The sequence below is a fragment of the Falco cherrug genome, chromosome 3, assembly GCF_023634085.1.
Source record: "Falco cherrug isolate bFalChe1 chromosome 3, bFalChe1.pri, whole genome shotgun sequence".
In the NCBI taxonomy this organism is placed as follows: Eukaryota; Metazoa; Chordata; class Aves; order Falconiformes; family Falconidae; genus Falco; species Falco cherrug.
Window position 1 is genome coordinate 115923946 of NC_073699.1, and position 133588 is coordinate 116057533.

The window sequence follows — 133588 nt, forward strand, 5'->3', positions numbered from 1 at the left end:
CCCTCCATCTATGTGCACCCCTCCTTGCATTTCACCCCCCGCCCCGTGCCTCTTTGCATCCAACATTAGCACCCTGTGCCTCCATGCATATCCTCTTTGCCTTGCACCCCCTTGTCTCCTTGCACCCCATATTGCCTTGCACCTCTCTAAGGCTTGCACCCTCATCCACTGCTTGCCTCTGTGCATCCCCTTTATAGTTGGATCTCACCTTGCTGTAGCACACTCCCACTTCTCTGCTCCCCCCTTTGCACTGCACCCCCCGGCATCACACCCCATCTTGCATTGCATCCCCTCCTCCATGCAACCCCTTTGCCCTGCACCCCCTCTTCCACCAGGACCCCTAGCTCCCCCCTCTGCATCCCGCTTTGCAGGGCCCCCCCTCTTCCACCAGCACCCCTGCTCCCCCCTCTGCACCCCGCTTTGCAGGGCCCCCCCCACCAGCACCCCCAGCTCCACCCTGCACCCACCTTTGCAGAGCACCCCCTCTTCCACCAGCACCCCCAGCTCCCCGCTGCACCCCGCTTTGCAGGACACACCCCTCCACCAGCACCTCCAGCTCCCCCCTGCACCCAACTTCGCAGGGCACCCCCTCTTCCACCAGCACCCCCAGCTCCCCCCGCGCACCCCACTTTGCAGAGCCCGCCCCCTCCAGCAGCACCCCCGCTACCCCCTCTGCACCCCGCTTTGCAGCCCCCCCCAGCAGCATCCCCCTCCCCGCAGCGGCCCCGGGCCCCGCAGGCCGCCCCATCCTCCCCGGCCCCCCCGCCCGCCTCCCGCCGCCGCAGGCGCTGCCTCCGCCCCTGCCTCCTCCCCGCGGCCGCCCCGGCCGCTCGGTGGGATGAGCCCCGGCGCCGCGGCCGCCCCAGCTGCGCTCCGGCTGTCGGCGGGGCGGCTCCTGCCCCACGCCGCCGGCGGGCCCCGCCGCCCGCCCGAGCCCCCCCGCCGCCCCCCGCCCCGCCGCCATGGGCGCCGCGGCCCTGCGCGCCCTGCCCTGGGCCCTGCTGCTGCTGGGGCTGCAGGCCAACCCCGCGCTGGGCTCCGAGCCCCCGCAGGGCCAGCCGGCCCGGCTGCCGGAGGACCAGATCGGGGGCTTCACCCCCGCGCCGCCCCCCTCGGCCCAGGAGATCCTGCCGCTGAACAAGCAGCCGGCCAACGGCTCGGGCGAGGGGCACGCCAAGCCCCGCAAAGCCTTCCCCGTCCTGGGCATCGACTACACCCACGTCCGCATCCCCTTCGAGATCTCCCTCTGGATCCTCCTGGCCTGCCTCATGAAGCTGGGTATGTCGGCAGAGTGGCGGGGGGTCCTGGGGGGAGGGCACCCTGGAGGGACCTCCCAGCACCCCCGGGGAGGGACCCCGGCTTCATGGGGCAGGCACCCTGAGCATCCCAACGAGGGCCCTCTAGGCATCCCAGGGTGGGACCCCCTGGCTGAATGGGACGGGCAGCCCCCAGCATCCCAAGGAGGGTCCCCCAGGCATCCCAGGGAGGGATGCCCCCAAGCATCCCAGGGCAAATTCCCCTGCACATCCTACGCGACCCCCCAGGCACCCTCTCCCCACGACCTTGGATCTCCAGCATCAGCCTGGCAGGCAGGGCAGTGGCACCCCAGCCCCTTTGCTTGGCACGGGCTTGCTCATCTTGCTCTCCAGGAGCGGGGCTGAAGGTGCTCCCTGACCCCTGACCATCTCCTACTTGGACCAGGTTTGCTTTCCTCCCTTTGGCACTCAGGCAGCAGCAGGGAGGAAGCGTTTGGTTTGTTTCTTTGCTTCCTTTCTCAACCACAGATGCCTTTTGTAACCTTGGAAGAGTCACTTAAAAATCTAGTGCTTCAGCCTCCCCTTCCTCCCACTCCGCAGCAAACCAGGGTAGGCAGCTGCCTCTGCTGCAAAACGTGCTGAGGATTCCTGCATTAAAGATAACAGCATCGGAGCCAGGGGGCTGGGAAAAGTCACCCGTTACAATGACTCGCTCTGGGAAAGCATCAGTCACTGGGGTTGGTGACAAAGTGTTTTCCAAACTTCTGCAGCTGGATCAATACCAAGCGAATTACCCCAAAGCGTGTGATGTGATGTAACTGCTCCACACTCACTGGCACCAGCGTGCTGGACCCAGCCTCCAGCAGTGCAGAGGTCGAGCTGGACCCAGTCCTATTAGTGGCGATAAAGCCAAGAGGGCAGGTGAAATGTTTGCCTGTCCCTGCCTTAAAGTGGGTGACAGAAGGGAAGGGAGCTCTGTGTTCCTTCGTTTTGCTCCTCAGTTACCATCAGTGGTTTAATAATGCTAACAGGAGTGCTCCAGCTTGCTGATTGAAATCTTGCTTTGGGAGCTTTTTTAAGCTGGTGCCTGTTGGAGACCATGCCCTGGCCTGGCCTGGTGGGGTCCGAGACACCCCCAGGAGCTCAGATCCTCCCTGCCCAGCTTTTCCTAAAAATACCTCATCCCCTTCCCAGCCTGCTGTGAGCGTGCGTAGGCAGGTAAAGCCCCATTTTCACAATCCCTCCTGGGTGTTTTATTTACGTGTAGGCGCAGGACTGCAAACACTTCAGACCCAGAGGCTTCCTGCCTGTCTGGGAGACAAGTGGTTGGGGCAGAGTGGAACTAGGTGAGATCTGTGGGGTTTATCCTTTCCTGGCTTTGCCCAAAATGATCTAAGGCACGTTCAGCTAGAAGGTACCTTGCCATAGGAAACACAGCCAGGAAATCTCCTTTCCGAGGGCTTACCCAGTGCATGCTAAGCGACCTCTGCTAGCTGTTTGGGGCTATTGCACTGCGTTTTCAGTCCTGCCTCGGAGAGCAAAGAGTGATGAAATCAGAAGTATCTGTGCGGAAGCTGGTAAAGAAAGGAGGGGCTAACAGCATTGGCCTGCGGCCCTGCTTGGGGTGTGCTTTGAGAAACCACTGCTGGAAAGCACCAGAATGGGCAGCAGAAAGCGGCTCCCCAGGGACGTAAATGGTGGGGGGCACAGGGGCATCACTGCCCGCTGGCTGCCCCCCTCCCACAGGTACCCTTTGTCATCGGCACTGCACTGGGTTGCTGTGTGAAGCTGTTTCTGCCACCCTTGCCTGAAGTTAGGACTCATTTGTGCTGCAGGAAAAGTTATTTCTGGCGGTGAGCTGAGCACCGTCGGTTCTTACGTGTTAAAAGTATTATGCAAGACTGCGTGTTTAAGGGGTATATTTTAGGAGGAGCTGCCTTGCAAGTTTGGCAAGGGTCCTTTGGAGATGGCAGGTGCTCTGCAGAGCTCCAGGGATGCTGATTATGTCAAAATCCGTACCTTAGGCTACCTACACCTCTAACAGGGGCTTCAACAGCAAAGCAGTCCTGGGGCATCCTTCTCTTTGGCCTCCTCTCCAGGGTTTTGAAGGGGATAGCGTTGCTTGTTCATGTTGTCTTGGCACGTAGTTTCCAAGTTGCTGGTACAGCTGAATACTCAGGCTCCCTCTGTGCATGACCTGCAAAAATGTCTCACTGCTCGGTGTCTAAATACTGGCCCCGTCAATACCACCCTGGATCAGAGGATGTCATTCGGGAGCAGCAAAATATGCTTTTTTTCACCCAGGGATAGCTCTTACACAACCAGGCACCGCTGCAAGCGTGTGCAGTACAACCTGTGATGGCAAGATGAGGCATACACATCTCCAGGCTTCCTAACTGGAGAGGGTTTGGAGCATCCAGTTTCCATGTAGAGGGGAAGGGGGCTGATGAGCAGAACAGGAAATTGTGGCGCTTCCTCTCTCCCCACCTCTCCTGCTAGTGTGCATTTAATTGATGCATCACCATAACCCTGCAAAACTCTGTGGTGCAGGGGACAAACATCCTTTCTCCAAGAGGGGGAATTTGTGCAGCGTGGGCTGTGCATGACAGCTCAGTACCTCCTTACTGTCCTTCCCCGGCTTCTCCAGCTCTGGATGCCCCTTTTCTGGGTTAGGGCTGGGGATTGAGCCACATGTTGCTGCGAAACTGAGTCTTCAACCCTGTGAATGGCTTACGGGTGTCATCTGCTAGCATACTGCGGAGTGACCATGTAGAGGAACTCCGAAGTGGTTACAGAGCTCTTCTCCAGGCCAGGAGATGCAGCCTGACCCTGGTCCTGTTGTTCAGTTTCCCCTCGTCACTCTTGATGCTTTAAACAGCTTTTGAGGCTTAAATGAGTCCCGGCGTTGTCCCTTCCCTCTCCCCAGCAGCCCTAACTATGAATTTGGAGGATCAAAGGTGTGAGTTGAGCCCTTCCTCTCTTGATGTAGTTTTTGTAAAATGCCTCAAAGGATGTTGGTTCCTGGAGGATTTACCACCTGACAGGGGGTGGCTTTCTGGGACAGAGGGACTTGTCACCCCAGGGTGTCCTGTGGGTGTGGGCTGTTTCTGCTTTGTTAATCCTGGTAGAGAAGGGGAAGGCTGGTGCTGGCTGCTTTACTTAATACTCACGTGGTATTTTAAGACTGTGTAGGAGAAGAGGGGGTGAGGGATAGCCACAACCATGCCTTTCCAAAGCCCCACCAGCTGCATGCAGACCACATCTGGAGGTGGCTCAACTTTGCCAGTAAAAGTGGAGAAGGGTTTGCGGCTGAGGGTTGCAACCAGACTTTGTCTCAACCTGTTGCGTAGCTGCAGAAGGTCAGACCTTTGTAAAACAACCAAATCAGAAATCTTCTGTGCCTGTGTCCAAGGTTTTGCAAGGATATTGTAAGGGTTTCCTTTGCGCCATGCCCTGAGGAGCGGTAGGGAAGGGCTGGGGATTTCTCAGCACAAGAACCTGGTTTCCTGACTCTGCGGACTGACCTTTCGGCTCATGTGGCTCCGGGAGATGTTCAGTGGGATCCAGGTCCAACTGTAAACGCGTTTCCATTTCAGGGGAAGGAGTGACTCAGGAATGTAAATAGTGGGTTGTGGTTATCAGTCCCTTTGCTGGCTGTGTGGACACAGTGGTCCCTTTGCAGTCCCTTTGCTGAGGCCTGGTAGCCAGAGCTTTATTGCAAGCTGCCAGCTCTTATCCACCTTGGGGAAGAGTTGGGGTTACCTGTGTCTCCAAAGCACATCTCAGGCCTTACCTTCTGAAGTGGAAACGCACAGCAGTCATATTTCCATCCTGCATTAGGAGCTGCCTTTGATCGAAGCATGCCCTGTTGTCTGTCTGTGGGGCCGTCTGTCTGCACCAAATGGCTCTTCAGCATCTGAGAGCTTCCCAGCTTCTTTGGAGCATTCTGGCCATTCCAACTTGCAGCTCAAGCATGTAGTGGGATGTGGTGGGTTGACCTTGACTGGATGCCACATGCCCACCAAGCCACTCTGTCGCTCCCCTCCTGAGCAGGACAGGGGGTGAATAAAAACCTCATGGGTAGAGATTAAAGGCAGTTTAATAAAGCAAAAGCAAAGACCATGCATGGAAGCAAACCAAAAGATTTATTCTTACTTTCCATCAGCAGGCGATGTCCAGCCACTTCCTGGGAAGCAGGGCTTCAGTACGTGTAGCAGTTGCTCTGGAAGACAAACCTAGTAATAAATGCCCCCACCTCTTCTCCTTTCTCTCAGCTTTTATTGCTGAGCAGACATCATATGGTATGGCATATCACTGCGGTCAGTTTGGGTCAGCTTTCCTGACTATGTCCCCTCCCAGGATCTTGCTCATCCCCAACCTACTGGTAAGGGGGAAGTGTTGGAGAGACAGCCTTGATGCTGTGCGAGCACTGCTCAGCTGTAACCGAAACACTGGTGTGTTATCACCACCTTTCTAGCTACCAATACAAAGCACAGCACTATGAGAGCTGCTATGGGGAAAATTAACTCCATCTCAGCCAGACCCAATACACGGGGACTTGATTTCTTACATGTCCATGCCAGAGACTGCTCAGAGGGTCCCTGCAAGGCACTACTTCACGGCTGAGCTCTCCTACCCTGCTTTTGCTCATTGATGCGCGTTAAGACACTAGCTAGCTGCCTGATGCCGTACTCCGGTTGGGATTGGAGCCTGTAGCAATCACTGAGTCATTGCTCTGTCTCTTTGTCCTTCTTTCACAGCGCTCAGCTTTTTCATGTGTCTGGGTCAGGGAAGTTGTCTGAGGTGTTCCCCCTCCCTCCAGACCGTCTGACGGCAGCCAGCGCCAACCTGGTGCTTCCAGAAAAATCACCACCGTGTGATTGTGGGGCTGGTTGGTGGAAAGCAAGAGTCTGTGCTAAGCGAGCAGAAAGGGAGCCCAGAGCTGTGGGTGGCAGTGTGTTATGTGGGGACACATTGCTGCTTTGAGGGTTTTTTGGTGACACATCTCAGCCTGGTTTACCGGGCACCGGGCACTGGGTATCCTGGTGTCAGGCTCTGGAGTTCAGTGCTGCTCCTGCAGCAGTGCTTGCCTTTGGGCAGTACCGACTGTCCCCATCACTGCAGGTGTCTGGGGAGGAACAAGATTAAGGAAGTTCCCGGTGCCTGCGGGCTGGTGATAGGAGCTGGGAAGAGAAGAGCAAGACATGACAGATGCAAGTGGGGTTGTGGAGCCTCACAGAGGCTCTGGGCATGGCAGGGTGGCTTCTGTGCACAAAAGAACAGGGACAATTTTAAAATTGCCAGAGAAACATTTTTAGAGGCTGGTGACAGCTGGCTGGCAGCGAGGTTTGGGTGCTAAAAACTTGGGTGCTTGTCAAATGCTTTTAGCAGCCCCCATCCCTCCCCTGAAACAAGGGCTTTTGGAGGGGTCATCCCAGAGGTCCCTGTGAGTTGAGGGACTCAAGGGTTTGTTTGGGCAAGGGGTGATAAGCAGGGTCGGAAACGTGTTGTGGTGGCATAGGATGTGAGAAGTGGGTCTTGAGACCAGATGCAGCAGAAACACGCCAGAGCAAAGCCACCAGCATGGGGAGACCACTGCGGTGAGACTTGAAAGGCTTGTAAAGGGGATGGGAAAGATGTGTGTCACCCCAGCCTTCATCATCATGTTGGAAATACGTGTGTCTGACATACAGGATGGGCGTGCCAGAGGTTATCTCTGTTGCCCTTCTGCCACTGCAGCGTTGGCTTCTCTAGAGCACCAGGCAGGGCTGTGCTGGGCAGGCTTCGCTGGGGATGGCCGTCACAGAAGGGTTTGGGTTGGAAGGGCCCTTAAAGCCCAGCTAGTTCCACCCCCCTGCCCTGGGCAGGGGCACCTCCTGCTAGACCAGATTGCTCCAAGCCCCGTCCAACCTGGCTTTGAACACTGCCAGGGATGGGGCACCCACAGCTGCTCGGGGCAACCTGTCCAGCGCCTCATCACCCTCACAGTAAAGAATTTATCCCTAGTATCTCATCTAAATCTACCCTCTTCCAGCTTAAAGCCATTACCCCTTCTCCTATTGCTACATGCCCTTGTGAAAAGTCCCTCTCTGTCAGCAAAGCTTGGCTGGTGGGAAGGGCTTCCAGAGGTTTCATGGGCTGTTTCAGCTGGAACCATGGGACTGGTTGATGCGGATTCTGTTGCTGAGCCAGAGGGAAACGCTTGTCTTAAAACCTACCCGCTCACAAGTGGCAGCCCCAGCTTATTTCATGTGTGGGCTGCAGGTACCAAAGTGGCGTGTGGTTTGAGATCACCCCAGACATTTCCCCGTTTTCAGCTGGTGCCGCAAAAGTGTAAATTGCCATGATAATTTAAACAGTCTCTTCTAATGCAGACTTGTTGCGTTCCCACTTCCTTATTGGGGAATGATCCAAACGCGTGCTGTGGTTTCCCTTTCTCTCTGCTTTGCCATCTCAGAAGGAACAGCCATGGCATTTTTTTTCCCTCCCTGTTCTGCCCATTGCTGGTGTCTGAGCAAAAAACCATCCAAACTGTTCCCTCCATGGATCTGAGAAAACCGTTAGATTAATTAGGGCTGGAAGAGTGAAAGGTTCCTGCTGTGAAATACGGGATGGTTGATGGAGTGGGAAAAGCTGAACATGTCTGTCATCACAGCCCATGCCTCCCTGGTGAGCCTTAATGTCCATTAAAGCAGAATTACACTTGGTTTGCAGCCATGGCTTTGCTCCCTGCAGGGACCCTGTCACCCACAGCGGTGCCTGGTTCTGCTTTTTGGACCTTGAAGCCACTCAGCAACGGAAGCTGTTGTTTCATCCCATTTATTAATGAAGGTTTGGACACCTGATACTGGGGATGAGGGATGGGTTGGCTTCCTGCAGTGTCTGCAGGTGGAATTTGGGATGTGGGCATTGACTTGTTGAGTCCTGCAGCAGGTGGGTGCTGGCCTGACTTTTGGGGAGATGCCATGAAGTTGTCCTTCCCCTGAACCCTCCAACAGAGCTGCGGTGGTTTGTGGGGTGGGAGCAGAACGTGCTGATATTTGTCCTGTTTGGTTCATGTATTCTGTCCCAAATTGCCTAAGCACCCAGCCGTGGCTTATGCACGATACCCAGAGGTGCTGGCGTTCCCTTGGGAATTAGTGGGGTGGAGAACACGTCTTTTGTCTGCAATTAGTATGGCTAAATAGAGTCCTTCAGGGTTTGAGAATTATATGTGGGAGAAGGGGAAAATGGGTGGTGGTGGAGGGAAGGGGGGAGGGTCGTTCTTTGGGTTACAAGTGTGTAAACCTGTGGCACCGAGGGACTGGAGCCTCTCCTCTGCAGAAGACAGACAGACATCTCAATGGCATTTGTATAAACTAGAAGCTTGTTAGGCTTGCAAAAGAGTATTTCATTAGCATAACCCTTTCCCTTTTCCCTCATGCAAGTCCTGGGTTTTGGCTGCAGACTGCAGAGGTAGTGAAGGCTGTAGAGACTGTCCCTGCGTCGTGAAGGAGTTGGTCTTTGGCTGGAGCATCGTTGGAGCTGTGGGTACCGAGAGAGGAAACTTTAAAAGTAAACAATTATGAGGATGAATTACTGCAACTGCCTCGTAAACATTTGATTTTTTTTTTTTCCTCCTTTCGGTCCCCAAGGCTTAATTTGTTCAAATAAAAACTGATATCCATCCAGAACAGTCTGTGAAAACACAGCCTTGCTGAGCAGAGATGGAGCTGGGTTACACCTCTCCCCTGCGCTGGCTTTGCTGGCCTGCCTGGGTCGTCTTCAGTTTCTTCTTGCCCATCAGGGCTCAAAGCTGCTGGTGTAGGCTTGATAACGACCTCGGTGTTTTGAAATCTGGGCTGGCCGGCTTCAAAGGGAATAGCAGAGGAGCAGGGAAACTGTGGCAATGGTGTGACTTGAACCAAATATCGGTGCTTGGTCCTCTCACTTCACAGTGCCAACTGATGTACCCCCTTAGGCAAGCTGTGCGATTGCCATCTATTCTACATGGCGGTTTATATCTTGCTTATCTTTCTAATTTTCCAATGTCTTCCAGTTGTGTGTTAATTGAGGGATGGCTATCTTGTCATATTTTGTTCTTCTGCCTTTCCTCGGGCAGAACACATGTGTTTCTGCTTGAGAAGGAAGAAATGAAATTAAAAGTTTTACAGATGGGCATGCACACACACGTTGCTGTGTGTTTGTCAGAAAAGGCGAGATCAAAGATTGATCATTGCTTGGAGTGGAGTAGTGAGAATAAATTTGGTGGTGTGTCACCTTTGGTGATACGTCACCCCATAGCTTGGGGTTCCTTCCCAAGACAGCTTGACCCACCTGTGTGATGGATTTGATAGGGGCGGGACTGACCAAAGGCTCATTTAAGGTTGGGGTGATGTTTTGAGATCCCTGAGCGGAAGGTTGGAGAAGGCAAAGTACTTTTTGTAATTAGAAGAGAACAAACACGTTTCCTTGGGTTGCCCAAGGGTGACTCATAAACGTCATAGGATCAGTGGTCTTTGTCTCCAGAAAGTCGCAATACAATCAACCTCAAGGGACAGCTCTTAAATTCTGCTTAATAGAAGGTGCTGGTAGGGAAGTAATTCACCTCTATTTATCAAGCCTGCATGACACACATTTGCAGAAGCAGACTCCCTTTTGCAGCAGGTTTTTTTCAGTGCCTGGAATTATTCTGCATTTTGGAGTCATGACATGCGAAATCTTAATGATGGATTTGGAGAGAAGGCAGCTTCCCACCCTGCTGCTGGAGATTTTAGTAGCAGAAGTGCCACAGGCATAGATTTAAGCATGCACAGGCCATTAAAGAGAAGAGCTGGTGTATCCAGCCCTGCTAGTGCCTCAGTTTCCCTTGGGAGTGCTTTCCCATGGCAGCCTCCATCCCTGGGGGGTGCATTACTCTCTCTCTCTCTCTCCTGGGTGCTTTCTCTCCTGGAGTGCGAGCATCTGCTCCCAGGAGCTCTTCTGTTAGCTTGGCTGGGTGTGAAATAGCATCGCCTGCGTTCTGGCTGAGGGGGGATGCTGGAAGCCTGAAATGGCATCTGATGGGGATGGTTCTCCAGCTCCAGGCTCTCGCCATGCTGGGCTCAGCCAGTGGGGTAAGAGCGTGCTGGCAGCTCGTGCCGAAAGCTGGGGAAGAAGTGAAGGTGACTGCGTTGGCTCTCAAGTCACCTCCGGCGTGTGCTGAGTGGTGGGTGTTGCTTTGTCTGGTTTGCAAAGCCCGGTAGTAATCAGTGATAATTGCAATTACCTCCTCCCTCCTGTCAGAGTGGAGACCAACAGGTTATTTCCTGAAAAGCTTTTGTTTGTCTTTCCTGCCCGTGTTCCCGGTAGGAAATCTGCCCTTCCTGGGAAGGGCGATTGGCATTGCTCTGCCTGCGGAGTTTGTCTGTGGTCACCTTGGGCTGGCTCAGCTTTAACTCTTCCTGAGGCTTCAAGGGCCAGCAGGAACCATGCATTAAATGTGTTGCCATGTGCTTGAGAGCCAGGAGTTGAGAGAGCAACAGGAGCCTTATTTTGGGTGACCAGGTGCCATCTCTTCACATTGCCTTGGGTACCTTCTGCTCCAGAGCAATTCAATATCTGCATTAAGCAGCATGGAGTTTCGCTTTGCACCGTGCAGAAAGTAACTGGGAGGATTTTAGTATAGAAATCTCCCAGCTTGAGGCAGACATGCCGCACTGACCCCTCCTAGCCTAGCTATCCGTGGCATCCAGTGTCACAGCTGAAGCAATCTGGGAAGAGCGTGGCTGGGAGTTATGTTTAGCTCCTGGCCCCTTTCCCTGGAGCTGGAGCAATTTTTCTAGACCTTCTCTTATTAGGCCTCCTCAAAATGCTCAAGTCCAGCTGCTGTCTCTGTTCTGATACTTTTGAAGGATCTGAACCTAGATGGGGATGCTGTTGTCCTATAGAAGACTTGGTTTTCCAGGGTAAATGGCCTGTGCCAGGAAGAGCCCAGCTTTACTGGCTTGGCTGTGGGATGCACCCATCCAGAGATGATGGAAAAAAGTCTAAATGAGTCTTGGAGCAGCAACAGCAGAAATTTGCGTGGCAGTTTGTCCCCATGTGCTTCTGTACCTGCATGCCCAGCTCCTGCTGAGTGAATGTCACAAGCTGGTAAATATTCATGTGGTCCCACCTTAGAAAAACTGTGCATGGAGCATGCCTGAAGGCTTTAAACAGGTTTGCTAATCATAACCTGTGGTTTGGGAGTGGCCTTGTAATGTGCCAGTTAGAGGAATGTAGTCAGCGGGGATCGAGGTCACTAGAGTACCCGCAAGTCACCGGAGACTTTTAATAGCCAGGTTGGCACGTAGCGCCTAACCCTTGACTGGTTTCTCCAAGCTCCTTCAGAGGAGAACCTTGGGTTTTGCAGCATTTTGTCATGGGGCAGCTCTGGAGCTGGAGAGAGGTGGAGGAGAGCTGCTTTGCTCACAGCTGTGCACAGCTGGATCTGGAAGAGGTTTCTTCAAGATGTGATTGGGACCAAACCTTGAAGTGTCCCATGCCACCACTGCTTGCTCCAGCAGCATCTCCATTTGGCTCCATGTTTTCCTCCCTACTTGAAATGCTGTAGCTGTTGGGTGACAGTCCAAGGTGCCAAAGGTTTATCAGTCTTTAATAGCAATTAGGTCTTTCTTAATATCTGCATTTCTTGCAGAGTGTCCTTGGCTTTTCTTCTGGCTTGAAGGAGAAGCATTATCTAAACATAGGACTGGAAATTGGGAGCTGCTGATTCTCACACCAGCTCTCACACCATTCACTTGGGGACTTGGGCAAGTCCATTTGATGTCTTATGTCTCTCATTTCCTTTTTACAGCTGGGAGGAAATTAATACCAGCTCTACAAAAGACTCCCAATTGATCTGTTAATTTCTTGTGAGTGCTTCAGAGATAAAATGAGGGTACGTGCTTTTGCTGCATCGGCTCTCCCTGCTGTTGGAAAAAAAAAATACTCAAGTGTTTCTACTAAATGCCCCTGTCTGTGGATTGCCGTCACGGCACGTTATGGTAGCATATGGGCACCTTCTTTTCCCGGGAGGCAGATGCTGTCCTCCCTGTCCTCCCCGTAGCGTTCCACAGCGCTCTCTCAACCCAGCCAAGGTGCCACTGGGCAAGGGACAGGCTGTGGTCCATCCCAGCCTGGTCAGAGCAGGATATTGGTCCCAAAAGCCTGCTGTTGTGATGATCATCTCCCACAGTGTGAACCCTCGGGGACATCTGCCTGCGTGGATGCTCCCTGTGAGCTGCCAAGAGCCTGCCCCTGTGCTGCTGCTTTCTGAAAAATGGGCTTTTTAGGGCTGGCCTGCAAGTCACCAGCTGAATCAGGGGCAGGTGAATCAGGGAGGCAGGGAACATTCCTGCCCTGCCCTGCCCTGCCCTGCTGTGAGGACAGCTGCAACCTGGCACTTCTCTGCCAGTTTTAGGGAAGTTTTCTGGGAGGTTTTCCTGGACACGGGTCTCCCCCAAACGTGGCTCTTGCAGTGGGTGCCCCAGGTCAGGGCCAGCTCTGTAGGGAGGTCTTGGCTGGACTGGAACCCTGGGCAGGCTGGTTTCTAAACCTAAGCCTAACTGAAAGCTAAGCCTAAGGCAAATGGAAACGTAAGTTGGAGCGGTGCAGATGGGGAGCAGGGCGAGTCTCTTTCCCACTGATGCCAGCGCCCAAATTAAGAGTTTGCTGCAAGCTGCTCCACGCAGCACAGCAGAGCCAACTGTTTAGTTTGGGTTGATCTTGATTAATTAGTGTATCTTATAGAGTTGGGGGGGAGGAGGGGGAGAATTAGGCAGCACTCAGGCTGTCGCTGGCTCGCTTGGCTGACCAGACCTTCTGGGTCAGGGCAGCAAGGTTTAATTGGGAGGAATTGCTGCTGGCTGTTTGGCGCTTGTCTGCAAAGTTGCAGGCTCAGCGGCATGAACATTTGCTGTCTGGTTTGCAGAGCTGCAGGGAAAAGCTAACCAACCACCCGGCGTGGGTGTTGGACCATGCAAAGGTTTTGGTGGGCTTCCATGAGCTGTCCCATACTGGGTGCTTGGGAAGGGAGAGGGACACAGCCCCTTTGGATAGGGGAATAGCTGACCAGGCAAACTGCAAATGAAGGAGCAGCACCCCCTTCCCCAGCTTTGTGCTGGAGGGGTGAGTTGTGCTGAGCCTGGATTGGGCCCCAAGGAAGAGATCTGTCCGTGTTATCGTTGAACTTCTCTTGGGCTGCGTAAACAGCTTGTTTATAAGTGTAAACAGCGGCTTTCTGCAAGGGGGGTCCGCCCATCCTGGCAGGCTGATATCCAGGGTGCCTGCAGATGATTCACAGCACTCCTGCGCGTCGGGGATTGTTGCATCCTCCTCCCGCTTTGCAGCACTGCAGCACTGCCATCAACGTCCCGCGACACCTGCGTTTCACTTGGCTGCAGCGCAGCATCCTCCTCCCCTGCGACCTTCCAGCAGGGCTTTGGGTGCAGAAAATGAGCTTTCCCTTACCAAGGGGAGCGTTTTGCTTCTGGGGGGGTGTCAGGGCAGTTAGGCAGCTGGGCTCATCTGCATGCAGCTCATGACTCCAGTTGCTGCAGGATGCAGCGACGCCTTTGGTTGTGTTCCCCAGGCTGCTTATCTTTTTGGGACCTTTCTGCATCTCTGAATCCAGCCCTACACAAAAGGGGTAACGTTGTGCTTTCCTAGTAGTGCCATCATCATCCTTGGGTATTTCTCTGCTGACGTTGGCCGTGGCTGGGAGGGGCTGCGTTGACAGGGTGTGAAGTTTGGCACCCCTGCATCCCTGTGGAGCCAGGCAATGCCTGCCACGGCTGGTACAGCCCTCTGTGGAGCTAGCAGCCCTGGGGGGTGCTGAGCAGGTGGAAGGCAGGGCCCTGGCACAATGGTGAGGATTAGAGGCACATTCCTACATGACGGTTGCTGGTTGCTGCCGGCACTGAGGTACCAGAAGAGGCTTTGCCCTTGCCCTGCCGTGACTACGGCTGTCTGCACAGGGGCTTGCGGGCAGCACAGCTCGGCGAGCGGTACCCACCTACTCACCCTCCCCTCCTGGCTGTAATGGCAGGTTTGACAGCATGCCGGACCCATTCCCATTATCACCAGTCCCCATGACTGTTTCTTATCCTAGCAGTTAAAATGTGTGAAACGGCTTTAAATAAATGCTCTCTGAAAGGCTCCAGGTGTGAAACAGCACAGCCTTGTACGCAGACCAGCTCTGAACTGTCTTCTCCTTGGCCCCTTGACCTTGCAGAGTGCCAGACCAGCATCGCTCCTGCTGATGTCCTGGCATCCATCCCTCATGTGCGCGGGGTGTGGGGAGCTGTCAGCATCCTCCTGAGGAGGAAGGCTCTGGCTGCAGCTTATTCTCTGTTTATCCTATTCTGGGGTATGGGCTTTGCTTCCCAAAGGTCCCCAGGGGACAGTGAGATCTGGGAAAGGCAAGTGCATGTCTGCTTTCTGCAGCTGCCTCAGGGGTGCAGGGTGTAGACTTGTCTCCCCTCCCATCAGAAGATTTACTTGGTGCCTGCCAGGGGAACTGGCTGCAAACTGCTGCTGCAGGAGAATGGTGCAACTGGGAAACTGTCAGGCATCGCAGCCCTGCTGCAACCCCCTCACCAGCCTCTCCTGGCAATAGAGATGCCAAGAAGCCATCTGCCCTTTGCATGGGATGAAGGGCTCTTCCCTGACACTGCGATGCTGCACTAACAGGGTTACCTGCTTTTGTTAATGTGCCTGTACTTTAAGAGCTTGACCAAGCTGGTTTGCACGAGTCCTTGCAAGGTCTGCAAGGGCCAGGCCAGTGCAAGTTATCGGTTGCCTTGCCTGACTGGCTAAGCTGCAGCGCGGCTGTTGAATGCTGGTACCTGATGTCTGCTTTTTGTTCTGTAGCTTTCACGTTTTGACTCATTTGTGGGCTGGCCCGATGCTATCAACACTGTTATCTTCTGCAAAGCAGGCAGGGTCCAGGCAGGTCACCTTCTCATGCAGGCTTGCCTCGCTGTAGGCGTTAGGGCTGAATACATGAGATTGAGTGAGCTAGAGGCTGTACCAGGCGGCTCCCGGTCTCCTATCACAGGAAACTCTTTCCATTTGCCCCCAGTTTGTTTGCAGTATGGGGGGAAGAGAGGGAAAACAAGGAGCAATTCAGCAGCTGCAAGGTGGGACCCAGCTGTTTAAGCAAAGTCTGTAGGCAAAGGGGATGGTAATGTCGCACCGAGAGAAAATAAACCCGTACCTTCGGCAACTAGCAACGGATCTTAATGGCTATTGACTGCAGCGACGTGACTTGTAGGGGTGTTGTGTGCAATCCAGCTCAGAACTGAGGTCTGGGAGTTGGTCACGATCGCAGCCAGGCAGTGCTGGGAACCTTGCCTTAGGTGGACAGACCTTGTGGGGACCCAGGGATGCTCGTGGATTTTAACCCGAGTCCTGAGCATCAGGCTGGTTACAGCCCCCTGCCCCTGGGTGGCTGTGGTGCAGAAGAGTGATCCCCGAAATTAGAGCTGGATGTCTTACTTTTCCCTTCCTTCCCTGTGCTTGCTTTGCACACCAAGCCCAGAGCAAGGTTTGGGTGAATGCCGGCTGTGCGGCCCGTGTGGTATCTGCATTAACTCAGTGAGTCACAAAAAGCAGTATAAATTAATTACCTTCCTGGTTCTTGGCTTTTCTTCGTAATTAGCGGCACGAAAATAATGAGGCTTGAATGAAACATTTGGTTTGATCTGGAGGAAATTGTTTTGCTTAAGAGCTCTTTCTGTACCTGTATCTTTAAAAAAAATCCACCAAATTCTAACCAGAAAATGTCATTTTGGGGTAAAAAATCAAAGCTTTTCCATTTTGGACATTGAGGCTGCTGGATGCTTCTCTAAAGGTTGCCCCAACTAACTCAAATTACTGAAATCAGTCCGAAGAGAGCTGCGGGAGAGCACTCGGGAGACCTGGACCTGCATTAAAACCCTGCCTGCTCTGTGGTAAAGCAGAAAAGAGTTTGATGAAGCCAAAGGTGCGGCAGGGCCCCACACGTGCTGTCCCAGTGGAGCGGCTGCTGGAGCGAGCTGCGTTTGGGCTCGGTAGGGCTGGAGGTTCAGGGCAGGTGGTGACGTTGGAGCTTGTGAGACGCAATGGATGTAATTTAAGTATCGTGGTTTTACCACCGCCCCTTGCAGGGTGACATGAGCCATGGCCTCGCTCTATTTTTAGGTGTAAATCACCAGCTATTTAATTCCTTTCTAGCAAGTTCAATTTTCATCCCCTTCCCTCGAGACTTCCCCATTACATCTGCTACCTGTGCCAGTGCTGGGTGCAGGCAGCTCTCCTGCACGCCCTTCCCCAGGCTTCTCACTCCCTGTCTTTGCAGGCAGGTCGATGGATTTGGCTCCGTTTTACAAGGGAGACTGCACAGCAGGGCTGAGACGTGCTTCGAGCCACTATGAGACATCCCACAAGGGTTGTGCTGGAGGCCACCAGCAATGGGCAAAGCCTGGCTGATCTTTGGGCAGCTGCAGAAGTGGCTGATGGTCAGGCAGGGAAAGAGAGAAATCTAGCACCTTTTTTAGGAGGAAGGGGGATAAATGGAGAGAAGCTGTAGCCAAAATTTGGGAGCCTGAGATAGATCTTCCCCTGGGAGCTGGTTGCAAAACATTCTGTTCCTGCGTCACCATCCTTACAGAGCTTTAACCCTGCTGGGGCTTAGCGCCACATCCTTGACCCTCTACCACCCCAAAACGCAGAGCATGAAAGCCAGGTCACAGTGGTCTCAGTGCTTTGCAGACCCTGGAGCCCAGTCCCAGCCCTCCTCCTTGCCCCACTGTTTCTGGTAAGCAGAGAAAGAAGGGGGTGGTGCTGGGTAACGGCTTTGCAGATGACTAGTCCCCACGGCTGGTGACACATCAGTGACTTTGTAGCTCATCCACCAAAGCATCCATGTGTCAGGGTTCTCCGTGGTCCCTGTGTCACACGGGAGCATGGGAGGGTGTCCACACCTGCCCACATCCCTTGCCACCAGGTCGGTGGGTTTGCTGATGACACAGGGCTGCTGCATCTCTGTATGGCCCACCTGGACCCTGCCAGACTGGTATCCTAAAGGGTTAAAGTGGCCTTTGGAGGGGCCCTGGTGCAGCTGAGATAGCACGTTTCCTTCAGCCAGTGCTCTCTGCAGTGTCCTTCAGAAGGGCAGCCCTTCTGAGCATGCCTGCTCCCCCTCGCCACCTCCTTCCCGGACCCTGTGCCTTCTCCCAGGGCTTTTCCAGCACGGCAGCATGCTATGCACCCAAGCCACGCAGCTGCTCAGTCCTACCCTGCAGCCCAAACAAGCACCCGTGGGTCTCTAGGGCTGCAACGAGCATCACCCAGGGGGCTTACTAACCCCCCCACCTACCTCCTTTCAGAAAAAATCATCCAGGGGGTGGAAGAGCTATCTAATCCCTGGTTAATAATTGTGTAATTTCTCTCTCGGGGCTGCCGCCTGCCTGCTGGAGCCTGCAGCTGCTCTAATAAACTTGTGAAGCCTGGGAGGATGGGGCGTTTTTGTAACCGTTCTCGTTTCTTGTGCCTCCTCTTAGCTAACAGGCTCTTCCTGGAAGCAGCCTGGCTTTCCTGCAATGTTCCCCATGCGTGGGCGCTTGGGAAGCCAGGGTGAAGCTGCAGGAGCATCCCGCTTAACCGTAAACGTGCCAAGCCCTTCCAGCCACACCACGTGCTCCCCTCCCTCCTTCCTCTCCCTGTTTACCAGGCTCCAGCTCAAACACCAAGTGTGTTTTCTTCCTTCTTCCTTCATATTTCTTTTACTCCTGTGAAAGGAGGGGATGTTAACCCCAGCCAAATTCAGCCTGCAGCTTTGGGAGGATGTGATGGCTGGTGGCAATCCCAGCTGTGGGGACTGGCTCGTGGGGACCAGTGCATGGCAGCTCTGAGGCCTGGGGGTTCCCGTAGTCCCCAGGGCTGACACTACCTTATGGTGCAAGTTACCTCCAGCATTGACATTATATATATATTTTTATATAGGTATATATAAACAATATTTTAAATTTTTTAATATTTTATTATTATTATTACCTCTTAACACCAGTATTTTTCAGGGCCATGGGGATTGCAAGGACTCTTACAGCTCCAAATCCAGCAATGTCCCCAGAGTGGGAGATATAGCTGTCTCCCAGACCTGGCCTGGAGCAGGGAAATGCGTGAAGGTTTTGCCTCCTTTCTTCCATCATGTGTTCTTTTGAAGTGTTTGATTAAAACGTTTCTTCCACACTGCTTTGAGAGAGGTCTTTAAAATTAGGGGAGTGCTGCCAGAGCTCTGACTAAGCCTGACTTTGGTCCCATGCCATATGGAGCTGTATTGCAGCGACCAAAGTGATGGGAAGGGAAAGAAGTCCTGCATGGGTGGGACAGGCAAATGCCATCGGGCGGGGAGGGAGGGGACCATATAGATGCTGTAGGACACAGAGCCTGTGGTCCTCAGAGCTTTCTGTTGTGGGATGAGACTGGGCTGAGCAAAGGGGAATGTTCCTTGCTCCCTTTTGCAGTAGGTTCCCAGTACTGGAGCCACCTCAAGAGCTGCTGTTGGTTTGAGAGCTACAAATCATCCCCTTCTGGCCTTGAGGAAGGGTTTCCAAATTGCTGTGAGCAGCTCGGGGCATGTAGATCACCTCTACTTTATCTGCAGCGCAGGAAGCATCGCCTCAGGCAAATGCTGCTGTGGGGACCCAGCTCATTTTGCCAGCAGCTGTCCCCCGGGGTGGGTGTGCTGGGTGTGGGTTGGGTGCCCAGCACCCTGCCCTCCATGTTTCTTTCCTCCTTATCCCTTCAGGCTCTTCCCACCCAGGCTGAGAATGGAAATAGATCAGATATGGTGGCTTTTGAGTCATTAAGCAGTGAAGGAGCAAATGCTGCTGGATGGAGCTTATGTAACGCCAGGCACAGCATCCGGCCCATGCGCCAGGGCTGCGGTAACCCAGATACAGCCGAGGAAGGAAAAAACCACACGTAGGTCAGAGTCTTTCCCAAGCTGTTTGGTTGGGAGTAAATATTTACATGGCACTGCATCTGATAGCAGCCAGGGCCTTGAGAAGAGCAGCCTGGCTCCCCCTTGGTAGGGTGGGAACAAACCTTTCGCAGCTGAAATGGGAACCCTTGTGTTTGCTGGGGTAAGGATCGGGCCTTGCAAAATCTGGAGACTGAACATGGCTCGCAGTGCTGGGGCCGTGCTCGGGTGTCTTCGTTCAGCTTCCACAGCCTCCAAAATACAAGCTTGTTTTATGGACAAGGGGGAGAAATAATCTGCCTTGCTGCACAATCCAACAGACACCGGTGGTTCTTGCACCGCTGAAGTTAGTGGAGGAAAATTCCTGGTGGCCTGCACTTGGGTAGAAATGGCCCTGTGCAAATGTGCTGACACCAAAATGAAGGCAACTGGTGATCAGAAACTGCAGAGTAAAATTTTGCAGCACAGGCATCACCTTGCAACAGCTTTCCTTGTCCAAAATGCCTTTAATTTGGAGAATGATGATTTCCCCTTGTCCTTCAAGTGCTTAGGCTGCGGCTAAAATTGGAAAGCCGGTCCCCAGCTCCTTTCTGCCCTAACCCAGGGAAGAGCTGACCACCAGTGGAGAGCGATCCCCATGGTCGCTTTGCTGGGCACATGCAAGCCATGGTGCGTGATGTGGACGAGAAGCTGTTTTAATGGGAACTATTAACTTCTGGATTTCCTTTTCCTTGTTTGCTCAAGCTCTTGGGGTTGATGTTTACTCAACTTGTCTTGCTTTTAATAGTTTCGGTGGTGGTTGATGCTGTTGATAGGGGAACTGCTCTCATGGAGATTGTTTTCCAAGGGAAGAAACTTGGGTGACTGTGTATGCCCCATGCTGGTGATTTGGGGGTTGTGGGTCACTCTCAGGGAAGTGGGGTCTCAAGGGGCTTCCCCCCTGGTGGCATTCAGGAAAACCAGCTGAAACCCAGTGGGTGTTTCTCCATGGGAAAAGCTGCTCCATGTGCTTGCCTGTCCACTCCTGCACATCTCTGCTTGTCCTCCAGACATGGATGTGCCAGAGACCAGCTGCCTCATCCCCTCTGCTTCCACATCATTTGTTTATTCAGGGTGTGCAGGCAGCAGCGTGCTGGGAGACTCGTACGCCTGGTGCAGGCACTGCCTCTCAGTGACTGCTCCTTGCTTCTTAGGGAAGCGCTTCCCGTGCGGCTGGTGCAGCCCTCCCAACCAGAGGGACCTCTCAGGTGCTGTTTCCTGCCCTTCTGCTGCAGCAAGAAGTCCTTGCTGCTTAACAGAGGAAAACGAAGGAGCGCTGGGGGTCTTGCTGTGCCCCCCATGCCTCCTGGCTCATCCTGGGTTTGTGCAGGCGGCAGAGGATTTGCAGCAACCACTGTGGTAGATGAGTTCCAGTTTCCAGCAGGGTCACCACATCTGGGGACAGGTGGGTGGCAGCAGTAGGTACCTGAGCAGGCAAGCAGCACAGCTACCTGCTCGGCAAATAACCTTTTACCAAAGCGACCTTGAACAGGAGCCTGGGGGTTATTAAAGTTGTTTTTAATTGGTAGTAGTATTGGTATTATGGCTATTATCAAAAATTATTACCCTTCCCGCTGCCCCCAGATGCATTCATGGCTAGGCATCTTCATCACCCAGCATCCTGCTGCAACATCCCTCTTCCTCTGGGAGAGAAATTCAGGCACAGAGCTGGGATCAGACCTGTTTGCCCCTGCCTGGCATCACCCCTGTGGCGAGAGCATTTCTTTCTATTAATCACCTGCACCCCAAAGTGGGATGCTGGCCTGGCACTCAGAGCAGGATCCCAGCAGGATCCCAGCAACAGATTGGTACCAATGAGCTTTCCAGTGCTCTAAAAATACTGAGCGGAGAAAGCAGGGAGCAAAAAATGCCTGAGATTCAGTGAAATCAAAGGCATAATTAAAATGCAGCCCGTGTGAGTGTATTTTTAGGGCCTTACAAAAAGGCTCTAAAACATTGAATTCACATCAGCACGCGAATGTTCCAGTTTGATGGGATCCTGGGGCCTGTGGGGAAGAAGTGAGAGATGCTTAATTGTCAGTGTTTGTGTTTTATTCATGATTGAACGTACTTAGCAAGCGAAAACTGATTTGCTGCAGGCTTCTCGCTGCTTGTGTGGCTTTAAACCTTATTCTGGCCAGGGCTGGCATATGCTGAGATGGGCAATTGCCCGGTGTGCTGGAAGGGCCGGTTGTTCACGGTGTTTGCATGAGCTGTGCCTGGAAAAGGAATTCTTACCTCCCCTCCCATGGAGAGGTCCCCACCAGGGCTACCTTGTGGTGCTCAGCACTTGTCTGGGCTCCGGGGGGATGAGAGACAGAAGAAAAATCCTGTGGGGGTAAATCAGGAACTGCATCCAGACCAGGAGGCCCCTAAATGCAGGTGGCTGGACATTGGGAGAGTACTGGGAGAAAGCTCAGACGCTTCCCACCTCCTCCTGGCTTCCCCTCATGCCCGAACCTGAAGGCCACAGAGCAATTTGCTCAGAGATCGGTGCTGCTGCCACAAAGGCAACGTAGAACCCAGACTCCTTCCCACATCACTCCAGCACCCGAGACCCCACAGAGCTGCCTGGGCACTGCTGGAATGGTGCTGCTGGACCTGCATGGAGCCTTGGGTGTGATGAACCCTCCGGCCTCTGCAGTGCTGGGCTGGCCCATGCCGAAGCCAGCACCAGCAGCTCAGGTAGCAATTTGAGGTCTAGTCCTGCCCTTGGGGACCTGTGTGTGGCCGTGGCTGGTCGCTGACTCAGTGCCCATCCTTAAGGAGGGATTGTGAAAGCAGCTGCTTCTCCCATTGGAGCTGGATTCATCTGGCACCTTCCCCACTCAGCTGCGCAGGTGGAGGAGGGATGAGCTGGCACCACGGCACAGATGTGGTCCCTGCAGGCTTGGCGGGGCCGGGGGGACGGTGGGGCTCACTGCAGCACAGAGCAGCTCTGGATCATCAGGGGAATGGTGGCTCGTTAGGGAGGAGGGGGGTTTAATCTGTTGTGAAACGATGTGCAGATGGCACAGCTGCCCGGCCGGAAGGAACAGAGGAACATGGGATGCCAAGGAAGAGTTCCTTATTTTAAACAGCTTCCCTTGCCAGGGAACAAATGTGCCTCATTTCAAAATAATAATTATAAAGCCTGGGAGAGGATCCAGGGAACCCAAAATCCTTCTGTGGGTATCAGTGTGATGGCTGAAGTGCTGCTTTGGTTGGCATCGTGCTGCCTGCCTGACCTGGCAAGCAGATGCTCGTGTTGCCGAGGCCGTGGGGTGTTTGGTGGATGGATGTCATCCCAGTGGGTCACGGCTGGCTCGAAGATCTGCATTTGGGGTTGTGCTGTGATTCAAAAAGGGGAAAGAGTTCCCTCTTGCCTTGCACCCCAAGGAATAGCCCTGCACTGTGAGGATATGTCCTGTCCCTGCTCCGTGCCCGGGAGCGGCCCTACCTGCAGGGAAGGCAGGCATTGCTGCGGCTGGCCGTAGGAAACCTCCCAGCTTGCTCCTGTAGCTGCAGGAAGGGGAACAAGGAGCCGTTCCAATTGCATCCTCAAACCTGCTGAGCACCAGCTCCCCTCCCTGCCCCCTGCGTCAGGGGCACCTGGGGACAGGCACTGCGCTGCTGCCTCCTGCCAGCGCCTGGCACGCTGGCTGTATGGCGCTCGGTGGGCAGGCTGCTGTCTGACAGGAGGTAAATGCCAGTGCCTACATGCGCCTGGGATTAGTAGCTGCGATGGAAGAGCTGGAGCCAGCAACAGCTTGGGTTGTGAGAACCGCCTGTGCTGCACATGGCTGTCGCGGCAGCCTGGGGGTCCACCGAGGGACCTTGGGGTGCCCAGAGGGAGGCTGCTGACTGTTGAACTGGGACTCGCTGTTATTTTCTGGCCTGAAATGAAGCAATGCCAGGGTATGTGGGTCTGGTGAAGCTGCAGTTTTCACTTTACAGCTTAGGGAGGAAAGGGGTTAGAAGGAGAAACCGAGGCACAGTAAGAGTGCAGGGAGGACTGGGAGCTGGTCCCTGGTGCCTGCAGGTGTGTCCTCCTGCAGAGGGCACCCTACAGGCTCATTGCCAACGTGTCTTGCTCTCTCCTTCTCTCCAGGCTTCCATGTGATCCCTTCAGTGTCCAACATCGTTCCAGAGAGCTGCCTGCTCATTGTGGTGGGCCTTCTGGTTGGGGGGCTCATCAAAGGCGTGGGTGAAAAGCCCCCCATCCTCAAGTCGGACATCTTCTTCCTCTTCCTCCTTCCACCCATCATCTTGGATGCTGGCTATTTCCTCCCCTTGCGCCAATTCACCGAGAATCTGGGCACCATCCTCATCTTCGCCGTGGTGGGGACGCTCTGGAACGCCTTCTTCTTGGGTGGTCTGATGTACGCTGTGTGCCAGCTTGGTGGCCCTGGCCTGAACCACATTGGCCTCCTGGCCAACCTGCTTTTCGGCAGCATCATCTCGGCCGTGGACCCCGTGGCTGTGCTGGCTGTCTTTGAGGAGATCCACATCAACGAGCTGCTCCACATCTTGGTTTTTGGGGAGTCCCTGCTTAACGATGCTGTCACAGTTGTAAGTGGATAAGGGGTGTCTGCCAAGGGGATGAGGTTTGCTTTGATGAAATACTCTGGGTGGTGGCACCGGGATTGGTAGCTATCAATCAAGCCCTGCGGGCAGAACCATAGACTGGGCTATTGCAAGGTGCCAGGTGCCTCCTGCCAGCTGAGCTGCAGCAGCTCTGCTTGCTCCTAACCTTTTGTTGGTGCAAAGCTAAATATAGCAGCTTAAAACACCGCAAAGGTGGATTAAGGTGAAGTGTTTTACTTGGCAGTTTGGGGAGACCAAAAGCAAGTGCCCAGCCAGCTACCACCACTCGGTGAAGAGCAGGACTGTTCTGGCACCTTGGTCTCTTGGGAATCTGCTCTCCTGGGTGAAATTGCTGCCTGCTGCCGTGCTCAAGCCTGTCCTACCAGGGGAAATGAGCAGGAGCACAGAGGGGCTGGGTCAGGCAGCACTGCTATGTAGCTGCTGCTCCCTCCTCCTTCCTCATGTGGTCTTCCTTGCTGTCCTCCAGCTACAGCACCGAGGAGGTGGGAGGGCAGGTCATGGACAGCCACGGCAAGGGGGCAGCTGTGGGGGCTGTGGCCAGGCTGGCATCCCACCTGGGTCATCTCTCAGCTCCGGTCTCTGAGCAGCAACTTTGCAGCGACCTTTGGCAGGTTGGGGGCCAGGCCACCTCCTCTGAGGTCATGCCATTTCCAAAGGACATCTGTGTCCAGGTGCTGGCTTGGCTGTCAGCGTGGCATTCTCCTCTCTGCAGAGCTGGCCTCTAAATTTACCTCTAACCCACTGCTTTTTCCTGGCTCTTCTCCCATATCCCAGCTGTCTACTTTGGAGCTGGCCACTCAGCATGCTGCTGACGAGGTTCCTGGTGGTGAGGAACATGCTGTCCCACCACAGGGCTTTTCCCAGGCACATCTCCCCTCTTTTGACCAGAGGGGCTGCCTGCAGGGTCCGTGTCCCTGCTTGCATCCCTGGGGAATTCTCTTGCATTCTGCTGTTACCTCTGTCCCTGCCCGTGTCCCAGGACCCAGCCCTGGCAGGCAGGAGCTGGCACCTTGCCCTCTCACTGCTTGCAAGCGCTGCCATCCCTGCAGGGTGCCCTAAAGCCCATTTCTCATCCTGTGTCAGCTTCTGGTTTAAAATTTCACCAATAAATACGTCTGGGGGTGGGAGAAGGCGATGCAGCCTGGGGTGGGGTCCTCCTGCGAGGTTGTCCTCTTAGCTACAAAGCTGCATTAAGGGTTTGGGCTGTTCTCTGGGCTGAGCTGGGCAGATGTTGGCTTTTGTCTCCATGTCCCCCAGCCTGGATCTGTCCTGACGTGCTCGTTGGGTAACAGGAACGGTCTCTGGCTGGTTCAGCCCTTGACCAAAGCCCCTCCTGGGGCAGTGGTCAGGGCTGTGTTGAAGAAGAAACACAAATGTGTCCCAGACACATCTGCGATGGCACCATGTCCCTGTGAGCCACAGAGGACAGAGAGCTGGTCCCTATGGGTCTGTGTCTTGCACAGCAAAGCACCACCAGCTTTTTTTTTTGGCACGAGGCTTGGTCAAGCACAGGACCCAGATCAGGGTCCCCCAGCAGTGGCACACCTCATCTCAGATGTGCCGTGCTGGGTACCTGCCTGGCTCCCTTTGCTGCTGCTCTCCCAAGGAAAGTCCTCGTGCAGATCTCTGAGGCGAGGCTGTCTCTTGTCAGCAGAGCAGTTTGAACCCCCTCTCCCTTCTTCCTCTCAGGTCCTCTACCACCTCTTTGAGGAGTTTGCCAACTTCGAGCAGGTGACCATTATTGATATCATCCTCGGCTTCCTCAGCTTCTTCGTGGTATCACTGGGCGGTGTCTTCGTGGGTGTCATTTACGGGGTGATTGCTGCCTTCACGTCCCGCTTCACCTCCCACATCCGAGTCATCGAGCCCCTCTTCGTCTTTCTCTACAGCTACATGGCATATCTCTCTGCTGAGCTCTTCCACCTCTCCGGCATCATGGCGTGAGTTGGGCATGGGTGGGATGAAATGCCCTCCTGTCCCCAGGACCATGTGGAGGATTTACTCTGGTGTAACCACAGCCCTCTGGCTATCCCAGCATGGCCAGTACATGCCCAGTGAAGGCCAGAGGTGTGTTTGGGCTGGGATAGGTAGACAGGCAGATGAGGGAAGTGACTCTCTTGAGTTGTCCCACAGATCCCGGTCACTGTCAGCTCATTGCCCGTTCTCCTGGGCACACAGTAGCAAGCAGGGCCTGCTGAGCACTGAAGATGACATGTTTTTGTGCTGCCTGGCTCTGATGCTCACTCCTGCCCTGCCAGGGGGAAGGAGAAACCTGGTGTTGCCTTCTTTGGAGACCTTGTGTCTCACAAGCCCTGTCCTGCTCGGGGTTTTGTTATAAGAGCACAAAACACTGCTGCAGGGCCAGGGGTTGGAGCTGTCCCCATGGCTGCTGAGTGCCCCAACCTTGCTCCTAGGCTCATCGCCTCTGGCGTGGTCATGCGGCCCTATGTGGAAGCCAACATCTCCCACAAGTCCCACACCACCATCAAGTATTTCCTCAAGATGTGGAGCAGTGTGAGTGAGACCCTCATCTTCATCTTCCTGGGTGTCTCCACTGTGGCTGGCCACCACTACTGGAACTGGACCTTCGTCATCAGCACGCTGCTCTTCTGCCTCATCGCAAGAGTTTTAGGTAAGGGTGTCAGTGTGGTGGCAAAGTCCTTGGGGACAGTCCTGGGTGACAGGCAACTCTCAGGGCCATGAGGAAGGCCCAAGTTTGCCTTGCTGGGGAGACTGGAGTTGACTGGGTGGCACTGCTCCATCATGGACATCAACCTTGCTGGTGGTTGGCTTTGTGCGGACCTGGGGATGAGGCCACATTTGTGCTAGAGGTGGGGTTGAAGCTGGTCAGAGGTGTTGGGGTGAGCGATGGGACAGCACCCACCTGGACCCATGTCCCCAAGGGTGTGACACTGTGCTGGGCCGCAAAGTGGGCTGCTGGGGTGTCTCTTTGGGGCTGGAGGGCATCCTTCACTGGCCACTCACATGAGGCCCTGCCCCACTCCCCCAGGCGTCCTGGTCCTCACCTGGTTCATCAACAAGTTCCGAATTGTGAAGCTGACGCCGAAGGACCAGTTCATCATCGCCTATGGGGGCCTGCGGGGAGCCATCGCCTTCTCCCTCTGTTACCTCCTGGACTATAAGCATTTTGGCATGAGGGACATGTTCCTCACAGCCATCATCACGGTCATCTTCTTCACAGTTTTTGTGCAGGTTTGTGGCACGCAGGTGTGGTTTCAGAGGGAAAGGGGGTTATTCAGTGAGCCGCATGTGTGTATGGAGAGTGAGGAGCACGTCCCCAGCCTCCATCCCTGACCTTGTCACTGTCCCCCTTCTCCAAAAGCTCTTGAAGCTGCCAAGTGACACCGGCAGTGTGGAGTCCCATGGTTTGGCTGTGCTGAGCCCATCCCACTCCCACCGGTGTGCCTTGGGGAGTGGTCTAACCCACCCTCCTCATTCCCTAGGGCATGACCATCCGGCCCTTGGTGGACCTGCTGGCCGTGAAGAAGAAGCAAGAGACAAAACGCTCCATCAACGAAGAGATCCACACGCAGGTAACCCGCTGCACCCGGCCGGCCTTTCCCTCGCGCTTCTCTTCACCGCCTTAGCCCTCTTCTCTGCTTCTGCCACCTCCACCGCTGTAACCAGGCGGGTTTACAGAGCGGGAGCTGCCCCTAAATCACTGCCCAAGGTAAGGGGGGATGGAGCGAGGGCTCACCCCGTCTGTGTCGTCCAGTGCCCGCTCCGACCCAGACCTCCCCTGTGCCTGGTAGAGCAGCAGCCCGGTTGTGTAGGGCCGTGCTGCCCGCCTGAGGCCCATCCTGGACCCACAGCCCTGGTTTTGCCCCCCCCCGAGTGCCCTCACCCCTGTGTCAGCGTGGGTGTCTGGGTGGGGAGAGGGTGGGCAACAGCTCTGCGAGTTGTCCATGCCTTGGACCTTCCCTTCCAGTTCCTGGATCACCTTCTGACAGGGATTGAGGATATCTGTGGTCACTATGGGCATCACCACTGGAAGGACAAGTGAGTGTGGAGTTTTGGTGACTTGGGGGATCTGTGGGAGAGATGGGGAAGGGTTTGAATCACCACCCGGCAGGTTTCTCAGCCCTGGGCTGGGTTTTTCCCTGGGCTGTAATACCTACACACACATTCCCCTTGATGAGCTACGGCCCTGGCTTGGGTGCCAGTGGGGCCGCAGGGCTGCAGCCCTTCGCCCCGCCACTCACAGCATGTCCACAGCAGTGTGGGAGCTGCCCATGGCCGGTCCCTACAGGAGCTGGGGACCAGCCGTTGTGGGTGTGAGCAGGTGCTGGGTGTTTTGGAAGCTGCCTGGTTTGGGAGGGAGTTGGGGAAGCCTGGCCTGACCTGCACTGATGGGAGCTGAAGCATCTTCTGCTGGCTTGGGCCAGGGATGGGGAGCGGGGAGTGGGTGCTGGGGCAGGGGGAGGTCTGATGTGTCGCTGCTCCTCCTTTCCCTATGTTCTCGGGAAGGCTGAATCGTTTCAACAAGAAGTACGTGAAGAAGTGCCTGATTGCAGGGGAGCGGTCCAAAGAGCCCCAGCTCATTGCTTTCTATCACAAGATGGAGATGAAGCAAGCAATCGAGCTGGTGGAGAGTGGGGGCATAGGCAAGATCCCCTCCGCTGTCTCCACTGTCTCCATCCAGTGAGTTCCCCAGCCCTGGCCACCCTGTGCCTCTGACAGGCTGAGCACTCCCTGCTAGTGGCCGCAGGGCAAACAGCTGTTTGGTCCTGCCGTGCCCATCACAGTGTCACTCTGAATCCTGTCTGTCCATGCAGGAACATCAACCCCAAAACCCTCCCTGTGGAGCGCATCCTTCCGGCCCTGTCCAAGGACAAGGAGGAGGAGATCCGGAAAATCCTTCGCAACAACCTGCAGAAAACCAGGCAGAGGGTAAGGTGTCCCCTGGCACCGTGTGTGTCCCCTTTGCTTCCCTGGGAGTGGCCAGGACCATTTCTCACCAGAAACACCCAGAGCCTTTACCCCCAGTGGCCATGTCCCTTGTGTTCCATGTCCCCAGGAGGCTTTTCCTTCTGAGATGGTGCTGGGATGGTGCTGGGGGTGGGGGGGCTGCCTTGGTCAGTGGCTGAGCCCAGCATTTAAACCCTGGCTGGGCCAAGGTGGGTCAAGATCGGGCATCCCATGGTAGCACACGAGGGACAAGCCACCAGCTTACCTGGACATGGTCTGCCCACTGGTGGCTGTTTGATCCATCTCCAAGGGGCATGGTGCTGTGACCTTTCTTTGCCTTCTTCTGTATTTTATTTAACCCATCTCCTTTCTTGGGGCCTTTTCCCAGTTGCGATCCTACAATCGGCACACGCTTGTGGCTGACCCCTACGAGGAAGCCTGGAACCAGATGCTCCTGCGGAGACAGAAGGCCCGGCAGCTGGAACAGAAGGTGTCAAGGGGGTGCTGGAGCAGGGATACTGCCACAGGCTGGGGAGGACGGGGGGCCAAGGGGGGCTTCCCAGCCCAGGAAGGACATCAGTGTCCTGCATGTGGAGGGGGCTAAAGTTCAGATGACAGTGGGTGACCCCAAGCTTTGGGAGTCCTCTGATTGCCCCAGGCTCTGAGCAAGTCCTTGCAGCATGACTGGGAGGATGTGTATGTCCTCTGCATCCTACTGCTGCTTATTGCTCATCCCTGTGGCCTGGGGTCAATGCCCTGCCTCCCCTTTCCCATTTACCCTGGCCACTCCGATGGAGACGGTCCCTGTGCTCCAATTTCAGATGAACAACTACCTGACGGTGCCGGCTCACAAGCTCGATTCGCCCACCATGTCCCGGGCTCGCATAGGCTCAGGTAGGTAGGACTGAACTGCCGGGGGAACCCCACTGCTGGCACCTTGCTGGGCATCACCAGCACCTTGGTGCTGAAACACTCAGAGGGGGTGTTGTCCTGCACCTCCTCAGCTCCTCTGCGGCCATCCAGCCCCGACGGCCCTCGTCCTGCTGCCCCGTGGCAATGCAGCCGAGTCCCAGGTGTTTGCTGTTCCCGAGCCCAAGCTCTGCCTGAGCAGAAGCGCCCAGTTTGCTCCCCAGCATGGTTCCCGCTGGGAAGTCACCTCAGCTGGTCAGCAGATCTGCCTGGAGCTCAGCTTGCTCCAGCCACATTCCTGTCCGTGCCTCTCCCTGTCCTCTGCAGGGGAGAGGACCAGGAGTGCTCAGCCCCAGGACCTGCCCCGGACTCCCAGCTTCTCCATCCCACATTTGCTTTGCCAGTTTTGGTTCCCCTTGTCCTATGTGTCCTCTCCTGCTTTGGGGACAGTGTGGCGGGGTGTGACGCCGCTGCTGGCGCTTGCGGCGCCGGCGGTGGATCGGCAGAGGGCAGCTTTGCCCCTTGCAAACGGCGCGGTTGCACTGGGCTGACTGGGGCGGCTCCTGGTGGGATGTGGAAATCAGGGAAGGGAATTAAACAGCAGGCTTGGAAATCAGACAGCCCAGGCATCCATCCCAGCCCCAAACGTCTGGGGTGCATGAGCTGGGGGTCCCTGAGATCCCCCTTCCCTTCCACAACTTATCCTGACCCAGTGTGTTTGTAACACCCTGAGACCTGCCTGACCCCTCTCTTCCTCCGCAGACCCACTGGCCTACGAACCCAAGGCGGACTCGGAGAACCTGCCCATCATCACCATCGACCCAGCCTCCCCGCAGTCCCCGGAGTCTGTGGACCTGATGAACGAGGAGCCCAAGGGCTGCGGTGGCCTTCCACCCTCGCCCGAGGAGGATGAGGAGGGGCTGGTGATGCGGGTAAAGGAGCCTTCCTCCCCGGGTACTGACGATGTCTTCACCCCGGGGACCGGTGACAGCCCCAGCAACCAACGGATGCTGCGATGCCTGAGCGACCCGGGGCCTCGGCCGGAGCCGGAGGAGGGGGAACCCTTCATCCCCAAGGGGCAGTAGCAGCTGGCACGCGAAGCCCCACGTGCCTCTGTATGGTTTCTCTCTTTCTTCATTTGTTCTTTCTTTGCTCTCCTTTTTGGTTTCAAACCTCTGTCACACAAACACCGGGTTCAGGAAGGGGAGACTGTCCTGGGTGGACTGGGATTGCCAGGACAGCTCTGCCCAGCAAGCCCTGGGCTGGCCCCGAGGAGCAGGAAGGAGCCCCCAGGATGTGCCGGGCTCCTCGGCTGCCGTGGCCTGGGGGTGACGGACGATTTACTGCCCAGGACTGGGATTTGCAGGTGCCTCCCAGCCCCGCTGGGGCTTTCCCGGAGGCTGCCCACCCACTCAGGACCTGCGAGCGGCTCCACACAGGGTGGGCTCTGGCCGGGGAGCTGGGGGTGTCTGTGGAGGCTGCCCCATGGCACAGCTTCGCCTCTCCCCGGCTTGTGTTTTACCTTTCCCCTCGGCTTGCTCGGGAGTGGAGAAATGGGAAGACGGGAGCCAGACTGTGCCGGGGCTGGCGCACCCACCGCCTCACCTGGCACCCTCCCAGCGACCTCGGGTTGATGCCACTGCTCCCTGCCTTGGCCGCTTCCCCCACGAGACCGGCTGCTGCCCGGGAACCTCTCCTCTGGCCCTGCATTTCATGCCAGGTCTTGTTAAATAAATATCCTATAGCCACGCAAGGGGGGAGCCGAGTCCCCCCTCGCTTTGAGCGGCCCCGCAAGCCTGGGCCTCTCCATCCCTCCTGGAATTGCTACCTGTCACCTGTCCCCATGGGGACCCTCTGCCAGCCTCGGCCCCTCGCCCCGTGCCTGCCCGGCAGTGTGGCAGCAGCACTGGCTGCTCCTTAACCAAAGACATTGTCCGAGCCCCCTGGGCATGGGGAGAGGGCATGCAGGGGGGTGCATTTGGTACCTGGGGGGGGTATTTTTCTCTCCCTGCAACCAAGAGGAGCTGTGGAAGAGCCAGGGGCCAGCTCACCCAGCATGGGGACACGCTGGGGCCAGGAGGTCAGCAGGAGGGGGACAGCTGGGGGTGTTGGGGGTCCTGAGTTTGGAAGGGCCCCTCTTTCCCCAAGGCTTGGCTGGGAGGGAGCGCTGCGTGTTTAGGTGACTTATAGCCCTCCCCGGGCTCAGGGGTGTCCTGCATCATGCTTGAGATTGTCACCTTGTGCCCCACATGCCACCTGGCTCCTACCACACGCCACCCTTCACCATGGGGGCTGCCTCTCCCGTGCCACGGGGTGCTCATCGCGCCCTCCCCGGGGAGCCCGGGCTGCTTCCCCCTCCCCGCGCCGTGCCTTGCCACATGTTGTCTCTGCCCCGCTGCCTTGGTGGGCACCTGTCCCTGCGCCCACCCACTCCACGTCCCAACTGGGACCCCGGGGGACCAGTGTCCGCGTGGCTTCGTCACGCCGGGGCAAGAGCCCACGTTGCTGCCTGCGCCTGCCTGCCTGCCCTGCTCTGTCTCCAGGAGGAAAAAAGCAATGAAAATTCTCTTGTATAAAAAGGAAAAGAAACACATGTAAAGAGAATATTGGTTTTTATCATGAATATTCTAATAAATTAATGTTAATTTTTAGTGGGGGTTTTTCCGGCTGTTCAGGCTCCTACCCCTGCCACAGGGTCCTGGCTCTCCCGGCTGAACGAGGCGGCCGTGACACCTTGTCCCCATTGCTGTTGGGATGAGGACTGGCCCCTCGTGTTCCCACCGTGGCTTGGGGGGACATGGAGCCCTGGCTGGAGGGGACTTTTTAAGCCATTCCCAGCTTTGGTGAAGACGGAGGCTTGGCAGAACCCAGGCCCCTGCATCTCTCCCTGGGCTGCGCCAGCGTGAGGGTGTGCTGGGCTGTTTTTCTTGCTTTGCAGGAGGAGAAGGCAAAAGGCAGGTCCTTTTTTGGGAGGGGGGGGCATGGATCACCCCGTCACAGCCCCACGGTGCCGGCTGGGTGTCGCGGCGCAGCCCTGCCCACCCCAACCCAGTGCATTGGCCCCGGTGAGGAAGGGGCAGGCGTCCCGCTGCTGTGCCAGGTCCCTGCCAGGGCCATGGGGGGGAATAGCTCTGTCCCCAGGGAAGGGGGCTCGGGGACATTTGAGCCTTGTCGTTTTATTCCTGCATTTCCACAGGAGCTGGGGCTGAAGCCGAGCCCATGGAAAGGAGCTGGTTCCCACCAGCATCCCACAGCCGGAGAGAGGGAAGAGGCTCAAGGCAGTGCCTGGGTGAGGGGCTGCATCCCCACCCAAAAATCCCTCAGGAAAGACCCTCCCAGCTGCAGCAGCGCTTGAGCCTTCTCCCCCCCTGCCAACCCCCCCCCCCACACAAAGGGCCAGGGGTGCCCAGGGCGGCTGAAGCTCCTCGCTTTTGGGCAGTTGCAATGGGAGCGTGTTTCATCGCTGCAAATTAAACCTCTGATCCAAGGAGGCCGTGACTCACTGCCTCGCCATCCAGCAGGCACATCATCGCTGGCGTTGCTCATGTGCTTAAAATACCTGAAGCCCAGGGTCCCCCCATGGCCCCGGGCTGGGACTTGGCCTGGCCACCACACTGCAGAGGTATACGGGGTCCCTGGGCAGGATGAGGTGGCCAGGGATGTGGGGCAGGCGATGCCGTAGGGCCCGTGGCAGTGCTGGATTGGTGGGTGCCATCCCTGCACCCCATGCAGGGTTTGGGGTGGCTTGTCCCCAGGGCAGTGATGCCAGCGGGGGGACCCCAAAGCAGGAGGGTTTGGCAGGAATGGGCAAAGCTGGGCCATGGCCCCGTCCTCACTGGAGGAGAGCAGCCCTTTCGCCATCCCAGCCGAAGGGGTGGGAGCACCGAGAGGTGCTGGCCGCAGCCCAGAAGCCGGGTGATGGCCACCCATCCCAGGCACGGAGGGGAAAGCAGGAGCACGCGGCAGCCCCAGGCTGCTGCCCGAGGATCTCACCTGCCCCACGTTCCAGCCAGTATCACGTGCAGCCACCCTCTTGATTTCAGTCATACCTTTAATGTGAGAACTCACCAAACCGAGGCATTTCCAGGATATTCTTGTTTCTGTCTTAAAGGGTGAGTAACTTTTTTTAATGAGGGAGGACTCATGATCCCTCCAGGGATGGGCTGTCACTGCTGAGCAACTGCCAAAGCACACGCAGTGCTGAGGCTGGGGGCGTGGATGGGTCCTGGCGTGTGCCCCTGGCCCCACAGTGCTGGCGGCGACGCCTTTTCCCCATGTGCAACCCCCCCATGCCCCCCCAGTGCCCAGCTCACCCTACCCCCTCCTAAAGCGTGTTGGGGCTGTGGTGGTGGCACCAAGGACAGGGAAAACAGAGGGACCCTGAGCGGGATGACCCTGTCCCTGCACACGCATGTGCCGAGGTGTTTGTCACCCTTCCCATAACCCCCACCTGTAGGGATGAAAGAGCTGCTGCCTCTGCAGCTGCAGGAAAGTGCCCCAGCCAGGGACGCTGGGCTCCCCAGTGCCTCAGTTTCCCTCCGCGTGGTGCAGCACGAAGCCTGGGCTTGCGGGGGGGGGGGGGGAGCGATGGCCCCACGGCCCCGCACCACTGCCTGGGCAGCAAGGACCGAGACCACTTGGGAAAGGCCATGAAATCCCCGCCAGTGTCACCGGCTGCGGGCTCAGCAGCCACCCAAAGCGGAGCTCCTGGCCAGCCCCCCGGCTTTCCCAAGAGGACCATGAGCGGGGTGGCGAGCACAGCGATGCCGAGCAGCTGGCGGGCAATGGGGCAGGACATGCCGGAGCTGCCACCACCCACAGCCATACTCAGGTGTCACCTGGGGCCCAAAAACCCAAAGCAAAGTGATGAGCTGCATTCTCTACCAGGCTCAGATCAGTGGCATTGAGATGGGTCATCCCTTGCCACCACTTTAAAAGCACAAGTTATGCCGTACTGAACAGTATGTGGTGTCACCGGGAAGCCACCAAGCCTGGCAGGTTACTGTTCATCCCACAGGGGGACTGGGGGACAGGGATGTCCCCAGGCGATGACACCCCAGGCAGCTTCACGGGGGCAGCTCAGTCCCTGCCCCATCTGGCATCACATCGGTGCTGTGTCCCCCTCCCTGTGCCCCAGCAGTGCTGTGTGTCCCCCACACTCCCTGGGCAGCATTTTGCAGCAGCCAGGGGAGGTGACAGGTGCCATTCCCCAGCTCTGTGTCACTCGCAGTAATAACACCCTGCGCTCCTTTTCATCTCAGGGCCTCCAAGGTGGCCCCCACTGGGGCGAGAGCGTCCCGGCGTCATCACTTATCACTAGTTCCAGGAGGCAGCTGGGGATGTAGTGGAGTCTGGGGGTACCGGATGGTGACACGGGGACCCTGGGCTGGGAGCAGAGTGACACCCTTTGTGCTGGGCAGTGAAGGCGGGTGCTCACCATGCAGCCTTGCCAAATTCAACCCTGCTGTGGCCAGCATGGGGAAACCACCTCTTTGGGCAACTGTGGCCACTCAGGGATACGGAGGCAGCTCGTGGCACTGCCCTGGGGATACGGGTGCCCCAGCCATGAGGGTGCAGGGACACAAACACAGTGGTGGCACCTCTGGGACGGGCTGTGTGGGAGCAAGCGGGGCTGGATGGTGGATGTGAGCAGTGTTTGCCTAGGAAGGGTTTGGGCATGGCCACGGAGAAGGGCTCCTCCTCCTAAACCCACAGCAGGCAGGGGGATGGCAGCGTGTGCATGGGGACGGTGACATGTGTGTGGGGACAACAGCACATGTGCATGGGACAGCTGGCACCTGCATGGAGGTGGTGACATGTATGCACGGGGACACGAGCAAATGCACGGGGACAGCTGGTATCTGCATGGGGACAGCTCGTGTCAGTGTGGGGACAGCTGGTGTGTGTGCATGGGGCAGCTCGGGCATGCACAGAGGTGGCTGGTGCATGCATGGGACAGCTGCCTTGTGCATGGGGACTGCTGCCATGGGCACAGGGACAGGCGGTGTGTGCACAGGGACAGCCTGGGACACTGCTGGCGTGTGCACAGTGGTGATGCTGGGGGCAGCTGCTGTGGGAGCAGGCAGGAGGAATGCCCTCACCCTGATGGGGAGCGTTGCTGCTCCCCCGGGGCGATGCTGGGTGACGTTCGTGGCTCTGGGAGAAGGGCTTGGTCCCTCCTGCTTGCTCAGAGAGCTGGCACACACCCTGCTTAATGGTGGGTGGGACGGAGCCAGTCCCACGCGGGTCAGGGAGTCCCCGAGGTCTCTCTTCACCTCCAGGTTGTGCTTTCACCCCCTGCCCCACTCCCCCAGCTCCTCCAGCCCTTTTTCCCCCAACTCCCCTGCTGAGCAGCCCATGACGGGCGCTCAGAGCTGCAAAAGGTCCCCAACACCCCGGGGGGCTCTGTTTGGATGGCAAGGCTCCACCTGTGCCCCTCATCCACCCTCCTGGCAGCCCCTGCCCCTCTGCATGCCCCTGGCAGTGGGGTGCCCAGTTCCTCCCCACGCACATGCTGGGCCACGTCCCGGTTCCGTCCCAGGTGATTTCACAGCGGGGCGAAGCCAGTGTCCCCAGAGCAGAACCAAGATGCTGCCAGCCCCAGCTCCATGGGGTAAGTGGGCATCGCTGAGCCCCTGTCCCCCCAGCCCCTGGCCCACCCCCACAACCCCAGAGGGGCTTTGCAACCCTTGTACCATCACCCGGGAGGCAGGTTCCGCCCGTGTTTCACCCCAAGATGGTGATTATTCTTTAATTGCCAACAAAACAAACGAACAAAGCCCAGGTTGGCCCTGGCTGAGCTGGAAGGAAACAACCTCGATGCCATTCTCAGCCCTGCGTTTGCCGCCGGCGGCTTTTTGGGATAATTGTTTGGTGATGGATGTCAAGGAGCAGCTCAGCCAGTCCGGCTGGAGCGCGTCAGCTCTTTTTAATGGGCCGATGTTTTCTCTGGAGCCCTCAGTACGCCTGTCCCTCTCGGCCCAGGCAGCGCTGGTGTCTATCTCCCAGCTTGTCACCACGCCACCGGCTCAGCCCCCAAGGATCTGCAGTGCCTTGTTCAGCGCATTGGCTCTGTGGCCACATCCTGCCCCACTGCCCAGGGGTGTCGCAGCTGGTGGGGTCCCCCAAACCGCTCTGCCCATGGGGTGCTCAGCACCCGGGCAGCCCTTCCTCCTGCACCCAAACCTGTCCTGGTCAGACCCCCAGGATGGGCTAACGGGGTCGATCCTGATTCCTAAAGCCATTTGGTCTCTTTTAGCGTCTTAGGAAACTCGTCCTGATCCAGCTCTTTTGCTGACAGGATCAAAGGAGTTTTGCAACAGGAGGCAGCTGCCTGATTTTTTATCACAGTCCTTGGAAAACCACTTGCCGGCAAGAAATCACTCCCCTCCTCCTGCGCCCTGATGTGGAGCCTCGTAGGGAGTAACCAGGAGCAGCATTTAATCGCTACAGAGATGCTCAACAGAGCTACACAACGATGCTGGCAGGAGCCAGAGAGCAAAACGCTGTGGCACAAGGAGCGTCCCCAAGCAGAGGCCCTGGCAGAGGGGGCTCCAGCCCCCCAGGGGCACCGCTCTGGCTGTCGGTGCATCATGGGGTAGGGAGGATTCCAGGGGGGACCAGGGCTTGGGGCACCCCCTTGCCTTGTCTCCCCTCCAGCCCCAGCTGGGATGCTCCCAAATACCCCATTTCCCCCCAAACCCAAATCGCTGCCCCCACTCTTTCCACAGCCAACACCAGCTTCCAGCGGCAGAGCCCTGGGATACGGGAGAGGACAATCTGATGCCATTGAGCCTTCGGAGACAGCCCTGGCAGCTTGGAAGAGCTCTGCAATGGCCTCCCCAAGGTGAAATGCCCCAGGTTGGGGGTTTGGGGGTTTACAGGGGTGCTCTTACAATAAATCCCTGCAAGGGTGTAAAAATAAACCAGTGCTGGCTCATCTTCCAACAGGGCTTGTGGCTTTTAAGGATGGATCCCAGCTCTGATCAGAAATGGGGGAAATGGGAGCTGCAGGTGCGGCTGCGGAGCCTGGAGTCATACCCGTCCGTCCATGGGACCGCGGGGCATTGGGCACCGGCTCGGCAGGGAGGCGCCTCTTGGAAATGTCTTCAGGGTTAAATGCCGCTGAGGAATGAGCTTTTTAAAGTGATGGGAATTGTTGGGATGAAAGGAAATGGCTGGCACACGGCTGGCCCGAGGAGGAGGCGGAGGCTTGGCTGGCAGCTGGGCCATGGGGTAGATGTTAGGGGCTGGGGTTGGACTCCTGGGGCTGGGAACACCCGGCATCAGCGTTCTGAGCTGTGGGCTCCATCACCCTGGGGGGTCACCCGCGGTGTGACCCTGTGTCTCCTGGGTGCCAGAGCTCCCTGCTCTGGTGGGTGGGTCCCTGGGGGGCTGCTGGCCAAGGAGAGAGGGCCCTGGGTTGGGGATGTCAGGCAGGGGGGCATTGGGCTGTGGGGCGTCAGACCATGGTGTACAAATGAGGGTCAGTGGGCCACCAGTGGGGTATCAATGGGGCACCAGTGGGGCATCAGTGGGACATCAGTGGGCCACCAGTGGGACATTAGTGGGGCACCAGTGGGACATTAGTGGGGCACCAGTGGGACATCAATGAAGCATCAGTGGGGCATCAATGGGGCATCAATGGGGCACGAGTGGAGCATCAATGGGGCACGAGTGGGGTGTCCCTTTAAGGCGCGCCCCGTCCTGACCAATCAGCGCCGGGATTCCCGCACGCCGGGGGCCGCGTAGGAGGGGCGGGGCTCTCCGGCCTGTCCCGCCCCGTCTGCCCTTCTCCCCGCCTCTTTCCCTACCCGCCCCTTCTGATTGGCGCCCAGCCCAGCCCCACTTTTCACTCTGGACCTATGAAAGCGCCGGAGAGGCGACGAGACCGGGCCGGGATTGGCGGCGGGGCCGGGCCAATGGGGCCGCGGCCCGGGGCACTATATAAGGTAGCGGCGGGCGCGGACGAGCGCATCGCTCGGCGGAGCCGGTGGCGGGCGGGGAGCGGTGCGGGCCCGTTCGTTTCAGCGTCCCCTCCGGGCACCGACCGCGCCTCCCCGCCTCCGCCCCGCGGGCAGCACCCCTCAGAAACAGGTTTTTTTTGTTTGGTTTTTTTTTTAATTTTCCTCCTGTTTCCCTTCCGAACTCGGCACTTCCGGCTGGTTTCCGGGCAGTTTCCGGGTGACTTGGGCTTCTCTTCCGGTGGCCGGTCGGGCGCGAGGGGGACGATGCTGGCGGCGGCAGCGGGGCCCGCTCCGGGCGGCTCGGAGCAGCGCGGCGGCCGCTTCAGCGTCCTGACGTGGGAGCAGGTGCAGCGGCTGGACCAGATCCTGGGCGAGGCCGTGCCCATCCACGGCCGCGGCAACTTCCCCACGCTCTCGGTGCGGCCCCGCACCATCGTCCAGGTGAGGCCCGAGGGGCACAGGCCCCAGCGGGTGCCTGGGGCTGGAGGGGGGGGGTGGGGGCACAGGCCACGCTGGGCCCGGGGGTGCCTGGGGCTGGAGGGGGAGGACACAGGCCACGGCGGGTGCCTGAGGCTAGAGGGGTGGTACAGGCCGCGCTGGGTCCCGGCGCTGGTGGGGGGCCGCAGACCCTGGGGGCTGCCCAGAGCTGAAGGGGGTGCAACTGCACAGGCTGCTCTGGGCCCCGGGGCTGGAGAGGGGGCCCAGGCCCCGGCCGGTGCCTGGAGCTGGGGAGCGGCACAGGCTGTGCTGGGCCCCGGCGTGCCTGGGGCTGGGGGTGCACAGGCCGCACTGGGCTCTGGGTTTGGCGGGGGGGGTGTGTGTGGTGGGGCACAGGCTGCGCTGGCCCCCCGGTGTGCCTGGGGCTCGGGGTGGGGGGGGCACAGGCCCTGGCTGGTGCCTGGGGCTGGGGGACACACAGGCTGTGCTGGGGGAGGGGAGGCACAGGCCCCGCTGGCCCCTCTGGGATGCGTGGGGGGGGGGGATGACACTGGCCGCCCTCCGCTGCCCCGTTGGACTCTGCCCTGCTCCCGCGGGGGGTCAGGGAGAAAATAAAAATGCTGAGGCGGCGGTGGCCGGGCCCCGGGCCAGCCTGGCGGGGCAGCCTCCGCCCCCACGGGCAGCGCTCCGGGGTGTCCCCCCCGGGGGGGGTAACGCTGGGAGGGGTGCTGGGGGGGGCTGGTTGCTGCCTGCCCCCCTGCAGCAGGAGGGTGCATCTGGTAGGACCCTGCTGCAAACACCCTTCTTGGTGGGGGTGGGGAATAATCAAATGCGTTTAAAACTCATGCCCGGTCCCTGGAGGTGCTGCAGCTGTGGCATGAATCCTGCTTTGCTTCCTCCCGCCCTCTTCTTGCTGGGTTTGGGTTGATTTGGTGCCCTGAGAGCTGTGAAATGGGGGGGGGGGCTGAGACAGTGTGGGGGAGCTGCTCCTGTGGAATGGCTTCGTGCTGGTGGACATGCTGGGCTTGTGTGGTGGGAGAGGTGGTTATTAATTTAAATGCTAGATCAAATGTCAGTGTCCTTTGATTCTGTCATGCTGAGCATATCCTCCAGAGTCTGCCTGAGACTTCATCTTGTTAAAGAGTTCCTGTTAGCTTAACCATAAAGTAATAACTGTGTTTAATATTAAACTAACAATGTAGTTCGAATAAGCTGATGCATATTCATTTTTGGGAGGCAACTTCATTCCTCAGTAATGACTCATCAAATGTAAAATCGGGCATGTTAGCTTCTAATTAAAAAGGCTATTCACAAAGCTAAAACCAAACTGGCTTTCACAATAAACTAATCACTGGGATTTTGAAGCCTCAGCTGCTTGAGAAACATTTCTACCTAAGCCTGGAAAATGCAGAGGTGACATTTGAAAGACACTGGGCTGTATGAAAGCCTCAGCTGATGGCAAGTTCCTCGAGTCCCTGCAGCATCTGTTGGGGGCAGAAGTGCTAAATATTGGCTGCATGAAGCTTTAACCTGAACGGCAGGCGAGAGCTACTGTCAGGGCACTGCCCTTGGGTTGTGCAAGGCCAGTGAAGCTCGGCGCTGTTAAAACCCGGTGCGGTGGCAGCATCAAATGTTCCACCACTTATTACTGTTTGGTTCCACGAAACTGAAGGTGTCGGAGTTGCTGAAAAGGATGTTGCCACTAGCAACTTCAAACACTAAATAACTGAGGGCTGTAATTCTGACCAACCGCGCTGGCAGACCCTGTATTTAGGGCTGACTAATCTGAAACAAGTAACCTAAAAGGCAGTTATTTGTTGCGTGCTCGTGTTGTTGTGGGAGGTGGGAAGCGGCAGGTCAGGACGCAGGCAGGGTTTGCGCCTGCCTGGCTGTCAGAGTCAATTATCTGAACCACACGTAACGTGAGGTGCTGTTTTGGGAAGCAGGTCAGCAGCTGCCTAACCCTCTAAATATCCAACCCTCTGGGGAAAACACATACCTGAACCCACTGGCTGCAGTTGGGGAGATGTGCTTCAGGTTAAGACTGGCAGGCTGCTGCGCTCGGGGAAGCAGCAAGGTGCTCTGCAGGCTGGAGCTTTTCTGGGTGATTTGGGACAAGACTGATTTGAACAGTTGAATTATTCCCCCCCCCTTCTACATACATACAGGCTGCACCTGTAAACCTGGGCAGCTCCGGTAAGCCTGAAGAAGCTTATGGGTCTGAAATGCTGCAGGTCCTGAGCTGTGCCCTGAAAGGGGTTAAGCAGATGTTCTTTGGAGCCAGGAAATTAATCTGGAATGAGATCTTCTCCAAGCACTGGTCCTAGCTGTGCATCTAACACTTTTGTGACCTATATCTTGTCTCTCTAAGCCTAATAGCACAAAACTCTTAGCTCCACAAGTAGTGCTGGAGCTGTGCCTTGGGTGAGTGACTCCAGTGACTGATCTGTTGGCAACAAATGCACAACCAGGAGCTCTCCTGGATCGCTGCGTGATGTTTGTTCTATAAGGGGGAATAACCCTGTGTCACTACTAGGGGTATATTCAGTTTTCAGACTATCTGCCGTTGAAAACAACTGTGTTCATGGCTGAGTTGGATGTGCTGGTGGGGACTTGGGACTTCTGATGGTGAATAGCTCACTGGTTAACTGTTGCCTGACATGTGACTGTCACCATTGGGTTGGCAAGGAGCCCGGGCACACAGGAGTAATAGGGGAAACGCCAGCAGAGAAGCTGCATCATGAGATTTAACAACCTCCAAGTTTAAAAACATTCATCAACTTGTACCAGGATATCTTCTGTTGGCAAAGGCAGCAGAAGCTCGCTGGCATAGCCCCTCAGCTTGGTCACCAAGAGGTCCCTGATGTGCTGAGGGGGTGGCATACTGCAGTCCTTTGCCTTTCATGTACTGTTTCTAAACAGACCTTGGGGAGGGGCAGTTTTATAGCTGGAGCTGCAATGCTCTGATGTCCCCCGGAACTGTCTGCTCAGGGCCATGTCACCCAGGCGGGGGTTTTGGCTCCTCTGATAGAGGTTTGACTTCTAGTGGGGCCTCTCAAACTAGGACAGCCTCGCAGGGCTGAATAGCCCAGCCAGACTGGCTTCTAGGGATATAATTTGTCCATTTGTATCCCAAGCTTTGGCTCTTTCAAGCTCTAGCCTTGCTTCAAGCACTGGGTGAGCCGGCTGGCTAGCTGGGACTCATGGACAGGGGGTAATTGCTGAGATAAACATGCAAGCAGGATGAGAGATGGGAAGAGCTTCTGGTGGAAGATGTGAGCTTAATCTTCCTGGGATCTTTGAGCTCAGTTAAACTCAAATTACAAGCTGGTGTCCAGATAGTTTATTTTATGGTCTTGGGGTTATTTCAGCCTCCTGCATGTTAAGTAATCAGGCAAGTGATTCAGCTTCACTCTAAATGAACAAAGCTTTGGAGGGACTGGTGGGTGTGCCAGGACTGAGCAGGCAGCATTAAAATCGCTGGAGTAACACTCGTAAGATGAAAGCTGCTTCTTGTGCTTGATAGCATGCCAAGTTCAGCACGAAGCTCTGACACACTGGAAATTGTTAGGATACACTTACTAGTTAGGACATGAACTTGCATACGCCTGGCTGGGGCTTTTGAGCAGTCCTGACATCTTGATTTGCCTTTAATGAATCTTGACAGGCAAAGGGGATGGCTAAAAGGAGCGAGCCACCCTGATTAAATTAACAGCGACTGCTGCAGACTGTGCTGCCGTGTTGTATTTGGAGTCCTTTTTGGATCAGCAGGTCTTAGCCGGATGGTTGGGAAGGCTGGCTGCAACCGTGGAGGGGGGTGAAGGGGCCAGGGACCAGCCCAGAGAATGGGTTTGGGTAAGCTTTCTGCTTTGGGGGGGAAGGAAGGGAAGAGCAAACAGCTGTACTGGAAGCAGAAACAGCTGTTCATGTGCAGTAAGAACCCTCTAATGTGAGGGAATAAGTAAAGGAGAGCCACCCCCAGCTGCTGGCCAGACTCTGGATGCCTTCCAAAGTGACCTATTTCTAATGGATTAGCATTTTATTTCGCTGTCTTGCACTGGAGTGACCCATATAAGTGCAGGGAGTGAATCCTGCTGCTGTAACCAGGCTGCTCCAAGAATGATTTTGTGCTTCTCATTGACTCTCTTTATATCTCAGGTTGTCCGTAGTCGCCTGGAGAAGAAAGGAATCACAGTCCATAATGTAAGGTTGAATGGCTCAGCAGCTAGTCATGTTCTGCATCAAGACAGTGGCTTGGGGTACAAAGACTTAGATCTCATCTTTGGTGTAGATCTGAAGACTGAAGATGTCTTCCAGCTTGTTAAAGATGTGGTCATGGATTGCCTTCTTGACTTCCTCCCAGAAGGTGTCAACAAAGACAAGATCACCCCCATGACTCTGAAGGAGGCGTATGTGCAGAAGCTGGTGAAGGTATGCAATGAAACAGACCGCTGGAGCCTCATATCGCTCTCCAACAACAGCGGGAAGAATGTGGAACTCAAATTTGTGGACTCTCTCAGGCGGCAGTTCGAGTTCAGTGTGGACTCCTTCCAGATCATCCTGGATTCGCTCCTGCTGTTTGGGGAGTGTTCAGAGAATCCCATGGCAGAGAACTTCCACCCCACGGTCACTGGGGAGAGCATGTACGGGGACTTTGAGGAGGCAATGGACCATCTCCGGAACAGGGTCATCGCCACGAGGAACCCAGAGGAGATCAGAGGTGGGGGGCTTCTGAAATACTGCAACCTTTTGGTGAGGGGGTTTAAGCCTAAATCAGAAGTTGATATGAAGGCACTACAGAGATACATGTGCTCCAGGTTTTTCATAGACTTCTCTGACATCGGTGAGCAGCAGAGGAAGCTGGAGTGCTACCTTCAGAGCCACTTTGTTGGGATGGAGAGCAAAAGATATGACTATTTGATGACCCTCCACAGGGTGGTCAATGAGAGCACAGTCTGCCTTATGGGACACGAAAGGAGGCAGACCCTGAACCTCATTGCCATGCTGGCTGTGAGAGTCCTGGCTGAGCAGAACATCATCCCCACGGTCACAAACGTTACCTGCTACTACCAGCCAGCTCCTTATGTCAGTGAAATAAACTTCAACTACTATGTCACCCACGTGCAGCCCTTCCTGCCTTGCAATCAGTCTTACCCAACGTGGCTTCCCTGTAACTGAGCCAGGATGAACTTCAGGGTCTGTCCTCCAAGGTACTTCCTTGCCTTGGGGGGGGGGGGGGGGTGGCAAAACGGAAAGAACCAACCTTCCTAGAACTGCAACAAGAGGAAACTTCTTGGACTCTTGCTTGAGTGTCTTGTTCCTGGGGTTGTTGGAATGAGGCCTGTCTGCTGTACACTGTGATGGGAAGTGCAGTGTGATGGAAACTAGATGACTTGGATGTTTATGGGAAGACTCGATTGCTTATTGAATCCTGGAGGCGATGGGGGAGGGTGGGGGTGTGTGAGGGGAGATTGTAGAATTACGCTAAGGTAGAGCTGCACTGCCCTGAAATGGTTCTGAATTGTGTTGTGGTTTTTTTTTTTAGTGCGGGAGGTGTTATGGGTGTGCAGACTTGTGGTTTCTGAAGATAGAAGCCAGAGTGGCTAATTCCTTTGAAGGACCAAAGAATCCTGTTTAAGTGCCTGTAACAATATAAACACAACTGTACTGTAAACCTAATTTTTTTTTTGCAGGGGGTCGACATCCCAAGAGCTTGAGTGGGGATGTTCAAAGAAAAATGTTTCTGTTGGGGGGAGGGGGGCCGGGAGGGTCATAAGATCATTTCTAGTAACCTCGCTGAAGCAGGAATGGGATTGCAGGTTACGTGTTGCTGAGGTTTTTTGGCATGGCTTGCTGCCTGTGAAGGACCAGCTGTAGCAAATAGCTGTCAAAGTGGAGTTGCATAAATGGGGGTGGGCTTGGAATGACTACATGTAAATGCCTAAAACAGGGGACACTGGGGTGGGGGGAATGCATGGTGAAAAATGCTGTGCAGAGCTTTATGGAGAAAAGGCAGCAGGGACCTTCATATGAATTTACTCAAGCTCCCAAGTCTGCAGTGCCAAAATGTAATAATCGTGTACATAAACGATGAGGCAGAAGATCTGTCCAGGAGCCTGCCCCAGGCTACCGTACCTAATTGTGTATTTTCTAGGGGAATTTGAAATGCTGCTTTTTTTTTGGCATGCAGTGTGGTTTTTATGCACAAAGCCAGAGACCAGCTGGGTTATCTGGGAAGATGAGGCTTGTCCTTTGAAGCACAAACCAACTAGTTCACTAGTCAGTTACCTCCAGCTGTTGCTGTGCTGGAGCCTGGGTCTGTCTAGTAGATGGGCAGACTTCTCCCAGCCTCCTGTGGCTGGAGATGTTCCCTCAGCCCCTTGGCAGGTCCTGTCTTCAGAAGCAACCTATTCCCAGCTATGTGATTCCACATGTGAGCCACTGATAGCATTTGAAATTCACTCTCTAGCTAGAAGTGGAGCTTGCAGGGGGCAGGTGTGTAAAAGTCAGTTGGCCTTAGGGAAAAAAAGTATGTCTTCTCTAAACAAACCCTCTTGTGTCTTGAGGGTTTGGCTCTCTTAGTCAAGTGTGGCTTTGAAGTTGTTGAGTGTCTAGAGCACAAACAGTTTTTCACGGAGGTGCCTGGGTTGCCATGCCCATTCTCGTGAAACATCATCTCAGACTTAACTATGCACGGAGGGAGAGGTGGGCGAGCAAGCAGGCGCTTCCTAGGGATGCTGCTCTGGGAACACTGTGACTTCGTGGTGCTTCCTCTGAGGCTGACATACTTGAGTATCTTTAACTTGTGGGGTTATTTTGTTCTTGTGACAAAACTGTAATAGCTGGGCAGATTGAATGCTCTAATAAAGACTAGATCCTCGGAATGTGTATAGCCAGATTGCTACCTTTTTTGGGGTAGGGGCGATGTGGAGCGGGCATAAGGGGTGGGGAGGGAGTGATCTGGGGGCTCTTGCGCTTAACATGAACTAACCAACCTGAAATTGGTCCAGCTTTGCTTCCTATCTAGTCAGAGCTGAAATGTCACTAACGATGTAGCTATTACAGGTTTAACTGCCTTCCCGTAGCACAGCTTTGCCTTCACGGCCAAGGCTGGCGTGCTGGCTCTGCCACAGCCTGGTACCTCCCTGGTGCCCAGAGCCCGATCCCTGGGCGGGGGGAGTGTGAGGTTTATCCAGTGCAAAGTACAACTGGTTTAAGGGCTGCTTTTGAGATCCTAAGTATGCCACCTTCATGGCTTCAAGGGAAGATCTTTTCTTCTGCCATTTTAAACTTTGGATGAACATAGATGAGATGTAGCATGCTTTTTTACAGGCTGCTTACCCTTTACCCACAGACACATAGACGCACTAAACTGAGATTCCCTCCCTTCCTGTAAGATGTCAAAAAGGTTCCCTACAGCCAACAGCTCGACAGGGCAACTTATGTTGAGATTGCACTTTTGATTTACAGTGTGTGTGGTGGGACTCTTGTGAATGGGTTGAATCTGAATTTTTCTAGACCTTGCAGTGATACTGCGCTGCCTCCTGTGAGGGGGGCAGTTGGAAGATTCCAGTAGCTTGAATGGCACTTGATTTTGTTTTAAATGTCTTTTTTTCCTACACCTGTATCACCTGTCATGCGATGGGCTTGACATAGACTCACTAGATTCTTTAGAATCTGTTACAAATAAATACAGTGTATTCAAATTTGTTGGATTTTATTTTTATTTGCTTGTCCATCTGGGTAGCATGGTGTTGAGACAGCTGACCCTGCTCCCACCAAGAACCAGGCTCTGAACCAACTGGTCGCCTGGAGAGGAGCAAGGAGAGATCCTGGTTCTGGAGCTGCCGGAATGCTCCTTGCAGGTCAGGCTGCTCAGTGCCTCCAACTGAAGCAGCTGGGATGTGCGTAGCTGTTGGCAGGTCACTCCTGCGGTTGAGGGAGGTTTCTATTTATAACACTCGTTCTTTTAGTGTTGTGCATCTTCCCTTTTCCTGGTGGCTCCTCAAGTTGCTGGTGGGGGAGGGTGGCCCAGTGGGGCAGCTGGCTTGGTGTGGTGGTGATCTGAGGTCCCTGCTGCTGGGGATGATACTGGGAGACTCGCCGCTGCTGCTGGCTTTCCATGACTTCATTCTCTGCTGATGGTCATGAGCAGCAAAAGGTCGCTTGAGTAATTCAGACTTGCTTATTTTGTGGGGCTGACCCACCTGCAAAGGGGTTGCTCTTGGAGAGGGGAGCGTGCGAGGCTCTGAAAGCTTCATCTTCCCAAAAAAGCTTGGATCTGCTGCTGTCCAGGCCGGATTCCTGGGCGATGGCTGGAAGCTGGCTGCCTGTAGCTGGGTGCCCTCCAACCTAAGATGAAGCTTCACTTCCCCTTGTCAAGCTACAGGCGGTTTTGGTTCTGCTGCAACAATTGAGCTAATGATGTGCCAGTCCCTCTTTGGGACAAGCTTGCTGGCTCTGCATCTCCAAACTTTCACAGTCTGGGGCCAAGCTTGCCTCTGCCAACAGGTCTGGGTTGTTTTTGCTGGGCTGGCACCACGTAAGACCGTGTCTGTGATTGCCTGCTCGAGTAGGACTCTGCTCTTGCAGAGCTGATTTCTCTCTAAACCTGTTGGCAGCGAGCTGGGCTGTTTGCCTCTTGCTGGCACGCAACCCAGCATGAAGCTCCTGCCTTCCCTGAGCACATCTCAGGTGTGGGAGCGGCTCTGGAGTATCTGCTTAGCTTGTCAGCTGTCTTCCCAGTGCCAGCGGTCGGTCCTGCCGACGGCTGTCGATGCTGTGGTGAATAAGCTGCCTCTGGATTTGTGACCCTGAGCAGAGCAGCAAAAGCCCTGACAGAGTTGGCTTGTCATTGTTGGAGCGGATCAGACTATACAAAAGGATGTTGGTGGAAAGTACTAGTTGTGATCAGAAAGGAGCTATCAATGTTTACAACTGAGATTTGGATCCCTCTTTTGTTAATTGTCAAATAAAAAAAACCCCACACCATATATTTTCCCACAGCCTGTAGTCTGTCATTATTTTTCTCTTTGAACAGAGGGTGATGGACAAGTCGGGATGTGCCTGAGTATCTGGTGGGTGAGATTTGGGCTCTAGCGACGGGCATGTTGGCATGCGCTGGGTGCCCGAGTGCTTCCCTCAGCCTTGGCTCTGGAGCTTTGCTCTGAGGAAAGGTGCGTGTTGGGGTGGCCGTGGCTCTGCCCCAGCAACTCCCTATATTTAGACCACCAGTGTTACGCCTGTGCCAGACTGGTCTGGGTCGTGCTGGCAGTGCCCAGCTCAAATAACCAAAGTCAGGAGTGGAGAAGCCCGTGCGGCGCGTGCCCTGCAGCACCTCTGCAAAGGGCTGGTGGGTGATCGATGCCTTGAGATGCATCCAAAAATGTTCCGCGTTGTATCAGCAGGATCGCCTCCAGTGCTTGTACCTGCAGACCTGCCCGCAGCAGCTTTGCTCCTGGAAGGACATCTGGCTGAGCTCCAGACTCACCGAAACGGGAGGAATTCGCCTTGAATCTCCAGAATGCAAGAACCATCCTGCTCCAGCCTCCACGCTTTGGGCCGTCCTTCAGCTGGGGGCTCAGCGCTGGGGGCGGCACCGTCTGTGTGCAGGGGGGTAGCTAGACCCAGCGTGGCATTCAAGTTGTACCTTGGTGTCTCTAATTAGCCTCGCATGCAGCACGCCGGTGGTTCTACCCGGCTGCCCTCCTCCTCGGTATCTGCCGGGGCAGCGCAGGTGTTAACTCTGCTATTTGAGATCGGGCAGAATGAGAGAACAGTCTGTCTGTGCGGCTCCTCTTGCCATTTATAGCGGTGTTTGGGCGATCCAGCACACGGACCCTTGTGCTCAGGCGCCTGGTGCCAAGCACGAGACAAATGCTTCATTGATGTGTACATACTGGGAGGGCGGTTTGCTCCCGGCAGGGCCGTGGCAGTGGGGTTGGGAATGAGCTGAGCTGCCGGAGGATGGCACAAACTCGAGCCCCTTTGCCGCGGTCCTGAGCCCCGGGGAGCAGCTGAGCCTTGCAGGGGTGAAGGCTGATGGTGAGAATCGTGCAGCGTACAACTTCTGCTCCGTCATTGAACCCTCCTATCTTATCTCCTGGCCCCAGCTGCTTTCTGCTGGAGGTTCTGGTTCAGGCTTTTTTATCACAAATAGGATTTCAGCTCATGTTAGAGCTGGTGTGGAGGCGGAGGAGCATTTAAAAGGCTGTTTTTGTTGTTGTTGTTCTGTGCATGGGGCATTCGCACTGTGCAGCTGCAAATGCAGTTTGGTGCAGACCTTTCAGCTAGTGGCAAGGAGGCACAGCAGGAAGCCCCACGAATCCCCTGGGTCATCCACCTTCCCCCACCTCTGACTTCTTGCATCCAGCCTCAAATCAGAAGCTCAGGCGTTCCCTTCCCTCCTGAGCCACCGCAAGAAGAGATCAGCTCGTGCAGAGCCTCTCGCCTGCTCCACCTAAGACACCAGGCCAGCTCTCCCCAAAAACCCCACGTGCTTTTGCGAAAGCTAACAGCGGCTCACCAGGTGCCTGCTCTTCCCTGCTTTTTCTCTTCCTGCAGCTCCTGTTTTGGAGGAGCGAGCGGCCGCGTCGGCCAGAGCTGGAGCGAGCTGCACGTGTGCCAAGTGCCCGGCTGCTGCTTGGGTGGAAACTGCGGTCGGTTTGCTGCTCCCTTGTCTGGGTGGATCCCCAGGCCTGGCCACCCATTTCAGCTTGTAGAAACTTGATGGCTCTGACAAATTTGATTGAAATCATCTGCTGGCATCCCCAGTGATTAAGGCGAATGATTGACAGCCGTTGCAAAGTCATGTTTTCTTAGGGAAGGAGTTAAAAAGGTCAGTCTGCAGCCTTGAGCTGTTGCACAACTGAGCTGTGAGATGGGCCGGGGATGGGGTGTCCTTCACCCCCTACCCCAACCCACTGTGCGTCCCTTCAGCGATGCCAAGGGGAAATAATGGCATTTCCAGGAGAGAAGATGACTCGTAGGTGGGACCGTGGTTTTGGAGCCAGGCATTAGGCTGGAGCGGTGCCAGGGGAGGTGCAAGGCGATGTGTAATGTGTTATCTCTCTCCCCATACAAGCGAGAACATGCATTTTCACTCCTAAGAGCTCACATCGTTCTTCTAGTGAGTCCTAGCTGTTCCCACCTCCCCTTCCAGGCCAGGAGGTTTCTCTTTGGGGACCGATGGAGACGCCTCTCTTCGGGGTAGCTCTGCGGGGGACCAGCTCAGGCAGCACTGGGGTGGCTGGTCGTTGCCCCCTCCTGCCACCACGGCATATTTACCCTGCTTATCTTGCCACTATCAAACCCCAGCTTCAGCAAGAGCAGTGTCACCCTGCCTTCAAAGGAAAAACCACCAAGCAGCGCGTTCCCTGGGGTGTTTGTGTGGCCTATATTTTTGCCTTGTAATCCAAGGAGGGGCTGGATGCACGGCACCCCTCCAGCCCTCCTCCCCTCCCCCCTGTAGCCACCCGGCCGGTGTGGCTGGAACAGCTGATTACTTTAAGCATCCCTCTGCTAATACGCAATTACAGGTCGCTTGAGCTTGAAATCCCAGTTAAATCCGCATGTCCGCAGCCTGACTCACCTAACTACTGCTCCCCTAATGGATCCTGGATGCATTCCTTAAGGACTGGACATAATGTTAACATGCCACTTACTAACCACCCTTTTCAAATATCACCAGTGTAACGAGTTTAGCCGGTTTATTCCCCTGCTCCTCCTCCCCTCCAGCCCTAGACAGTCCGTGCGTACTCTGATGGCAAAGGCTGAGCATCCAGGGTGTAAATCCCCCTTTGCAGAGGGGTTTGCTGGCTGCTGCAATGGGGCTCAGGAGGAATCGGTCCCTGGAAGGATGATGTCTGCCCTGGGGGTGTTTTAGTCGAGGAGATGATGAGCAGTCCTGCTGTCCAAAAAATCCCTATGCAGATGGGGGGAAAGCAGGAGGGTCACAGCCCTCCCCCATGGCAACAGCCCCCTGAGACTGTGGAGCATGTGCGTCCCTCTGCAGTGTCAGGGCTGCTCCCACCACAACCAGCTCGAGGGTTTTGTAACGTGCCCTCCCGAAGGCGGTGGCCTTTGAACCCAACCTGCCCATTTGGGGCTGGATGCTGCTATTCCGGCTCGTGCTCGGCGGGTGCTGCCGGGCTGCCCGTGACAGAGGGTGCAGAGCAACGTGAGTAAGCGCATCCTCACCATCATCCCACGTCATGGGTGACCTAACCCTGGGCCGGGTACCCTCCACCTCCCATTAATGCCCAGGGAACTGGAGACGGTTGGCATTGCTAATAGCAATAATTGCCCAGTAGTTATTCAGTTGATGATTTGTTTTCTCCAGGCAGGCTGCCTTACGTCCAACCTCAACCCATCCGCCCTGAGGCCACCCCAGGCTGGGCAGGTGAAGGAGGAGAGACCACGGGGACAAGCTGTTTTCCAGCCAGCTCCAAGCTGGATGAATGTGGTTTATCCGGTGCCAAAACCGAGCCGCATCGCTCAGCAGTCCCTCCCAATTTCTTATCTCCAAGCTCCTCTTTTTTTGCTCCTTGGGATGGGGAGAATAAAAGAGATATTCGGGGCTTTTTCAGGAGATGACGGGGGCTGCAACGGGGGAGGACAAAGTTTCAAATCTGGCTCCACAAGTGCCCATCTCGCTGCCGTCCTGCCCCAGCGAGAGGGACGGCATCTTTTTGGCTGAAGGAAATTGCCCCCTTGCAGGGCAGTGACCCCCATGAAACCGGGATGTGTCCAGTTCCTGGGGCGTGCTGCTCATCCCCATGGCACAGCCACCCCCGGCAGCTCCCTGCAGCCTTGGGTAAGTGCAAAACCCACCGGCAGCAGGGAAGAGCCGGCTCCTGCCTCCAGGAGAGGTGACAGGGGACACTGCCAGCTCGAGCTGCCACAACAGTCCGGGCTGGAGGGTTCATCTCCCCCGGGGCAGCTGGTGGGTTTTAGTGGGTGCCCAGGCACCCTCGGGCAGGTGAGGGTGCTGCAGGGTGTTTGGGTGCTGGGGCTTGTGTTTGCTCTGCTCCCCAGTTCACGGCACAGCCAAGGCGCTGGGCTCTTGGGCTGTCGCGTGGGTGGGAGGCAGGCTCATCCCACAGCAGTTGTCGCTCGCTTAAACCTTCGAAAGCCGGGATTACTGGCTTTACCCTATAATTGAGGAAATCCACCCTCTTGTTAGCCCCATTGGTGGCTGCTGCCTCGTTCCCTTTCCTCCTTTCTTCTTGGGGGGGGGGGGGTGTGTGCCCACCACTGCCCCCAGCCCCCGAAGCTCAGCAAAGACACCACCAGTCCTGTGTGGGGCTGGCGAGCCCAGCAAGCTGTAGGGCTGGCCGCAGGGCTTCTCCTAGCCACCAGCTCGTGCCACCAAAGGCTGTGGGATCAAAGCTGTTGGGCTGGGGTTTTTTTCACTCTGCTCTAAGTGCAGGCCAGCAGCTGCCTGCGTTTGCCTCCAGGCTGCTTTGGGGTAAAGCTTAATCAGCTGCGCAAGGTTTTCTCCTTGGTGGAGCTGCCAACAGGAGCCTGCTCCTCCCTGCAGTATCCCAAAAGGAGCATCGTCGCTGCTGAGCCCATCCCTTTGCACGCCAGCATCCAGCATCAGGACATCCCTCGGCGAGCAGAGAGCGGGATGTGCTCCGGCATCAGCCAGCCCTGGGTCTGAGCATGCCTGGAATGGGACTCAGACCCAAATCCGGCCTTCATCCAAAGGACTTTGAATTTTCCCCTCTTTGCAGCATAATAATGGTTAAAAAGACCAGGTAGTTCAGGTGGTACAGTTACAAAGGGGTTGCAGAATTATGTACTCTAAAGGTGATCTGTTTAACTGCATTAGACTGTTCCAGATGTGGCACATCTGCCTACAAGGAAAACTGTGCTGGGCTTTCCCAGAATCCTGACCCTGTTCCCGCCTCCTGCTGCCTGTCTTATGGCAAGGGAAGAGCCCTGCCAGCCCCCAGCCCTGCCAGCCTGTGGTTTCTCACCAGGCACGGCGGCAGTGCTGGATGTGTCCCCCCTTGCCCTGGGAGGACACGGGGGGCCAGCCCCACCAGCCAGACCTGCCTCACTAAATCAGCTCTTTGCAAGCGGGGGGACGCCCCGGGGGCTGCCTCTTGCCCAGACCTACGGCACCCCTTGCCCTGGGCTGGGCTGGGGGCACCACTGAGCCCCAGTGCTCTGCCCCAGTGCTCTGCCCCACAGCCCAGCCCCACGCCGTGGTCTGTCCTAGCTCCTGCCATGCCCTGAGCTGCGGGACATGCAAACCTGACCATGCAGTGATGCTCCCCGTGCCAGCCGTGGGGCTGCGGCGGCTCCATCACCGCCCCTGTGGAAGAGGAGGATGCTGAGACACCCAAGGAGCTCGGGTAGCGTGAAATCCCACCACCAGCCCCTGCCTGCCCTCCTGCCCAGGTGGCAGTGGCACCTGCCCGTTGGCAGCCCCTGCCGGCCCTGGCTGGCTGGTGGGTATGAGTTATCGCTGCTTGAGAGCCGCTCTGATGAGTCCGGGTGGATTAACGGGGTGAAAGGAGGCACTGCGATGCAGCCCTGCCGTGCAGGGAGAGCAGCTGGCTCAGTGGGGCATTGGCCTGGGGGAAGCGGGGTCTGGGGTGCGCGGGGAGCGAGTGCACGGGGAGCGGGTGCCCTTCCAGTGCAGGGCAGAGCCTGGGCTGGGCTGGATGGCTGGGAGCCCATCCAGCTCGATAAGCTGCACTGGGCCAGTGCTCTCAGGGCCATTTCCAGGGAGGATTTGGCTGCAAGATGAGGTGGCAGGGCAGACCCGCATGGTGGCTTCCCCTGGCACGGTGGGACACTGGCTGGGGTCTCCCCCAGTGTGGCTGTGCCCTCAGCCAGGCTTTCTTGGGCTTTCCGCACAGGCGAGTCCATGTACCGGGCAGATCCCTCGGGAAGGACGAGAGGTGCATTTTGGCAGGAGCAGCAGTGTGAGCGCTGGATAATTCTTGCAAACTGCAGATGATGGAGAGGGCGTTTAGCAGGCAGGAGTACCCAGGGCTGCCCTGAGCTGCGGCTCCAGGTCACGCCGCAGCTCCAGGGGTGTTGGGAGTGCTGGGGCTGGTTCAGCCAGCCGCGCTTCCTGGTGGGAAGGGATGCCGGGAGGTGCCTCATGGCAGAGCCGAAATGCCAGCACAAGGGTTTGGGCACTGGGAAGGGACATGGAGTGCAGCCGAGGCCGGCACACACTCAGGGCTGCACACCATCAGCACCCCGACTCCATCTGCCTCCCGCACCCAGGGCTTGTGTCATCCCAGTGGGAATTGCCTTTTTGGCCACACAGCAGGGCTGGGCGGTGCGGCTGCCACCAGCCTGCTGTCACCGCCGGGGCAGGACAGGGCCACCCGTGCGAGCAGGACAGCCTGGAGCGGGGTGCTGGCAGCGGGTGGGGGTGTTGGGGGAACACTGCCCTCCCAAACCAGACAGGGCGGCTTTGGGAGTCCCCACGCCACGCGTCACACCCAGGGAAGACCTTTTAATTGTCTGCTGGCAGAACACGGGGCTGGAAAAACGACGTGATGAGGCACTTGGTGGTTTGTGATACCCATCTGCCCGATTCCTCCTCTCCAAGCCGTGCGCTGGGGCTGGGGCTGGAGCTGTGTGCGGGCAGCGTGTGCCCAGCATGGCGATGGGCACGTGTACCCAGCTGTGATAAGGACAAGCAAGATAAGGACCTGGTTGTCCCTGTGCTCCAGCCCGCTCCCTTGGCCCCAGGCTGGTGGGGTCTAATCCAGCCTTTCCCCTCCCGGGAGCAGGGATGAGTTTTCCAGCTGCACCGAGCCCCCTCCCCGGTGCACATGTGTGTTCTGGCACACACCAGGACAGGCGTGTGGGCTGTGTCCTGCTCTGGGAGCACACGAGCCCACCAACTGCACATGGTGCAGGCAACAGGGAGATGTGGGTCACTACTGTCACCCCACCCCACGTGTCCATCATGGGCTGGCACATTGGCACGGCATGGCCCAGCGCCGGGGCTACCTTGTGTGAGGCTCATGCTGGGTTGTGCACACTGGAGAGGTCGGATCCTGCCCCACAGCATCTGCTGTGCACCAGTCTGGTGCCAGTGACCCTGCTAGCAGCATCAGCTCCTTTCCATGAAGCACGGTGGGATAAGGTGAGCCCAGAAAATCCCCTTCCCATCTCTCCGAGCCCAAGCCCAGCAGCGCAGCATCGTCTGCACCACCAGCACAGCACCGAAACACCCCAAAAGCAGCGGCGGGGCCGGGTTATTTGCTCTCGGTGGGATTATTTTAATTTCTCCTCAGCAAGTCTGTGGCTCAGGCAGCCACAGCCAGAGCAGAGCGAGACAGCAGGTAATAAATCCCCCTCTCCGTGCCCTGTTCTTCAGGTATTTCAAGATTACGGCAACCTTTGTGTCCCGGCCGCTTTCTCCCAGCACCGGCTCTGTGTGCAGGACGGGAGATTACAGACATTTAGTGTTATTTATGTACATTACTTTGGGGTTATCGGAAAAGCCTAAGAGAGGGAGATAGCAACATTAAAATAGCTTTTGGGGTAGAATGCAATTATAAGGCTAAATTGACGGGTTCCTAAAGTGCATAAGCTGCAGCGAGTGTGAATGTTGTGTTCCTTGCTCTACTGGGGAGGGGCCAACCTTGCAGCTGTGCAAAGCCAAGTACGGCTTTTACCTTTTGCATCGTTTTTTGGGGCATATTACCACCTTCTTTGACAAGCCAGGGTGGTAGGAGGAAAATAATGTGGCTATTCCTCCCCCATACAGATCCCTGCGTGTCCCGGGCTCAGCTGGACCCTTGGGCACTGCAGCTCTTTTCCAGTGGGAATACAGCTTCACTTTGGCTGGAATTTTGGCAGCAAGCGGGGTTTTGGGCTAAAATCCCGAGCTGAAAGCGGAGCGGGTGATGAGGGCTTGGAGGGTTGTGGCCCTGGGAGCCCACGGTGCAGCTTGGACTTAAATTTAGGATGTTTCCAGGCTTTGAGCTGATGAGCACGCCTGTGGTTCAGCAGCGATACTTCAAACTTTTATCCTCAGACGTAGGAAGGACTTAAAAGCTTTCAGAAAGGGGGGGAGTGGGAAAAAAACAACCCTTCCATCCACTTCAGAGGGGCTTCAAAAGGACAGGCAGGGCTTGCTGGGGTTCGCACCGCAGCACGCGGCGCCCCGGCAGCTTTGCCGGCAGCTCCCCAGCCAGAAGAAAATGGCAGGGACCTGATCCAAAACCCTCGCCGGGAATTTTTCCATCTGCCGTGCTGGGCTGTAGATCAAACCTCGGGTGACCTGTGGGGCTGACAAAGGGAGAATGGTCTCTTGGGGTTTGTTTAATGTCCCTGGGGCTGGGAAGGGACGTTCCCGTCCTCCAGCCTCCCTTTGTTCCTGGGTTGGGCATTGTAGCGCGGAGCCCCAGCTGCGGGTGTGCTGCCCTGGGCTGAGTCCTTGGTCGGCCAGATGAAAGCTGTTGGGTCCTGGTGCTCACAAGGATTTTCAGTGGGTTTTAGGACTGTGCACGTGCCAGGGGGTCTGTTCTCCAGGGATTTACAGAGGAAGGGGTGAGGATGCAATGCCGGCATCCCCCTGGGGTGAGAAGGTGAGGAGGGGAGAGGTCCATCCCCAAAAAAAGGATGGAGAAGGACCCGCTCTTGGCTCTCACAAGTCTCCATGTGTCCTACAGCCCCAGCCCAGCGTGGGCAGGAGGTGCTGGCCAGGACAGGGGTTAGTAGTACCTCAATCTCCCCATCAGGGTTCCCCCCATGCAGGAGAAGGGATGGATGCAGGATGAGGGTGCTGGTGCCACCACCACTGGTGGGTTTCAGTTTCAAGACACCATCCATCCTCCCGACAGCGAGAACTGAAAGAGGAATTGCCGCAGACAGGCTGGATGTCCTCAGCCATGACAAGGCAACCTGCGGCCGAGCCCCCCAGCCCGGCAGACTGCAGCCTCTGGAAGCTCCCACGTCCTTTTTGCCAGCAAAGCCAGACTACGATTTCACTGCAGCCCCCGCAGCTCAACCGCAGCATCATCCGCAGCCCTGCCCAGCCCCTGCCCGCAGCCCCTGCCCGCAGCCCCTGCCCACACACCCTGGTGGCCACGGGCAGCCGGTCAGTAGCCAGCACGTGGGAGCTGGCAGAGGCCACAGCTTTTGCTCAGGATGGTTGTTTTGCCCCTCAGAGAGGGGTTATCAGGGCAGCTGCCTTTTTCCACTCGGGGCGATAGTTGAGAGTCACACGAGGACTTGGCAGGTCCCTGGGGACAGGGGGACACCAGCAACAGGCTGTTGGCTTTGCCTATCACCAGGTAAAGGGCAGAAAACAAGCAGGAAAAAACCACTGTGGCTCCATGTGGCTGCGGCTGGAGGAGCCCTGCTGGCATCAGCAAAACTTTCCATGGAAATTGGTGGCACTCGGCGATAACACTTGACCTCTGGGCCACACCAGAGGTGACACGCCTTGTCCTCGTGTGCTCCGGTTGCTGTTTGATCACCAAAGGACCACAAGCCACCCGTCACATTGATGGGATGGGTGACTGGTGTCCCGTGCTGGGAATGGGCTCTGACGGGATGCAAGACAGGCACCACCTCACAGCCAGGGTGAGATGCCCATCCCGGGGGAGCCGCGGTCCCACAGCCATCCCTGCCACCATGGTGCTGCCAGTCCCCGTCCCAGTCCCTCCGGTGCGTATTTTTCTTGGCAGCCCCCAGGCAGGAATGCTTCCCCGCTGCCGAGTGAAAGTGGAGGCAGGAATTGCTGGAATAGCGACAGGCTGAGTAACAGCGCTAACTTTATTCTCTGAAACAAAGGCCAGTGTCCCAGACCGAGGGCTGCTGGGCTCCCGGCAGCGGAGGCCAGGGCTGGGGAGCGCAGGCAGAGCCAGGAACGCTGCCGCCACAGGGGTCCCTGCCCCAAATTCCTGCCCTGAAGCCCCCCCAGCCGTGCCCAGCTCCCACCACAAAGTCCTCTCCTGCTGCCCACCAGCCAAAAGTGCATTTCTAGGAGCAAATGGACATTGAAAAACAGCAGGAAAGGGCTGGGATTTCCCTCCAAGAGCTTCAAGCAGCGCCCCAGAGATTCCCAGGGCTATCCCCCCTGCAGGTGTATTGCCAGCCCATCTTCTAGGATTCTGGGGGGCTCCAAGCCCAGCACAGACACCCTGTACCCCTGAGCACCCCACATGGTCTCCCATGCTCCTGGCACCCCCGGATGCTGTGGAATGGGGTGCTGACCTCCCCTCCAGTCCCACTGCCCCCTTCCCTGGGTGATTTCCCTGCTGTGGAGGTGACTGAGAGGGGCTGGAGAAGAAGGGTCCCCCTGCCAGAGCCCACAAGCTCCATGGGCTGTGAGAGCATCTCCCCACCCCGCTCCAAGGAAGGTCCTGAGTCCCTGTTGGATGCTCCATCCCTGGAGCATGGGGTCAGCTCCGGGCCAGTTGTTTCCCTCCAGTAAAGAGCATGGATTTGCATTTGAGCAGGATGCATCCCTGGTGCCTGGTGCAAGCAGCCTCCCTGCCGGGGCTGGCCTTGGCTGCAGGGCTCGGGGCAAGGCAGCGCTTTCCAAAGCAAATATTTGCACAGCACAATAACACGTGGGAAAGAGCAGGAGCATTTGCTTCCCCAGCTCCGGGGGGGGAGGTTCCCGGAGAGCGGGGCTGTGTCTGTGGGGGTTCAGCCGTGCCCTGACCTGTCGTTTTGCTGAGCTGCCCAGGTTTCGAGCCTCTTTATGCTCTTCAGGTTTGCACAAAGAGGCTTTTAATTTGCACCCTGGCAAAGGGGCACCGCTCTTGGCTGGCCCTGGAAAACCCCGCTGGGCACCAGGGCAGGGGCATTCAGGGCAGACCCAGGCTGTACCGGTGCCTGGCCTTGCCGGGGCTCTGCCCTGCCACCTGTACCGAAGATGCTCAAAGCTCCCGTGGTCCCCAAGGACCCCAAATCTACCCCCAGATCCCTCCACGTGTGAAGCTGAGCAGCATTGCGCAGTGGCAGCACCAAGCTGGTGGTAGAGTGGGACATTGCACATCAGATGCTGGATACCCTTCCTCGCTGGTGCCATTGGCCATGATGCGGCTGTGCCATGCAGCCCACCCCAAACCGCCCCCAGCCCCTCGCCCCCATCATGGCAACGCTGTCCTTGGGTTGTTCCCACCTGCCATTTAGCCTCTCCCGGCTTCACATCTTGAGACTTTTCCCTATGGCTGCACTACCTCCAAGCATCTTTTCCTATCTCGTGTGGAGCGAGATGATCCGGCAGCCCTCAGACAGCAGCCGAGGACCAAAAATCCCTCCTGCCCTGACACCGCTGGGGCAATGACACAGGTCTGACGCTGCTCCCTCACCGCAGCCATTTCCCAGGCCCGGGTGCTGGGAGTGGTGCACTCCCTATCCGCCCAGTTTTTCTTGGAAACAATACAGGAACTGGGGAATGAGCCCATGCAAAAGGCCCCAACCTGTCAGGGCCCCCAGTGGCACTGAGTACCCCCTGACACCCACCAGACCTTTTGCTCAGGTCTCTGCCTGGCAGAGAGTGGCTGACCCCTGAGCGTCAGCGGTCAGTGCTAATTGGGTATTAGGAGCACAGAAAGCCCTGGGATGAGGCCAGGTTAATGGCCTGGCTGCTCCCAGCCAAGTCACCAATGCCTGGTGTAAGCTCTTCCTCCTCCTTCTCCTCCTCCTCCTCTCCAGGAGGCATCAGCTATAATGGAAAGGTGTCAGCCCTGCCTGTGGTCCTGCTGGTTCTTAAATCCCTGCGTGCTTTATTGCACGGGGAGCTCCTGGCACACCTGGCAGCTGCCTAAAACCTGGGGGCAATTAGTCCATCTCCGGGGGGCAAACCACCTCCCCAGCTGGCAGCAGCGAGGGCAGGACCCCCCGTCCCACCGGGGTCCAGCAGCTTCAAGCCATGTCTCAGGGCTGTCCCCATGGATTACAGCATGTCCCAAGCATGTTGTCCCTGCTTGTCCTGCCGGGGAGGCTGGAGGCTGCTGGGGCCCCGCTGGGTGCCAGTGCGAGCCAGGGCTTTCCCAGGGCTTCTCCATAACGGGAGCTGCTCCCGGCCCCTCTTCCCTCCTGCTCCTCTCCATAAGAGGCGAGGCGATGGGGAGAGCCGAGAGGAGCCTGCGCTTGGCTTCCCTCGGCGGATTCCTTTCCTGCCTGTCACCGACCGATATAGTCCTCAGCGTCAGCCTGGCCGCTCAGCGGGGCAGGCGTTGGGCTGATCCACCCTCGGGATAATGCTGGGTCTCCATGCCTCATGGTGCTTGGGGGTCCCGCATGGGGTGGTGGGCCCAGCACCCTGCCCAGGCATTATTTCCATCCGGAGAGGTTGGGATTCCTGGCGCCAGCCATCCCATAGCATCCCATAGGGATGAGTTCGCTGGTCTGTGGGTCCACCACCCCGCAGGCATGCGAGAGGGAAGAAAAACGAGGGCTGTGGGCTGCTTTCCTTTCCTTTCCCTCCCTTCATTCCTTCCTTCTCTATTCCTGTGGCATGGCAAAGCCACTCGGCTCTGCCGTTGCACACTCATGGGGCTCCAGGAGCTCAGTCCTTCGCAGGAGGCTGGGCAGCAGGACCAGCACCGTGTGCCCCCGTGCTGGGATCGCTCAAGTCCCAAAACCCCATCCTGTTTTAGCTCTGCCAAATGAGTTTTGCTGGTTGAACAAACCTGCCTGCAAACAACAGAGCCCTGGAAAAGTTTGGGGCATTTTTTTCCTTAAATCCTCACCTCCTGGAGTCACAGCAGCGTGCAAGCCCCAGCTCATGGATGCCCAGGTCAGGATGGCACCTGTTTCGCAGACACACACCAGCACAGGACATGCAGGAACTGGGACATGCCACCATCTCGCAGGTGAAAACCCAGAGCTGCCTCTGCTCCCCCACTGCTGGAAGGGGAACCCCAAAATCATTAGTACTGAGGATTATGCCACTGCAATTTTAGGAGATCCTGGTGGCAGAGTCCTGGGACCTCTGGGTCCTCCCGGGGGAGGCAACAGGCCGTGTGTGTGTGTGTGTGTGTGTGTGTGTGTGTGTGTGTGTGTGTGTGCTGCAAGCAATAACTGGTGCTTTTGACAATTAATCTCTTTAAACCCCTTAATGAACTGTGATCAGGTTACAGGTCTCCCGTCACGTCGGATTGCTGAGGATTAGCAGGGACAGCCAAATGAAACACGCGGCAGGGTGGGGGGGGGTGTTTCCCTTGGTGTCTCCTCTCTGTGTATCCCTACTGCAGGGTGGGGTGTTGGTTTTGATATATACACATATTACATTTTATGTCTCTCTATTTTTATATATATGAGGGGTCGCAGGGGGAACCTGTTCCTGCCTCCTCCAGACCTGCTGTTCATGAGATGGGACGAGGAGCAAGGTGAAACCACTTGCCCACACCTTGCCCTTTGCTGTACATGTTGTATAGCTATTTTGGGGTGCAGCCCTCTCTCCATCACCCTTCCAAGGGCTTGCCACCGGGATTTGGCTGCTGTGGGTGTAGGGAAACCCCGGTGCTGTAGGGAAGGGGCTTGTGCAGGTCCTGGGATGCTCGGCATCAGCTCTGGAGAGGAGCAGGAGGAAAAGTCCCCTCCTTTGAAAACAGAGCTCTTGGAGAAGATGCTGGATCCTGCTGGAGCAGGTAACATAAAGCACCTGTGGGCTTTGGGAAGGAGCCGGCTGCGGTGCAGGCAGAGGCGTGTGATCGGATTAGGGCAGCCAGGGCTGAAAATAGAGACGCCACTCCGCGACGGGGGGCTCGCAGGGCACTTCAGCCAAGCCTGGGACAGAGGCAGGAGGCAGAGATATTTGAACCCTGGAAAATCACCGCTTGGACAGTCCCAGCTGTTGCTCAATGGCCTCCTCTAGCCTGGCGTTCCTGGAAGGAGAAAGGCCATGAGAAACCACAGCCCCAAGCCCACAAATGGCAGGGTTAATTACCCAGTTTCCCTTGAATTATTCCCTTAAGAAAGGGTTCAAATACCTGGAGAAAACCTTTCTCAACACCTAAATATCTAAAAGGGGCGTGGGGAGGGGATGAGGCTGAAGAAGCCACTTTCTGCTGCTCTTCTCCACCCAAGAGCAGAAAAACTGGGAGGAGGGGACACCATGGGGCAGCTGTGCCAAGGAGGGGCACCACAGCCGAGCCTCATCCCAGTTCTTCCAGGGAGTGGAGCGCATGGGGCAGGACCCTGAGAACAGTGGCCAGTCAGCCTCATGCTGGGGGACCCATCAGGCTCACATGGACCCCATGGCATGGTCCAAAGCTACCCAGCTCTGCAGCATCCCCAGCTCACCTCTGGCTGCATCTTGTTGCCAGGGCTGCTTCTGCCTGTGCGGAGCTGGGGTCACTGGGCACCATACTGCCTGTGCCACACGCTGCCACTCATTCCCTGGGGCTGAGACAGGACCAACCAAGGGATTTGCCTGGGATCTCACTCCACGTGGCGCTGCCGTGGTCAAAACCACCCAGGACAGGCAATGTGACCATGCCCATGGCTGCCTGGGCACAGGGACTCTGCAGGCTGGGCATCAGGAGAAGGCGGGCAGGAATTAGGCACATTAACTTGCAGGGCAAAACAAACTGATTGCTGAGGTTTAACCAGATCAGTGAGTTAAAGAGCTTTAGCGGGGAAGAGAGAAGTGGACCAAGACGCACTTAGCACAGTGAGGCGAGCGCAGGGCAGCGGGAACAGGCTCCCAAGACCTGGAAGCCCAACGGAGCCAGGGCAAGACCCCGGATGAGGACATAGGGTCAGGCTGCGCCGGGCTGGGGGTGCTGGGGCAGGGGGAGATGGGGTGGTGGGGACAAGGAGTGCCCACCTTTGTCACCCAAATGGCCCCAGGCAGCATCCCCCAGCTCCGCTGCTCTTCACCCAAGGGATGGGTCAGCTGCAAATCCCACACTGACTCCTTGTCCCCAGGGGGGTTGCAGAGTGTCAGTGGGGGGTCTGGGCAGGCATGGGGGGATGAACCGAGAGGGGGGATTCAGTAGCATTCCTCAGCACATCTGAACAAGGGGCAGAAGCACAAGGGTGCCTGGCCCCAGGGCTGATGCTGGGGGAAGCTGGAAATGCCCATGGGCTCAAAAGGAGCCAAGCCCATGCCCGGGGTGTTCCCAGCCCCTGCAGACCCCACCACCACCCCAGGCAGGGCTGCTCTGCCCTTAGGACAGAAAAAGGCCAAAGTCCCAGCGTGGTGGGCACCCTCAGCCCCACCAGCAGGCGGGGGGGCAGGGGGCCAGGCTGGGCTCAGCTGCTGGAAGGGGCAGAGCAGGGGCCAGGAGGGCAATTCCCACCTTCTGTGGCTAATTAAGGCTGTAATGACCTCTTAAATGAGTAAGGCAGAAGGAGGAGGAGGGCATGAAATGGAGACCGGGGTGTCCCAGGAAGACAAAGGAGGAGGGCTGGAGAAAATGTTATCGAAGTGTTAATACAGCTCTGTGCAGGGAAACCTGGGCTGTGAGGAGGGGAGAGCTGGGGGGGATGCTGGGGAGAGAGGGCAGAGCTTGGGGGGATGGTGGGGAGAGCTGGGGGGTGCTGCAGGGAGAGGGCAGAGTTAGGTGGATGCTCGAGGGAGAGAGCAGAGCTGGGGGGATGCTGGGGAGAGCTGGAGGGATGCTGGGGGGAGCTGGGGGTGCTGCAGGGCAGGGCAGAGCAGAGCTGGGGGGAGGCCGGGGGGGAGGCCAGGCTTGGCTGGGCACCCCGCGGGGGACACCCGGGCCGGGCTCCGCGCCCCAGCCGCCCGGGCAGCCGCCGCCGAAGGCGCTTCCTGCAGCGCCCCCTTGCGGCTGCGTCAGGGAGCGGCTGCGCGCCCCGGCGGCCACCCGCGCCCTGCGAGCTGGCCCGGGGAGCTTCGGGGGTGTCCCTGTACCCCCTCCCATCGCTCTCGCCCCGTCCCTTTCCCCCCTCCCATCGCTCTCACCTCATCCCTCTTGCCCTGCCTGTGTCCCCCCTCTGTCCCCCTTTCCATGCCTGTGTGTCCCCCCCCGTCCCTCTTGCCCTGTCCCTGTGTGTGTCCCCATCCCTCTCGCTCTGTCCCTGTCACCCCCCCATCCCTCTCGCCCTGCCTCTGTGTGTGTCCCCCCACTCCATCTTTCTCGCCCGGCCCCTCTGTGTCCCCCCACTCCATCTTTCTCGCCCGGCCCCTCTGTGTCCCCCTACTCCATCCCTCTCGCCCGGCCCCTCTGTGTCCCCCCTCCATCCCTCTCACGCCAGCCCCTCAGAGGCATTTCAGCCCTGGGGACCATCGGTGCCTGCACCCCTGGTACCCTCCCTGGCACCCGCCGCACACCAACACACTCAATAGCAACGAGCCCAAAAGGAATTATCGGTGGAAAGGAGAGAAGCTGGGTTTAGGTTTTAACACGCCACATTAGTTTTATTTTTTCCCAGAAAGTCTGTACCAAAATAATCTCATAAAACCAACAAGTGTCAGTGCCATTTATGTAACGCTGTTGCTGGCAGGGGGGCAGGAAGGCGAGCGGGGTTATGCAAAGCCCCGTGCTCCTGGGCAGGGGATGCAGGGATGCTCCCAACAGCAGGCACCAGAGGATCCGGCTTCTGCTCCGTTTTCCCTCTGACCTTACACAGGAGGTGATGTGGGTTTTCCCCCCAAATCCGCCCCCAAACAGGCCCAGGACCCTCCAGCAAGACTTTGCTGCTGTCTCCAGCACGCACGAGCAGTCCCGTGACAGCATCGGCTGGGGGTGGCACAGGGCTCCTGTGCTGTACGGGGTGTGGAGGGGGGCATGGGGCCAGGTCACCCACCAAGCTAACCCAGGATGCCCACCTGGCATTGCAGGGGGCTCCTGGCTGGTGGCTGGACCAGCTTGTCCACCCAGAGAGCCACCTGGATGCGTGGGTACCAGCACAGCCGTGTTGGCAGCCTGGAACTTGGGGACTGGGCTCGCTGCAGCAGCTTCGGAGAGCCCTGGCAGGCTGGGGAGCGGGAGCATCTTGCAGGAGCTGCTGCAGGAGTCACTGGATGGTGCTTTACCTGCGGAGACGTTGCCCAAAACCGCGGCCCAGGGACTCATCCGGATGCAGGAGGCAATGGCTGCTCCCATGCAGCAGATGCAATCCCACGAGGGCGTCATCCCAGCCATGAGCAGCCACCATGTAACGGGACTCTGGCACCAGCTTTTATTGTCTTTTTACTCTTTTTCGTGGAAAGGTACCACTTCTCACTGCAGCAGCAGCCTGGGGAGCTGCTGTTACTCCTCCACTCTGAAACCCAGGTCCCAGATGTGTCCATGACTGCCCTCCCCACACACCACCCTGGGAGATGGGGCGACCCTAACTGCCTTTCCCCACCCCTTGAGATCCCAAGTACCATATTCCAGAGTGGGCAGGTATCCTTATTTCAGCTAAAGGTGCACTTTTTTGCAGGATGGAGCTGTGAGGAGACCTGGGATCTCCTCCTTGCCCTTCCACCGACCCTCCTGGCCTCGCTGACCACATCAGCCTCCTCCATCTGGTAGGAAAATGGGAATAAGCTTGTGAATTGGAATGGATGTGGTGTTCCAGCTAAAGATACTGCAGAAACACAAAGTGTGACAAGACTGTAAGCTCGCCGAGACCAAAGGGTAGGGAGGAACCACTGCATCAAAGGATTTTCCGTGATTTTGGTCTTACTGGTTTAATGAAGTTGATTCATATTTTTTTTTTAAGGTCTTTCCCTGCAGTTCCTTTAAGTAGGTTCTGCTCTAATCAGGTCAAAAGCTGATTTGCAAATAATCACCAGGGAGGGGAAAAAAGCAAGGGATTTAAGCCCAAGCTGTGCATTTCATACTATTAATTGAAAGCTTGGGAGAGATAACGTGTCCCTTCTCCTGGCTGAGACCTGTAAGCTGCTATTAGTAGCAAACTCCTCACCCGGCTTGGGGAATCACCTCCTGGTTGGGATTACGGCTGTGCACGCATGGAAAAAAAATCCAGCAGGCAGCAATTTAGTGAAAGGGCAGAAATTAGGGAACATCAAGGAGGTAGGGAGCATCAGAGCATCTGTGAGCTCCACACCGAGTAACACAAACCCAAAAATAATTGTTTGAAAACAAGGATTAATAGGAGAAAGTTCCAACCCTCCCCAGCACATGACCTTAGTAAAGTCACGCTGGTAGCTCAAATATTTCTCCGCCACCCATTTTCTGCAGGCACTCACGTGCAAGTTGTGCCTTCTTTGTGACCTTGTACAAATTTTTCAGGATAGACCATGTCTGTACATGTGTGTGTGTGTGTCCATCCAGCTGTGGTGCCTGGCAGACCCCAGACACCCACAGGGACACTCCGCTACCGGCAGTTCCCAACGCATCTTCCACATCCCCACACATTTGGAGGAGGGAAGAAGTCAATAATCAGAGCAATCCACTCTGGTATTAATTACATGCCATTACCAGGGCTTATTTGCTAATCCCCATTCTAATCACCCTCTTGGTTATATTTCAGCCAGCACTTAAGGACACCGCGTGTAATGAATAAAATATATCAAAGTTTACTTCTGCTCGTGTGCAGGCAGCACAGGCAGCAGCACCAGCCGGCGCAGAGGCGAGAAGCGAGGATTACACAACAGACCTGCTGTCTCACACCAAGGTAGTCGCAGCACATTCATGAGTCAGTGAACCCCCCCACCCCCCCCACCCCCCAGCCCAAATCAAGTGGGTGTGAGGTGTTTGGGTTTTTTTTTTTTTAAATTAAAAATAAATAAGGGGGGTGAGTTATGGTTTTCCGGCAGGAAGGAGGGATTCATGCAGCCTCCAGGGAAAGCCACTGCGAAAGCTTGGCACGGCAAAGCAAGACCCTGTCGGTGGCTTGGCTGAAGGACACTGGTGGCCCGGGGGATGGCGGACGCTGGTGGCCCGGAGGATGGCGGACGCTGGTGGCCGTGGCCGGTGGAGGAGCAGGCTGGTGAGGGGCTTTGCCGGCTGAACCGCTGCAGCTCCTGGCTGGGAAGAGGTGATGCTGTCGGGTCCGAGCCCTCCATCCCGAGGCCGGCTCAGGGCTGGTGGGGACAGCGGTGCCAGGGGACAGCACAACCCTTCTGCCCAGAGAGGGGTGCTTTGTCCTGAGCCCACCTTCACCTCCTCATGCCTTCTCCGGAGTGCACAGCGACAGGCTTTGCTGCAGGGTGACATTGGCGGAGGAGGATGGGGGGCAAAGCCTCTTGCTAGAAGCACCGGGAGGCTTCGAGTGTCACCCGCTCCATCAATCATCAAAGCAGTCCCCAAAATCCAGCTCGGTGGGAGGCAGATGGTGCGGTGCTCCGGTGTGCGGCGCTCCGGTGAGGACCAGTCCTCTTCTGCTCTCTGCCCCCGCGGGGGTGCACAGTCCCGAGCCAAAATCGCCATCCAGGGGGTGGCAGTGGGGTGACACCGAGCCTGCTCGTTCCGCCCCCCCCCCCCCCCCCCCGAGGCTGGCACAGGGGCATGTGAAGGCTGCACCCGAACCCCAGCATGAGGCACAGTCCCACCACTGTCCTGTTGGCCCAGGGTCTCTGGGACCCCCCACCCTGGGGGGCAGCGGGGCTCGGGCAGCCAAGGGGCCCTGCCCCACAGTGGCTGCCCTGAAGCTGCTGCCACTGGCCCGGGGGTGACCCCAGAGTGGGCTGGGGGTGCTGACAGCAGATTCCAAACACCCCCAGATTTGGCAAGATCCCACAGGGACCCCAGACCCTGCCGGGGGGCTCTGTGCACCCCAGATTCCACAGGGTCTCCCAACCCTATAGGGGTTCCCAGACCCTGCTGGGTCCCCCCACCCGGTCCACCAGCTCACTGCACACCCCTGGAGCCCCGACCCTGCAGGGTCCTTCAAGCACACACACACACACCCCAGATTCCTCAGGGCACCCCAAGGTCTCCAGACCCTGCTGGGTCCCCTGGAGCGCCCCAATCTGACAGGGTCTCCTAAGGAACCCCAAACACCCCAGACCCCATGGGGTGTTCCCCCACCAGCCCCTTCAGGCCAGCACTGAGGCACCCAGACCCTGCTGGGTGTCCCCACACCATAGGGTCCCCCAGACCCTGCAGGATTCCTCTGGGACCCCAAAACCTGCCAGGTCCCAGCCCATCAGATTCCCCAGACCCTGCTGGGTTCCCCCAGACCCCTCACACCCTGTAGAATCCCCCCGGGACCCCCAAACCCACCGGTCCCTGACTTACCAGGCTCCCCAGGACCCTCTAAAGGAGCCCAGACCCTACTGCCCCCCCCCCCCCCCACCCCCTCATGGGGTCCCCCAGATCCTGCAGGGTCCCCCAGAGCCCTCACTCCCTGCAGGATCCTCCCGGGACCCCCAGACCCACTGGTCTCCAACTCATCGGACTCCCCAGGACCCTCTAAAGGAGCCCAGACCCTGCTGGGCGCCCCCCAGATCCTGCAGGGTCTGCCAGACCCCTCACCCCCTGCAGATCCCGCTGGGACCCCCAACCCCACCGGTCCCCGACTCATCAGACTCCCCAGGACCCTCAAACGGACCCCAGACCCTGCTGGGCACCCCCCACGATGGGGCCCCCCAGGTCCTGCAGGGTCTGCCAGACCCCCCACCCCCTGCAGATGCCCCCAGGACCACCGGTCCCCGACTCATCGGGCTCCCCGGGACCCTCAAACAGACCCCAGACCCTGCTGGGCGCCCCCCACCACGGGGTCCCCCAGATGGCCCCGACCCCTCCCGCCCTCCAGCCCCCCCTCCCGTGCCCCCCGTCCCTAGGCGGGGCTGCGCGGCGCGGCGGGCAGGCGGCGGGCGGGGGTCGCGGCGGGGGCGCGCGCGCGGCCGGGGGCCCAGGGCACGCAGCTGCGCAGGGCGCGCGCGGCCGCCAGCAGGGCGGCGGGGCGGGGGCGGGGGCGGCGGCGCAGCCCCTTCTGCAGCCGTTGGCTCTGCGCCGCCAGCGCCAGCTGCGCCTGGGCCACGCCGGCCCCCAGCCGGCCCAGGGCCTCGGCGCGGGCGGCCAGGCGCAGCTCGGCGTGCCGCAGGGCGCAGTGCACCTGCCGGACGCGGCCCTCCAGCTCCGCCGCCGCCCGCCGCCGCCCCTCCGCCGCCACCAGCCGCCGCCGCGCCGCCGCCAGCTCCACCGACCCGGGGCTGCCGCTGCCGCCGCCGCCGCCGCCGGTGCTGCTGCCGGTGCTGCCCGTGCTGCTGCTGCTGGGGCCGCCGCGATCGGGGCGCTGCTCGCTGCAGGCAGCCGGGCCCGGAGCTGCCGCCGCCGCCGCCATGGGAACGGGAACGGGAGCGGGGCAGCGCCGCGGCCGCTATATATACCCGGGGGCGGCGCTGGCTGCGGGCGGCTCGGCCCCGCCGGGGGCGGCTCCGCAGCGGCAGCGGCACCGGCCCGGGGCGGGGGCGCGACCCCGAGGCGGTGCGGTACAGCGCTGGGGGGGCGGTCGGGCTCCGTATGGCCCGAGGTGACACCGGCACCCGGGGATGCTCGGTATGGCCCGAGGTGACACCGGCACCCGGGGATGCTCGGGCTCGGTATGGCCCGAGGTGACACCGGCACTAGGGGATGCTCGGGCTCGGTATGGCCCGGGGTGACACCAGCACTGGGGGGATGCTCGGGCTTGGTATGGCCTGGGGTGGGGGTGGCATCGGCACCGGGGGATGCTCAGGCTCAGTATGGCCCGGGGTGACACCAGCACTGGGGGGATGCTCAGGCTTGGTATGGCCTGGGGTGGGGGTGGCATCGGCACCGGGGGATGCTCAGGCTCAGTATGGCCCGGGGTGACACCAGCACCTGGGGATGTTCGGTATGGTCCAAGGTGACACCGGCACTGGGGGATGCTCGGGCTCGGTATGGCCCAGGGTGACACTGGCACCGGGGGATGCTCAGCTTCCGTACGGCCCAGTACAACGCCAGGCTCAGTATGGCTTGGTATGATACTGGCATTCAGGGGATGCTTGGGCTTGGTATTGGCCCAGTATGACACCAGGCTGGGTATGGCTCGGTACAGTTACCAGCACCATCACAGGCCCATGCTCAGTAGGCCCAGTATGGCATGGCACCGATACTGGCACCAACATGGCCCTGGGCTTGGTATGGAATGGTACAGCATGGCACTGGCACCAACATGGCCCAGGGCTCAGTATGGTACAGGATGGCCCTGGGGTGGTACACCATGGCACCGGCACCAACGCAGCCCTGGGCTCAGTACGGCACAGTACACCATGGCACCGGCACCAACACAGCCCTGGGCTCACTATGCACAGTACAGCACCGGCCCCAGACTTGGTATGGCACCGGCATGGTAGCAGCCTCTGTATAGCCCAGTATGGCACAGCACTGGTCTGGGTATGTCCTAGCATGGCACTGGCCTGGTGGCGTTAGTAGTCTGCGGTGCAGAAAAAACATTCTCCCTTCTGGGGGGGGTCCCTGCGAAATGCAGAACTGGAGGGGGGGGGATCAATGGGAAAGGCTGAGAGGGTTACAGGGGGGGTCACTTGGAAAAGCTGCACTGGGAGAAAGTTACTGGAGGAGTTATTGGGAAAGGCTTGGGCTGGGGAGGCTTACTGGGAAAGGCTGGGCTGGGAAAGGATACTGGAGAGATTTACTGGGAAGGTTTGAGGGAAAGGCTGGACTGGGACAGGTTACTGGGACGGCTGGTTTCATGTCTGCAGCCCCTGGGAGAAGCTGCTGGTGCTGGTTGGGGACACTGGTGGCCCAGCTGCCAGCCTGGGGCAGGAAGAAGGGCAGGGGGAAGCCCCCACTCCCCCCCGGGGCTGTGGCTGGGGTGTCCCAGTCTTGGGGTACAAGGGAGGTGGCACCAGGACAGCATGTCCTTGGTTGCATGGCTGTCACTGCAGTGTCGCTGCCAACATCATTATCATTTAAGACAGCATTAATAGAGCTGAGAGTGGGCTGAGATGGCACAGGGAGGGGGCTGGAGCAGGAGGGGGCCGCTGCCACCTTGCTCCCCCACAAGGAGCCTGTTTTTTGGGGTTCCTCCTGCCGGGATGTCATGCTCAGCGGCTGCATCTTCACGTAGGTGCATCGGGTAAAGCCTGCTTGTGTTTCACATCAGAGTAGCAGAGGATAAAAGGGATGATAGGAACTGGGTGCCAAGGTCTCATCCCACCCCCAGACAGGAAAAAAAGCCTAATCCAAAAAAAAAAAAAAAAAAAGCCCCAGCCTAAATCTGTTGCAGGCAGAGGCACGTCCAGGCCTGCGGTAGATGTCACCCCAGTCCCACGTGGGCTGGAGGCAGCTTTGCTTTCCTTAGGGGGGCAAAAATACCCCATCCTTTGTGCTTGACGTCACATTCCTGCTCTTGCCAGCCCTGCCACACGTCTGCCAGACACTGAGCAGCATCAGAGGCTGCTGCGTCACTGCTCCCGGCCCCCGCTGCCTGCTCGTCCCTTCCCTGCTGGTCCCCAGCTCCCGCTGCATCCCCGCTGCCCGGTGTCAGGCACGGTCACGGCATTTGCTGAAGCTCTGCAGGCTGCCTTTCAGGCTGTAGGAAGGGCTGAAGTCCAGGCTGAACCATCTTTGTGTATCCCATGCAAATGCTGCTATAAAATGGGGTTCAGAGATTTGAGGGGTGCAGCTCCATCACAGGTGCAGTGTCAACCCTCTGCCTGCAACCCAAAGAAGCTATGGGGACAGGCAGGTATTAAATGGAACATCCTCCCCTCTGGTTTTTTGCTCTGCTTTGGTGAAACCTGGACCCCCAAAGCTACCCCCAAAGAGGGAAGGGGCCAGGGTTTGTCCTGCAGTGAGCTTGCCCTGTTCCCCAAAGTGAAACCTCAGAAGCGCTGAGGTTGGAGTGACCTCTGGCTTCATCGGTCACCTGCTCATAAAATAATTGCATTTTTGGGTCACACCCCAGGTCTGTGCTGTTTATCACCTTCCCAGCTGCAGTCCCTGGTCCAGAGTGAGAAAAGGAAATGGAGACAGGGAACAGCTGTGCCTGGATGTGAGTTTAAGAATTAAGAAGGGGCCAGATGGGCTTGGGGCATTAGCCAGCGAGGATGAGGCTGTCACTGAGGCCCCCACAGTGGCTGTGCCCCCAGGCTGTCCCAGCCAGCCATGGCACAGCCAGGTAGATGAGCAAACAGAGGCTGGTAAGGCAAATAATAGAAAAATAGAAGAAATGCTCCTGCCACTCGGGGTAAGGCACTGCCTGAGTCCCAGAAACCCTCCGGTGCTGGTGCGGGATCTCTGCTGGGGCTGACGAGCTATTAATGATTTAGCAGAGGAGTCTGAAATTAGCAGCGCTCAGAATAAACCTCTTTGATGCAAAAGCCCGGTTGAGACCGTTGTTCTCCCTTCCCCGGCAGCGACCCTCCGCAGCCGCATGCGGAGGCACCAACAGCCGGGATGGGGCACGGTGCTGCATCCCGCAGCTGGTCCAGTGCCGGTCCCCAGGGATGTGAGAGGACGTAGCGAGGGCTGTGCACTGGCCTCTTATCTCAGTCTCTTTAAAGCCCTGTGCTGGGATGTGCTCCAGAAAAATGAAGCCTTATTATAGGCAGTAAATAATTGATATTAGTGTCATCTCAGTCTCTCCGCAATTTTTTTCCCCAGGTGTCCCAGTTACGGGGGGTGGGGAGGACCCAGGTGCTGCTCTCCCTGGCCTGGTTTAAGGGAAGGAATCTTGCATCAGGATTTCAGGTTTAAGCCCCAGGACTCCTGGGCTGACGCAGCTCCCTGCCCCGCTGTCTTAGACCCAACGCTGGCATCAGGGGCCTGGGACCAGGACCGGAGCCCTGGCAGGCGGCAGCTCCACTGGGAGGTGCTGGGACATGGGGAAAGGGCAGGAGCCGAGGGGTGCTGGACTCGGGGGGCCACGCCGTGCTGCTCAGCTCATCCTGGAAGTGCCAGGCTGGATGGGGCAGCGCCGGGAGAGGGTTTGTGCCCAGGATCTGTGCTCAAGGCACCTGGCAGAGGAGACGACACGTTTCCAGGCAGTGTTTGGAGTTAAATCCAAGTGAAAACAGGGAAATGACACCGGCTGGAATGAAGTACGGTGTTCCCGTGCCAGAGGCTTAAATAAATACATGCCATCTTTGTGCCCTTTAGAGAAGGACTGAGCTTCTTGGCACCGGCACCATCCTTTAAACTGGTTTTTCTCTCTCCTGTTTCCTCTCAGGTACCCAGTGGTGCCCCCAAGCCAGGCAGCTGCTGCTCCCCACAGCCTCAGTGCACGCTGCCACCCGCCGGGCTCCTGCCCCGCCACCCGCTCCTGCCCCACCACCCACCGGGCTCCTGCCCCGCCACCCGCCGGGCTCCCCCCAAACCTTTGGGGAAGGGTCCGACCCCCCAGGAGTGAATCAGCAGCTCTTTGGAAAGAACCACTCAATCCCCGAGCGGCAACGAAGAGGATGGGCTGAGCCTGACAGCCCCGGTGCCTGCCATGTGCTGGGCATCGCTGCAGCATGTGTCCCCCCGGTGCCACCGAGGTCCCCACGGGAACTGGGGCAGGAACGACGGTTCCCAGCGTGAGGAGGGATGGACGATGTTGTCACTTCACAGGGTGCTGAGCAGAGAGGGGGGAATCGCCCCAGGTCCCGCCATGGCTGCAAGGGGCAGAGGGGTGGCCAAAGGCTTTGGGGGTGTTGAAGCACTTGGCCGTGACCTGGGTGAAGGTTCATCCTGGGGGGGTGGGCTCCTGGCTCCAGGCTGAGCACCCAGAACTGCAGGCAGCACCCAGGGAGGCACGGGCTAGGGGAAAATAATTTTATTGTATGTTTTTTGTAATTTAAGTACAGTTAGACTTTAAAAGATAATTAAGATCAAGCATGACAGTGAATGACCATGTTTCAAGGTGAAATGTTCTGCAGAAAGCAGTTTTGTATTATAAAGTCTCGTGGGACCCCAGGGGACACACACAGCCACCCCACGCCAGCCACGCCACGCCTGCCCCTTCATGTCCCTCAGCAGTGGGGTGCTGTCTGGCGCAGCCATGGGGACCCTTGGGATCTGCTGGGGCAGGGATCCTTAGTGACAGGGATCCTCCCTAACCTGAATTCACGGGGATGAGGGCCCTTGAGACAGGGATCCTTTGGGATGGGGATCCTTAGGAACTGGGCATCTTTGAGGACAGGGATCCTTTGGGACAAGATCCTCAGGGATGAGGGTTCTTTGGGACAGGATCCTTGGGGATCCTTTGTGACATAGATCCTTGGGAAGTGAGGCCTTTGGGGCTGGAGACCTTAAGGGTGAGGACCCTGGGAATAGATATCCTCAGGGAAGACGGTCCTCAGCAACAAGGATCCTTGGGGATGAGGACCCTCAGAGATGGGAATGGTTTGGGACACAGACCCTTGGGGACGAGGATCCTTGGGCTGAGGGATTCTTTGAGGCAGAATCCTTAGGACAGGGGTCCTTGGGGGTGGGGACCCCGAGGATGGGATCCCTGGGGCTGGGGACACGAGGGACAAGGGTCCTTAGGGGCAGGGGTCCTTGGGGATGGAGACCCCAGGGATGGGGTCCTTGGGAATGGGGACATGGGGGACAAAGGTCCTTTGGGGCAGGGGTCCTTGGGAATGGAGACCCCAGGGATGGGGTCCTTGGGAACAGGGACCCGGGGGACAAGGGTCCTTGGGGACAGAGTCTTTGGGGACAGGGTCCCTGGGGCCGGGGACCCGGGGCCGGGCAGCGCAGGCCGGAGCGGCCCCGCCCGCCGCGCTCTGCTGTCCCTCGCGGCGCCCCGTCGGGCCGGGTCACGTGGTTCACCTGGCCCAGGTGAGGCGGGGCCGCGCGCCGCTCCCTGGCTCGCAGGTAACGCCGGGCCGGGGGGGGGCAGCGCCGCCGGGGGGCCCCGACCCCCGCCCCGGCCCCGACCCCCGCCCCGACCCCCGCCCCGGCCCGCCCTCCCCCGTCGGGGCCGCCCGGCCCGGGCCCGGGGGCAGCAGCAGGCCGCGGCCGGCCGGGAGGGAGGGGCGAGCGCTGCCCCCCGCGGCCCCGGGGATCCCCCCGGCCCCCCCCCGCCCGAGGCCGGGGTGCCCCGGCTGCCGCCCCCCGCTGAGACCGGCCTCTCCCCCGCCGTGCGCACCCCGAGAGCGGCGCCCCGCGGCCGTGTGCCCCCCCCCCGGGCTGGGGGCAGCCTCCCTCCCCCCCCGCCACCAGCTGTCCCCGCGCTGCCGTTGTGCCCCCCCCCCCCCCCCCCGCTCTGTCCTCTCCTCCGGCTGCGCTGGGACCTGCCCTGCCCCCGCCCCGGGGGGCTCTCCCGGGGTGGGGGCTGGGCCCTGCCGGGCCTGCTTGGCCTTCGAGGGCTGGAAAGCAAAGCGGGGAGCACGGGAGGGGGGGCTCTGTGGAAACCCCGCGCCCTCGGCTGCCGGTTCTGCTCCCCAAAACCCAGCGTCCCGAGGGGGGCCGGGGTGGGCAGGGGGCCCCCCTGTTTGTGAGGAAGGGGCGAACTGTATCTGCGGGGGGGGGGCTGCCTCAGCAGGGGGGTGCTGTGGGCCGGGGCACAGGGAGGCTCCCCGGGGGGTGTTTCTGGCCGGGGGGTGCATCAGGTTGGGGATGGGGTCCCAGGGGGGCCGGCAGGAGGCCGGGAGCTTTGTGGGGCAGCTTGCGGCTCCTGGCAAGGCGCCTTAGAAAACTGGGGGCTTCCTGATGTTTAAGAGAATTTATTTCTATCTGTCTGTAAATGTATCCTGAGTTCAGGTCCTCGGGCTCCTGTTTAAGTGGGCCCTTCGCCCTCCCTAGCTTCTAATGAGGGCGACATGGCAACGCTGACAACCCCATGTGACTTTGTTAAGTAGGTTCACAACTTAATTTAGCTTTTTTTTAAAACTTTCAAAGGAAATCCTATCCTCTGAACCATGAAGATCTTAGACCCCGGCTAACTCTTGGACGTGCGAACTGTGAATCCCTCCTCGCCCTGCTGAGGCAGATGCAGAAGTTCTTTAGAAGGATCTTCGCTATCGACACGCGGTGCCTGCCTGAGACCAGAGACGGCTCCTGGCGACCCTGTGAGTATCGGCTCAGCTGTGGATTTTAGTCCCAGCTTTTGTTGATGGCCATGTTAAGCAGCTGGCTGCGGGTTTCCATCCAGTCCGTTGTGCCAGAGAGGCTGCTGGATCGAGGAGCTTGTATGTGCTGACAGGGATCTCTTCAGACATGTGATCTGGTGGTCGCAGAAACGTGAGATGTGATGGGAAGAGGGTGAGCTCAGTGTTCGGGGCCGGAGGTGCCTCTGATGCCTGATGCAGCTGGGGGGTTGTGCAGTGTCAGGCAAGAGGTTCAGTCTCTGTGCCTGCAAGTCTTTTTTTGTAGAGCTTTACTCCTGAGATGATACCCTTCCCTATGCCAAAGATGCTCTGAAATTTCAGAATACTGTATATTGTTACATAAACGATCATGGCTCTGCAATGCGTGTGTTAGATCGCTTGGTGAGGCCTCAGTATTAAGAGAAACATTGCAGGAAGCAGTTCTGTGCTTAGATCAGCTCCAACGTTTTCTGTTTGTTTTTAAATTTTGAACTGCATTACAAAAATAGTGAAGCTGAGGAAAAAAAAACCCTGTTGTCTGAAGTGCAAGCAAACAAAACTCTCCACTGATGCTGAGGCTAGCGAGCTTTGCCTGCTGAAACTGGAGTGTCTGGGACTTTTGTATTTAACATATTGTCCAGGAATGTGCAGAGGGAACTCCTGGGACATGTACTACTTAGAAATTTTTAAAAGCAAATGGAGCCAAAATATTCCTGGAAAGCAGTGGTGTGCTGTGACTGCCTGGTTTTCAGTCTGTGCCTGTTTCTTTGCGGGGGCAACATTACTATTTGTTTTAAAAAAAGGGAAAAAGCAGCAATGCTTTAACAAGGTAGGACAGATTTATTTATTCATGCTTGAGGTGCCCTATAGAAAGTATACAGTAGAGCAGCAGGGACAGTCCAAAAATGCTTAAGCTATGGCTGGGCTCTCACTGCTTATTAATAGCCTAATTAGTATTTAAAAGGATCTCTTGGAGGGTGAAAGGAGTGTTAGCCAAGAAGCTTAGAAACCGTGGACAACTTAGGGGCCCACTGTAGTCTGGGATAAAAGCGGCAGCAACAGAAGTGGAGAGCGACAGCCTTGACCTGACTTTGCTCGCCATCGCCGAGCTTTCCTCGTAACAGGGAGATTTAATGTGCTGGGCTCTGCTTGTTGGATCCGTGGAGCTAAAGCGCGATGTAGTACCCTGTAGGAACAGTTTACTCCTGGGAGCAGACCTGGGGCAGTGGTGTTAGTACATTGGCAACAAGAAAAACAGTTGAGCAGATAGCCTGCTGTAGGATTTCTGCAGTAGGGCTTTGCAAAGGTTTTCCTCCCATGAGGCGCGATTTGAGACCGATTTGCTGACAAGATCTTTTCTTTAATCCAGATGAAGACATCAGTTTTCATAGGACAGTCTTTAACATAACACGGCCTTAGCATGACTAGCAAAATTCATCAGTGTTAGTAATGGCATTGCTAAATCCTCTAATTTAAATAACATTGAATAATCTGCAGTCTGAATTGGCAGCTTGCATAATGATTGATTGCTTGTCATCCCCTCCTGGGCATGGTGTGCTTTACCCTGACAGGATGAGCACTGTCAGGGCCCAGCTTAATCCTGAGGAATGCAAGGCAAAGGGGAAGTTGTTTAAAAGAAGATACTTTTCCCTTTGGAGCCTGTCAGCCAGCTGCACCTATGGCTCTGCCGCTCGTTAATTGCTCTGTCTTCCAGCTGTGTTGAGGAAACCTCTTTGGAAGGTTACAGGGGTTGTGATGTCATAAAAATAGCCCTTTTAAAAAAATCTCTCTTCTGATTCAAGCATCTACCGAAAGGAAGCAGCAAAGCTAGAGCAGTCGGAGAGCCCTGAAGCACAGGCTGGATTCCCCTTCTGTGTGACAAGTGAGGACCGCATGAGTCCAGATGCAAAATATTTCTGTAAATGACTGAAATGTTGAATTTGAGAATCACTGAATGGGAATGTCAGGACCTTCTCTGTGGATCAACAGCCTTGCTAAGGTGAGACACGTGACGGATGCTTGGTTTGACCTGAGACCTTCTTGTTCTCCAGGTGCCTGAGCGGTGAGCCATGCTGGGCCGGAAAACGGGACTCCCCCAGGACCTGAACAGCCACCGCCAGCTGAACCAGTCCTGCCAGGAGGCTGTGCCCCTGCAGACCAGAGCGGCCAAGGAGACGGATGTCAGTTTGGAGGTGTTCAGCGGTTCTACGCCTGAGATCAAACAGAGCCGCACCAGAGCCCAACAGACGCGGGACAGGAAAGGTCGCAAAGCTGAGCTCAAAGACTCCAACAGGAGAGAGGCAGAAACAATTACCTTTATTTCTGGTACAGCAGAAGCTCCCCCAAACCAGAGCTTTTGCTGTTTCTCTCTGTCTCGGGCCTGGAACACATACAAGGCTGTTTTCTGTTGTATAGTGACCTGTGGGGGCTGTTTTCAGGACTGCAGTGTCTGTATCCCCTATCCAGGGCCCACCGAGACCTCCACTGATGATGGAAAGAACGGAGATTATAATGGGCGACTGCCCAACAGCCCTGCCAACGTCTCTCCCACTGAGAAGAATGGGAACCAGATCAAAAAGTCCAGCATGGGTAGCAGTTTCAGTTACCCCGATGTGAAACTGAAGGGCATTCCTGTCTATCAAAACAGGAGCGCCAGCCACCACTTGGAGTCCGATTCATGCTGCAAAGAGCTGCTGCCAGAGAAGCCCTTCAGGAACAGCATAGAAAAGCCAACACTCCCCAGCAGCCACCGCAGTTCAGAGGAGTATTATTCCTTCCACGAGTCTGACCTGGACATCAGCGAGCTGAACGGCTCCATGTCCAGCAGGGAGATCGATGTCCTGATCTTCAAGAAACTGACAGAGCTCTTCAGCGTCCACCAGATCGATGAGCTGGCCAAGTGCACGTCAGACACTGTCTTCCTGGAGAAGACCAACAAGATCTCAGACCTCATCAATAGCATAACTCAGGACTACAACCTGGACGAGCAGGATGCTGAATGCAGGCTGGTCCGAGGCATCATCCGCATCAGCACCCGGAAAAGCAGGGTCCGGCCCCATATTTCTGTCCCAGCGAGCCAGAGCCACGAGGAGAAGTCCAGCAGAGGCAACGCACCAGACAGCGGTAATGAGACGATGCTGGAGTCCATGGTCATCAGCCAGGATGGTACGTGCAGCTTCCTTGGTGTGACCGCTTCAGTACAAGAGGGTTATTTTATCAAAGCCATAGAGACATGATAATGGAGTAGGGCTGACAGCTGGTGCCTGTCTTCAGGCTGGGCTGATTTTCCTGGAGTGTGGGAATGGAGACCCTTATTTATGACTGGAGCCCTCTGCATCTCACCAGTCGCTGTGCTGTGGCTTTCTTGATATGTGTATCTTTCACCGTCAGTGAACTCTGCACTGAGCAATACAAGGGCTTATTCTGCTGCTACGGCAATGATCCTGGCCTTCCTCTGCACCTCTAAGCTAGGCAGAAAGGCCGTGAGTCAAACTTAACTGGTATGACCAGATGAGCTGGCTTGTGCCGGAGGATGTCCAGTTACTAAGCTGGCTCTCACCCCTGTGTTCTACCAGCGCTCTTTGCTAATGCCACCCTTAGTCTGCCGTGACAGAGTGTCTCCCTGGTGCTGAGCCTTCCTCTGCTCAGTGGGTGAGCAGCAGCCAGTACATACCCCTGCCAGGAGGAGGGAAGGGCTGCTGCCACCGTGTTAAGTGCCTCGTGGCTGTTCCAGGGATGCTTTCCTCCTTCTCTGGAGCAGCCTGAAGGTCCCTCCAGAGCAGGTAGTAAGAGGGATTGTTGTGGCAAGACCTTGAAAAGCAGCGTGTGGGTGGCAAAGAGACATCCAGACAGAGTGGAGGAAGCTGGGGGGCTGTTGTGCTTCCCAGTTCAGCAGTAAGGCTGCTGTTGCTTCCTGGTGTTTAAAGACTACAAAGCTCGTTTTACCCACACAATGGTGGAAGCAATCTGAAGAATCAGACTCTACCCCTCCTGTTACCCAGGGGTGGTGCCTCCTGGAGGAGAGCCCTGTGCGTTCCCTGACAGGGGTCTTCACCCCCGAGTCACAGCTGCCCATCCTTCCCTGTCTCAGGCCCTCTTGGTTTTCGTTCCAGATCTGGCCGTGCAAATATCGGAAGAAACACCAGCAGATGTGATAGCCAGGAATATGAGGCGGCACAGCAGTGCAGGTAACGTGCCTGGCCGGGGGTCTTGGCTGCAGAGGTGTCACAGGGATGAGGGGAGTGCCCTGAATTTCCCATATTATGCGTGCCTGCGGTTTTCACCAGCTGCAGGGGTTGAGCTGACGCCTGCCTCTTAGGTGACCGTAAGGGGTGTAGCTCTGTTGAGCCTGGGGAGCGCAGGTAGCTCAGAAGGCTGCCTGAGGTGCTGGGTCCTCCTGAAGAAGAACGAAACCCAAGTGTGGAGTGCCTTCAGTCTCTGGGTGTCTTGACAAAGTTTGGGGCTGTCTTTGGGTTGTGACCGGCTAAGGTCACAGCTGGGTTATACTGGGAACAAAAGGAACTGCAGAAGGGAAGCAGAGGAGAGTGACGGGCTTTCCCCTGAGCCCTGATCCTCACGGCATGCGTGCTCCACTCCAAAGAGCAGCCCAGGGCTAAAAGACAAGTTTTCTCCTGCATAATGACAGATCTGCCCTAGAAGACGGCTACAGTACAGGCGGGGTTGTTCCCTGCCTGTGGGCTTTGTGTGGCTTTCTCCTCCCTCATGATACACAAACCCTTTTGTGGCAGTCGCTCGCCTAACTGGCAGGCGCTCGGCTGCTGTAGTTCACGTTGTCTAATGTCACCATCTCTTCTCTTTCCTCTCCAAGGCTCTCCAACAAGCAGAGATTCCTCTTTCCAAGACACAGAGACTGACTCATCTGGGGCACCTCTGCTTCAGGTGTATTGTTGAGGGAAAGGACCCAAGCAGCAGGCAGGCGTTCCAAGGCTTTGCTGCAATCGGATGTCTCCTCTTTCAAGACGGAGTGTGCTATGCCACGTTCCCCCCCTACCCCCAGTCTACCCTGATCCTTTGTTGAAGCCAAATTTCTCCCGCTGTCTGAATTTCACTGGATTTTTTTTTTTTTTTTTTTTTGGACAATATAGAACATCAAGGAAGTGAACTGTGGAACTAATGAACTTGGGAGGTGGAATGTACCCAGGGAGGAGAAGATGAACAAGGAAGTATCAGATAACTTGTGCCTCTATCATTTCCGTACTTCACGTTTAGCTTCAGCAACCTGAGTGGTCCAGCCCTTTCCCTGCTTTGAGGATCTGTCGTATACAGTTCTTGCTTTCTGGCATTGCCTAAGTTAATTTGGGTAGGGAGTAACTGGATGGTGGCTCTGCGTTGGTGCTGATGCTGAGGTGAAGGTCAAGCACCTGATCTCTAGGGATCCAAATCTCTATTTAAAGTGGCTGGCTTGGTCCCAAAAATGTAAGTCCTCTCTCCATGGTGTTTGCAGTAGCCAGATCTGCCTTCTTCCTACTGACAGCACTGTGTCGTCATCTGCTGCCTTGTAAGGAGAAGGTTCAGGTAATGTGGTTCTTTTAATCTTTGGCCTCTTGGCATGTCTCCCACGGTAGTGCCCAGCTGCAGAGGGGTGGGATGCCTGGACAGCTGCCCCCCTCTCGCCTCCCGAGCGGCCCATGGGGATCAGCTTTGCAGTCACTGCCAGTCTGATGTGAGCTGCAGGCGTGCGGTGTTACCAGCTGCAGGCATTGCCCCGTGACTTGCGTGCCTCACCTGCCAAGCCCGCTGCATTTCCCCGGCACGCTTGGGGCCATGCTGACTGCTGGGCAAGCCTTGAACTGGGGTTATGACAGGTGAGGAAAAATAGTTGGTTCATTTTTAAGTTTTTGTAATTAAGAATTGGGCTGTTTGACTGTTCTGCTAGCCACTTTTAAGGGAGTTTCTTGCTTCAAAAGGAAAACCTCCCCTGGGAATGTCTCCAGGGAGTCTGTGAGGAACGGATAGGTCCTGCCTTTCCCCTGTGGGTGCTCAGCACCTTCTCCTTCCCGTGGCTCCTCTCTAACAGCCAGGCAGAAGCAGGAGATGTGGTGTCACTGCCCTGAGGGCACCGTGCCAGGCGACCTTGAGGGCTGCAGCATTGCAGCAGGAGGAAGCCCTATCTTACTGGTATTGCCACTTGGTTGTTTATCACAAAGTAAATATGTGAAGCCATGGGACTTCGAGTACATTCGAGTGCCCTTGGATGTGAATAGAAAACACGCTTAGTTGAATTTACCAGCCACAGAATAAACACACCCAGGTTTTTTGGGGAGAGGGAAACCAAAATAGGCCCTGTGCGTTGGTGTGGACCATGTTTTTGTGCCTTAATTGAACAGAAATGTGCCTTTATTTCATAGCCTGTGATTGCTCTTCAAAAAGCTGAGTAGGGGGGAAAGGATTTAATTCCCTATATGAGCAGTCAGCGTTATTTAACCAGCCAAAGCCCTTTGAAATGTACAGTTCAAGTCCCTGTTGGAGCCTGTTTTTGTAAATTGCATGCTTTCATAAATCACAAACGTTACTGAGACCACACCTTGAGACACTTGATGGGAGAGAGATTTCGAAAATAAAAGAGGAGGGTCTGAGACTTGGATTTGGTTTCCCCTCCCTACTTTGTTTTTAAAGTTGTTGGTTTGTGGAAAAACCCATTTATGCAAGGAAGAGACTTGAAGCAAGTCCAGGCCGGGACTCCAAGAGGAACTGTGGTCACCTCCTTCCGAATGCCACACGTATGGATGGACCCGTTTGGCTTCCTGCTTCTGAATGGATTTGTACATACGTACTGGGACAAGTTTACTTCAACCTGTGCACTGAGGCGTCAGCATGGGTCACGCTGACATGTAGCTCTGTGGTCCGGGCACTGGAGCTTTGGAGACGAGGGGTGAGGATGGACTTGCAAAGAGCTGCCAATTGCTATTACAGATGCAATAGTATGTTTTTGATGTTTAGTCTGTGTACGAAGTGTGAATGTGTGTGGATTAAGCTTGCAAAAAAAACCAAACACCCCAAAAACTCACTCAGAGGAAGACTGTCAATTTGATGGTCCCTGAAGCTGGTGCACCTGTGGTGTCTTACGGGATTCTTTTGCACTCCTTGGCCTTAAATGTCTGATTCAGTCTTTTTTTATAAAGCAAAAGTTGTGTCTTTACCTTTGCTGTGTCTTTTACGTTCCTGCTCGCAGCCGTTTGAGGAGAGCATCCCTCAGGGGAGGGAGCCTGGGCCAGGCAGGGAGGCTTGTGCAGGGAGTTGCTGATCCCTGCTTTTCCAGCAGAATGTGGACAAAGATATTTTCCTCTATATGGTGGTGCTTGCCCATTCTCGGAGGGCTTGTTCAGAGGGCTGAGTGCTGGGTTGGTGCACGGGACACGGGGAAGCTGGGTGCAAATAAAGGAGCCTCAGGGGCAGCAGCAGGGAAACCTGGACCTTCCCTGAGGGGTGATGCTGGAACTGAGCTCTGGAAAAACAGCCTCAGGGGAGAATTTCCAGCTCTTTCCCTGTGATGTAGACAGCTGTTGCTAGAAAATGCAAGGATCGCTCTGGAGCATCTGCTGTTCCTGGTGGTGGGGCAGGATCCACTCAGGGGAAGAGGCTGGCTCGGTCTCCGGTCTCTGAGCCTGTGACTTGAAGGACCCGTTTTGCATTTTCTAATTTTACTACAAAAAAATCAGCTGATAACCTGCAGTGCTCCATTCCCTGCCACTGACCTCCCCTCCTGGGCAGAGGACGGCTGGTCACGGGTGGATTTTTTTCCCCTGGATCCACAGGATCAACTCTCCCGGCATCCCTGCGAGGTAAGAGGGTAGATGGTGTGAAGGATTGGCACTAACCCCTCTTTATTTTTCCCTGTAAGTTTGCTGTGTTAAGGACTCGTGACTGTTTAGTCCGTGCAGGCAGGCAGAAGGCTGCCCCTCAACCCGAGCCCCGTGCGCAGCCCCCTGCCCGTCCTGTCCTCGGCTTGTTATGGGAAGATCAGGTTCAGCCTGGCCGGCCACCCTTCAGCAGCAGGCAGAGTCCTGCAGATGTCCCCCCTGGAGGGATTTTAAAGCTGTGAACAGGTAACTGCTGCCTCCTCTCAGCCGGGAAGGGTCTGCGGAGAAGTTTTGGGGCTGGAGCCCTCATACCAGCTGGTTGGGGCCCCAGGGGAATGGAGCAAAGGCTGCCGGCAGCAGCACGCTGGCCAACCTCCAGCACCCCGTGCGGGGATGTGGCTGTGGCACTGTCCTCTCCGCTGTCCCCACCTGCTCCTGAGCTGCCCTGCTCAGTCCCCCTGCAAGTCTGGGCCACGTTCTGCCCTCTGCCTACCCTTCCTCTTCTCCAGTGGTTTTTCCTGGAAGGGGTTAGTCTTCCCTCAGCACTCGTTGAAGTAGCTGGAGTGAGGGAGTGGCTGCAAGGCACGATATTGCTTCTGCTGGGCACCGGAATCCCTGGGGAAAGGCTCCGTCTGGAGGCGTTGGGTCCGATGGCCGCTCAGTGTGGCTGCGCTGGGTGCACAGCGCGGGAGCTCAGCCCCTGCCCCGACGCGCTGCTTCCTAACCGGCTGGCTGCCTCGGAATGTCTGCTGCCAGATCACTGCGATTTCTGGAAAGATTTGAGAAGTTCACGTTTACAGCTGCGATGCCGTGGTCGATCTGTCAGTCCCGTGTTCAGCTCTCCTGCTGTTGAGGTTGCTGCACGGAGCGTGGGTTTCCCTGCTCACACCTGCACGCGGAGTAAATCCACGTCGCTGTGGTCTGCGGAAGGTCGTGTTTGCTGCTGATGGAGCCGTCTTGACTGTTGCTCCGGTGGTTTTTTGCTCTTGAGCGTTGGTGTTGAGTGATCTGGCAGAAAGATTTGGTTGCCCAAGCGGCCACCTTAGAAACACAAGAGCCCTTTACCTGACCGCATGCATGTAAACATGCTCTTGTGGTGCAGGTACTCCCATTTGGGAGCCTCGCTCGGTGCCCTTCTTTTCCTGAAGACATTGCTTGATGTTATCGGGTTTGGTTTTGCCAGGAGACTCTCTAGAGCCGCACGCTCCACGCGGATCCTGGCCACGCTGCAGAAATGCTGCTCTTTAGGGCAGCGGCTGCAGCAGGATCCAACGCACCGCAGAGCCCGAGCCCCCGGCAGCGCTTCCCTGGGTTCGGGGTAAGGAAGAGCAGTAACTCCCCTGGGAACGGCTGCGTGACGCTTTGAGCATTAAAGAATTGCACCTTCCCTACCCACACCCTGAGCAACTGAATCACTTATTTCAGTGTGGCTTAGAAGTCGGAAAATGGATGGATTGACCCTAATTCTTTGCAGCCTGGCCCTCAGCAGTGACAGAGGAGCTGTGGCTTCTCCTCCAAGCCAGCGGTAACGTTAAATACCGAGCGTGTCCGGCTCCTTCTTTTCAGGTTTTGCTGTTTCATTGCTCTTTCCAAAGCAGTCCTGCAGTCTGGGCTGCTTCCCAAATAGGCTGAGCTGCAATATTCATTAATCAAAGCTAAGCCAAGAGCTGCTGTAAGGAGAGGGAGGGGAAAAAAAAAAAAAAAAAAAAAAAAAAGAAAGTCCAGGGGAAACTTTTACCGTATGGAAATCTCTCTGCAGAGCCTGTATGCCTTCAAGGTTTTGCTTTGAAAGAACATGGGAAGGGGCCCAGTGGGCAGAGGAGCTCCGGGCTGTCCGCAGCTCCAATGGGTGGCAGCACCAAAACGGCTTTTCCAGGTGCCTTGACACAGGTATGGAAAAGGTAAAGGGCCCTTCATCACCCACCACCCTCCAGCACAGCCCTCCCCAGTCTGCAGGGCTTGGGCAGGGCAGCATCTGCTGGGAGCCAAGGCAGGGCTGGGTTTGCAGGGCTCGGTCCCCAGCGTCCCTCCTGGTGCTCGGTGTGTCCCTCCCTGGTCACAGGGACGCGGCCACGCTCTGTGCTCTCCAGTAGCTCCGAGGTGGAGCTTTGTATCCTTTAAGCCACTTCTGCAGCTGCTCGGACCAGAGCTGTCCTGCCCTGGCATGGTTTATTCCAGGGAAAACTGCCTTTCGGAAACAAAAGGGTGCTTTTGAGTCACTTTGGCCCGGGGAAAGTCGGTGGCAGCTGGGTGTTTGCAGAGGACAAGGCCAACAGGAGAAACACCTTCTGTTCCGCTGGCAGGCAGGGTTGAAGTCCAGGGATAGCGCTGGGATCAGCCGCGTTCATAAACAGCCCCGGGCATTCACCCGCCAGAGGGCTCGGAGCTGCGGTTACGGCCCCGAGCTCCCAGAACTGTTTGCCTTTTCCCTTCACCCCCCTGAAAGGCAAAATGACATTCCTTCACCCCCCAAAATCGCCCCCAGCTTCCTCCAGGGCTCCTGCCGCTGCCTTTTTTGTGTCTTAACTCTCTTCTCTCAGCTGCTGCCCAACCTGCCTCCCGCAAGGGACACCAGCCAGGTCTGGAAAACTGGGGAGCTTTGCCGTTGCCATTGCCCCGGCCACCGCGGTGGCTCACAAGCCACAGCCCTGCCAGGGCTGAGCGCAGGAACAGCCCCGAGACGTGGGGTTTGGTGACGCTGATGGGACGCTGCGCTTAGGGCAGGCAGCACAACGCCGGGTGACAGTGACCCGCTGACCCTGCGGCTGCTACATCCAGGCAGCTGCCAGCTATCGGGCCGGACTCGGGGTTTCTGGTGGCACTTACAGGACTGAGGTGGTAATGGGGAAATAATGAAGCCACCAGTTGGGCTTGGGCGCTGGTTTGGTCCCTGTTTGCTGCCCTGATGCCTGCCTGCGCTTGCTGCTTAGGTGGGGCTGGATGCGGATCCTGCTGCCGGTGCAGAGCCCAGCCGCCTCCCCGGTCTCCGGCAAGCCCAGGGAGCAGCAGCCGCCTCCGACACAGCTGAGAACGGCGTGAAACTCACCGCATCCCCAGCACAGCTCAGCCCTCCCAGTTCACCCGCCCCACGCAGCACGGTTTGGCGCAGGTGCTGGCAGGTACGCTCGCTCCAGGGCTAACTCAGAAGCCAGCACAGTCTGATGTTTCCTACAGTAACAGGAAACCTTGTCGTTTTTATCAGGGCCAAAGCACAGAGGCGCGTGTGCGGGTGCTGGAAGGTGGACGGGTTGGAGGATGCAGAACAGAGCAGTCCAGAGGCAGCTGGCCCAGCCTGGGTCCTTGCTTGCCCACAAGGTCACTGCTCAGCTGGGTGGGTGCTGGGTTTTGACCTCAAGAGCCTATAAAACTGGGAGACTAAATGCAAACACTGTCCTGCTACTCAAAACAAACAAACAAAAAACAACAAAAAAACCCCCAAACACACCAGGTGCAATGCCAGGCTGGACATTGCCCAAACAGGTTTTTCATCCGTTTGTGCCCACTCCCTCTGGTAGGAGGTAGAAATGTTTCAGGGAGGCAAAGGCAAGAACCCCAGCAGCAGGGACCTGGGGTAGCCTGCAAAGGGCTAACAGGAGCCCGGGCTTTCAGGACACTTTCCTCATTAGCTCGTCATAAAGGAGACCTGGGGCAAGGGTGGCTTCCTCAGCGCAGTCATGTGCTGCTACGTGGAGAGCGGAGCCTGGAGCAATGAGCCCTGGACAGCCCCGCGTGTTTAAGCTGGGCACAGAGTTCACCAGCGCTCCCGAGGGAGACGCAGCTCCGGTTGCTGCTCGTCAGCCAAGGAGCGAACAGCAGCCCCGCGTAGGGAGCCCAGCTAACACCCCAGCCTGGATCGCGGGAGAAATCACACGCTCTGCCTGGAAATGTGCCACTTTTTTTTTTTTTTTTTCTCTATGTTGCACCGCAGTTTTAACAAAGATACGAACATGCAGAGTAATGCCACTTGTCAGCGGGAGCTCAGAAGAGAACGCAGTGATGCCTGTCAGTAGTCAGCAGGGAGAGAGGCTCTTGGACAAGAGGCAGGAGACACACTCCCGGCAGGAACAGCACCCCCAAAGACCCACACACACCCCCCCAGACCCTCCAGCCCTCCCTTGCTGTAGGACAGCAGGTCAACCTTCCAGCTGTGATAGGAGCCCCCCTGAAGCCCTGTGGGGCTCAACCTGTTCCGCTTCTGGCCAGAACAGAAGCAGCAGCAAGGAGGAGCGGAGCCTGTCTCTACTGCAGTAGCTGTTTTTTTAGGCTGGTGTTTTCCTGTCCCAAGGAGGCAGAAGAATTATTTTACAATATAAACTGGCCCTTCTTTTCACAGGAGAGTAGGAAAGCCAAGGGGAAGGGAGTAAAAACTGGGAGGTACCTGGTGCCAAACTGAAATGGCAAAAAGTAAGTCAGGAGCTCTGAAGAGCCAGGAGATGAAGCTAAGCGACACAGTAAGGGTACGTCCCAAAAGCTCTCAAGGCTGGCTCCCGGAGCCCTAACACCCTTCGTGCTCTAAGCCCTCCTTCTCTCCTAACTGCTGTCGGGGAAGTGTCGCAGATGGCTCCGACTGGAGCTGCTGCAGGCCGCCTCGGTGCCTTTGCGTTCTGCTCGACACAGGACAACTGAGGACTTCATGAAGCTGCCTCCACAGCAAGCTCGGGTGGGGATGCTGGAAGTGTTTACTTGCCCAAGGTAAGGGATATCCGGCCATACATATCCTGCGCCATTCAACGGGCTGACTGAAAGAGGGGGGGGAGAAGGGGAGGGCTCAGTTGAATTTAGCCTTTGAAAAGTCCATTTCTGGATGCTGTTCCATGAACCTGCAAGGAAAATAAAGACAAGAGCTTGGGTATGAGTCAGCAGGAGCTGCAGAACAGCTCTGTTTGCGGGGGTAAAGCATCCCTACTTCCTGCACTATCAAGTTTGCTTCCTCCACAGCTGGGGCCGTTTTGCTGAGCTCCTCGGCGCACACTCCCCGTATTACAAACGCTTTTTTCCTCAGGTCAGTGGTATCGGTAATCCTACCACAGCCATGAAGGTCAGCAAGTCCAGACACATGGGAGTTATTAATTATCAAACACACACCCTTTAACTGTTACCTCTCGGACAGACACGTAGCAGCTATGACACTGATTGTGGGGCAGAGGGGAGATTGCGAGGGCAGATTACGATTTAAGCTCCGACTTGTTAGCTTAAGCATTACTGGGGACATGGGGAATATCTCCAGTGCTGCGACAGTGAAAACTCATGAAGGACGTGACCAGAGAAATCTGGTTTCAGACTAGGCGCAACCTGATTCCAAATGTACTGCAATCCCAGCAGATAGGACTATTTGGACTCAGGTTGCCACATCGGAAAGTTCTGAGAATGCCACACCGTGCCTATGGGTGCTCAGGAGCGATTAGTGCAGGCAGAAGCTCCCTCCTCTGCCCTGCGGTTCACCACGGGATACAACACACAACCCCGCGGAGGATTCACACGTAAAGTGCAAGTGAGGGCAGGCCTCCGTCTTCCTCCGTGCTCTCCTCTCATGGTTTTCCCTGAAACGCCACCATGGCGCTTCCACTTTCCATGTCTACGGAAACATATGTTGCAAGAACAGCGTCCTCGTTTAGCAGCCAGGAGGGCTTCGCTAGCAGAGGTCAGGATCCACCTGGGTGTCAGGAGTCTACTTTGGCCTGAACAAAGTCTAAACTTCCCCTCTGTTCTTCACCAGCCAGTCTGCGCGCAAGCCGAGCTTCCTGAGCACCAAGCGAGTGACCTTGCCAGCGAGGTGTCCTGTACGTGCACCACCCAGGAGGGCTGCCTCCCCTTCTACCAGCTCAACACTAAGGAAGTCTGATCCCTGCTCTAACACAGCTGCACCCGACGCCATACTGGGCACGCTGGTCAGTGAAGCTTCTGCTGCCACAGATAAGCCAAGGAAGGAAAAGGAGTCAGGCTTGCTACCCTAATCCTCCTCCCAGGCCTGAGATAAGATGTGGGTTTGCGCTTGCTGAAGAAGATGCATGACCCAGAATTGCCTCCACGCCTTCCCAAACGGCCTTGGGAGCTCCCTGAGTAATTTCCCTGCCAAGGTGCATTTAAGCCAAACAGGACAATAAAGACATAAAAGCGCTGCTGGCTTGGAGACAGCTGCCTGGTGGGGGTGAGGAGGGAGGGAGATTATCTGGGCTGCTCAGTAGAGGGAGATTAGAAAACAATCAAGACCATATTAAAGTTCAGGAGAGATGGTACCTCCAGTCCCAGACATGCTTTCTGGACTTGAAATCAGCAGATTAAAACAATTCCAGAGCTAGGCCATTCCCAGAATTTTCCCATTATGCTTTCTACCCCCAGGGGCTTTTATAGACACTGGTGGCTGGCCAACAGCTCGGTAACTACAGATCTACGTAACGGCAGATGTGAACGCAGGTAGGACTGAAGGCCAGCCCGTGTTCTGCTCACACCTTCAGGTCAGAGGAAGAGGAGAGGGGCTTGGGAAAGCAAATACCCACAAATTAATGAGGTCTACGCACTTTTTCAAAATGTCTTGCTTCTTCTGTTCATCAGATGTGGGGAGGCCCATGGATTTCTGCCGTTGATCATACATCATTTTCTCCACCATACTGCGAGTTTCGCTGTCCAGGTCTGACAACTAAAAGCAAGGACTTCTATTAAAATAGGAGTAACTTGTCTCAACCCATACATACACCCTGCTGGCAGAGAACATGCATACACTGAGGTTACGCTATGCTGCGTGCACGGGCTGCAGAAATACTTATACAAACACGGATCAATAGACCCAGCTTCATTCATTTGAATCATCATACCAGCAGTACTCCCAGTATTGGTTTTATGCTGGTAAAAAATAAAAAAAAAAGTCATAGGAGTTAAAGTGAGCTAAGTGTGAGCACATTTGAGAGAAGGCTCCTTTCAGTAAAACGGTAAAAAGAGGGGTGGGGGTGGGGAGTTCTTACCTTCGAGTTCTCTGGATTAATTTTCTTGGTGTTGATTTCTGGGTCTGTGGAGACTAGTTTGTTCCACCATTCCATCTTGTTGATCTGAAGGATGAAGAAGCAAAAATATTTTATTCTTCCTGGACTTGCTCCAGGAATTTTACGTCTCGGGCACAGGATAAAGCTGCTGGAATCAAACTTTATTTGACAGTTTTCCATCAGTAAAATCTGAACATGGATAAAGGGTACTACTTTCGTTCTGAACAACTTTAGGTAGCCTGAATTTCCACAGCTGGGGAATCTGAGAGCATGTCAGATGTCACTTTTGGCATGACGCAAATGGGATTACAAACAGATCACCTGGAGAGGCCCAGAAGGGACACAGTAAGTAATAAGGTCTGTCCCTGGATTTTGATGTCAAAATATGGCATTATTCCATTAAAGAACAACTTTATAATGTCCAGCTTTTCCTGAACTGCTGAGCAATTAATTGGATATCCTAATTAGCACGAAGTTAAGCTGAAGACAGCGGGAACTTGCAATACCCCACTTCCAGTTGCATCACTGACATTGTACCAAGGATAAGCACAGTTCTTCTGTTTCAGCTGACAAAGCCCAGGGCTCTCATAGGTTTTGTCAGACTCCTATTTCACCAGGGAAGAGGCAGACAAGTCTGAATCCTCCCCGATTCATTCTGCTTTACCTTTTCCAAGTGCACAGTGACTGTTTTACCATCTTCAATCAGCCAAGAGCTCTCCTCCACCTTCACTTCATTGAAAAGCTCTCCATCAATGACGGGTGAATGGCCCTTCAGGCCAACTTTGAGGCGCCGTCTCTGAATATCCACCACCACGTCCTTCCCCTTCAATCTGAAGTTCACCTTGAAAGGCACGATCAGCTGGACCAGACAAAGATCAGATTTCAGGAGCTGAGCAGTGAAGTCTCTCCTTACCCTCCTGTGCCACTGTTCTAAGACTTTCTCCCTTTGTTTCACCAGAATAAGACAGAGCACATGATATTTTCCTTGGGACACTGAGCGAGCAGGAGGTGAAAGGACACAAGAGTAAGTCTGGCAACAGGATGGCCAACACCTCAAAGGGACCATAAAAAGGGAAGCAGATTTTAATGTCTTGTTAAAACAAGACCAAGGTTTGGCAAAGTTAACTACAGCTTCTAGGAATTTTTCTTGAGTTATCAAGCTCTCTCCTAGCTATTGAAATGCTGCTGTTAAGTACAACTAACAATCTTCCACTGGCAACTGAGATACAGGGCATCAGCTCCACCATCCTTAGCAGCACCCGCTCTTATTCCTTATCTCAGATTCCTCAGATCCTGGTAAGAAGGCAATACTTACATCCAGTTCTGAAAGAGTCTGTGTCCATCTATAATTTGGAAGGTCAGCCCCATTGCCAGAGTTGGGTTTAAGTTTTCCTTTATCCTTCTCATCCTCCTCTTCATCATCTGTTTCCTAAGCAAACAATTTAAAGTGTAAAAAAGCTTTTCAAGTTTCCATTTATTTTTCACTTGTAACAGCAGTTCTTGGGTTTTATAAGAATTTCAGGTAAGGTGCATGTATTTGATATTCACACAAATTTAGCCCGAAACAAGCAGGTGTTTCTGTTAAAACATAATTATAAGGGAACCCCCAGCCCGTATTTCAGATGTGCCTTTGGGAACTAAGTGTGTATTCTTAAAGAAAGCCAGACAGGACACCCCCTCACATTCAGAAGGGTTCTCATGGTTTTCCAGAAACATCTTTTTCTCCACCTAAAATAAAGCCTCTAGATGAGCTTTACCTGTTTGTTAGAATCCAAAGATTCACCTTCATCCTGCGAGGGTTTCACTGGGACACTGTTAATCTGTCCTTGTGCCTCTTTCTTCTGTTCAAAAAGAGAGCAAACACGCTCAGACAAGGGCTGGCACTTTGTGTTCCTGGCTGATCTGACACTAGATGGCCTCAGCCTCTTCAGCTGAAACTAAAGAGCAGGACTGCAAACCGCATCCAAGACTGATGGGGAATTTTCAGCCCCTGGACCAGTGTTACAGGAAAGCGGCACTGCCAAGGGGAAGACACCGTTGGTCCTCACACCTTGATGACCAAAGCAGGTGCTGCTACAGTGAGAGCTTGCTGAAGGCAGAGCGAGTTATGGGAGAACACAGACGAAATCGCAAGTGTTGAGCCCAGGCTCTACTGAATTTGGAAGCACACCACCTGCTCCACTCTGGTGGTCCAGACACTGCAAAGGGACAAGTCTGAGCCGTTCTAACCACTCGCTGCTACCCGAGCTACACGCAGGCCAGCGGAGGAGACTACCTAGATGGCACCCACAGGCACCAGACATCGCTCTCACCTGGTCGATTTCCAGCTGCAGCCTTTCCGCTTCCTCATCTGTAAGTTCCTTAATCCTTGGCTCGTTTGCGTCTTGCTTCTCTTTAGCAGGTTTCGCAGCTCTCTCTGCCTTTTCACGCCTCTCTGCCTCTTGACGAGCCTTCTTCTCTTTCCGTTCCTTCTGAGCTAGTTTGTTGTGGTGGTTGAAGGTATCTGTGATGAGCTGATGAAAGAGAGGAACACATCTCAGAGGGTTTTAAAAAAATCACCAGTTCTTCAAACCCAAATGAAGCCAACTCAGTGCCTACTGAGGAGCACTAGAACGTCTGTTAGTCATCCAGATGTTGTGACTTCATTTTCACTCTAGTCTTTTGCCTGAAAATCTAGAGTAGCAGAAAACTCGAACTATTTAAATGGAGCCCTTCCTAGTTCTTCCTTAGGCAGGGGTGTATTTGCATGGAGATAACAGAGAAATAAAAATTCTCCCTTTCTTTTGGCCTTTGTGCAATTCCAGCAGGATGAGCAGGTGCCTAACCCAGCCACTTGACAGCTACTCCATGCATCTAGGACAGCTGGAAGAATGGAGACACTGGATCCAAGGTTTTTTACCTCCTTTTGACCTTTCCCACAGGCTGGGCTTTTCCCCGGGCACTAGATGGAGATTCAGTGTCACGATTTAGAAGAGAAATGTTTGCAAAGCTCTGTGTTCTGCCCTTAATCTTTGCTTCAAACCTCCCTCCAAATTCTCGTGTTGTTGTGACTACGAAAAGCAAAATCTCAAGGTCTCCGATCCAAACGGCCATAGTGCTCAGCGGAAAAGCTGAGTACACAGGCAGGAAGCCAGAGCAATTGCCCCATGGTCGATAACGCCAGCAGTGGTGTGCAAAGCTGCACGTATGAGAGCTGAAGTCTGCTCCAGAAAACAATATACCTGAGAACCTGAGAAAAGGAACTGGAGCAGAGAGATTTCTCAGATGGGGGTTCAGGTCATAGTTTACCTATATCCCAGAAAATTCTGAGGAAATTCAGCACCTTTCCAGAGCAACCCCAAGCATCCAGCCTTGTAGCTTCGTAACCAACCCCCAAGTATTTCTGCTTTGTTTGAAAGGGAAAGCAAGATATATTTACACAACGCGAGTCCAGTGTCTCCTAGGATACAGAATTCAAGACATGTATCTCCCAGCCTCTGTTCCTAACCGCAGGATGAGCCACGGTGAGCAAACTATTGACGTTGCCCGAGCTTGTCAGTGTGCGCACACTGCACTTCGCTCAACATACCCACACACCCCTCACTCTGCACCACAAGGGCTTCTGAAATGGCTCCCCATTAACGATGACAACTTGCCCAGCCTCTCCTCTTTTTCACGCCAAAGAATGAGCAGGACTGGGAAAGCAGTTTCTTCAATTTTTGTTGTGGTTACTATGGTGTCAGAGACTGTGGAGAGCACCTTTTCTGAAGATCATAAAGCATTTTAACAGATACCACCCAAGGACATAAATGCTTTTCTTTTACAGGCACAGACACAGATTTGCAAGGCAACTGCCCCAACAGGGCCTCCAAAAGCACCAGCCAGTGCTCACCTCTGAAATGCTGCCCAGGGTTTCACTCCCTGGGAGCACACAGAGCCCAGGAATTTGGGGAGCCTTGCTCTCTAGTCTAAGAAAAATGACAGTAAGCTTCATCTTTCTTTGAAACCATCCTCCTTCCCATCCCGTAGCTGCCTTCATTTTGGCACTTTAGAGACCAGACAAAGTATGTTACACACTGTGTTAGCGATTAACATCTGCCCTGACACGGCAGCAGTGCCTGCTTTGCTGGTGGGAGTTCCAGTAGCCCAGGAAAGGGAACAGCTGATATACTGGTAAGTACAAGCAGGAAAGCCTGGCCAGTTCGTGTTTGGATGCTCTGGTTCTTCCCTACAGCAAAACAATTTAGTTTTTCAGCTCTCAATCTGGGTGAGGAAGACCTGCAGGATAAGAGGTGCCAAAGAGGCCACCCGGATGCCCAGGCTCGCTCCCCAGCACACTCGCCCCGTACAGGCACCGCAGCCCCGAGACAAAGGTGCAGCCGCATGGGCAGAGATGTGGACTTTGTGCTTCTTCTGAGGTGAACAAACAAGGTAACCCGGGGTTATCCACACTGCAGTGTCTGTTACCGTTAAGTCAGTGTGTCTGGCAGATTTGCTTTCCAAACAAGCCTTTGGCCAGAGTGTGGTGAAAAAACCCTGTACCATTGGTACCATTCAAACAAGCAATCTTGTGTGCCTCACCCCAACAGGAGCAACGCATTATTACCTTGCTTCAGTGATGTATTTCATCAGCATCACGGGCTGCTGGTCCCCAAGTACACCGTAATGCTATGCATTGTTCAGGCAGGGAAGTGTTAGTATGGCACAGACATGGGTGGTGCATAAATTAGAAGACATAAAAGCCTGAGGATTTGGGTTTTTACCTTCTCTGCTACTCCATCTTCTCCACCGGTGAAGAAATCCGTTTTACGCCTCAGGAAACTAAAGAATGTGTTCACAAGCTGGTAGAGGAAACAGGGATTGGAGTGGGAGAAGGGGTGAAGAGAAAAAAGAGCAATGAGACCAGATCACTTCAAGCCTCATGTCTCTTGAGCAGCCTTTATTCTGTGTACTCCCTATCTGCGCCTGTGCCAGGATCATATCGAAATCCCCGTGACCGTTTCCCAGAGAAAACATCCGGTGGGTTTTGTGGAGATCCAGCTCCTGGATTCCCAGTTTTCAGAAGAGGCATTTGTGTGGTTTACATGAAGAAAGAGCAAGCAGTTTATTCTTAGGTCACCTTGGAGGTACCACTACTCCGACACGCCAAGCTGTCACCTGAGTTATCTGGGTGGGTGGGTACATATGTGTACATACATATATACACATATGTACACAGATATACACATGTACTGTATTTTGCACCTTTGCACAACTAAACCCTCAGAGCACGCAAGCTCACCCTCCCCCATCTCCTGTCTATTTTCACAAAATAACTACTAGCTGCTTGCCAGGTATCACAGATGAATTAGCAGTTATGAACTGGCACCCCCAAACACCCCTATGGAAATCCACACCCTCAACCCACTTAATCTTTATTTCCCAAGAGTTCTGTCCTGTCAATGTTACAAGCAAGTTTCCCTGCAGTCCAAGGAGCTGTTACTGGGGCCATTTCCCCACAGAGTTGGTGAGGGGGGTGCTCCCACACTCCCCAACCCTCCCACCACTCAGCACCGGGGCCCTCAGAGCAGGATGTGTCAGCAAAGCCCCAAGCACCAGGAGGGGAACCACGTTCACGTTCCAGCACGTGTCACGGTAGAGTCTAAACCCATCAGGTCCCAGGGGGCTGCTGCCAGCTGGTCGTACTGGGAATGTGGGGCACAGTGCCTGGCGCCTCCCCTGCAGTGCGGGGCACAGGCCTCCGGCGGGGCAGGGGGCCCGCACGTGTGATGCCCGGAGGCAGCAGGGGCCGGCGTGCGAGGCCGCGGCGAGGGCGCAGCCCGGAGCTCCTCAGCGCCTCCTTAGCATCACAGTAATTAATTAGCGCGTCCTCCGGGGCAGTCGCAGGCCTAGGCCGCTATCGCCACTCTCGAAGGATGCCTGCCTTCCGTGCATCATCCTGGGAGGACCGGGACCCGGGGGAGGGGGCGCGGGGACCCGAAAGGGGCCACGCCGCCCCCACCTCCGCTCGTTCCTCCCTGGCCCGCCCTCCCCCCGCCCTGGGATAACGGTAAAAGCTTCCGCCGCCCCATCGCGGGCCCGGCAGCGCTACCTCGCGCACGCCGCCCTGGTGCTGCTGGGCCATGGCGAGGAGCATGCCATCGAAGCGGTCCTCCTGCTCCGCCGCCTCCTCCGCACTCAGCCCCATCCTGCCCGCCACCGCCGCGCCGGCCGCCCCAGCTCCTCACGCCGGCGCCCGGAACCGGAAGCGGCACGAACGGAAGCACGTGCCCTACTCCCCCAACCCACCAATCCCGGAGCCCGTCCGCTCCGCTCTCTTTGCGGATTGGCTGAAGCCTCATCCAATCAGCCGGAAGGAGGCGGGACGCCAGGCGCGGGGCTCTGTTGTTATAGCAACGGCCTGTCCGGGCCCTTCCAGAAAGCTCGGTGGGGCTGTGACCCCGTGTGCGGGTAGGGGCCGCCCGGGGCCGCCCCGTGTCTCGGCGGGGCCTTGCTCAGCCCCCCCGGGGGCCGTGGGCCCGGGCAGCAGCCGCGGGGCTGCCCTGGGCTGTGCCAACAACCCCCCGCGGCCTGCTCTGCCCCCAGGACCCCCCGCCGCGCCGCCGGGCAGGGCAGGGCCGGGCCAGGCCTGGCTCTGGCCCTTCCTCCGGCTCAGCCCCCCGGGGGGGGGTGCCCCCCTGGCTGCCACAGGAATCCCTCACCATGCCAGCAGCCCCCTGCAAACGGGTGATGAGAAGTTGCTGCTTTCCTGCCTCAGTATCAGCTGCTCCAGGGGTGAAAACACCTGGTGATTCACGGTGGAAATGGGAGAATGTGCCCTGCCCTGCCCTGCGTTCCCTCAGGGAGCTGCGAACCGGTGGCCCCTGCCTGGGACCAAACACCACCATCCGCCAGTTCCCTGGGTTTTTCTTTCTCAACTGTAACAACAAGCCTCCTGTCAGCAAGGTCAGGCAAACAGCCGCTGATAAAACAACTTCCAGGTTGCTCTTTCCAAGGCCGTTGAACACAGGGCCCAGACAAGTGCCCTGTGTGTGTGTGAACCTCCTGGCAGTGACACCTGCCACACAGCGTGGCCCGATGACAGCGCGGGGCCTTGGTGCCATGGTACAGGCTGGGTTAATGACTTTGTTTATACTGTTTGGGTAATCGCGATAAGGCCACCCAACCCGCTGTCCCCCTCCCCGAGCTGCTGGCGCTTCATTGAGAAAATGGCTGTTGGTGCCGCGTGATGAACTCGTTTGCCCCAGCCAATCAGCCCAGGGACGGCTGGGTGGTGGTGGGGTTTTTTAATGAGGACTGCTTAATCACAGAGCGGTCAAGGCTGCGGAGGGGTGTTACACTGTGACCCAGCCTTATAAGAGCTGGTTTGAGCAGCCATGGGCTGGCAGAGCTGGGAGGACAGGGAGAATCCAGCCTGTGACGGAGAGTTTGGGAGGGATTTTATGCCTCTCTCTCATCTGCTGTAGCAGGAGCTGAGTTTTGCTGAGGATCCAGCCACCCAGCTCAGCTATGAGCACCAGCGGCATGGACATGGACTGGGAGAGGTGCCAGTGCCACAGCAAGGACAAGCGCACCGCCATCCTCTACACCCTCCTCAGCCAGAACCTCAACCACAGTCGGGGCAGCTGCAGCCCAGCCCACCAGCGCTGCCTCTGCCACCAGCGCCGCACCGTCTGCCTCCGCACACCCCACGTCACCTGCCAGGCAGCCTCCAATGTGCTGGTAAAAACCATCAGCTTTATCAAAAACCTCCCTTCCTTCCACCTCCTGCCACGAGAGGATCAACTCCTGCTGCTGGACAGCTGCTGGGTCCCCCTTTTCCTCCTGGGGCTGGTTCAGGAGATGGTGACCTTCGAGGTGATGGAGACCCCAGCCCCCAGCATGCTCAAGAAGATCCTCCTCAACGGCCAAAGCAAGCGGCAGGAGCCCGAGCGGACGCAGCCCACGCTGGCCGCTGTGCAGCGGCTGCAGTGCTGCCTCAACACCTTCTGGAGCCTGGACCTGAGCCCCAAGGAATACGCCTACCTGAAGGGAGCCATTCTCTTCAATCCCGGTGAGTGCCCAGCCCTTGTGGCTCTGCCTGCCGGCGGAGAGCACATCCCGCACACACGTCAGCATCTAAACGCTCACCTCTTGGCTCAGAGCCATTCAGAGTGCGGGCAGGCGTGAGTGCGGAGAGGGCTGGTTGCCTTATCCTTAACGCCGATCGGGAAGCAGGGAGGAGGGATGTCAAACGTGGTGGTAAAAGCCAGAGAGCTTTGCCAGCCCCGCGGACAATAAAGGACCCTGGGATTTACTTGGTAAAGCATGAGTTTGCCCAATCAACTACCCTTCCTCCCTCAAACGGCAGCTCTGGAATAGCTATGTCTCAGTAGCGCTGCACACATCTCATTACAATGGCCTTGGAGATCCCTTCTGAGAAATGCGGAGGGGGAAGGGTGGGAATGGGAGAAACCTGGGGCTGTTTACCAGTCTCCCTCATCACCAGCTTTTCCTCCTCTCTCCCTGCAGATGTCCCAGGGCTGAGGGCCTCCCTGTACATTGAGAGCCTCCAGCGAGAAGCCCAGAGAGCACTTCAGGAGGTCCTGCAGCCCCTGCACCCAGAGGACCAAGGCCGCTTTGCCCGCATTTTGCTGATCGCCTCCACCTTAAAATCGATCCCTCCCACCCTCATCACAGATCTCTTCTTCCGACCTGTTATCGGCAACGCGGACATCGTTGAGCTCATCGCGGAAATGCTGTACGAAATAACCGGCAGGCAGCTGGCTCTCGTGGCACGCGTGGCGTGCTGAGCAGCCCTGCTTGGCCGCTGGCTCCGTGGATGCTCCCCACACCTCGCCGAGCTGCAAAGTGAACTTGGGAGCAGGGATTTAGCAAGAGAAGCGCTCTGGACTGTGCAGGGAACTGCAGGTTTCGTTAGGGCTGAGGCTGGAGGATTCAGCCAGGCTGCCGCGGAGCGCACAGAGGAGCAGGTGTGGTTCAGCAGGTGTTTATAGCAGCTCCTACTCCAGCTGTGCCGGTCTCCATTGCAGGGAGCGCAAGTGCGGGGTTTCTTTCCCTGTTCCCAGCTGGAGTGGCTCAGCCACCTGCGAAGAGAGCACAGAGCAGGTCGGGTTAGAGCCTGGTCCCGGTTTTTGCTCAATGAATCCTTGGTCCCCTTGAAATCAATGTGCATTTTGCTGTTAACTCCAAGCGATGGGGTTTGTCCTCAAGTAACAGCTTGATTCTGTGGTGTTTAGACACAGTGAATACCATGTTTTTGGTGGGATCGCTTACCGGGTGCAAACGTTATGGAATTAGGTGTGAGTGAAATCTTGGTCTGTCTGTTGTGCTTGAAATCTTAGAAATGTTCATGAAAGAGCTTCCTAAGGCATCAAGAGGGAAAAGCCAGAGTATTAAATCTTACAGGGTGTGCAGATTCACCCCTCTTTCTTAGATTTTATCTTTTCTCCATAATGCCATGAAATAAAACAGGACTGCTCACAGAGGAATGGGTTACCTAAGAGCACCTAAACCTACTGCACATCATTTTGGGCTGCGGGCTTACCTCCATTTGTGCGATAGTAAGTGAACCCTGAGCTGCCTGCGCTGCAGAGACAAGCGGAGCTGGTTTAGTGGTAGAAGGAAACTTCCCCCTGGAGTTCCAGCCGGGTGTGCACACAGCACGCCTGGAAAGCTTGCTCCTCCTGCCTGCAGCTTCTGCAACAAGTTAGATGTCAGTATTTTATAAGTGAACGTTCTTGCAGTTTGTACATAAGATGCAGTAAATTATTTTTTTTAATAAAATGTTTTACATTTTGGAATATGGTAGTGACTTTTTAGAGATGTTATTAAATGTGGAGGGGGTTTAGATAAACCAGCTGCAGGCCTGGTGTGGAAAGAATGCTTGAATGAAAAGGGGCTTTCTGCACAAATCTGTCTCCCTCACATTGCCATGGGGACACGTCGATCACCACCTGCGGGAGCTGTCTGATGAACAGCTCCACAGCAAAAAAAAACCCTCAGCACACCCAGCAGACAGAAATTCGCAGAGGCAGCGGAATCGCAGCCCATCCACCCACCACACCTTTCTGCAGGCGCTGAGCCTCACCCGAGGGCTCCCAGCCCAGTGGCCACGTCGGAGGTGGATGCTCTGACTCACCTGGATGCGCAGGCAGCTGCCAACAGGTACAGCCACTGTCCCGGTCACCGTGCCTGACCCTGCCGAGGTGTCGGGTAAAGCCGCATGAAGCCTCCCTGTGTCCCATCAGCCTCCTGCCCACGGAAACACCTCGAATGTCAGCCAGCAGCCTGACAAGGAGGATGGCTTTGTCAGCCTGCCCCTCCACCTCCCCCTGCTGCTGCTGGACTGATGGCTTCCAAGGTGATCTCAGCCCCATGATGGCCATTTTCCACAGGGAGGGAGCGGGTGAGTCACCAGATGATTTCTGCAGGTTCGTGCCAGCCACGGGCAGCCCCGAGCCACGCAGCCCGGTGACACGCATGTGAGTCACGGCACACGGGATGCCGAACAGCCCCGCTGCCAGAGCTATCTCACACCGGGCACGCAGGTGCTTTGGCGCAGGGAAGAGCCCCCAGCACCTCCATCCTACCACCAGTCCCCCCAGCCCCTGGGGACAGGGGGCCGCTGTGGGCTCCCCTGGCTGGTGTGGCACCCGCCTGCCATGAGGCAGGGCCACCTCCACCCTGGGACACACAGCACTGGGACGCGACCAAGAGGGCAAGGCCAGGGCTCTTTGCATGGGGCTACACTGCACAGCACAGGGGGCCTGGACACCCCTAGCACCCTGACACCCCCAGGGGCTGTGACCCCCCTCCAGGGCCTGGTCTGCCCCAGGGCCTATGACACCTCTTTGGGGCCTGGCCACTCCCAGGACCTGTGACCCCCTGTCCAGGCCTGGGTCCTCTCAGGACTTGTGACCCCCTCCCACAGGGCCTGGCCACCCCCTGGGCCTGTGACCCCCTCGCCCAGGGCCTGGCCACCCCCTGGGCCTGTGACCCGCTCCAGCCCTGGCCCCTCCTGCGCCCCCGCCCGGCCGCAGTCGCGCTCCTCCGCCACTAGGCGGCGCCCACTCCACTCGGCTTCAGTGACGTCATCACGGCGCGCCCAGTGCCGTGACGCGCCGTCCCGGTGGGGCAAGATGGCGGCGCCCAGCTGTACCGCCGATAATGGCGCCGCCGCCGCCCGCTACTGCCTGGTGAGCGGCATCCCGGCCGCGCTGCGCTCCGCCCAGCTCCGCGCCTACTTCAGCCAGTTCGTAGAAGCCGACGGTTTCCTCTGCTTCCACTACCGCCACCGCCCCGAGCGCCCGCCGGCGGGCAGGGGCGAGGAGGCCGCGGCGCCGCGCACTTGCTCCTGCCTGGTGGCCGTGCGGCCCGGCCGCGCTCGCCGCTTCGTCCGCATGTACTGCGGCAAGCGCTGGGTCGGGCCCGGCGGCGCATCGCTGCCCGGCCGCTGCCTCATCCGCAGGGTCCGCCTCAGCCCCGGGGCAGGTACGAACGGGCCCTGGCGGGGCTGGGCCGGGTGGGCCTGGAAGGGTCGGAGGACCCGCTGAGCACCGGATCCTGCACCTGCAGGTCCGGTCTGAGGGCACTGGGTGGTTAAAACCGCTCGTGGAGTTTCCTTAGTGCCTTAAATCCATTATGAGTCAAGAAAAGTCTGTTTGGGGTTTGCTTATCCCCCTCCTGCTCAGGAGGGCCCTGATTTATCCCTCTCTGGTGGAGCGTGTGTTCCCACCCAAAACCGTTTCTTCTCCTCCAGGCACAGAGATGTCTCCCGACAGCAGGGACAAGACAGCTGCAGGCGAATCTGTCACAGAAGCAGAGTTGAAGCGGCTGCCCGAGTTCAACCCCCCTTCCTTCATGCCTTACGGGAACGTGGGCACCCCCCTGAAAGTTTTTCTGGAGCTGATCCGGGCCTGCAGGCTGCCTCCCTGGATTATCAAGAAATTGCAGCTGGATTTTCCAAAGACAGGCTCATCCCGTAGGTATGGGAATGTGCCTTTTGAATACCAGGACACTGAGACAGTTACAGAAGAAGAAAGAGTTTACACTGCCACAGGGGATGAGATCACAGAGGAAAAGGGGCCTGTGGCAAAACCTGAGGTGACTCACCCAGCCAGTGCTGAGGAAGATGAGGAGGAGCAGGAGAACAAGGAAGAGGAGTCGCACTCGGATGATGTAAGTGGATTTTTCTAGCACTGTCCAGAGTTAGCTATTGTAGCTGCAAAGCTGGGAGGGACAATATTACTCAGAGCTCATTTTAAATCTTTTAATTGTATTGTGTAAATTGCATGTCTAAAAATGGTGTCAAAATCTGGTTGTTCACATCGTGGTGCACTGAGCCCCTTGGTGCATGAGCAGTGTGGGCATTAATGCCTCCAAAACTCCTTGTCTAAATTGTAGGGGTTGAGCCCAAAGGGTTTGGTTGGAGTTGAGCCCAAAAGGTTTTGTCCAGAGGAGCGAGCACAGGGGGAGGCTGGTGCTGCAGGAGCAGATCTCTGCCCTGCTGCATGGCAGATTGGCCCAGCTCTGCTGTTGCTTGTAAATGAGGTGACTGGAGATTCGGGAACATGTTTGTGTGCTGGAAATGACATGCAGAGCCATACAAATGGTTGACCTTGAATGCTCCTGTGATTGAAGTTAGTCGTTTCAAGAAAAATGGCTTTCGTGACAAAGACTCCTAGAAAACTGGGCTGGACAGGCTCTCCAGAGACTATCTTGCCTCCTTCCACCTGACAGACGCCTGTCTAGCCTGTTCTCACAAACCTCTGTCATTACAGAGGCAGCACAATCCCAAGGCAAGCCATTCCCGTTCTTTGCTATACCGGAATTAACTTGGATGCCAAGGCTTTGCTGCAATTTTATCCCATTAGGTTCTCCTAGCAACAGCGGACACAGAGAACGCTTTGTTCCCTCCTTTACAAACTTTTTATTCAGTCTTTTCTTCTCCAGACTAAACAGACTCCTCTAGCTGTTTCTCACAGGCTCTGTTTCCTGGATCTCTAGTCATGCTTTTGGCTGTTCCTTAGTTGGTTAATGTCTTCCTTGGAGGGCTCTGCCCAGAACTGGGCAGGCAGCAGTAAAGCTGTCAGGCTGATCTGTGTCTGTGCCAGCGAGCTGCTTCCCTGGAACCGACACAATCTCTGTAGGGATCAACTTGAGTGGAATTAATTTGTTGCTAGTTGCTGACTTTATGTACAACACACCTGCTCCTTAAATGGGCATCTTTGCGTTACAGATCGGGTACGCTGCTGAAAGCCTGCTGTGGAGTGGGTGTGATGTGGTATTTTTCACCACTTCTGTCTGCTGACTCTGAAGATGGCATTAGTCAGGGGAATGAGGTCATCAGTGCCGGTCGTGTTAGTGCCTGAAAGCAGCAGGCTGAGACGAGCTCTGTCGACGAAGCTGTTTCATAGGGAAGGTGTTGCGATGGGCCGCGAGGGTCAGGGAAACGGGGAGGAGGCTGTGTGCTCTCGGTGTCGCCCACCTTTCACTGGCTTCTTTGCAGGACAATGATACCTGTGAGGAGTGGGAGCGACACGAGGCTCTGCACGAGGATGTGACCAAGCAGGACCGTGTGGAGGAGCGGCTCTTTGAAGAGGAGATTGAGCTGAAGTGGGAGAAAGGTGGCTCTGGCCTTGTCTTCTACACAGATGCGCAGTACTGGCAGGAGAAGAATGGAGGTAACGTTGGTGTCTGTGTCGCTGAGCCACAAACTAACCGCCACGAGCTGGGGGCCCAGCCATGCATTTATCGGGTATAACCCCATACGAGCATCCCAGATCAGCTGCAGATACGGGCATCTTGCCATCACTTTTTAAACCTTCCATTGATCACAAAACCTACAGTGGTTCAACCCAGTTGCTAGAGACCCCAGTGGTCCTACGGGCAGCCTGTTGTGTAAGCGCTCTAGTTTGCAGGGCTCTAACACCGTTTCCTTCCCACTTTGTTAGGGAAAGCAGGGAGCTGGGCCACCAGCAAACAGCTCTTCTGTGTCAGACTTCCACAACCATCACTAAAACCGGTGCTTTCCTTCTCTTGGCAGACTTTGATGAGCAGACTGCGGATGACTGGGATGTGGACATGAGCATCTACTATGATAAAGGTATCTGAGCTGAACTCCCTCCACAAGAAACCAGGGAGGCTGGGAGATTCTGACCCTGCAGAATTTCTGCAGTGAGGAACTCTTTGGCTCCGTCATCCTTTAAAAGCGTCCGAGACGTCACTATACTTAAACCAACATTTTTTTTCTTGTCTGGCACTGAGAGTTGCCAAAACAAACAGGTTCTGCCTCCTTGTTGCATGGTGCTCTGGGGGAAATGACGGCAGTGAACAGCTTTCCTGAGCTGAGCTGCTCTGACTCTTACTTCTTTCTCCCTAGATGGAGGTGATAAAGATGCTCGGGACTCGGTCCAGATGTGGCTGGAACAGCGACTCCGAGACGGCTTGGAGGATGGGTCTGTTTCAGGACAGCAGATTGGCACCTTTGAGAGATACACCAAGGTGAGCTCTGGGTACATGCTGGGGAGGGGATGGGGCAGGACAGGAAAGGTGGGGGTGACGATGTTCGGAGGATGTGGATTAGGGGGAGGAGAGGTCTTGGATGTGGGGAGAGGTCAGGTTCTAGGGAAATGAAGATGGGCTTTGTTCAGCAACTCTGTGCCTTTTTTCCTCTCTCCCAGGGCTTTGGCAGGAAGGTGCTGGAGAAGCAGGGCTGGACAGAGGGGCTGGGGCTGGGGAGCAGCAACTCTGGAATGGCCGAAGCTCTGGACAATGAGGGTCAGAACCCCAGATGCAAGAGGGGGCTGGGGTAAGTACCCACCCCTGCCCTGCCAGCCTGTGTTCAGAGCCTCTGCCTGGGCTCTTTGGGCTGACACAGCAGCTAACTGGTCACAAAAGGAGCAGAGTGTGAACCAGAGCTGTGAGGCTGTCCCAGGGATCTGCCTTTCTCCGCACAGCCAGTGGCAGGGCCTGCCACAGCGCGCCAGAGCTAAATCCACTGCTCCTCCTGATGGTCTGGTGCTCTGTAGAGGAGCTTGTGGTGTTCAAGTAGGGCTGGAACCGTGTGCAGGTTCATGCAGCAGATAAACACAGAGGGAGAGCTGTGCTTGAGGACTGAGGGTCACCTCTGCTACGGTATTCTGGTGGGAAAAGCCCAAGTGACCTGAGGTCGCACAGCACCCCTACCTCCTCTGTGGGGTTTTTGGGGCTTTGTGCGGTGTTTCCCTGTGAGAGCTGCTCTTGTTCTAGAGTGATCCTGCAGCCAGGAATAGGACAAGAATCCTGTATTGGTCCACTTCTCCCCTGCAGCATGTGAAGGAAGTCGAGCTGGGATGCACAGGCGTGTCTGACTGCCTCAGCAGTGTTGGACCAAACGTTTCCTGCTTCCCTCTAGATACCACGGGGAGAAACTGCCAACTTTCAGCAAAGTGAAAAAGCCCCGGCGGGACGTTCCCATCCTCATCTCAACCATCTATGATGACCCTGACCCAAAGGACAGCGGTGACGGGCTGCTCAGGCGCCAGCCACCCACTGCCATGAAGTACAGGCAGGACATGGCGTTTGTCCAGGCGTCACACGGTGCTCTGGGGAGCTTCAGCACCCAGTCACGGTGAACAGAGACTGTCACAGAGCCTTTGTACTGGTTCTGCCTCTGCCAAGCACAGGCTGGCTCCTGGTCTTGGGTTTGGAGCAGGGTGTTCATATATTTATTTTTGGAAGAAATAGACTTCTAACAAAAATTGCCTCCGTGTTTTTTTTTCCTCTGAACCGTTCAAATGAGGGGAAATAGTGCTGGTCCCGATTGCTCAGCGGGAACTGGGAAGGGTGTTGCGTTTCTGAGTGGTGGTTTAGAGCCGATACTGCTGCCTGAATCAACCGAGCTTGTGTGCTAGGTGAGCCTAAAACCCCAGAACTTGTAGTTTCATGGCTGCCTGAGACCCAGGGAAGGACAAGTACAGACAGGGCCAGCTGTGGCACGGTAACTGTCCTGCCGAAAGCTTGCTGCTGGCCCGCAGCTTCGCGTTGCTTGGGCGTGACGATCCCACACTCCTGGGAGAAACTCCTTGGGATGAAAGACTTGTCCTGGCAGCCTCCGGAGGAATTCTGCAGGAGGCGTTTCCCTGCGGTCGGGTGTAGCGGGTGCTTCCTACCACGGGCTTTCCGATGTGCTCTGCCGTGTTTTCCTGACGCAGGCGCTTTTCTGAGGGGAGGGGGTGGGGGGAAAGCCTTCGTCCCAGTGACCTGGGACTGGAGGGTTAAATGGGCATTGGTGAATGCTTTGTTGGCAGGCTGCGGCTTGCCCCTGTGCGCCTTCCTTAAGGCTATCGCTATGTCGGGAGCAGTTTTTCCTTTATTTTGAAGAGCCGGGACTGGGGTTGTGCTTCAGGGACAAGGGCAGCGCCGGGACTCGAACCCGGGGGTCCGGGACCCGGGTTCGAGTCCCGGCGATAGGGGAGCTGTGCGTCCCCCCGGCTGCCAGGGGGCGCTGTGGCGGCGGCGGCCTTTCCTCAGCCGGAACGCGGCGCTCGGGGCCCGCGGCCGCCCGGACCCAAAGTCGGCGGCACCGGGGCGACAGGCGGTGAGAGGCCTAGTGGGCCCGGGCGCGGCCTGCCGGGAGGGGTGGGGGTCTTAGGGAAGATGGAGGGGGCGTGAGGGGTGGAGGGACCTGGGTAAGGAGGGGGGATGTGGGAGAGAAACGGGGCAGGGGGGGAGCGGGAGTCGTAGGGGGGAAGGGGGGAGGTGGGAGGAAAGGGGAACATGGGGGTGATGTGGGGATAAATGGGGGGACGTGGAGGGAAAGGGTGGCGTGGTGGAGAAGGAGGGATGTGGGGATAAATGGGGGACATGGGAGGAAGGGTGGCATAGGGGAGAAGGAGGGTCTGGGGGGATGTGCTGATAAATGGGGGGACATGGGGGAAAGGGGAGCTTGGGAGGGATGTGGGGATAATTGGGGGGACACGGAGGGAAAGGGTGACATAGTGGAGAAGAAGGGATGTGGGGATAAATGGGGGACATGGAGGGAAAGGGTGGCATGGGGGAAAAGGAGGGATGTGGGGGGAAGGGAGACATAAGGCAGAAGGGGAACATGGGGGGCAAGGGTGTTGTGGGGGAGAAGAGGAAACACGAGGCGAAAGGGGAACATGGGGAGATGTGGCAGAAAGGGGAGCTTGGAGGGATGTGGGGGTAAATGGGGGAGATGTGGGGGGAAAGGGTGGTGTGGGGGAGAAGGGGGGACATGGGGGAAAGGGGAATGTGGCGGGGACAGAGGTGGGGATAGGGGGATATGGGGAGAAAAGGGGATGTAGGCAAAGAGGGGGGACATGGGGGGAAAGGGGGTCCATGGGGAGAAGAGAGGACATTGGGGCAAGAGAAGATGCAGGCAAAGAGGGGGGGATAGAGGATGAGGGGACATGAAACATGGGGGAGAAGGGATATGGCAGGGAGAAGGGATATGTGGAGGGGGAAGGGGTGTTGGGAGAGGGAATTGGGCTGGCATGGGGAGAGGGATGTGTGGAAAGTGGGAATATGGGGGTTATGTGGGGAGGAGAGGGGACGTGAAGGAGAAGAGGGACGTGGGGATATGGAGAAATGGAGGGGAGGACATGGGGACATGCTGGGGTGAGGGAGGGAACATGTGGGCGCTGCCACATCAGGAAGGACCCAGCTGAGGTTAAACTCACCCCGCACATGGGCAGGAGTCAGGATCTGTGTCCCACAGGCCCAGCCCGGTGGGTCTGGCTGGGATTTGTGCCTGTTCTCAGCCACAGCATCGCCAGCTGGGGGGTAACGGCCGCCCCGGCACGGGCTGCGCTCGCAGGGGAGGCAGCGATCACACAGTGGCACTTTCCCTTCCTCTCCACCCGCTCCTTGGGTGTGAATCCCAGCACGTCCCATTCGTAATATAATAATATAATAATGCAAATAAAATGGTAAACGGGAGCTTTTCCTTTCTCAGTCAACAGAAGGGGAAGGAAATGAGCCGACATGTCTGAGGGCAGCAAGGGGAGCTCGCTGGCCTTCGGCCAGGTGGTGATCGGGCCTCCAGGCTCCGGGAAGACGACCTACTGCCATGGCATGCAGCAGTTCATGGGCAGGATCGGGCGCAAGGTGACAGTGGTGAACCTGGACCCCGCCAACGAGGCAATGCCCTACCAGTGTGCCGTGGACATTGCTGAGCTCATCACCCTGTCCGATGTGATGGAGAACTTGAAGCTGGGGCCCAACGGGGGGTTGATCTACTGCATGGAGTACCTGGAGGCCAACTTCGACTGGCTGCAGGAGAAGCTGGCTGCGTTCCGGGGTCACTACTACTTGTTTGACTGCCCGGGGCAGGTGGAGCTCTACACCCACCACGGTGCCCTGAAGAACGTCTTTGCACAGTTGGCCAAGTGGAATTTCAGGGTAAGTTTGGGGCTCGGCAGGGAGCTGGGATCGTGCCTGGCATCCCACCTGCTTGCGCAAGGGGCTCAGAAGCTGTATGCCACATGGCCGGAGCTTCTGATCGTGTGGACTAATGACGGGTTTCTTTACTGATCCATTTGGCCCTTCATGTGGAATGGCTCTGTCAGGGAAGGAGGGAAATTTTGCCCCATTTTATGCTGGGGGGGGATTGGCAAAAGAGTGGCTTGTTCAGGGCATTTTGTGCAGTGGGATTATCAACGGAAACATGGATTCTTTCCGCACAGACTCTTGCTGTGCTCTGGGGTCCTCTCCACAAGACGCTGTGCGTTTTATCTGTGTGGGCGTTGTATTAGAGCGGGGAGGTAGGTGGGTGTGCAGGGTGTGCGGGGACCCTTTGTGCTGTGCTGTGAGAAACCCGGGTGTCATCTCAGGCCCTACCTGGCTCTCCAGCAGCCAAGCTGAATCGCTCTGCACGTTGTAGTACGTGCTCTGTGCTTTCTTGCACAATGGAAGATGCAAATGAGGAAACGCAGGTGAGAAGAGTCCCATAACCGAGCGAACTTGCTTACGTTGCATTTGTTTTGCATTTGGGCCAAACCATGAACACGCAAGCTGCGTATGGTGCGAGCAAGAAGGGCAAGTTCACTTGCTTGAGAATGTCAATGGGAATCTGCGCATTAGAGATGACTTTTATTCAAATAAATGGACACGAAGTGGTAGTTGCTAAAAAAAGATAGTTACACTGCTGTTTTGGTGCCCGCTCGAGTGCTTACACCTGCCTGTGAGCTTTCAACTGGCTTTTTTTGCTGCAGAAGCACAGCCCTGACTCACTGCAGACACTCAGCTACAGAGCCCTGACTTTGAGTAACATTGTGTAACAGGCAGTAACTTAACAGAGATCTCAGACCACATTGTTACAGCTGCACAAAACACAGGGAATCATACTGCTCGTTAATTTAATTATTAATTATTATTTCAAACCGCATGACAAGTGGTTCTCCCAGCAGAGCGCAGTGTGCTACAGTTACTGCTCCTGAGCGTACGCTGCGTGTGAGCATTGCTGTGGGGAAGGTGGAAATCTGGAGGCAGTCATGTCGTTCAGGAGAGTTAACCCCCGCTCCCATCCCCCAAAATCCTGTGGAGTTCAGACAAGCATGGAAAATGCATGTGCCAGGAAAGAAGCCCGGCGAAAAGGGAGAGCAGCTGCAGGTTTAAGTGTCTTTCAGTACTGCTGGTGGAGCTCAGCACCCCTTTCTGTGCACCAGCACCCTGGGTCCTGAATTCCCCGGGTGGTCCATGGGTGTGAATGTGGCGATACCTACTTACCTATATGTATGTGCACTCGGATACGAGGGTGTTCCGTGTGCAGGGGCTAGAAGGTAGGTGGTAATGTTCCCTTCATGGGAGTCTGTGTGGTTATAGTCACGTCTGAACCGATGGTCCTATACCCACCTCTCGGACTGTCCCCAAAGCAGGCGGAGGGACTCGTCACTGCTCTGACCTTGTGCTGTCCCTTTGTGCCTTTGCTGCCCAGCTGGCTGCGGTGCACTTGGTGGATTCTCACTACTGCACGGACCCGGGCAAGTTCATCTCTGTTCTCTGCACCTCGTTGTCCACCATGCTGCACGTGGAACTGCCCCATGTCAACGTCCTCTCCAAGATGGACCTGATCGAGCAGTACGGCAAGCTGGGTATGAGCCTTTGGGAGAGAGACGCGTGGAACTGGGCTGCATCGGGGGCGAATTAGCTGTTCGGGCGTGGGGATGTATTGCTGGGAGGAGGTCAGGGAACTGGTGTATATCTCACCGCTTGCTTCAATTTACAAATTGCCTTCAGAGCTTCTTGGCGTTTCTCTGCAGCTTTCAACCTGGATTATTACACAGAGGTCCTGGACCTCTCTTACTTGGTTGACCATTTAGCTTCCGACCCTTTCTTCAGAAATTACCGCCGCCTCAATGAGAAGCTGGTGGAGGTGATTGAGGACTACAGCCTGGTGTCCTTTGTTCCGCTCAACGTCCAGGTGATTGCAGCAGGAGGAGTGGGGCAGAGAGAGCAGGGGGGGAGTGTTGGATGTGTAGTCAACACGTTCAGTAGCATCTGGGTTGTGTCTGCTTAGAGCCATGAGGGCTGGAAACCTCAGCTGTGAAGAGACTTGGGGACAGAGGAGAACAGGAGGACACCCAGACTTGTAAATGATCTGTGGCAGCCAAAGGAAAAGAAAAGGCTAATGAGCTTGGGACTATGTGGGCCTTGTGCCCTGGGGCAGGGAATTAAGACTCCCCACCCCCCCGCCTTCATTCAGTTCTGTGCCTGCATTTCAAATCTGGGTAAAGTAATACCTAAAACGTTGTTAAATTAGGGAGAAAAAAATAATTAGAAGACTGGGAGGAATACATTTGGGAGGAAGGGCTGAAAATGTTAATCTGGTCGTTTGCAGAAGTGTCAACAAAGGCAAATGGGCTGAGACCGGAGGTGATGAAAGGGAGTGAGAGGGTGGAGGGTGTCAGCCCATCATGTGTTCAGGGGGTGCCCTTGTTTATCCTGTGGCCCCTCCAGGCTCAGGGAGGCTGGCAGCGTCCTTGGGGCATTGGGTACCATGTGGGTGGCCCAGAGCCTCGAGGAAGATCCGAGCTAAAGCCCAGCGTGAGCTCTTGCCTCCAGGGAAGGACCAGATTCCCCCATGTGTCATCTCCCTCCCTTTCAGGATAAGGAGAGCATGCGGCAGGTGATGCAGGCAGTGGACAAAGCCAACGGCTATTCCTTCGGAGACCAGGAGCACAGGAACCTTGAAGCTCTGATGTCGGCAGCAGTGGGAGCCGATTTCCACTTTACTTCGTATCCTTCTCTGCTGGTTCTCTGCTGGGCTGAGCTTTAATTTCTCTTTCCTTGAGGAAGAGAGGCTGGAGGTGGGGCTGGCAGTTTGCAGGCCCAGGTTGTTCCTAAAAGTGTCTGTTGCGATATGCATGTAGGGAGGTGGTAAGGCTCAGCCCAGACCTTAGCAGGCAGTTGTCCACACCAAAGCCACCACATTTGTTACTAATTGATACTGTGAATGTGGGAGGAATCTTTTGCCAGCTTTCCTCTCTCTCACACTCACTTGGACTGGGTCATTCCACCTCGTCCAGACCATACAATTGATTCTCCTGTACTTGTTGGGTCTGGGATCAGCCAGAGCCAGGAATAACTCAGGTGGTGCATGCTGCTGCCAGTACTGCCGTCTTCCTGCCAGCCTTCAGGCTGCTGCGGGGCTGGTTCCTCGCTGAGAACGTGAAGAGCTCCTTGCAGAAGGGAGTGTTTGAGCCCAGCCCCTTGTTTTCCTTAATTACTGCGTTATCAGCACACTTGCAGTGCAGGAGAAGTATGTGCAATCTCAGGACAAAGCTGTGGAAGAAGAAGTGATGGATCTGTAACACACCCACCTCTTCCACAGCTGCTCCCTGTTTTGACACCTCTCCTTTTCCTGCCAGGAGTTTAAGAGATTTCTGCATCTTGTGACTCAGACCAAGTGAAAGCTTTTGGGGCAGAGGTCTGCCTGCTGGGCTCCCTCTGAGCGTTTGATCTCTTGCGCTTCAGCCCCGCGGCACGGAGCAGTGTTTTTGCAGAAAGGTGATGGCTGAGTGCAGGGACTTTCCTTAGGAGCCTGAAGAGATTTAGACAGGTGAAGACATGGTTAGCAAGGGAAGAGAAGCAGGATAGAGGAGACTGACCTTTGCCAGGTCTTCTCGTCCCCGTCATGACCAGGGTAGGTCCAGAGAAAGAAAAAGCAGTTTGAACTGGTGTCTTCGGCATTGAGACAAAAGTGCTGGGTTTACTCATAGGAGGAGTGTGCATGTACCTTGTGCTCAGAGGATTATCCAGGCTGAGAAGCCTCCAATCTGTCTTAAGGAAGACAGAAAGATGGTTGGGTTTTGTTGTTTTGTTTTGTTTTTTTTTAAATAATGATGGACTCTTTCTTAATAAACACTCCTTCATCTTGCTTTCATCTTATGAGTTTGCTGAACCTGAATAAATAAAACCAAGAGTGCTACAAAGCCCGAGGCTAAAAAGCCTCTGGTGGGAACGTCACCGCAGCTGGTGCGTTGTGTACTTTGCAGAAGGGCTCGGTGTTAGCCGTGTCGTGTTCCTCTATGATCTACCTGAGAACAGACAAAGCGTTTGCTGGAGGGAGTGAGGAAGAGCTGCTGTGGGACCTGAAAGCAGGTCACGCCGCTCGTGCGCACTTATCCGGGGGCTGGATGCTGGCGGCTGGTGTGCAGGCAGCGCGCTGACAGCGACGCACAAACTGCAAGCTCGGCTTTTGTAGGCTTTTGATTAAGAAAGACCCTGTGTGACTCAGGGAGAGGTTGGAGCACATCGTTTGCATGTAGAGCCTTTCTCAGCACCTGGCTTGGCTGCCCTCGTCCACCTTCTTCTGGGCTTGCTTTCTCCAGTGCCTTCTCCCGACCCCAAATCCCGGGGCTTCCTCTCCTCCCCGTGTAATCCCCTCTCGCCGCCCTGCTGCAGCTCCTGACGGCGATGGGAGCGGCCTCGCACGCCACCTGCTCTGCATCCCCGCTGCAGGCGGCAGCCCGGGTCCGGCGGCGCGGTGGATGGGGAAGGCTGGGGTGACGGGAAGCGAGGCGTCCCCCCGAGCAGCTCGCGCAGTCACACGCAGGATGGGAGCGGGCAAGACTCCCGGCTCCCAGCTTGCCGTGCAGACTCAGCATCGCGTCTTGCCCAAGACCTTGCATAAAATAAGACGGCTTTCTCCTGCAGGATGGTTTGGCCCTCAGAGCAATTGCAGACCACTGACTGAGTGAATCTAAATGGGAGTCGGGTCTTGCTGAGCAGAGACTGCAGCTAGGCGGGGAATTAAAACTCCGTTTTCCCGTGTCTCACAGCTTTGTGGCTGGGATTTGGAGACAGGAGGAGCTCGGGGAGGGGGGGGGGGGGGGGAAGGAGGGTGAAGGCACGTGCTTCCATCCGCACGCACACACAAACTTGCGCTTTAACCACATCAGTTCACAGTGAGAGGCTACACTGGCGTTGCAAATAGAAAAGCAAAATTCCTGTCTGCTGTCAGTGGCTGAGCAATTTTCCTGCGAGCCCAGGGACTTCCCTGCGTATGCCTGGCTGAAATGCGGCGGCTGCGTTTCGGTGCTGTCTGGGGCTGAGGGTCGGGAAGCCAATCCCACCATACCCGGAGCTGGAACTCCATCCTTGTGGACTTGGCCCCGTCATTGTTGAGCCTTGTAGTTGCTGTAAAGAAATGGAAGACATGATGATAAAAATGTGAATTTTATGGCAGCTTTTTCATGGCTTTGAGAGATTTGGTGGCTTAAAAGGGTATTGTCAGGTCAAGCTGGAGTTATGCAAGAGCCGTCAAAGCTTTTATGGCTGTTTGGCTTTTAAATTTCAATACCCAGGCGGTACCTGCAGCCCCCGCCTCACCGCGTTGTGCTGGTGCTGGAAAAAAGGGAAATCAAAGGTAACAGAGACCTCTCAGCTCAGGGAAGCGCTGCTGTGTCCGAGCCTGGAAGTGCTGGGGTTTGAAAGAGCTGCTGCAGCCTGAAAAGTTCAGCATTTTAGCACCGAGGGGCTCTTTGCAGCCCGGTTTTGGAAAGCAGGGGCTGGATTGGGACCCGCAGCTCAGCAGGGATGATACTTGCTGCTCCCAGTCAGGGTGAAGCAGAAAATGGCTCTGCAATGGGCAGGGGTGGCTGGGGACCCCAGGCGCGAAATCCGGCCGGTTCCTGCACCCACATGTCCCCACGCTGGGAGGGAATGGCCTCGCCGAGGCTCCCAGGGCTGAGGGAGGTGACACTTTGGCTCCTGTCACTCCTGTTGAGCAATCAGCTGGGGGGAAGGGCCAGGATTAGTCACCCCAATTGAGGCACAACCCGGGGGGGGGGGGGGGGGGGGGGGCAGGCTTTCTGCTGAGCTGGTCCTACCTGCCCTGGCCCCTCCAAGCCCAGCGCTGGGAGAGGCTGAGCCCACCCTGATCGCTCATGGGACCTCCTGGGCGAGACCGAACGCAGCAGGTCGTGTTTTTCGGGATGGAGGGGTTTGGGCTTTGGTTGCAGCCACTGAGCTGGGGTTTGCTGCGTGTGTCCCCCCCCGCTCCAGCCTCCAGCCACAACCCCTGCTTTGCAGCCAGGCCACCGGTTGCACATCCCACCCGGCAAAGTGTCACCGCAGCTGCTTGCTGGGGAGCAGCAGCACCCCAGAACTGGGTCACCCCAAAGCAGCTGCAAGGTCCCCCCAGCCAGACCCCAAAACACGGTGCCTGGATGAGGCCAAGTCAGCCAGCCTGGCATGGGTGGGTGTGAAATAGCATTTTTGGCAGCCCCCAGCCTTTGCAATGTGCGTCAGGGCTCGGCCCCGTGCTGGGGGTCTCACCAGGGCTGTGGGGTGGATGAGATGGGCCAGAGGATGAGGCCAGTGCGACCCCACAGCATCTGCCCCCATCTGATGGCCACCAGCTCCAGCACGGGGCTCCTGCTCACAGGCTGCCAGTTTCCCCATCAAGTGATGCTCTCTCAGGGGGTATGAAAAGCTTCTCCAAAAACTAAAAAGCCCCCAGACCAGCACCCGGGGCGAGCCTGGCACACCCCAGTGCCTGCCTGGCAGGATGCTGCCCATCACCGCCCCGGGGCTAGCAGTGACAGCACCCACGCGGTCCCCCCTGGGTGCTGCAGCCCAGGGAGGTGCTGTGGTGGCTCAGACTCAGCTGGCCCTGCAGGGCAGCCCGGAGCTGGCCAGTGCCGGCCCTGGGCACAAAGCCCTGCGAGGAGGTTGCGAGAGCTGGGGACAAGGGACAAGCCTGGCTGTGGGTCCTGCAGCCCTCCAGCCCCTGCTCAGACTGGCAGAGCCTTTTGCAGGCAGCATGGCCAGGGGCAGCATCCCCTGCTTGCCCGCAGAGAGCTGTTACGGTAGCCTTAACCCCATGGCTGCTAGCCATGGTGGTGCACAGGGCTGTGCCAGGACCCTGCTCCCAGTGCCTGGCTGGGAGGTTGGCTCCAGAGTGGGGGGGACACTCCCTGGCCCCAGGGCACCCATGTCTTTTTGTTCTGCTGGCGTTAAAGACACTAAAACACATATATTTGAGAGCTTCACTGTGCACCCCCTCCTGCAGGGTGCCAGGGATGCTGACGGCATCCTCCAGCATCCCCCAGCCATGGGGCAAGGATGGGAACTGGGGTCCCAGTGTCTCCCTGATCCCCTCCATCTGGGTCCCACAGCCTTACGTGAAACAGGGGGAAGCTGGGGACCGCCTCGTGCTCCCCAGCAGCACAACCCTCACGGGAGGTGTCGCAGGGGCCCCGGGGCTCCCTCCCAGCCCTGCAAAGCTGCCGGACCGGCTGGGAGGCTGGGGAGCATCGTCCTCCTACACGGTTCAGCCACGCTGCAATTTTGGGCTCTGTTGAAATCGGTTAACTCCTGGGAGGCTGGCGGGAGCCCCACTGTCCTCCTGGCACCCATGGGAGAAGCAGCAGGGATGGATGGCCAACCCCCAGTTAACCCCCTCCCCAGGCACCGGCACCCCCCCAGCCCCCACCTCACCTCTGCCAGTTTAACCAGCCTGGCTGCTGGTGTCCCCAGACCGCAGGTCAAGGGCCAGCGAGAGCCCTTGGCTCATTTGCCACGTTGGCCAGCCCGGTGTGGCTAATTACAGGTCTGGGGCTGGTTCCCAGGCTGGCTGCGCTGGGGGCCGGGCGGCGGCCAAGCGTTGGGGCCCCTTGCTGGCCTCCCCCCCAGGAACCGGCTGGGCTCCCCGACACCGCCGGGGGCCCCCCCAGCTCGGCTGGGACCTGCTGAGCAAACTGCAACCTGCCTGGGCCGCTGACCCGGTCCTTGGCAGGGCCAAGGCGACACCCACGTTGGCTCCTACAAGGTGCCATGATGGAGTTGGGGGTGAGTGTGAAGGGCTGGGGGGGGCTCAGAGGGGTTAATCGCCTCGGCTGGGCTCTGCGCCCAGCTCTGTTCCAGGTGACGTGCCCTATCCAGGGCAAACAGGTTCTGGTTTGTGCAGCTCAACCTCCCACAGCAGCCAGCGCTTTCCCACGGCAGAGCCCTGGCAAAGCTCGTTGCATCCCAGGCCGGTCCCTACACTGGGAGCAGCGGCCCCGTGGGCTCTGCACCGCGTGCCCTGCGCGCCCCGCAATCCCTGCACACATCGGGGCAGGGAGGTCACTTGCCTGGTCGTGCCTCGGTTTCCCCAAAGCCCAGGAGCTCCTGGCACCCCAGGAGCTGGGTGCTGGCCATGCCAGAGCTCGGGGCTGGCATGTCCCCCACGTCCCCAGCTGGGGACCCCGCTGAACCAGGGCGGCGTGTCCTGAGTCATGGCGCGTTTCCTCCCGGCATCCCAGCATTTCCCATCAAAGGCCGGCTCCTGCCCAGCCCTGCTGCGCTTGATCTGATGAGCTCATAGCCCAGGGTGCCATGACTGTATTTTATTGTAATTATTTTTCATGTCGAAACTTGCTATGGTGGAGGGGGGGAAGGGGGCTGCGCTTGACGAGCTGCACCCTTCCCCATGGCCGGGTGCCAGGACCAGAACTGCCGAGCTTTCACCCGCTCCAGCACGTCTGGACCTTGACGGGGACATTCCCACCCCAAGGACACCCCAGGGCTTGTCCCCATGTCGCTGCCGCTGCTGCTTTTGGGGACCCTCCTCCTGGGATGCAGAGAAGGGCTGGTGCTGGAGGACCTGGGAACCTGCACAAGGGCCTCGGTGCCAGGTTTTGGGGTGCTGTGGGTTTGCACCAAGGGGGTGAGACACCCCGCTGCAGGGGGGGGGACCTTGGTGCACCCCACGGAGCAGCCAGCGCTGCCGACAGCCTCACCCCACAGCGGCAGAGCCCAGCCGGTGAGCCCTCCCGTGGGCTGTGGTTTTGCAGCCACCAAGGGATGGGGCTCACTGGGTACCCTGAGACCCCGGGGGGGGCTCGGGAGCAGCCGAACCGGTGCTGCAGATCCCGGGGGACCCGGCAGGGTGGGAGGGAGGCGAAGCAGGTGCCCGGCGGCGGCGGGAGCTGCCCGGACACGTGCGCAGGGGAGAGACGAGGCAGACCAGAGGCAGGCATGCAGGAGACGGTTTATTGGAGACGCACAGAGGCTTTGGCAATAGCAACCCCCCCTTCCCGGGATGGGGGGGCTGCCCAGACCCCCCCTTTGCCCCGTTCTGGCCCCTCACCTCCTCCCGTCACTGCTCCAGCCCTTCGGGATGGGGGTTTGGAGCCAGCACATGCTGGGCTGGTTTCCCCCACCTAAAATGTTAAATATGGAGGGGCTGGCAGCCCTGGGGGATGGAGGCACCTCTTCTCCCTCCTTTCCCCCTCCCCAGAGCAAAGGATTGGGGAGAGGGAGAGGTGGGGGGCGGCATGCCAAAGCCACCCCCACTCCCGGCATCCAGGCTGGGGGAGCCATGGGGGAGCTGAGATGCCTCCCCACCCCCCCCACCCCCCGAAAAACCAAAAACAGGAAAAAAAACAAAAACCAAACAAAACCAACAACAACAACAAAAAATCATGAATAGATGCCGAAGGGACTGGAATGGGGGGGCAGGTGGGGGCCGGTCCCCGGCTCCACGGGGGCCGTTCAGTTCTTGGGCTCTTCGCCAGCCTCGCCGCCGTCTTCTCCAGCGCACTCGGCTGTCCATAGCGTGAGGTTGTCCCTGAGCAGCTGCATGATGAGGGTGCTGTCCTTGTAGGAGTCTTCGCTGAGCGTGTGCAGGTCCCCCATGGCCTCGTCGAAGGTGGTCTTGGCCAGGGAGATGGCCTGGTCGGGGGCATTGGCGATCTCGTAGTGGAAGACGGAGAAGTTGAGGGCCAGCCCCAGGCGGATGGGGTTCGTGGGCTGCATCTCCTTTTTGCTGATGTCCATGGCCTCTTGGTAGGCTTCCTGGGCGTTCTCTATCGTCTTCTTGCGGTCGTCGCCGGTGGCCACCTCGGCCAGGTATCGGAAGTAGTCACCCTTCATCTTCAGGTAGAAGACCTTGCTCTCGGCATCGCTCGCCTTCTTGATGAGATACTTGTCCAGCAAGGCCAGGACGTTCTTGCAGACGCCGTTCAGCTCCCTTTCCACCTTCTCCCGATACTCGTTCACCAGCTGTGCTTTGTCATCCCCCTCTTCGGTTTTGTGCTCGATGCTGGAAATGACCCTCCACGCTGAGCGCTGGCACCCCACCACATTCTTGTAGGCGACGGAGAGGAGGTTGCGTTCCTCGTTGGACAGCTCGTCCCCGTGCTCCACCACCGCCTTCATGAAGTCTGCCATGTCCTCGTAGCGCTCAGCCTGCTCGGCCAGCTTGGCCTTCTGCACTTGGTGGTTTCTTGCCATGGCTGGGACGCGGGCGCAGGGCAGACGCTTGGGCGAGGAGCGGGGCCGGGAGCCGTCGGAGCCTCTGCTGCGCCCCGCTGCCGGGATTCGGTTTTGGCTGAGCGTCGGAGCCTCGAGCGAGAGCAGGAGGAGCCAGCGAGGCCGAAGGAGTGTCCTTCTCCTCCTCCTCCTCTGCTTCCTCCCTGCCGAGCCCGGCCTTAAAAGGAAAATTGCGGTGAATCATCGCCCGCAGGCGGCGGGCACTGGGGAAGGGGCGAGGGGTGGCCAACGCCCTGCCCTCCCCATGTCCCTGGAGAGGGCTCGGCGGTGGGTGCAGCACCCATGGATGCCCTGGGGGTCTCCCTCCAGCCAACACCCACCCCAGGACCCACGGAACGCCCGTCCCGCTGCTAAAAGTCCTTGGAAGGGGGACAGCGGGTTATTGGGGGGTGTGGGGTGTGTGTGTGTGTGTATGTGGAGATGTGGCAGCATTCAGCTCTTCCCACCCCCCCCCCCAGAGAAATGGGCCACAGGGTGTGTCAGGTCGTAAAAATTATTTCCTCCCCCCCCCCCCAAAAAAAATCATATCACTGTCATTTTTAATATGGTGATTAACTTGCCAGTAATTGTGAGGGCTTGACGGGCAGGTATTTATTCCCACAGGTGGGGAAACTGAGGCAGGAAGGCTCAGCCGCGGGAGGGGCCGCCCCGCAGCAGGGCTCAGTCGTGGGACCAGCCTGACCCCCCCAAACATCCCCTGGTGGGGCGGCACCGCCGTGTGAGCCCGGAGACCCCAGCCCCACTGCACGGGGGGCTCCTCCAGCCCAGGGCTGCACTGCCCCAACCCAGCACCGCGCCAGGGACTTTTTTTCTCATTTCTCAAGCTGTAATTGAAGAGCTGGGGGGATTGTTTTTTTTTTGTTTTACAAGTGTTTTTTTTTTTTAAATTATTATTATTTTTTTGGACACAACCTGGCCGTAAGTGCCGGTGGAAACGCGGCGCCCCGATTAGGATCTCTGCTTCGCGTTGCGCTGCAGTTTCACTCTCATCCTGCTCAAGCTTGTTGCCACACGCCGGGCGCTGGCGAAGCTTCGGCATCGCCTCCTGTGCCAAGCCCCGGCCCCGGCTGCCATGCGGGAGCCATGCGGGGCGGGCAGGGTGGAGCTGGTGCCCAGCGGCATCGCGCCAAGGCAAAAAGGTGTTGGGATTTTTTTTTTTTTTTTTAAAGCAGCATGACTCGCTGCTTTACTCATCCCTGCAAACAGCCCCGGTGCCAACCTGGCCGGGAGTGCCTGGCCCCGTGGCATCCCCCCACCTCACTCACGTGGGGGGGGGAGATGGATGCTGGGGACGGGGGGGGGGGGGGACGGGGGGGGGCGCGAGAAAGACCTGTGGGTGCTTTTCCCAACCGCATGCAGCCCAGGACACCCACCCCCCCGCCCAGCCTCCGTCCTGCTCTCCCCCCCACCTTCACAAGGGCGATTCGGGGCTGCTCACCCCCTCCCAGGCACGTGGGGGGTCTGGGGTACCCCTGCCCGTCGAGGGGCTCACATGAGGCAGCAGCACCAGGGCACCCAGCTGCCCCACGGCCCCCCGAGCCGCCCCACGTGCCAGCAATGACGGGTGTAAGGCGCCGTGGGAGCGGGTGATGCCCGGCTGAGTCGGGAAGAGGCATTTCCCGAGGGAACGGCCACACGGGAGCCCACCGCCCGTCTCCCACTCCCCACCCAGCGGACACGGCTTGGGGGAGGCAGAGCCACAGAGACCCTCTAAGAGCATCAAGCGAATGCAAAAGCGTCTATAGAGGGGCTGGGGGCGAAGCGGGCAGCCCAATGTGCCCCTTCCTCTAAACCCACCCCCTTCCCGCGGGAGAACACGGGGCAGCAGCCCCAGGTGGGGGCTGGGCTGACCTGGCAGCCCTTGGAGCAGCAGAGCTGTATGTGGTCAGGGTCCGCAGCCCCCCGCCCCGGCTTCAAAACCTGGGGCTGCTCCCGCACCAGCCCGGCGGCTCTTGGGCTGTTTAATCCTGCGCCGGCTCCGCTCTGGGTGGGCTCCGTGGGGAGACCCCGGCCCCGGCAGGACCCCTGGCAGGATGGAGCTCAGCTGGGGTGTGCGATGGCTCGGCCTGGGCTCAGGCGCCTGCCGGCAGCCCCCGCCAAAGGGCCTGAGCTGCTGCCAAATTTTGGCTGCAACGGGCTGAGAAGAGGCTGCAAAAACATTCTGCTCTACCGGTTTCGTGCAAATCGGTGGGTGGGTGAAGGGAAGAGCCCCGAATCGCTGCGCAGAGGCTGCAGGTGAGCTCGGCTCCAGCGTCACCCCGCGGAGCACCCGTGGGTGCCCTGAGCGCTGAAGAGCAGCACCAGGAGCTGGGGAGGGGGGGATCCCCAGCTGAGCCCCAGCCCCGGGGACACTGCCCAGGCCAGCGTGCCTCCAGCCCCCGTGAGCGGAGCTGGCAGTGCTGCAGGCAGGCGCGGGCTGGGTGCTTGAGCGGCTCCGTGACGGCAGGCAGGAGGCAGAGGATGCTCATGGCCATTCCCAGTGGCACTGGAACGATGTTCACAGCCCACCCAGCCATCCCATCCTCAACGCTCCCTGGGCTGTGGGGATGCTGCCGGCTCCTGACACTTCAGGAGGGATGAATTTTGCCAGGGGTGCTCCGCGTGCCCCGGGTCCCACAGGCGCTGCCCATCACTCCTTCCCCGGCTCTCAGCGCCTGCCCTCGCCGCTGTACAAGAGGGTGCAGAGCCACAGAAGGCTGAGACTCGCCCCAAGGCCACGGCTAGTGCCACAGCTGACTTTAGGGAGCTCTGGGTTGCTGGCCCCGTGGCCAGCGTGGCTGATGGCAGGGGGGTCCCAGCCCGCCGTGGCTCCGCTGGGCTCTCCCGCCCAGTGGAGCACTGGCATGCCCAGGCAGGAGCTGCAGCGAGCAGCTCCCCTCCGCCGGCAAAGCAGCAGCCAGACGCTGGCGTACAGTAAATAGGAGGAACTTTTATTTCGTTACAAAAGTAAAAGGCATAAATAGACGGTGAATCCTACTGGGCTCTACGCTGGGCTCCGCAGCGCTGCTCCCAGCCCGCTCCGGGCTGCAGCCTCCGGCATGGCTGGGCAAGGTGCTGCGGCACTCGAACCCCCTCCCCTAAAACTAGAACAGGAAAGGGGGGAACGGGCCGGGGGGGACGGTTTGCAAGGGTAAACTGACCACAAACTAACTCCCGTCCGGAGAGGAGGGTCTCTGGCGCACACGGCTCGGAGAGGGGCTGCTGGGGCGCAGTGTGCCATGCCACCAGCTCAGCTGTAAACGCTCTGGCGTGAAGCCCGCTGGTTTCGCAAGCCCGCTGGAATGCCAACCGCTATCTTCCAGCATCTACGGGAGGGGAGACACCTTCACTGGGGGTGAAGCTGGTGGTTATGGGGAGCCACTGGCGGCCTGGGCTCGGCGGCGTGAGTCCATCCAGCGGCAGGAGACAGCAGGAACTCCAGTTATTGCACTCGGGTGGGACGGCTGTATGGCTTTGAGCTTTGAACCCGCGGGACGGCCATCCCGGCTCCCGGAGGGGGGTTGGAAAAGCTTTTCCTTGTGCATGGCCGCTTTCCCCCCTCTCTTGCGGCGGGAGGGAGGAAGGGGCAGCCGCGTAGCCCTGGCGAGCGGAGGCACTCGTGGTGGTCGTGGCTGTAGTCTCGGGTGCTGCCCGCGGTGTCTCGGCTCCCCGTGGGGTGCTCCACGAGGGGCAGGGGGCTGGGGGCCGCCAGGGCTCTTGGTGCTGGATCAACCCGGTGCAAGGGAGAGGAGAGGGGAGGAAGAGAAAGAGAGCGTTAGTGCCAGAAATACACGAGCAAGAAGCGGTGGAGAGCAGAGCAGAGCACCAGGCTCAGTGGCAGAATGGGGAGATGGCCCAGGACGCAGGAGAGCGCTGGCAGCCAGCGGCAGCGAGAACGCGGCAGCTGAGTGGGCAGGAGCCCAGGGGGTGCAGCAGGGAGGGTGAGGGGCAGTTCCGCAGCCCGCAAGGGAAGCAGGGCTTTGTCACAACGTGCTTTGGAAGGAACTTACCATGGCCACGGGTGTGCCAGAGGAGGAACCTGGTGCGACAGAGAGGAGAGGCAGAGGGGGACAGAGGGGAGGGATTGCCTGAACCACAGAGCGGGTCGGATTAGAGATCTGGTCCAGGCTCCCACTCCTCTACTCAGGCCACAGCTCACACACTCCATCTCTGCATCAGTTGGGGGCTTCCTCCGATCCCATGGGGGCAGCTCCACTGAGCACAGCTCACCACCACGTACCTCCCGGGCTTCCCGAACCCTCCGCCCGAAGCCTGAGCCGAGCCTCAGCCACACCGTTTTCCAACCACCACCACACACACACCACCCAGACCGGGGGGGCTCCATCTCGTACCAAGCCCCAGCACCAAGCTGGGGGACACCGTCCCCCTCTTCTCCCCAAGGCTGCGGGCAATCCCTCTGCCACGCAGCCCTGCACGGAGGTGGCACAACACAGGGCTCACCGCCCCTCACGCTGGTGGGATACTGGTGGGATGGATGGGGGACACGGCACACAGATGTCTACACAACTGGAGGGTAACGGGCTCCGTGGACAGAGCTGGTCATGCAGTGGAGATGAGATGGGTCGCTTGAGTGGATGAGGGAGAAGAAAGCGCTTCCTTACCAGCTAACCCTCAGAAAGCAGGGCTAACGTCCAGGGAGGGGGCAAATCCCGTCAGGCTGTGCAGGAAATGGCAAAATCCTGGCAGGCATCCTCCTGGGGAAGACACCAGAGATTATCTACCCCGACAGCAGCCGGCAGGGCCAGCGTGGGCTGCGTTAGCCAGTGGGGACCACAGCTCCTGGCACAGCCCTGGACTGAGCGCAGGGGCTGGGGAAAGGATGCTGAGGTGACGGCTTCTGCAGGAGGGGGACGGGCGAGTGGATGAGACCCTGTCCAGCCTGGAGACGTGGGACAGAAATATCCCTTCACTCCAGCGAGTCACAGCTAAGCATCCCTCGGAGCCCCATCCTGCAGGAGGTTTTCAGAGCTTCCAGGCAAGCCCTGGGCGCGATGGACTCCAACTGCCACCTGACAGATGTTAAATACCAAGGCACCTGCCCTTTTCTATCTTAAAGGAATAAAATAATAACCCAACCAATTAACTCTTTAAAAATATAATTTTATTACATTGAGGAACAAAGGAAACCGTTTTAAATGAACCCCTGATCATCTCCCCCCCCACTGCTCCTCACGCCCTAGCCCCACATCTGCCCCTAGAAGGGAGCGGCAAGGCTCCCTGAGGGCAGGGACAAGCCCCGCTGGGGACACCCCTGCAGGGGAAGCAGGGAGGGAAGGGCAGGGTGGCCTCTGGGATGCAACACGGGCAACACGCCCAAGCACCTGGCCCAGGAGATGGCACGAAGCTGCAGGACCGGGGCGGCTGGCGGAGCAGCACCGGGATCTGGCCGGGTGGCGGGGGCCATCTGCCGGGATCCGGCAGAAATTCAGCACCTGCCGCCACGCTCTCACCTCGGTGGGGAAGGTAGAGCTGGTGGCCACAGCAAAGGAGCACCAAGAGCTCTGTGCAGCCAGCCAGAAGGTCAGGAGATGCTCGTGCCTGCACCGTCCCCCAGCGCGCCCCAAGCTGCGTGGGCTGGCGCAGTCACTGTGTGCCAAGCGCGACGCTGGTGGGTTCAGGCTGCCCCCCCGAAACGTGCTGCCTCTGCCTGAGGTTGAAATACACGTGTGTGACCCCCAGAAACCTAACCGGGCAGCTCGATGCTGCAAGCCTCCGCCCTGGTGCTAACCAACGCTACCTGCACCGAATATAAAACGTTCTACGTAGAAAAAAAACCAAAAAACCACCCTACAAATTGTGCAAAAATATCCAGCAGCTTTTAATAACATGATTCAAGTATTGCTAACAAGGTCTGTGACTCTCCCCTACGCACACTCCAGTGTCAGTGACGCAGAGCTGGCTCCTCGGCCCAGCTCCTCCGTGTCTCTGCAGGCACGGAGCGATGCCCACGATGCTCACGGCTGAGCCCAGGCACAGGGGAATCGCTCCCGAGGCGCTGGGAACAGCCCTGCTCCCGCCTGCCGGCCAAAAACCCAAACCAAGGACAACGTGAGGTGATCAGAGACCAGCACCAGCTCACTGCTCCCTCTGTGAAACCCCGCCTGGGAAGGCTGCGACCCTCAGGAATTCACACACTTTGCTGTTGCCTTTTGGTCTCTTACAGACAGGACAGAATCGGGCTTTCCTGGCAAGCCAAGGTTCCCAAATCTTACAACTGCAGCCTGGCCAACCGGCATCTCACACCGAGAGCCACAGAACGCTGCGTGTTTCTTCCTCCCCATTAAAAGGAGGGTCACCCTAACCTGTGTCCTTGCCGCAAAATGTTGTCTTACTGACTGGTGGGGCCCAACCATAAAGAGTTCTTCAGCAGCTGCTCAGTGACCAGCCAGAAAATAGGACCGACAGCAGCTGAGACATCTAGCTAGCTTCCACATCTGCTGGGAGCCAGAGTCTTCCCAGCTGAACAGCCCCAACTTACCAAGGCACAGCAGCTTCTGGAAAAGAGAAGCCACTCGGGGAGCAGCTGAGGCGAGAACCTGGCCGTTAAGAGACAGAACGGCCCTTCCACGCTGGCACAGGGGAGCAGGACGCATTCATGGAGATAACAGGGATACCAGGGGACTTGCACCTCCACCAGACCAGAAGACGAGGTGTGACAGCCCAGCTCAGCGTGGGAACCATCTAACAGTCCCCACCTCCCACCCTTTCCCACCTCATCACTCCCGGCAGGACACGCAGCCACCCCTGGAGCAGATGCTCCGGGCTCAGAGGTCTGGTGGCTCCCCAGACCTATTTGCTTCCTAAATGCAGCAGGGACCCTCCACTTTCTGCACGAGTCTGAGGGTCTGGCACGCTGCTGGGCTTTATCAGGCTGAAGTCCAGACAGGGCACATCACAGTGAAACGAATAAACAAAAAAATAATAAATAAAATTTAAAAAAAAAAAAAAAAAAAGGCAACGTATGGCTCAACTGAGTCTCCGACAGCTCCGCATCGCAGGGCTGTCCCGCCTGAGGCCAGGGAGATGGTAAGAGGGGCAGGTACCGGCTGGAGCAAGGTGCAGGCACAGCAGGCACTGGGCTACATCACAGCACTGCTAGGGAATGCCTCCTACCATACTGGTGTCAGTTTTGGCTCCAAAGGAAGGGATTTCACTTTTAGGACTGGACGGGGTCCCGACATCTGGCTGGATAAATCCTCTTCTGTCTATCAAACTGGAAAACAGAAAAGGGAAAAGTGCGAGGGGAGAGGAGTGAAGGAAACGGAGACTCCGTCCGCGAAGAAGGGAGCTCACAAGCCACAGAGAGGGCTCTCCTCGTGGGAGCTGCCACCCAAAGCGTCGGCAGGAGCGCGCTGGGTAACACAGTCCTGCCCATTAGACAAACCACAGACTTTATCACACAAGCCACCAAACAGCCTTGGGGCAGCTAAAGCTCTGGGTCACCACAAACCCAAATGGGAACCGGCAAAAGGTCTTCAGAACAGGAAAACAACATGAATGAGGAAAGAATCGGGAGCAAAACGCTGTTCTCCTCTCAACCTCCCAGCAAAGAGCTCGACTCCCTGAATCTGTGGATTTACCATCTCTGAATGGCAGCACTGGCATTTTGGCACCTCCGAATCCAACAAAAAGCTTGGGGGCACTTCAGAGAGCAGGGCCAGATGAGTCGAACACACCGATTCTCGCTGCACAGCCTCGGACACCCTCCCCTGCTCTTGTGTTACACCGGGTTAGCACCTCTGAGATGCTCCACATAAATCTAAACTGGATCCACTGAATAAACTTGTCTGAAGGATCCCCGCATGCCCTGGGACAGGCCGGGAGCTCCACGCACAGGGGGACACCAGCCTGGCTCTGCCCTATTGGTCCCTCTCGTGACAAAGCAGCGATAATCCCGTGCTCGCAGGTGGAACCACAGAATCATTTAGGTTGGAAAAGACCTTTAAGATCAAGCCCAACCATAAACCCAGCACTGCCAAGTCCACCACTAAACCACGTCCGAAAGTGCCGCATCTACACGTTTTTTAAATACCCCCAGGGATGGTGACTCTACCACCTCCCTGGGCAGCCTCTTCCAGCGCCCAAAGCTTCCTCACAGTCACAGCAAACTGTTGTTTTAACCTTTGCCCTTGTTTTAACGTTGGTTCTGGTTAACTCACAGGTAAGAGCATTTGGCGAGATGCTGCTGAGCACTTCAGGTACCCTAAGTGTTTGTAAACCCCAGGTGTCCCCACTGCCTGGTGCAGATCTCTGCTGGCTGCTTCCCACCAGGCTCAACCCTCAGAGTACAGGAGGAAAACCACGTGCTAAGTAGTACCGCTACTACTGGTATTTACTGCCGAGCCCTTTGGTGCCGTTACTCTCCCCTTATTGAATTGCAGGATGTGTCTTATCTGCAAGCTCCATGAAACAATTCAAAGTGACCAGAACTCATCAAGCTTAAACACAGGAGAAGCAACAGTTGCATCTCCTACTTAGACACGTCTTGCACCCTTCCTCTGCAGAGACTGGGAAGCTGTTTCCTCCTCCTCCTCCAAGTAGATGTGTTTGTGCTGACAGTGTCTCCCCGGAATCTGTCACTGATATCATAACAGATACATCTGTCCTTTCCACGGCCCCTCTCACGGAGCAGGATGCAATTCCCGACGCCATGGAGGTCAAGGACTCTTACCTGGGATGGAATGGTCCACACAGCACCGCACAGCAGTTTGTGAGGATACTTTTATGGCTGTAGGGATTGGCAAACTCTGAGCCCCTCTTATTTGACCAGGACCCTTTGATCTGAAAGGGAAAGGATACACACAGATTAAGATAGGAACGATGCGACAGCAGATAGTTACACGATAATGGACCTGGTTCAAATCCTTGCCTGAGAGGTGGAAGGCTCGTCTTACCGCAGATGTCCTCCCCTCGCTTCCACAAGCGGGCCAGCTGCAGAAAGGCAGCCAGAGAAGACAGCAACGTGCTGCTCCTGCCTCTGCCAAGGTTCAGCCTTGCACCTAGCAAGCTCCAAAGCTGTGCCCTCCCCGTGGCGCATGGCAACTCGCCAGTGTCCCCATCTTCAGCGCCAGCCTCTTCCTCCTCCTCCCCTTGTTCCCTCCTAGGCTAAAAGCTCATCAGAGCAGGGCTCTGGCTCCTGGTCCCTCCTGGCCTCCTCAGGCTGAACAAACAGCAAGGGGATCCCCCGGCCATGCTGCTCCGGGAGGAAACAATCGCAGCTGTCCCCACCCTGAGCAGCTGTCACCGGGACTGATTTCGAAACCCCGGTCACACCAGGCGTAGGCACACACGAGTGGGCAGATGCTATACCTGGCCTCAGGCCCCCGGCTGCAGCCAACCGTTTACCGTGACATTTCCTCCTCTGGTTTTTACTTCCTCTCCCCAGCTGCAGCATAAGGCTGGCAACGTGGGCAACGCAGCCAGGGAGGCAACGGGCCACGGGCTATGGACCTGGTGCTGCCAGTGCTGGGGTTCAACCTCCGTTAGCTTCACCTGGCACGGCCTCGTGCTGTTCTGCCAGCACCTTGGAACGTAACAGAAAGGTGGAAAGGGGGAAAAGTTTAAAAAAGAAAAAAAAAAAGGGGGGGGGGAGAAAAAAAAAGCCGGAAAAGCGCCGGAAAAAGGGGAAAAGGGAAAAAGAAAAAAAAAAGAAAAAAAGCAAAAAAAAGACAAAAAGGCAAAAAAGGACAAAAAAAGAAAAAAAGGGGGGGGGGGGGGGTGTGAGGAAAAGGGATGCAAACATGCCTTCTGCAGTGCTGGAAGCTTCCAGCAAGGATTAGAGGTAGGTCTGGCCAGAAGGGTGAATTTTGATTCCCAGGATCTGACAGATCCTGCTTTTCCGTCCCATCTGCCCTGCCCCGGCCACTCACTTGGCCCTGGGCGCCTGCGCCCCCCAGCTCAGGGCCACCCCCACCCGTGCCTGGCACGAGCAACTGACGAGCCCCAGGGACTCGCCCAGGGTCCCAGCGGGAGGGGATGCCGAGTTCAGACCACCCGTGTCCCAGGCCGACACCCAAACCCACCTCTGGGCCCAGCCTGCCTTTTTTCATCTCAGAACTCCTAATTTTAAGCAAGGCCACCCACAGACTGGAAAAAACCACACACGTGACTCTTCTAACGTTTCAGCGCGTGACCCTCACGGCCTGACACTGCCGAGCAAACACGTGTCGCACGGCCCCCTGCCACGGTGGGCTGCTCTCCCCACACCTCCCCAGCCACCTGAAACTGCAGCCCCCACACCTTGGGGACGGGCCGTTCGCTTTGCAGTGGCTTATCACAGGCAAGGCAGGTGGCCGAGGGTCCCTGCAAACCTCACCTCTGCTTAGGAAGGACCAGGCGGAAGGACAAGCATCCAGGTACTTACATCTTCGTTTGTCGTCAGGTTGGAGGCGACTAAGTAAGTGTGAAAACCTGAGAGGCCCAAAATAGACCAGACTGAGAAAAAACAAATCACCAGCTCCAGCACAGTGAAAAGAAAAGTCAAGGAAGCCTCTGGGAACAAAACCCATCCTGCAAGGAGAGGCAGAGGACCACTCTGGGAGGCGTACACACACGCCGGGCCACCAAAACAGCCCAGCCAGCTGCCCGTTCCCCGTAACATCCCACTGGCACCCACCAGGCACAACCAGCTCCAGCTGCTTCCCAAACCTGCAAACTGGGAAACAAGTCCGTCACCCACCCTCGGTCCCTGCTGGTGAACTAAAAGCCTTCCCAACTTGGTGGTGATGTCTGCCTACAGGTGAGGGGATGCCTGCCTGCCCCAACCAGGTAGCTGGGGGACTAAATTAAGTTGTGGAAAGCACACCGGGGTGACCCTCTGAAGAGCTCGTTGCACCGCTCTCGTTACATGATTAGCATTGCTGCACCAGTGCTCGCCAGCCTGAGCAGCTGGTGGCGTCAGAAGGATATCTTGCAGGTGTCGTCTTCAGCGTGGTGAGGAATCCATCTCTCTGAGAGCCTGCAAAGCGAAAACGGGACAAGGAACGACAGCCCGTCAGGCAGCCTGGCCTCTCCAGCCAACACTTCACTCCCCAGCGGGCAGCCACCCCGCTGTGGGAATCTGCCTGCAAACATCTGCAGCCTGTAACTTTGCAGAAGTGTCGGTGTGCAGACACGGCTCCAGGAGCTTTGGGACTGGCGGGCAAGTCACCTTCCCCGCAGGTTAAGAGCGGATGCGCCCACCAGCTCATTTGCTCTGGAGGGGACAACCCAGGCACCAGCCCACAAGGTCCCTCTGCAGCAAAGTGCAGGGTGGATCCTGGTTCCCATCAGCCCGAGATCCTGTCTACTCAGGCCACCTGCACCAAAAAGCCTGGTGTAAACCAAGCAGATCTTTCCTAGGCTCTCTCCAATGACCCAGCACTGCCTCGAGCCTTCCTTGCCAGGAGCACGGCACCCATGGTACTTACGCAGAGTGAGGTGGGTGACGACGCAGGCGAAGATGAAGGCTGTCAGGAAGGAGAGGGAGAGGATGAAGGCATAGAAGTAGCGATAGTTGCGCTTCCCCACGCAGTTGCCCACCCAGGGGCAGTGGTGATCAAACCTCTCTGAAACAAAGGGACACCGTGAGGACTCCTGCCACCTCACACGCCACAACAGAGCAAACTCGGCTGAGCCTCCACATACCAGGGGCTACACACCAAGCTTCCACCCGCCACCCCGAGCGCAGAACCTCTCCGCAGCAGGACGTCAGCAAGAAGTTTCAACGGAGCACTGCTGCCTGCTCACATGCCCTTTTTCTCGTCAAAGGCCAAACCCTTCCACTCACCAAACCCTGCACAAACGCAAGCCTTGTGACTGTTAACATCTACTAAAACCGAGAGAGAACAGGGAAAGTGTGGCAGTTTTTCCAGTACCGAGCAGACTGGCTGTGTGCACACAGCAGCGCTGCTCCCTTTCTGCCCGTCAGCTTCCCCCACCTTCTTCGGGGCAGAAAATAATTTTCAAAGTTGAAAGATACGCCTCTAAAACCACAGAAACTGCCTGGGAACCCAGAGCAGGTGCAATGTGTCTGGAAACACTCCCGACTGCCTTCTAATGAAAGGGCTGCATTTCAGCCTCCCCGGACTGCAGCAACCGCTCTGCGGGGCACACCAGCGCAAACAAAACCCACCGCACGCAGACGCCCACCCGTTGCCCCCAGACGGCTCCTCTTCCAACGCTGCCCCAGCCGTGGCTGCTCTCCAGCGTAAGGAGGAGTCACCGCCACCCACGGCTATTCCCAAACACATAACGCTTGCAAGCTCCCAAACTTCTTAACCAGAGCCTTGGGGTCCTGCGACCGCTCGTGGGTCAGCTGTTCCTCCGGCTGCCCTGAAAGGCAGCATAAAACGCAGCCTCCGCATCCACACAACGTACAACCAGGAGCAGCTGCATGAGGAGTAAACTCTCTGGGCACGTTCCTAATCACACACCACCCTGTTGCCAGTTCAAGTTGCTCCGGTGCGGCCAGGCTGTGCTGGGAAACTCCCTGCCCACCCCACTGCAGCTGCCCCACGCCTGCGCCCGTCTGGACAGAGCCATCGGAGGTGTTTCTTCAGGTCCTTGTTCATTCCCTCCTGCCCCGTCACACTCTGAGGGCACAGTGAGAGGACACAGAGGAGCTCAGCCGGCATCTATGGCGGCATCTCTACCAGCCAGGTGACAGCAAGACCACAGACAACAAGGAGCCTGCGGCAAACCTCATGTTTGGTGGAAGCCTTAACTGCATTTCACAGGACTGTCCTCCCAGAAGCAGGGAAAGCAGAGACAGGGAGTCTTGGACGTGCTGCCCCTTGCCCTGAGCCACTGCACCCGTGTGGCTTTCATTTCAAATGGGAAGAAGGAAGACCACTCAGTATCTCGCTTTACAATCATTTACAAGAAGCAAAAGCAATTTGTCCAGGAGCATAAAACATGCCTCCCCTGCCCCGCCAAGAGATACCAGCACCTTTCTACTTTCTGGGCTTACCGACACAGTTGTCACAGACGCTGCAGTGAGAGGTGCGCGGAGGGCGGAACATTTTGCAGGTGTAGCAGTACTTGAGTTTCACCACGTACTTGTTTATGACCACTTCCATCGTGCGGGCTGGCGGGCGATATGTAGAGGTACCCATGCTGTCTGCCAAGGGCAAGGAGGGACGGTCAGGCTGCTGCAGGCGAAACTCAGGTATCACCCCAAGCTGCCTCCTGGCAGGGTAAGGGATTGGCACACGCTCCCCTGATTTTAAGCAAAAGCTAAGAGGCAGCTCAGCCCACAAGATTTGTTGCACGGCGGGCAGCCAGGAACTCCAGTCAGCTCCTTGCAGCGTTATTTATGTCCTTTCCTTGTCTGTTCAATGGCAATGATGCTGGGATGCCAAGAGGAAGTAATATCTGCCCAATGCTTTGAGAACATAAAGCAATTTATAAATAGCAGGCATAAAAGCAGCAGCGTTAGTGTGCCCAGTAACACCAACTCAGCTCTGCGCATCCAACAGATCACAACACAAGGAGGCAACATAATCTGTTATTGCACGTGTGGTTCCTCCTGTGCTGTAAGCATCCGAGTTACAGCAACCAGAGCAACCTCCGCAGCAGCCTCCCCTGCCACCTCGAGCACGCAACCTGCCAGCCCGCAGCTGGAGCCACCGCCGGGCTCAAGAGGCTCATTTCCATCGCAGCGGGGGAGGACAGCGAGCAGGTCTCAAGTGCTCCAGGCAGATTTCCTTCAAATTTGACATGTGTGTGTTAGCAGCACAAGAGGATTCCTCCCCCTCAGGGTCGAAACTGAGGATTTTTAGCGACAGCGCAAGTTACGTCTGTGCATGTTAGCAGTTTCATTATTCACTGGGGACTGGCAGCCGAAGACTGTTTCTCTGCCTAGCAAAAGTGTTTGCAGTTTTGGGGGTTATTCCTTTAGTTTAGTTGCTCTTAAAAGAGCACCTTTCCCACTCTGAAAACAGAGATGTAACAGTGAGCATGCTAAGAGGATAAGAAGTGGATTATATTAACAGGAACAGCTGGCACATGAGGCGGCAACTGCAGCCAGATTACTGCTTTAGGCACTTACAAACAGAAACATCGATAACCACTCTTAAGGATATTTTAGAACGATTTTTAGAGTCA

General features: G+C 56.8%; 11 protein-coding genes across 31 annotated transcripts in view; 7 read left to right on the forward strand and 4 right to left on the reverse strand.

Annotated features, from left to right (window-relative positions):
* The first annotated feature begins 821 nt into the window (after positions 1-821).
* SLC9A1 (solute carrier family 9 member A1) lies at positions 822-32336 on the forward strand. Its single transcript, XM_014284587.3, has 12 exons — positions 822-1278; positions 23351-23811; positions 25537-25787; positions 26262-26479; positions 26858-27060; positions 27312-27401; positions 27797-27867; positions 28336-28509; positions 28644-28758; positions 29165-29266; positions 29598-29670; positions 30448-32336. Exons 1-12 carry the CDS (start codon positions 963-965, stop codon positions 30768-30770), a joined length of 2397 nt encoding a protein of 798 aa, XP_014140062.3. The 5' UTR covers positions 822-962; the 3' UTR covers positions 30771-32336.
* A 6318-nt stretch (positions 32337-38654) lies between these two features.
* Positions 38655-46795, forward strand: TENT5B (terminal nucleotidyltransferase 5B). Its single transcript, XM_055705570.1, has 2 exons — positions 38655-39092; positions 43248-46795. The coding sequence occupies exons 1-2, from the start codon at positions 38916-38918 to the stop codon at positions 44265-44267; spliced, it is 1197 nt and encodes a 398-aa protein (XP_055561545.1). The 5' UTR covers positions 38655-38915; the 3' UTR covers positions 44268-46795.
* A 15700-nt stretch (positions 46796-62495) lies between these two features.
* Positions 62496-101760, forward strand: LOC114017499 (uncharacterized). Of its 6 annotated transcripts, XR_003562585.2 has the most exons (5): positions 62533-62799; positions 64849-65220; positions 65436-65632; positions 66492-67800; positions 101748-101760. XR_003562585.2 is itself a non-coding variant. In XM_027813723.2 (4 exons), exons 1-3 carry the CDS (start codon positions 64536-64538, stop codon positions 66637-66639), a joined length of 921 nt encoding a protein of 306 aa, XP_027669524.2. In that variant the 5' UTR covers positions 63727-64535; the 3' UTR covers positions 66640-67800; positions 101748-101760. The 6 variants fall into 6 exon arrangements, 1 of the variants encoding a protein (XP_027669524.2); XR_003562584.2 differs by having other exon boundaries at positions 62496-62799; positions 64849-65632; XR_003562588.2 differs by having other exon boundaries at positions 62499-62799; positions 64849-65632; positions 66558-67800.
* Positions 67797-71125, reverse strand: TRNP1 (TMF1 regulated nuclear protein 1). Its single transcript, XM_055704814.1, has one exon. It carries the CDS (start codon positions 69246-69248, stop codon positions 68742-68744), a length of 507 nt encoding a protein of 168 aa, XP_055560789.1. The 5' UTR covers positions 69249-71125; the 3' UTR covers positions 67797-68741.
* KDF1 (keratinocyte differentiation factor 1) lies at positions 73858-83122 on the forward strand. Of its 3 annotated transcripts, none has more exons than XM_055704812.1 (5): positions 73858-74749; positions 75776-75945; positions 78015-79128; positions 80076-80150; positions 80792-83122. In XM_055704812.1, the coding sequence occupies exons 3-5, from the start codon at positions 78033-78035 to the stop codon at positions 80872-80874; spliced, it is 1254 nt and encodes a 417-aa protein (XP_055560787.1). In that variant the 5' UTR covers positions 73858-74749; positions 75776-75945; positions 78015-78032; the 3' UTR covers positions 80875-83122. The 3 variants fall into 3 exon arrangements, 2 of the variants coding, with proteins under 2 accessions (XP_055560787.1, XP_055560786.1); XR_008731375.1 differs by lacking the exon at positions 73858-74749 and having other exon boundaries at positions 75488-75945; positions 80792-81788; positions 82600-83122; XM_055704811.1 differs by lacking the exon at positions 73858-74749 and having other exon boundaries at positions 75488-75945.
* Positions 87663-97641, reverse strand: NUDC (nuclear distribution C, dynein complex regulator). 2 transcript variants are annotated; one of them, XM_027813697.2, is made up of 9 exons: positions 97441-97641; positions 95503-95580; positions 93073-93273; positions 92518-92601; positions 92076-92189; positions 91425-91619; positions 90743-90826; positions 90302-90420; positions 87663-88603 (listed from the first exon to the last, which is right to left on the reverse strand). In XM_027813697.2, exons 1-9 carry the CDS (start codon positions 97624-97626, stop codon positions 88552-88554), a joined length of 1113 nt encoding a protein of 370 aa, XP_027669498.1. In that variant the 5' UTR covers positions 97627-97641; the 3' UTR covers positions 87663-88551. The 2 variants fall into 2 exon arrangements, with proteins under 2 accessions (XP_027669498.1, XP_055560785.1); XM_055704810.1 differs by lacking the exon at positions 97441-97641 and adding an exon at positions 96831-96992.
* NR0B2 (nuclear receptor subfamily 0 group B member 2) lies at positions 98015-100542 on the forward strand. Its single transcript, XM_027813708.2, has 2 exons — positions 98015-98792; positions 99251-100542. The coding sequence occupies exons 1-2, from the start codon at positions 98249-98251 to the stop codon at positions 99529-99531; spliced, it is 825 nt and encodes a 274-aa protein (XP_027669509.1). The 5' UTR covers positions 98015-98248; the 3' UTR covers positions 99532-100542.
* Positions 101761-101851: 91 nt separating the features above from the next.
* Positions 101852-106482, forward strand: GPATCH3 (G-patch domain containing 3). 2 transcript variants are annotated; one of them, XM_005433121.4, is made up of 7 exons: positions 101852-102232; positions 102501-102919; positions 104250-104424; positions 104787-104846; positions 105123-105244; positions 105424-105551; positions 106137-106482. In XM_005433121.4, exons 1-7 carry the CDS (start codon positions 101881-101883, stop codon positions 106354-106356), a joined length of 1476 nt encoding a protein of 491 aa, XP_005433178.3. In that variant the 5' UTR covers positions 101852-101880; the 3' UTR covers positions 106357-106482. The 2 variants fall into 2 exon arrangements, with proteins under 2 accessions (XP_005433178.3, XP_055562023.1); XM_055706048.1 differs by having other exon boundaries at positions 106052-106183.
* A 726-nt stretch (positions 106483-107208) lies between these two features.
* GPN2 (GPN-loop GTPase 2) lies at positions 107209-113126 on the forward strand. Of its 3 annotated transcripts, none has more exons than XM_055705975.1 (6): positions 107209-107321; positions 108699-109144; positions 110679-110835; positions 111004-111164; positions 111849-111979; positions 112482-113126. In XM_055705975.1, exons 2-6 carry the CDS (start codon positions 108728-108730, stop codon positions 112552-112554), a joined length of 939 nt encoding a protein of 312 aa, XP_055561950.1. In that variant the 5' UTR covers positions 107209-107321; positions 108699-108727; the 3' UTR covers positions 112555-113126. The 3 variants fall into 3 exon arrangements, with proteins under 3 accessions (XP_055561950.1, XP_005433130.1, XP_027669491.1); XM_005433073.4 differs by lacking the exon at positions 107209-107321 and adding an exon at positions 108331-108471; XM_027813690.2 differs by lacking the exon at positions 107209-107321 and adding an exon at positions 108592-108614.
* A 5553-nt stretch (positions 113127-118679) lies between these two features.
* Positions 118680-119637, reverse strand: SFN (stratifin). Its single transcript, XM_005433072.2, has one exon. It carries the CDS (start codon positions 119462-119464, stop codon positions 118724-118726), a length of 741 nt encoding a protein of 246 aa, XP_005433129.1. The 5' UTR covers positions 119465-119637; the 3' UTR covers positions 118680-118723.
* Positions 119638-122412: 2775 nt separating this feature from the next.
* Positions 122413-133588, reverse strand: part of ZDHHC18 (zinc finger DHHC-type palmitoyltransferase 18) — a 15053-nt gene continuing 3877 nt past the window's right edge. For 4 of the 10 annotated variants that reach the window (XM_055705458.1, XM_055705457.1, XM_027813640.2 and 1 more), the window contains exons 3-9: positions 132453-132602; positions 130912-131049; positions 130412-130460; positions 129867-129969; positions 128175-128284; positions 126617-126716; positions 122413-123205 (exon numbers count right to left, since the gene is read on the reverse strand). In XM_055705458.1, the coding sequence (XP_055561433.1) occupies positions 122795-123205; positions 126617-126716; positions 128175-128284; positions 129867-129969; positions 130412-130460; positions 130912-131049; positions 132453-132602 (1061 nt within the window). In that variant the 3' untranslated portion in view covers positions 122413-122794. The other 6 variants (XR_008731452.1, XR_008731451.1, XM_055705459.1 and 3 more) reach the window with 6 other exon arrangements.

Coding starts and splice junctions, on each gene's coding strand:
- SLC9A1 (XM_014284587.3), top strand. CDS start 963: ATGGGCGCCGCGGCCCTGCGCGCCCTGCCCTGGGCCCTGCTGCTGCTG. Junction 23,812..25,536: donor TTAACGATGCTGTCACAGTT/GTAAGTGGATAA, acceptor TCTTCCTCTCAG/GTCCTCTACCACCTCTTTGA. Junction 29,671..30,447: donor CCGGGCTCGCATAGGCTCAG/GTAGGTAGGACT, acceptor CTTCCTCCGCAG/ACCCACTGGCCTACGAACCC.
- TENT5B (XM_055705570.1), top strand. CDS start 38,916: ATGCTGGCGGCGGCAGCGGGGCCCGCTCCGGGCGGCTCGGAGCAGCGC. Junction 39,093..43,247: donor GGCCCCGCACCATCGTCCAG/GTGAGGCCCGAG, acceptor TTTATATCTCAG/GTTGTCCGTAGTCGCCTGGA.
- LOC114017499 (XM_027813723.2), top strand. CDS start 64,536: ATGCAAAGCCCCGTGCTCCTGGGCAGGGGATGCAGGGATGCTCCCAAC. Junction 65,221..65,435: donor TTACTCTTTTTCGTGGAAAG/GTACCACTTCTC, acceptor ACTTTTTTGCAG/GATGGAGCTGTGAGGAGACC. Junction 65,524..66,491: donor ACATCAGCCTCCTCCATCTG/GTAGGAAAATGG, acceptor GTTATATTTCAG/CCAGCACTTAAGGACACCGC.
- TRNP1 (XM_055704814.1), bottom strand. CDS start 69,248: ATGGCGGCGGCGGCGGCAGCTCCGGGCCCGGCTGCCTGCAGCGAGCAG.
- KDF1 (XM_055704812.1), top strand. CDS start 78,033: ATGCTGGGCCGGAAAACGGGACTCCCCCAGGACCTGAACAGCCACCGC. Junction 79,129..80,075: donor CATGGTCATCAGCCAGGATG/GTACGTGCAGCT, acceptor TTTTCGTTCCAG/ATCTGGCCGTGCAAATATCG. Junction 80,151..80,791: donor GAGGCGGCACAGCAGTGCAG/GTAACGTGCCTG, acceptor TTCCTCTCCAAG/GCTCTCCAACAAGCAGAGAT.
- NUDC (XM_027813697.2), bottom strand. CDS start 97,626: ATGGTGGTGTTTGGTCCCAGGCAGGGGCCACCGGTTCGCAGCTCCCTG. Junction 91,620..92,075: donor AGACTCTTTCAGAACTGGAT/GTAAGTATTGCC, acceptor TGTCTGGTCCAG/CTGATCGTGCCTTTCAAGGT. Junction 90,827..91,424: donor TCACTGTGCACTTGGAAAAG/GTAAAGCAGAAT, acceptor TTCATCCTTCAG/ATCAACAAGATGGAATGGTG.
- NR0B2 (XM_027813708.2), top strand. CDS start 98,249: ATGAGCACCAGCGGCATGGACATGGACTGGGAGAGGTGCCAGTGCCAC. Junction 98,793..99,250: donor AGCCATTCTCTTCAATCCCG/GTGAGTGCCCAG, acceptor CTCTCCCTGCAG/ATGTCCCAGGGCTGAGGGCC.
- GPATCH3 (XM_005433121.4), top strand. CDS start 101,881: ATGGCGGCGCCCAGCTGTACCGCCGATAATGGCGCCGCCGCCGCCCGC. Junction 105,245..105,423: donor CCTTTGAGAGATACACCAAG/GTGAGCTCTGGG, acceptor CCTCTCTCCCAG/GGCTTTGGCAGGAAGGTGCT. Junction 105,552..106,136: donor AGATGCAAGAGGGGGCTGGG/GTAAGTACCCAC, acceptor GCTTCCCTCTAG/ATACCACGGGGAGAAACTGC.
- GPN2 (XM_055705975.1), top strand. CDS start 108,728: ATGTCTGAGGGCAGCAAGGGGAGCTCGCTGGCCTTCGGCCAGGTGGTG. Junction 110,836..111,003: donor CGAGCAGTACGGCAAGCTGG/GTATGAGCCTTT, acceptor GTTTCTCTGCAG/CTTTCAACCTGGATTATTAC. Junction 111,980..112,481: donor GCCGATTTCCACTTTACTTC/GTATCCTTCTCT, acceptor CTGCGTTATCAG/CACACTTGCAGTGCAGGAGA.
- SFN (XM_005433072.2), bottom strand. CDS start 119,464: ATGGCAAGAAACCACCAAGTGCAGAAGGCCAAGCTGGCCGAGCAGGCT.